Source organism: Garra rufa, chromosome 1, assembly GCF_049309525.1.
Source record: "Garra rufa chromosome 1, GarRuf1.0, whole genome shotgun sequence".
Classification (NCBI taxonomy): domain Eukaryota; kingdom Metazoa; phylum Chordata; class Actinopteri; order Cypriniformes; family Cyprinidae; genus Garra; species Garra rufa.
In genome coordinates, this window is record NC_133361.1 from 89,015,801 (window position 1) to 89,159,979 (window position 144,179).

Sequence of the window (144,179 nt, forward strand, 5' to 3'; positions counted from 1 at the left end):
AACATCATAAAAAGCTTTCAGCATATTTTCACTTTTAAAATACACATATAATTGTTCTACATATACTTCTATTTTCCTTTTAAAAACAGTCCAAACCTCTAACACCATTTTTTCTTTTTTGGCCACAATTCTTCTTTCCCAAATTGCGCTTTTCATTAACATTATACACAGATTTATAAACTTTTTGTGTTGACCCTTCTTTTCCCAACCAAACATCACTACTCTTTTCCATTCCATTACACTTTCATCCCAACCTTCGCTCACATCTTTAATTAAACATTTACATTTCCTTAGAAAATCCTCCAATTCTTTACAATATAAAAACAAATGTAAAATCCCCTCTTCTTTTTCATGACACACTTTACACATTGGATTTTGTTCCATTCCCACCTTGTTTAAAACAGACTCAGTAAAAACCGCTTTATGCCTTATAAAATATTCCAAACATCCTAACTTTGTTTCAACACACCTCCCCCTCATGTTTCTCCATATACATTCTTCTTTTAGATCCTTGAATTTTTCCACCCAGTACTTATTTACAATCGGCTCTTTAAAAACACCATCTCTAAAAACACAATAAAACATTTTTACAGTACATTCTTTAAAATCATACATTTTTCCCCCCAGTTTCACAAAAATATTTCCCTCTGTTTGCTCTCCTTCCATACTCTCTATTCTTTTAATCCACTCTTTGGGTATTGCATTTTTAATAATTTCATATTTATTTGTTATTTCTTGTTTACTATATTCTTCTTTTGCTTCCTCCATCGCATCCACAATATATTGTATCGGTAAAAAACCCTCTTTAAATTCATACAAAACATCTCTCACTCTTGTTATCCCCACATCCATCCATTTTTTAAAAAATATTGCTTTCTCTTGTTTTAAAATGTTGTTATTTAAGAACAGAGGTTGATTTAAAATGTTTTCTCTTCCATGCGGATTGTACTCGATTTTCGTTAAAAAATTCCCCCAGGCACTAAAAATTTCTCTATAAAATTCGGGTAATCCTTCCGTCATCCAAATTTTTGTTTTCATCCATAATATTCCGTCCCCCATGTTAAAATCCCCACATTTGTTTAAAAAGTATTTCATTGTTTTTTTCCACTCAGTTTTGTTATCTTGTTGCAGGTATTTCTTAACAATTTTTACTCTCAACGCATTTTTTCGCTGTTCCACATCCATTAAACCTAAGCCCCCCTTCTCTATCGCCCCTAAAATCGTATTATGTGCAATCCTTGCTGGTTTCCCCTCCCATAAAAAGTCAAGAAAACATTTCTTCAACCTCCGTTCTGTCCATAAAGGTATTTCAGAAACATATAAAACATACCAAAGTTTAGAAACCATTAAAACATTCAATATTAAAACCTTCCCCTTCAAGTTTAAAGTTCTCAATTTCCAAAAATTTAATCTTCTCTCTATATCTGTTACTAGTTGCTCCCACATTTCATCTCTTACTTTCCTCTCATTCTTTCCCATTACAACTCCTAAAATCCTCATTTCTTCCACTTCCTTAAAATTAAAACAATCCATTAAAACCATAGCTTTACCAAATCTCATATATACCGTTTTCTCCTCATTTACTTTACTTCCAGACCCACTACAATATTCTTTTACCACCTTCATAACTTCTTTAACACTCTCTTTTCCCTTTACAATTATTGTTGTGTCATCAGCATATTGAAAAACTTTCCCCTCAGCCTTATTTCCCTCAATTTCTATCCCTATTATTCTTTCATTCTGTTTTATAGCCAGTCCCAAGGGTTCAGAAACAAGTGAGTACAATAATGCTGAGAGTGGACAACCCTGTCTTATTGACCTTGTTATTTTAAAACACTCTGTTAAAAACCCATTGCATTTTATCTTTGTTAGTGCACCCTTATATAAAATCTCAATCCATTTAATAAAATTTTCCCCGAACCCAAAACTCCTTAAAACCTCAAATAAATACCCGTGCTCAACCCTATCAAAAGCTTTTTCAAAATCCAAACTAATTATATATCCTTCTTCATTTTTTTCTTTCATGTACCATATCGTGTCCCTTATACTCATTGTTATGTCGGCTATATCTCTTCCTTTGACTCCATATGCTTGGTTTGTTTTAATTATACTTGGCATTACTTCCTTTAATCTGTTTGCTAAAACCTTCGCTAAAATCTTAAGATCTGTATTCAACATCGTGATTGGTCTGTAGTTTTTTAGATCTACTTTTTCTCCTTTCCTTTTATATATCAATTTCATTAACCCCATCCTTGTTCTTTCATTAATCTCTTCCTTTTCAAAAATTTCTTTAAAAACCTCATTTAAAATCTTTGTTAAAACTTCTTTAAAACAAACATAAAATTCAGTTCCCAAACCATCTATTCCTGGACTTTTCTTTTTATTCAGTTGATTTATTGCTCTTTCAATCTCGTCTTCCCTGATTTCTTGGTCACATTCTTTTTTATGTTCCTCACTTACTTTTGCTTTTATCTGATTCAACAGTTCCTTTTTTTCCTCCTCTTCCACCCCCCTTGCACTAAACAGATCCTCATAAAAATTCTTTATTTCTTTTAAAATCTTTTCATTCCCTTCTACAATTTCCCCATTCTCCCCTCTTATTTCTTTTATCGTTTCAGCTTTCCCTCTCTTTTTTTCCAGATCAAAAAAGAACTTTGTACATTTTTCTCCCTCCACCACATATTTTGCTTTGCTTCTTAACCTCACCCCCTCATATTCCTTTTCTTCTATTTCTTTCAGTTTCCCCTCCATTTCCTTTATCTTTTGTATGTCTTGAAATTCTTTATTCAGTTCCATTTCCAAACTTTCCTTTATTCCTCTTTCTTTGGATCTTTTGCATTTCTGAATAACACTACAATACCTGATTGAGAATTTTTTGATTAAAAACTTTACACTCTCCCACCATATTCTCTTATCCTCTTCATACATTCCATTTTCCTTTTCTTTTTCTATAATTTCTTTCACTTTTAAAACATAATCTTCATTCTTTAAAATCTGTGTATTTAAAATCCATACTCCCGGACCTCTTTGCATTTGACTCCAGTCCAACTTAAAAGATAAAATCTTATGATCGCTAAAACTTGTTTCTTTGTACTTAATATTTTCTATAAAATTCTCCACATTTCTTGTACATAAAACATAGTCAATTCTAGTTTGGCATACAAACTGCCCTACTATTTGTCTTCTCGAAAATTCTTTTTTCTTTTCATTTCTTTCTCTCCACACATCTATCATATTATTTTCATCCATTAATGCTTTTAATTCTTTTCTTCCTGTATCTGTTTTAAAAACCATTCCTTCAGCCATATCCTGTTTACTAAAAACTGTGTTAAAATCCCCCATCATAATTATTTCTTTATACTTCTTTACAATGTTTCTTAAAACATTAAAAAACTCTTTCTTTTCCTTATCTTCCACTGGTGCATGTACATTTACTAAAATCAAATCTCTTCCTTCATATTTTGTCTCAACTACCAAACATTTCCCCATCTTGTCCTTATACACACTTTTACTCACTTTAAAAACATCGTCCTTCATTAAAAAAGCCACACCTCTCCCAGCCCGCCCATCTCCATTATTATATAAAATACCTCCATCCCATCTCTTTTTATAATCATTCATCACATTTTCTCTCCAGTTTGTTTCTTGTAATGCAACAATGTCTTCCCTTTTACATTTTTCTTTTACTTTTTCAAACTTCCTCATGTCCATCAGACCCCTTGCATTAAAAGCAACACAACTTAAAACCATTAAAAGTAAATAAAAAAAATACATAAAAATCATTATTCATCATTTTCTCCCTCCAGGACCCTTAGCACATCAAATCTGTTAGTCTCTGTCATAATCTTTTTTCTTGCACTTTCCAAATTTGGTTTTACCTTCAGTGCTCTCCTTCTTATTTGTCCTTTCCCTCCTCTGTCTTTGTCCATTTGGTCCATCTTTATTCCCTCTTCATTGTCCGTTTCTTTAACTTGATCCAACCTTCCTTGCCCATCTCTCTCCACATCACCCAGAAAAGTATTAAAACTGTCCGACATCTCCATCTCTGTCCACTGAGTGTCCTGCTCCACTGTTTGTTCGTTATTATTAATGTTGTCTTCTCTTCTTTCTCCTTCCTCTCTGCAGCTCGGTCCTCCTTCCGTTTCTTTTTGTTGTAGTCCTTCCTCCTCGTTGTTTCCTTCATGCACCTGTCTGCCCACCTGTTCTTCCCTTCCTCCTTCCTCTCCCTCCATCCAACATTCACATTTATTTAAAACTTCCTGACACCCCGGGCACCTGACAGCATTGCAATCTCGTGCAAAATGTCCCCTCTCCTCACATTTGTAGCACACAAAATTTGGGCATTCTATTAGCAGGTGATCCGGGCTCATGCACAGCCTACAGGTCTTCACCTGATGGCTGTGCATCACCCGGAAGTACTGCGGCCCTTCGGCTGTTTCTAGCCGTGTGCTATATGGCAACGATGCCACTTGCTTGGGGAACCTCACCTTAAGGAACCTTGTTCCATCTTCAATGTCGGTGCCCGGGTAGCGTCTTCTTTTAATTTTGGTAATGGGATCAACTCCCCATCCCTCCAATTTTCCTAAAATTTCTTTGTCATCCAGGTAGACAGGCAGGTGCATGAAGGAAACAACATAATCCCTGTTTTGTAGATTTTTTACTTCACAGTCCACTCCTTTTATTCTTAGTCCATCAATTAGTTTTTCACACGTTTCTTCTTTTTCCATTGTCAGTTCGTATTCTTTCCCTTGTCTTGGTCTTAGTGCTAAAATTTTGCCATGTCCACATTGTTCCGTTACAGCTTTAATAATGTCCTCCGCTCTCACCCCAATCACATTCTCCACATTCACAATCACTGTAGCTTCCTTTAAATATTGTCGCTCAACAAACTTTTCTCTTACTTCCTGTTTTTTTCCATTTGTAGCTCGTGGTCGTTTATCCAGTCCAATGTCGTTTGCCGTGCGTGTTCCTCCTGCCAGTCCAGTCTCGTTTGCCGTGCATGTTCCTCCAGCCAGTCCAGTGTCCATTGCCGTGCGTGTTCCTCCTGCCAGTCCAGTGTCGTTTGCCATCCGTCTCTCTCCAGCCAGTTCTGTTTCGTAATCCATTAATCCGTCCGTTTTTTTTAAAGAAAAATAAGTTAAGAAAAAAAAGGTTTAACCACCCTCCAGCCAGCAAAAATGCTGCTGTTAGGTGGTTTTATAACTGAAAAAAACACAAAAAAACTAACTTAAAGTAAAACCACTCACAAAACAAACAAAAAAAAATCAAACACAAAATGGAGGAGAGCCTTCCTCTCCCAACTGCTGCCAACCACTTCCTGTTGCTCTCTAGCGCTCTCAGGTGGCGGTATGGCCATAAGCGAGGGCAGCTCCAAAAAGTGGGCTATTTAAAGATCAGCCTCCGTAAAAGCCAGCATATTATATAAATAGTGAAGAAAAGGCAAAAGCTTACAGCACCTGGTATTCCCAGGCGGTCTCCCATCCAAGTACTAACCAGGCCCGACGCTGTTTAGCTTCCGAGATCAGACGAGATCGGGCGCTCTCAGCGCGGTATGGCCATAAGCGAGGGCTGCTCCAAAAAGTGGGCTATTTAAAGATCAGCCTCCGTAAAAGCCAGCATATTATATAAATAGTGAAGAAAAGGCAAAAGCTTACAGCACCTGGTATTCCCAGGCGGTCTCCCATAAAAGTGTAACAATCGGCCTTATCAGCCGAGTTACAAGACTAAAATGGGGTCAGATTTAACTGTGAGAGATGACTAGTGGTTAAAAAAATGAGACATAAAAGAAAATTGGTTTAAATAGATTTGGTGTATTTACAAGGTTCACATAAAAGACTTTAAAACAACACGATAAAACTAGGTAAACTCTGTTAAAAGAATACAGTTCATTTGTCCATACCCTAAAAACAGGTAAACTCTGTTAAAAGAATACAGTTCATTTGTCCATACCCTAAAAACAGTCCAAGAACCCCAGTGTGTTGATAAGTCCAATGTGAGTGTCCACCAGTGTATATACAATCCACAGAAAGTGTAATCCAAAGTTTGCAGGTGGTGAATGGAAAGGTGAGCTCTAAAATTAGCAACTCCTCAATCCAACAGTTTGGTGACTGTCCTTTGTTTGTCATGCTGCTCTCTTATACAGTTGTACTTCCTGCTTCCTGTCATGTGTCTAGTCACATGACAGGTCAACCATCCATTTATTAAAGACACATACACTTAAAATGTTAAGAGTAATAAAATGGCCTAAAAAACATGTAAAACACTTAAAACTCTATAATACATGTAAAAGATTGTAATAAATAGAGCGGTAAAACACGTCTTTCTAAAAGCCAGCATATTATATAAATAGTGAAGAAAAGGCAAAAGCTTACAGCACCTGGTATTCCCAGGCGGTCTCCCATCCAAGTACTAACCAGGCCCGACGCTGCTTAGCTTCCGAGATCAGACGAGATCGGGCGCTCTCAGCGTGGTATGGCCATAAGCGAGGGCTGCTCCAAAAAGTGGGCTATTTAAAGATCAGCCTCCGTAAAAGCCAGCATATTATATAAATAGTGAAGAAAAGGCAAAAGCTTCCAGCACGTGGTATTCCCAGGCGGTCTCCCATCCAAGTACTAACCAGGACCTACGCTGCTTAGCTTCCGAGAGCAGACGAGATCGGGCGCTCTCAGCGCGGTATGGCCATAAGCGAGGGCTGCTCCAAAAAGTGGGCTATTTAAAGATCAGCCTCCGTAAAAGCCAGCATATTATATAAATAGTGAAGAAAAGGCAAAAGCTTACAGCACCTGGTATTCCCAGGCGGTCTCCCATAAAAGTGTAACAATCGGCCTTATCAGCCGAGTTACAAGACTAAAATGGGGTCAGATTTAACTGTGAGAGATGACTAGTGGTTAAAAGTATGAGACATAAAAGAAAATTGGTTTAAATAGATTTGGTGTATTTACAAGGTTCACATAAAAGACTTTAAAACAACACGATAAAACTAGGTAAACTCTGTTAAAAGAATACAGTTCATTTGTCCATACCCTAAAAACAGGTAAACTCTGTTAAAAGAATACAGTTCATTTGTCCATACCCTAAAAACAGTCCAAGAACCCCAGTGTGTTGATAAGTCCAATGTGAGTGTCCACCAGTGTAGATACAATCCACAGAAAGTGTAATCCAAAGTTTGCAGGTGGTGAATGGAAAGGTGAGCTCTAAAATTAGCAACTCCTCAATCCAACAGTTTGGTGACTGTACTTTGTTTGTCATGCTGCTCTCTTATACAGTTGTACTTCCTGCTTCCTGTCATGTGTCTAGTCACATGACAGGCCAACCATCCATTTATTAAAGACACATACACTTAAAATGTTAAGAGTAATAAAATGGCCTAAAAAACATGTAAAACACTTAAAACTCTATAATACATGTAAATGATTGTAATAAATAGAGCGGTAAAACACGTCTTTCTAAAAGCCAGCATATTATATAAATAGTGAAGAAAAGGCAAAAGCTTGCAGCACCTGGTATTCCCAGGCGGTCTCCCATCCAAGTACTAACCAGGCCCGACGCTGCTTAGCTTCCGAGATCAGACTAGATCGGGCGCTCTCAGCGCGGTATGGCCATAAGCGAGGGCTGCTCCAAAAAGTGGGCTATTTAAAGATCAGCCTCCGTAAAAGCCAGCATATTATATAAATAGTGAAGAAAAGGCAAAAGCTTACAGCACCTGGTATTCCCAGGCGGTCTCCCATCCAAGTACTAACCAGGCCCGACGCTGCTTAGCTTCCGAGATCAGACGAGATCGGTCGCTCTCAGCGCGGTATGGCCATAAGCGAGGGCTGCTCCAAAAAGTGGGCTATTTAAAGATCAGCCTCCGTAAAAGCCAGCATATTATATAAATAGTGAAGAAAAGGCAAAAGCTTACAGCACCTGGTATTCCCAGGCGGTCTCCCATCCAAGTACTAACCAGGCCCGACGCTGCTTAGCTTCCGAGATCAGACGAGATCGGGCGCTCTCAGCGCGGTATGGCCATAAGCGAGGGCTGCTCCAAAAAGTGGGCTATTTAAAGATCAGCCTCCGTAAAAGCCAGCATATTATATAAATAGTGAAGAAAAGGCAAAAGCTTACAGCACCTGGTATTCCCAGGCGGTCTCCCATAAAAGTGTAACAATCGGCCTTATCAGCCGAGTTACAAGACTAAAATGGGGTCAGATTTAACTGTGAGAGATGACTAGTGGTTAAAAGAATGAGACATAAAAGAAAATTGGTTTAAATAGATTTGGTGTATTTACAAGGTTCACATAAAAGACTTTAAAACAACACGATAAAACTAGGTAAACTCTGTTAAAAGAATACAGTTCTTTTGTCCATACCCTAAAAACAGGTAAACTCTGTTAAAAGAATACACATCAGTTACACAAACTAAGAGAAGGTAAAGCAGGTGCTTACTCAGCAAAATATGTCTGAACAGCCGCACTGCACGTGTCGACGCCCCCGTGAGTAAACATTATTTTTTTCTTTCAACATGCAGAAAAAATTAAACAGTTTAACTAAATAATCGGTTAAAATTCGTCTTGTCGGTTAACGGTTAAACGGTCAATATGAGCATCCCTATTTCAGTGCTAAATTCTTTGCAGCATCCATTTTCACTTCCTGTTTTGCATCATTTCAGTTTCACTTCTCGTGACAAAACGTGGTTTGGGGACGGTATAGAGTCGCTGGGCGATAGAGTTGTTGTCAGGTCGTGTAGTGTGAACATCACAACGGCTTAAAGACAGACAATTAAGTCATGTAGTCTGAACAGCACAGCGATCTGCTGATGTTTTGAGTCGTGTAGTGTGAACAAGCCTTTACACACCCAAAGTGCGCACAAGCTTAGAGACATGTTTCAGACAGTGCAGCATACTAAATTGATTCCTCTTTCACGTCTTCATGCATTTAGAATACATACGCATGGGGGTTTGAGCCTGCGTCACAATATTGGAAGTATTTCTGTTTTAAACTATATAGCCAATAGATATCAAACTTTGCGCAATAGTTAGTAGTTACGCAAATGTCTTAACTTCAATTAATTCACTTACAGAAAGTAAAAGTAAAAAAAAAAACTGAAAGAATTTTCTAACGCTGCATTTACTAAACTACAGTAGCAGCAGAAGCAGAAATAATACCTTTCATCTACATATTTGTCCTGTTTTCATTCGTTTCTTAGCAAAATGAACTAACATCATACATTTTGTTTATTCTTTATGTCACGTAAGACAATTGTGGATCTAACATTATGCATTCATGTTTATGAAAAAAAGTTTGTACACATTTTTGGAAATTACCACCACAAAATTAGAAATTTGGATAGCAAAATTCATGAATTTTTTTTTTTAAATGTGTGAGAAATTATAAAAAATCTAAATCTGTTACTAACACGTACAAATCTGTTATTTTATTATTTTATTACTATATTTCATTTATTAAAAAAAATTCTTACACACTACTTTATCTCTGGGTCTGATTTAAAGTTGCAAAATGACATATTGCACTCAAAACATAATTAACAGCTTTAGTTGTCAATGCTAGCAAATGACCATGAAATAAGCAGCATAATGCTGGGCAAACTGTGCATTAAATAATTTTAATACAAAACACTGAGGTATTTAGCAGTAGCAGTATTCAAATCACCAAGGATTATGTGACGATACGTGTTGATATTTTGCAAACAGCCCTACAGTGCAATGTAGTCAGTGACATCATGCACTTGTGGCTGATTTTAAGTGGTCTGATCATAATTTGAGACATTTTTTACACCTGTATTTAGCAAATGTTAAAGTAAGAAATAGGGACTAAGGTTCTTTAAAAATGTCATGACATAAATATTTTTTTTTTCTTTGAGGACCACATACTGGTTTTCCAAACATTTTTTCCTGAAGTACTTTACTAAGATGTTGTTAACTTCTGTTTAGAGGCTTGTCAAAGGATTCACCCGAAGGTGCAAGTCAAGGTGTTGGAAGACTGCATTTCCGAAACACTGAAGTATGCTCCTCACCGTGATTCAAGGGTGAGTAACATTCAAGAATTATAGCTTGTTTTCTTAACCTCAAAAATTTTGTTTTGGTTTTTTTGTATACTGTGGGATAAAAACATTTTGGGATGGGAGTACTAAATGTGTTTTTGTATTGTTACCTAAATATATACATTTTGTACATTATAATTAAAAGTACTTGGTGTACTAGAAGTACTTTCTGCTTACACACAAATTAATGCATAAGAAAAATAATGGAAAACATGCCATAAACAGCTGTATTATCCTTTTCACCAGTGAGTTTAAAATATTCTAGCCTCGAGTCCCCAGGGTGAGTTTTTTTTAAAGTCATCATTATTTTGGAATGTATCGCTTTACTGTTTCCATGGTGATGCGGCACGTTTCACACATACTCCGTATGCAGTGCTTTATTAGGCCCCGATCACACCGAACCCGTTTTTGCAGTGAGAGGTGCCTCTTTTGAATGGTTTTCTGTTGGCAGTGAGCATTCTGCGCGCTGCTTATGCGCACTAGGCGCCTTGCGTTTTCGCCGCCTGCTGTACCTCGCGTTTTTGCAGGAGCGCTCTGAGTGCCTGAAGTTGAAAAAAAATCAACTCTGAGCAGAAAAACGCCTGACGTCATTCGCGTTCTTTTCCATTGTCCAATCAAATGAATGGAGAGGCGGGCCTTCTGTTGTAGTGATGAAAGTTTACCGTTCTTAAAAAGTCCGGAGACTGCAAGAAATGGAGGAGAAACATTTGGTGTCTGTCATGGGTAACTCAGAGCTGTATTTTTAGGGTTTCTGCTAATATGACAGTTTACTTAACAGCACAAGCCAAAGATTTTAGAGCGCTCGCGCTATAATCCTTTGATTTGACTGACAGGACAGCTGTTTGGGTCATTGCCTAGCAACATAAAAAAAAAACAGCAACACACTTCTCTTTTTTAAAAGTCACAAAAAAAAGCAGTACTGTGCGCCTCGTGTTTTTAGAACTAAAAGACGCGTTCGGTGTGATCGAGGCCTTAGAGCGTTCACGCTGCACGCGGTTGCGGTCCAGCAGTGTGTTCCAATTGCTGTGCGTCTGCAGCAGTGCACCAATTTTTTAACACAGTCTATATACATGTTGTGCTCCATACGCCGAATTAAAGTGACAATGCTTTGTTCGCAGGAAACATGAACATGGATTGACACAGAGAATTGTATAAATACAAAGTCTACTGTGTTTAACAGTCAGCACGTAGCTTTTGTGCTTAAAACAATGAAAAGTGTACTTTTAGATTAACAAGGCAATATAATAAATTCACTTGTGGAGGTAGAAAAGAAGATTTATTTTAATAAAGATTTAATGCAAAATAAAGGCAAAAGAAAGGATAGTTTTTATAAATATAGTTAAGGGCTATCTTTTAGAGAGTGGCTGCACTATTATTATTGAATGCTTATGAAATAATATATCACCATTAGTAACATAAGTCAATCTGTTTATTTTACAGGCTGAGCATGAAGAGACTGGACCTGGAGTTAGTGTGGCAGCACCACCACAACCATAAGTGATACACCACCTAAAGCTTAAATGAGACCAGTACAAGCTTCAGTGTTGAATATTTGTTGTCGTTGTTTTCGTTTCAAGTTTTTATAATATCATTTTTCTTTTAAGTGTGCTGTTTATACTGTTGATTTTTGTTGTTCACACTGTTAAGTTATTGGAATGGTTGTAGTGTTAATAAAAAAGTTAAAAGAATGGTTCAGGGACATTATTCTATTCATAAATTAATATTAAACAATGTGGGCATTTTAATGTTTTTGGAATATTCTAGATAAACATATTAATAGTGAAATTGTGGTGGAAAGAACGTTGTAGGAATACTCTGCTAACCTTAAGATAACGTTGTCCTAACATTAAAAGAACTGTACAACTAAAGTTTTTAGAACGTTACAAATAAACGTTCTTTGAACGTTGTATTAATAGTGAAATTGAGGTGGAAAGAACGTTGCAGGAACGTTATGCTAACCTTAAGATAACGTTGTGCTAACATTAAAAAAACTTGACAATTCAACATTTTTATAACGTTACAAATAAACGTTCTTTGAACATTGTATTAACAGTGAAATTGAGGTGGAAAGAACGTTGCAGGAACGTTATGCTACCCTTAAGATAACGTTGTGGTAACATTAAAAAAACTGGACAATTCAACATATTTATAACGTTACAAAATAAACGTTCTTTGAACGTTGTATTAATAGTGACATTGAGGTGGAAAGAACGTTGCAGGAACGTTACGCTAACCTTAAGTTAACGTTCCAGCAACGTTAAACAAACTGGACATTTTAACATTTTTAGAACGTTACAAATAAACGTTCTTTGAACGTTGTATTAATAGTGAAATTGAGGTGGAAAGAACGTTGCAGTAACGTTATGCTAACCTTAAGGTAACGTTCCAGCAACGTTAAACAAACTGGACGTTTCCACGTTTCTAGAACATTTTTAAATCACGTTCCCACTTTGTTCTCAGAACATAACTTTGTTAGCTGGGTACTAACAGACAGATGTATGCATTTGAGTCTGTGTATCATAAAGTAACATATGCTAATTCACACATTTTTATTTTTAATTTTAACATTGTGTTTCTAAATTAATGGCTATAAAAGTAGTGAAGAACTGCATGAAAAGCATTTGGAAGGCATAGACACAAATAAATGTACATATTTGCCAATCAATAGCCTACCTTCTGTTGACACCAATGAAATGAGCATTAAGTGGCAATTCACAGACGATCTGAAGACATCAGCATAAGAAATGAGGTGAGAACAGGAGATATTGACATGAAATAAAAAGTATTTCTTTACAGTAGCTGTTAATCCTGATGAGCCTCATTCAACAACATTTAGAGTCAAAGGATCATCTCAATTTATTCTAAGTGTTTGCTGTAAGAAAGAGACTATTTGACCTGGATATATGCTAAAAGTGTTCTACTTAAAGATAAAACAATTATTAATCTCAATATGACAAATAAAACGAAAACAAACATTATTCTTATTTATTAACTACCACAGCTAAATAACTACAGCATGATGTTCATATTGATCTAAATATAGCTTTATTTTCTAATAATTGTATTTATTGCAATAAGTTTTGTGTGCAGAAACCAACAATACATCAAACTATTCATATATATATATCCTTCATTTACATACACGTATATATAATAATGTTTCACGTGACTCATTATAAGCTCAGTTTGACCTGTTTTACCATATAATATAACTAACAAAATCGGCCCTCGATTCTTATTTTTATGGTTTCGATTCGATTCGATTCAATTCGATATTGATTAGCTATCAATATTTCATTTAAAGTGTTAGTTTTGCAGACATGGGATCCATATTTTGATATAAATGCTGGTAACTGAAACTCTCCTACTTTAGTTTATTACTGAAATACACATCTACATTAATAATAGGGTGCATACAGTTGTTTATTTTAAACAACTTTTATTTTAAATGAAAACTGTAATATATTATGTGGTGCGACTGTCTAACCATAGCCATAATTGCCTTTTCTGGAAATTTCCTTTTATTAACTACATTTTCTATAAAAAAAAGATTGCATACCCTATTACATCACATTCTTATTGTTTGAAAAATTCCAATTCCATAAGTTTCTTTGTATTTCTGGATTGATCAAAATCCTTTTACATCACTGACCATATAAGTGTAAATGCATACTTTTGAAGATAAAACATACTTTTTTATTATTCATTTTTTAGATTACGAATAACACTAGAAAACTATTATAAAGTTTAAATGTTTTATTTAGCAATATAAATTAAATATACACAAACTAGATTTTGTTGCATTGAAAAGGCACTGCACCAATTTCAGTGTTAAAATACTGGCACAATTTTTCTCTGCACTGCCATCTGCAGGTACGCAACGGTGTATCTCCTCATGCATGTGCAGAAAGCACCTTCTAGTTTGTAGTCGGCTTTCATCAGTTCGGTGTGTTCGAGCTCAGTTTAATCGCCCAGACGCTCGCAGACGCAGCCGACTAGAGACGGTCGGCTTTCATCGCCGCTAGTTGGTTGGTGTAGGGTTGTTGTGTCCCAGCCTTTAAGTTTCAACTTTGCAAACCACATCTTGTCCATCTTTCACAGGTCCCAAAATTTCACATCTAGCGGTACAATACAAATGCCATTCAGATGTCTATCTCAGGCATTAAATAAAATAAAAACAGGCTGTCAATCAACTCTGATTATCCTATGAAAACGCAAATTTACCTTGCCTGAAATTAAATCATTAACCACACATTCCAAAGAAATAGTTTTAAGCATTATGACAACAACAAATTAATACAATCTAGTGTCTAAATATACATAACAATTAGAATATCATGGTTCTAGAACTTTAGTTCTGTCTCTGGGATGTTTTCCACTACATATGAACCATTGCCTTTGCTAAAATATCTGCCTGCTATTTTAAACAAAAACATTGATGTCATTTTATATCACACGAACATTTCTTTTTTTAACAATAACCATGATTTCACAATTATTGCAACTAAGTAAAATCACAAGAGCTTTAAATAGTTACATATTATGTCCATTAAAGTTTTGGTGCTGAAGAAACAATGCTTGTAAAAGAAATAAAATAAAATGTGACCTAGGGGAATTAGCAACACTAAAATGCCAGATTAGGAGAAATGGCTAAATCAAACAAAGGAATGATAACAAAAGAATCATGAGGATTACGTCTCACACTCCTTGGATGTGTGAAAGGTTTGCTTAGGGACCTTGTAAGAAATGCAAACGGCCCGTTTTCACATTTACAGCTGAAACTCAACATTAGTCCCACCCATTAGTCTTATTTCAATGCCTGTTTCATTTCAGTTACAGAAAAATTTGCATTACTATACCAAAAAATGAGGCCAATTCTGGCCTTTCCAAAGGACCAATCATTGCCCAGATACAGTGTATATATATCTGTGGTCCTCACAGACTCTTCTCATTTCCTATTTGGAAGACCACAACTTTGGAAGACTATAAGCTTCAGCTTTATTGTTTCCTACATTGCCTACATTCAGAATTTAAAAAAATTGTTTTGTTAATCTAGTTCATTTGTTAATCTACACTGTGTTCACCTACAAGGGACTACATAGGAAAAACTGTGCTTTCTAAGCCATTTCTTATCTCATCTTTTTCTCTGCAAAGTAAAAGGTAAGTTGCACATTCTTTATATTATGATATTTAATCCTTGCCATATGCAGATCTTTTATAAAACATTCTTCCATTTTTTAGAAAATGAGACCCGGAAGCGTTTGTCCTGAAAAGGAAGCTTTGCACTTCATTGCTTCTGGGAAGGATAAAGACTTGTTTGAAAAAAGATTCATCAGTCAAGAAAAAGGTAAGTTGCGATTCTACCCTCAATACTATGTGGCTTTGCAAAACTAAATTAAAAACTCAGTTTAGTAGTTAATGAATGTTGGATGGTGAAGAGGTTTTAGCTATCTGTTAACCCCCTGCCAGTGTTAAATGTTAAGATAAGACGCTGATGTTTCTACTTAATATCTGTTGTGTAGGTGTGTTGTATGCTCTTTATGTATTGTAGTAGTTTTCAGTTGGAAAAAAGTGGACTGTATATGCAGATATTTTGAAATAGTGATTTTAATGAACAAGTTGACTTTGGTCCCCTGTTGGATGGTGAATTGCAATGTGTTTTTAGTTTGCTTTGTCATTTCTTACTTTAACTTAAGGTTACTAAGGTTTAAACTTAAACTTTTATGTTGACTTAATGTATAAAATATTGTAAGTTAGTTTCATTATATTTTGTGAATTGAATAACATTATAACATTGATACTTTAATTCAAGTAAAGATATTTAATACAACAGTCAACATAAAGCTTTGAGTTTATACCTTCAACATCTTTCATAGAGATTTTTAGATGGCTAAAGCTGATGTTTAAGTGTCATTGTGATTATTTTTTCTTTTTATAACAGGGAACTGGTGTCTCTTTGTGTAGTAAAATCATTAAACCAAAAATTGCACTTCATAGTGTTTTCAATGGTTTTAGCTATCTGTTAACCTCATGCCAGGATTTATGTTAAGATAAGATGCAGATGTCTCTACTTCAATATCTGTAGTGTAGGTGTGTTTGTGTTCTCTTTATTTTTTCACGTAGTTCTCAGTTGTAAAGAAAGTGGACAGTGCTTTTATGTTAATCTTATGAATACTCTCTTTACTAGGTTATGGGGTATTTGCCACCAAGAACATTGAGCCAGGAGAATTCCTGTTGGAGTTTGCTGGAAAACATATCACTGGATCTAAAGGAGAGGCTCTTTTCAAAGAGTACTCAGCTGAAGATGCAGTATTTTTGTATTTCTACTCCTTACAGGGACAGTCTTACTGGTAAGACATTAATGAACTAATTAATGAGATAATTAAAGATAATTACACATTTTAATAATTCAACATTGTTTCTAAAAACATTTCACCACACAGTGTTGATGGCAGCAAGGATACAGACAGACTTGGAAGATTTATAAATGATGATCACATAAAGCCAAATAGCAAAATTAAAATAGTAAGTCTATATATAAGTATTTTCTTATACTTTTCCTTGTTTTCTTTCATACAATCCCATCTCAAATGTAACATGATTTTTACATGATTACAAAATATGTAACTTGTAAGTGTTTATTTGATTTTTTTTTTTACCAATAGGTAATGGATGAAGAGGAAAGACCACATCTGTGTGCATTTGCCATAACAAAATTAAATGCAGGACAAGAAATTATGTATGACTACGGAGATCCTGACTGCCCACGGAGACATGTATGTACAACGTCTTCTAATATTATAATTATCTTATCCTCTGCAATACTGCTGTGCAAATTGTATTTATTTTTTTGAACAGAAAATAGTGAGGAACTAACACAATACAATTGTTACAGTATTTGTTCATATTTTTATGTTAATTTATAATCCATAAGTATGATAACAAATTATTATTTAGTTACTAAGACAAATACATGCTGTTGAAGTAGTTAATTGTTAGTCTGTTAACTAATTACTGTAACCATGATAAATGCATTGACACTCAAAATATCAATGCTTTTAATAGATTGTTTCCCTGAAAACCTCCTCATGCGGAGAGAAAAGTGAAAATAAGGTAAATGATGTGACGAGTCTCTCTGGGCTCATCAGCGTCGCCCTGGCAACCAACGCAGCTCACCTGCACGTCCTCATCACGGGCTGATCGGTCCCAGCTGCCGGCAGTCATCAAGTGGCTTTAAAAGCCACCACCAAACACACTTCAAGAGACAACCGTCTCATGCTGATCGCATTGGCACTAATCCTTTGTCTCTCTTCTCCCCGAAGGCAGCGAGTGACCGACAGCCCGACTGAGCACGCCTGGACACCCACCTTCACGAGCACGAGGACTTCACAGGAGCACCAGCCACGACAGCATCACGAACTCTAATTCCCCTTCACGTACTTCACTTTTTAATAAAATCCACCCTCCGGGGCTTTTGTTCACCAGCCAGCCTTGTTGTGTGTTTTCTCCCCCGTGACATCTGGTGGAGAATGCGGGCATTGCAGGAGAAATCACACACAAGTGTTGGCACTGCACCGCATTAATTTGTTTTTTTCTTTTTTTTTCACCCCCCCAGCTTCGATCGGCGCCCTCTCTCCCCTTGGAAAATGGACGAGCTGCTACAACGCCTCACAGAAGTAAGCATCCGCCAGCAGCAAATTGTGGAACATCTGGCCACTCGGCAGGGCAGAGCTGAAGAAGAACTCGCTGCCCTTCGTGCCCAAGCTGCCCAGCCAGTTCCACTACCTGACCCCCGGATGCGCGCGGCTCGGCTCCTACCCAAGATGACGGCTCACGATGATGTTGAAGCATTCTTACAAATGTTTGAAACTACAGCCCACCGAGAAGGATGGCCGCTTGAGGACTGGGCTTCGGCGCTGGCACCCCTTCTCACCGGAGACGCTCAGTGGGCTTATTTCTCTCTTCCCCCTGCGATCGCTGAGAGCTACACGGAGGTCAAGCGTGAAATCCTCGCCAGACTTGGTTTATCCCCCATCTGTGCGGCGCAACAATTCCACGAGTGGGAGTTTAAAGCCCGGGTGCCAGCCCGAGCCCAAGCCGCTGAACTCGTCCGCCTAGCGCAGCATTGGCTGCTAGATGGGGACCCCGACGCAGCTCAGGTAGTGGAACGAGTGGTCATCGATCGCCTCCTCCGCGCCCTGCCTCGGTCCCATCGTCAGGCGGTGGGGATGAGGAACCCCGCCACCGTCCTCGCCCTGGTGGAGGCGATCGAGCTGGCGGATGCTGTCCACCATCGGGAGGCTGGGGAGAGAGCGCCGCCGTTTCCCCGGAGGGTGGTCCAGGAGCGACGCACGCCGGAGGGCACCTCGCGCGCAGTTGGCAGACCGACGGTTCCCTCTCCAATGGACGAGCCCATGCCAACCGCTGACCCCACGACACCTCCGCGGGCTTGGCTGGCGGGCTGCATCGTCCATCAGCGCGTCCCACCTGTGGCTCCAGAGGCGGACGTGAAGCTGAACGGCAAGCCCATCCGGGCGCTTCTGGACTCGGGCAGCGCGGTCACCCTCGTCCAGGCCCAGCTATGTCCTCCTCACCCTGGCCAAAAGAGTTACCTACCGATCACGTGTGTGCACGGGGACACCCAACAAGTTCCAGCTCGCCGCGTGAACATCACCGCCGCCCATGGCACCTGGTCTGTGGAGGCTGGATTAGTGAAAAATCTGCCCGTCCCCCTCCTCCTCGGAAGAGATTGGCCGGGGTTTGACCGCCTGCTCGCCGCCGCCGCTCAGCCCGCCAGCCCGGAAGGGAACCGTCGCCGCCGCAGCCGGCCCAAAGGACCCCGCCGCCGGCCAGCGCTGCTAGCTTCGGACAGCGGGAGAGATGGTGAGTCCCCCTCCCAAAATACTAATCTCTTTTATGATGTGTTCCAGCAAGCCAGCCAGGGGGGCTCTTTTGCCAGAGAACAGCGGGAGGACGATCGTTTAAAACACTGCTGGAACCAAGTCAGGACCATTGACGGCAACGACGTCCTCCCACGGCCCCATCCTCTCCCGCACTTCATCGTCCGAAGCGGTCTGCTGTACTGCGTTGCCCAGCGACGGGGGGAGGAGAAGGAACTTTTAGTTGTACCGCGGACGAAGACGGAGACTATCCTGGAGTTGGCCCACTCCCATCCGATGGCAGGTCACCTGGGGGCAGCGAATACCATCCAGCGGATCCGGGACCGCTTCCATTGGCCGGGCCTGGAGGCCGATGTGAAGGGGTTCTGTAGAGCCTGCCCGACCTGCCAGCGCACGGCACCCAGGACTCCTCCCCCCAGTCCGCTGATTCCTTTGCCCATCATTGAGGTGCCCTTCGAGCGGATCGGATTGGATCTGGTGGGGCCGTTGCCTAAGTCTGCCCGAGGACATGAACACATCCTTGTCATCGTGGATTACGCCACCCGGTATCCGGAAGCAGTCCCCCTGAGGAAAGCCACAGCGAAAGCCATCGCCCAGGAACTGTTTCTGTTGGCCAGCCGGGTGGGCATTCCGACCGAGATCCTGACTGACCAGGGAACACCGTTCATGTCCCGGCTAATGGCTGACCTCTGCAGGCTGCTGCGGGTGAAACAGTTGAGGACAACCGTCTACCACCCGCAGACCGACGGACTCGTTGAGCGCTTTAATCAAACGCTGAAGCAGATGCTCCGAAGAGTAGCAGCCGAAGACCGGCGGGATTGGGACCTCATGATCCCCTACGTCCTCTTCGGCATCCGTGAGGTCCCCCAAGCCTCAACTGGTTTCACCCCCTTTGAGCTCCTGTTCGGCCGCCAGCCACGGGGGCTGCTGGATGTCGCTCGGGAAGCTTGGGAGCAGCAGCCTGCCCCCCATCGCACGGTCATCGAGCACGTCAAGCAGATGAGAGAACGGATTGACCGTGTCATGCCATTAGTCCGGGAGCATCTCAGCAAGGCACAGCAGGCCCAACAACGCCACTACGATCGGGCAGCCCAACCACGGGAATTCCAACCGGGAGACAGGGTGATGGTCTTGGTCCCCACCTCCGCGTGCAAATTCCTGGCGACCTGGCAAGGCCCGTATACGGTAGTGGAGAAGGTTGGACCAGTTACCTACCGGATACGTCAACCTGGACGAAGGCAAGCGGAACAGTTATATCATATTAACTTACTGAAAAAGTGGCAAGGGACCCGGGACCAGCTCGCCGCCCTCAGTCTCACCGATCCCGTGGTTGTCGACATGGATCCCCATCTGTCGGCTGCCCAGAAGACCGAGCTGCAGCACCTGGTCAGTCAGTTCCAGGATGTGTTCTCCTCCAGGCCCGGGCAGACCAACGTCACCTACCACGACATCAGGACGCCCCCTGGAGTGATCGTCAGGCAACGGCCCTACCGTGTCCCAGAAGCTCGTCGGCAGGCTATAGAGGATGAAATCCAGGAAATGCTGAAGTTGGGGGTAATCGAACCATCTCGCAGCCCATGGTCCAGCCCCATTGTGATGGTTCCCAAGCCGGATGGCACCCTCCGCTTCTGCAATGACTTCCGCCGCCTCAACGAAGTCTCCGAATTCGACGGCTATCCCATGCCTCGGGTCGACGAGCTGTTGGATCGCCTGGGGAGGGCCCGGTACATCTCCACCCTGGACCTAACAAAGGGCTACTGGCAGGTACCTCTAACACCCTCTGCTAAACCGAAAACTGCTTTTTCTACTCCTAGTGGCCACTGGCAGTACCGGACCCTCCCCTTCGGCCTGCATGGAGCGCCGGCCACATTTCAGCGCATGATGGACATCATTCTGAGGCCCCACCAAGCATACGCGGCGGCCTACCTAGATGACGTAGTCGTCCATTCCGAGGCATGGGACGAACACCTGGAACGTCTGCGGAGGGTGCTTTCGGAGCTCCGGCGGGCTGGACTAACCGCCAACCCCCGCAAATGCCACCTAGCGCTGTCAGAAGCGAAGTACCTGGGCTTCCAGGTCGGCCGTGGGCTCATCCGACCCCAGGACAAGAAGGTGGAGGCGATCCGGTCCGCTCCAAAGCCCCAAACGAAGTCCCAGGTACGAGCCTTTTTGGGGTTGGCGGGGTACTATCGCTGTTTTATCCCCAACTTCTCCTCTTTAGCCGCCCCCCTGACAGACCTGACCAGGAAGGGGCAGCCCGAGAAGATCTGTTGGACAACAGCCACGGAGGAGGCCTTCGCTCGGCTCAAGACGGCCCTCTCCTCGTCGCCTGTGCTCCGCGCTCCCGACTTCGGCTGCCCCTTCCTGCTGCAGACGGATGCCTCCGATACCGGACTGGGAGCTGTCCTGTCACAGATCCAGGAAGGTGAGGGGCATCCCATCATCTATATCAGCAGGAAGCTGTCCAAGGCAGAGAAGAACTACGCCGCCGTCGAGAAGGAGGCCCTGGCCATCAAGTGGGCAGTCCTGGAGCTGCGGTACTACCTTCTCGGCCGTAAGTTCACCCTGGTGACCGACCACGCCCCCCTACAGTGGATGGCCCGGGCCAAGGACACCAACGCCAGGGTGACCCGCTGGTTCCTCGCGCTCCAGGACTTCCACTTCGAAGTGCGACATCGGGCCGGGGCCGCCAACGCCAACGCTGATGGACTCTCGCGGATGTGGACAGCTTTTGCAGGTCTGTCAGGGGTCATTCCCCACCCACCCCTTATTTCACCCCTACTGTCTGCTCTCGTTCCCAGGACTAGGACGACGCTTAGGGGGGGGGGATGTGACGAGTCTCTCTGGGCTCATCAGCGTCGCCCTGGCAACCAACGCAGCTCACCTGCACGTCCTCATCACGGGCTGATCGGTCCCAGCTGCCGGCAGTCATCAAGTGGCTTTAAAAGCCACCACCAAACACACTTCAAGAGACAACCGTCTCATGCTGATCGCATTGGCACTAATCCTTTGTCTCTCTTCTCCCCGAAGGCAGCGAGTGACCGACAGCCCGACTGAGCACGCCTGGACACCCACCTTCACGAGCACGAGGACTTCACAGGAGCACCAGCCACGACAGCATCACGAACTCTAATTCCCCTTCACGTACTTCACTTTTTAATAAAATCCACCCTCCGGGGCTTTTGTTCACCAGCCAGCCTTGTTGTGTGTTTTCTCCCCCGTGACAATATATATATAGAGATGTCTGTTTCATTAATTGATTTGTCTAAGGAATACACTGTATGGTCATTTTACAGTTAAATATTATATTAAATTATTTTCCCATTATGCTTTTATGCATTTTACAGGAATCACGATGGATGGGATCATTTGAAAACCTGGACTCAAAGCCTGGCGTGATTCAAATTGATGACCTTTTCATCAACACAGACATGAAGATTGCAAATGGATGCAATGCTGCAGAGATATTCACAGGACTCTTTTGCAAAAAAAAAGTTGCAGTGAAACGAGTGGCAAAACATGTTGCCAAAACTGAAATAGAAATGGCTAATTTCCTTTGTTCAAATATTTTACAAGCAAAACATCTTTTACAACCTATTAAAGTGTTGGAAGACTCTTACTTTGCCTATTTTGTCTCCCCTCTTTGTGAATACAGTTTGATGGAACTGATTGAAAACAAGGATTTTCCTGAAAGAAAATGCTTGACAGACAGCCGAAGACTAGAGATATGCCAGCAATTGCTCAAAGGACTTCAGGAACTGCATTCATGTGGGATTTTGCACAGAGATCTGAAGCCGGAAAACATTTTATTTGGTAAGAGCAGTCTGTGTCACAGCGGTGATTATCCTATAATATAGATTTATAAGCAGATATTTGCATTTAAAATACGTGAGCATATGAGGATGTGGGTTTTTATGAAAATTTGTACCTTTCTACAGATATCTCCAATAAACTATACATCGCAGACTTTGGAGCAAGCAGGAAACTGGATCTGGCCCAAGCCACATTGCACTCTCAAATGGCTGGATCATTTTCTTGGTCAAGTTATGAAGATGTTGGAGGCATGCAATGCAAGTACAAGAAAGAATCTGATATCCAGGTAAGTCAGGTTTAAAAAAAAAGTTAAAACCTATTAACCTGGATGAGGATGATATCCCATCAAGGTGTTCTTTATTTAAACTAGTTCAAAGTTTAAACCAGTGTGCAATTGTGCAGTGAAAAGGCAAAATTAAATTTATAACAAAACAATAGACCTAATGGATAAATAGCATTTAAGAGTCTTATTTAAAGGAGCTGTGTTTAATTTTTAGGAGGATCCATTGACAGAAATGCTATATTATATACAAAACTATGTCTTCAGTGGTGTTTAAAGACGTAGGTAATTATTTGTTATATTTCCTTAGAATAAGCTGTTTATGTCTCCACACCACAGACACACACACATGGAATTCACAATGTTCCACCACCATGTTTTGTGTAGATAACTGAGAGACTGGTTGTAATTCTTAGTCACCGCTGGAAATACCAGACGGCTCCTTTAAGTAAAATAGTTTTATTAAATTAAATGTTATATTATTATTGGCAATTGGCAACCTCATGAACTATATTTGTTTGATTTGGGAAATTGGGATCCTTTGGTTTGGGTGAGAATTCAGCCTGGGACCACTGTGATTTCTCAAAAGAAAATATATAATTTAGCCAAAAAATTCACACACTATGTTCAACGTCCTTCATGTCGACATTTAAAGCAAGTGTTATATAACCACAAAAGGAATTGACTGAATTATGTTTTATTCATTCTGTACATTTTTATTAGGTGGTCATTACTGGGCAGTGTTTGAAATGAGATTTCTGTATTGTAGGTAGCAGGATGCTTGGTGCATTACATCCTGACAGATGGGCAACACCCATTTCAGACATGTTTACCCTACTCCAAGGATCCAGTTGGGCTATCCCAAAATGTCAGAATGGGTAACTTTACTCTTCAATGTGAAGAAAAATGGTCAAGACAAACACAAGTTATACGCAGAATGCTGTCTAAATCGATTCAAGAACGTCCCTCCATTGAGGAATGCCTGGAGTCTACTACATGTATGTGCAAAAACTTTCCTTTTCTCTTCACATCGTTGATAAAAGGTATTGTATGTTGTATAAGAATGTAAGTATTTAAAGTATTCGATGTCATATACAGGTTTTACACACCAGTCTGGAACCAAAGACAACGGCAGCAAAAACAATGAGATTGAAGTAAGTACTTGGATATTTATTTAGGCAGTTTAATTATAGTTTTATGGGCATTTGAAGTCTTAAAAAGACTGGTATGAGATAAACAGCAGGCTTCTAGAGTGGTGTAAAAAAATCAGATATTTGTTACATGGATTAACAGACTGTTATTGTTTTACAGGTCAGATCCCATACATCTAATCCCCAACAATCAGAGGAAATAGACATCCTGGGGAGAACTGACAAAGAGAAGCCAGAGGGTGTTTGCAGTGACAACATGGATTCATCTTCTAATTTTGAAGAGGAATTATCGCAGTGTAAAATGGTAATAAGAGGTGTAATTATATGTATGGGAGATGAGTACTGCATAAACTATTATTATATTAGAAACAGTTTAATTTATAAAGTTGTTATTTTCGCATTCTCATTTAAGTTGTGTTTCTGTAATGCAGAACAACACTGAACACCAGTTTACACTGGAAATGTCAGAAGAAAAAATGTCAGAAGAAGAAGTGTCAGAAGAAGAAATGCCAGAAGTGCCAGAAGAAGAAATTTCAGAAGAAGTGCCAGAAGAAGAAATCTCAGAAGAAGTGTCAGAGGAAGACATTTCTGAAGAAGTGTCAGAAGAAGACATTTCAGAACAAGAAGTGTCAGAAGAAGTGCCAGAAGAAGTGTCAAAAGAAGAAATTTCAGAAGAAGTGCCAGAAGAAGACACTTCAGAAGAAGTGCCAGAAGAAGAAGTGTCAAAAGAAGAAATTTCAGAAGAAGTGTCAGATGAAGACATTTCAGAAGAAGTGTCAAAACAAGAAATTTCAGAAGAAGTGTCAGAGGAAGACATTTCAGAAGAAGACATTTCAGAAGAAGAAGTGTCAGAGGAAGACATTTCAGAAGAAGAAGTGTCAAAAGAAGATTTGTATGAAGCTCAAGCTAAAGGACAAGTAGCAGAAGTTATCCAAGGAAAATCACTTTGGAGGAAAATGGTTGAAGATTCTGGCTGTAGCTCTCTCCAACAAAATATCCCAGTGAAGACATCCTCAAACACTGCACATCAACGTATCTATGACAAAAAGAATTACTGTCTTTACTGTGAGAAGGCCTATGTAAAAATTGCAAGACATCTTACACAGAGACATTCTGGAAAAGTTGAAGTTGCAAAGGCACTGGCACAAAGGAAAGGCTCAGCGATGCGAAATCTTTTGTTAAGCAAGATCAGAAACATGGGAAACTACCACCATAACATTTCAGTCCTATCCACTGGGAAAGGGGTAATTGTACCAAAAAGGCAAGCAACGTATCATTCAACATCACATGACTATCTGCCGTGCAAGTTTTGCTACGCTATGTATGTCAAAACAGACCTTTGGAGACATCACAAACGTTGCAAGTTACAAGTTAAAGACTGTATGCCAGTAAATCGAAAAGTTCAAGCAAGTTGTTCCCTGTTGTTACCCATGGACTGTACAGTTTCCAGTGGATTAAAAAAAATGATTGAAGACATGACATATGATGCTGTAACTCAAGTGGTGAAATCTGACCAGCTGATTCTCTCACTTGGTGAAAGGATGTTCCTCAGAAATGGAGAAGTTCCACGGTACCGGGCAGACATTAGAAATAAGATGAGAGAACTTGCCAGACTTCTTATGACGGCAAGAAAAATTGACAAAGGCATTGTTACTTTAAAAGACTTGATAAATCCAGGAAAGTTTAACACAGTACTGGAGGCAGTAAAACTCATGACTGGATTTGATAGGTCGACGAACCGTTTCTCTGTTCCATCAACAGCCCTAAAACTGCGACACTCCCTTGTGAAGGTGTCACATATTTTGCAGGGAGAAGCTTTACGTCAAGAGGACGATGCCTTAAAGAGCCGAGCTGAGCACTTCAGTAAGTTAATTGAACTGGAATGGACAATCCATGTTTCATCAAATGCATTGAAAACATTATATCAAAAAAAGTGGAACAGCCCACAAATGCTGCCTTTAGCAGAAGACATTAAAAAGCTCCAGGATCACCTAAAGTGTCTTGAGGAGACAAACAAAGAAGCACTCACTGACCACCCATCACAAAGATCATGGAGTGATCTCTCCCAGGTGACTTTAACACAGCTGATATTATTCAATCGTCGACGTGAAGGTGAGGTTTCCAGGATGGAAATCCAAACCTACCTGCAGAGAAACAACTACCAGATGCAGGATGAAATTTTGGAGAGCCTGTCAGCATTTGAGAAAAAACTATGTGAGAACCTAACCAGAGTAGAGGTACGGGGAAAAAGAGGACGTAAAGTGCCAATACTATTGCCAGCAAATGTGAAGGAATCTGTGGACCTTTTAATTAAAACTAGGGAACATGTTGGGATTTCCTCTAGCAATCCCTACATATTTGCCCGTCCATTTTATGGATCACAGGAAAGCATCCGTGGTTGTGACTGCCTAAAACGCTATGCAGAAAGCTGCGGGGCTAAAAATCCTGAAAACATTACATCCACAAAGTTGCGAAAACATGTAGCCACAGTTTCTCAGCTACTAAATTTACAAACCCATGACCTAGACCAACTAGCAACTTTCATGGGACATGACATTGAGGTCCACAGAGAATTTTACAGACTGCCAGAAGAAACTTTGCAAATGGCAAAAGTTGGCAGAATTCTTTTTGCACTGCAAAGTGGAATAGGCCAATTTAAAGGAAAATCCCTAGAAGACATAACACCAAACATCAACTGTAAGTCAATTATTTGTATGTACCTGTCTTTTTAAACAATTCAAAGTGTCAATGATTTGTAAAAATATACTGTCAGTTTTAAAAATGTGTTTGATTGTTTTGTTACAGTTGAAGAGGGCACCAGTGATTCCGAATCGGAGGATGCTGAATCTAAAAAAAGGAGGGCAAAGGATAATTATCTCGAAAAAGGGACTGCCACTTCAAGAAAGACTGTATCAGGGGAAGCATCTGCATACTTGAGGAAACCACCACTGCCACTAAATCGAAAGGGTATATTATTCAACTAATAATAATGAATATCATCCACATTTATCATGTAATTACTGTCCTTTTTACTTTTGAAATATGTAAATTATTTATTATTAATAATTTGTCCACTTAATCTTATTTATTTTAATAGGAAAATCCAGAAAAGCCTGGACAGAAGTGGAGAGTAAAATGATTGAACACCACTTCAAAAACTTCCTAAAGAAGATGAAAGTCCCTGGAAAAAATGACTGTGAAAGATTCCTAAATGAAAACCAATCTCTAAAGAATAACGAAAGAGACTGGATAGCAGTGAAGTACTTTGTGCACAACAGAATAATTACCATGAAGAGAAATTTGTGTCAAAAGTATACTACCTAGAAATATTGGGAGCTTGCGCTATGGGTTGTCAATGTAAAATGTTACAATACTGGGAGCTTAGGCTATGGGGTATCAGTGTTGTGACACGAAAACATGTCATTGCATTGGTAGTTCATATAAACGGAGCGTCAGTGTGTCATTGCATTGGTAGGTCATATAAATGGAGGGTCAGCATTGGTAGTTCATATAAATGGAGCGTCAGTGTGCCATTGCATTGGTAGTTCATATAAATGGAGTGTCAGTGTGCCATTGCATTGGTGGTTCATATAAATGGAGCATCAGGGTGTCATTGCATTGGTAGTTCATATAAATGGAGCGTCAGTGTGTCATTGCATTGGTAGGTCATATAAATGGAGCGTCAGTGTGTCATTGCATTGGTAGTTCATATAAATGGAGCGTCAGTGTGTCATTGCATTGGTAGTTCATATAAACGGAGCGTCAGTGTGTCATTGCATTGGTAGGTCATATAAATGGAGCGTCAGTGTGTCATTGCATTGGTAGGTCATATAAATGGAGCGTCAGTGTGTCATTGCATTGGTAGTTCATATAAATGGAGCGTCAGTGTGTCATTGCATTGGTAGTTCATATAAATGGAGCGTCAGTGTGTCATTGCATTGGTAGTTCATATAAACGGAGCGTCAGTGTGTCATTGCATTGGTAGTTCATATAAACGGAGCGTCAGTGTGTCATTGCATTGGTAGGTCATATAAATGGAGCGTCAGTGTGTCATTGCATTGGTAGGTCATATAAATGGAGCGTCAGTGTGTCATTGCATTGGTAGTTCATATAAACGGAGCGTCAGTGTGTCATTGCATTGGTAGGTCATATACAGTTTTTTTTAATTGGTTTGGTACTATTTTCATAAGTAAAGTGTGCATTTTCAAATCTCTTAGTACAAAACTTTAAACTGATCACATTTGTAACACCACTAGTTATTCTTTCAAATCTGATGTCATGATTTCATTGTATTTGGACATATTTTCGTTCCACTTAATCATTGTTTCAGAACACAAGATCATTGTGATATATATTGAGAACATTTGCTTTAATCACCCAAACAAAACAGTAAGTTCTTTTTTCAGCTTAGTACTTTTACCAATCATTTCATTCAGGAGCAAATAATACAAGGTAAGCGTTTCAAAGTGTCCTTGGTGCCGAATGAGGGTAACTGAACTGTAAAATTTACATAGCAAATATTACACTTATGTTCAGACAAAAAAATAAATAAAAAAATAAATAAATAATATATATATATAGATATATAGATATATATACACACACACACACACACACACACACACACACACACACGAAAAAGGATTAAAAAAAAAAAACACTCATCATTTACATAAGTCATTTACATAAGCCAAATACACTGCCTGGCCAAAAAAAAAAAGTCGCTACCTGGATTTAAGTGCTATGATCTGGGGTTGCTGCTGTTGGTCAAGTCTAGGTTCAGCAACAGTATGTGCTCAAAGAATGAGGTCAGCTGACTACCTGAATATACTGAGTGACCAGGTTATTCCATCAATGGATTTTTTCTTCCCTGATGGCACGGGCAGGGGCGCCGCTCGCAATTTTGGGCCCTATGACAAAATATGAGGTTGGGCCCCCCTACCACACCAAAGCAGATCTCTGGGGGCCCCTAAAGTGCGTGGGCCCTCAGAATTGTCCTAACTTTCCCCCTCTTAGCGGCGCCACTGGGCATGGGCATATTCCAAGATGACAATGCCAGAATTCATCGGCTCAAATTGTGAAAGATTGTTTCAAGGAGCATGAGACATAATTTCCACACATGGATTGGCCACCACAGATTCCAGACCTTAACCCCATTGAGAATCTTTGGGATGTGCTGGAGAAGGCTCAGACTCTACCATCATCAATGCAAGATCTTGGTGAAAAATTAATGCAACACTGGATGGAAATAAATCTTGTGACACTGCAGAGGCTTATCGAAACAATGCCACAGCGAATGTGTGCCATAATCAAAGCTAAAGGCGGTGCAACAAAATATTAGAGTGTATGGCCTTTTTTTTTGGTGGAAACTTTTTTTTGGCCAGGCAATGTATATTTACATAAGCAAAATATATTTATTCACCTACTGTATTGAACAGTGCAAAGTCTCAAACACAGCTCTACTTATATGGTAACCAATTGTGATCATCAGGGGAAGCAATTAGTAATTAGTATTTCTTGATTGAAAACTCAGCAATTTGTAACTTACAAATGACCAGACAACAATCAGTCAAGTTGAAAATGCATGGACATAATGAATGATTCATTGATTAAACATTAAGATCAGTTGAATTAAATGACAGACAAATGTATTCAACTGAATGATAAGAGATGCAAATCAAAAATTTGATAGTGATAACATTATGAAAGGCAGTTACTGTGAATGAAACATTTATTTAGATGAAACACGTATTTTGTGTAGTGAAAAGGATATTTTGTGATTATGTGTATTGTACTAACACAATTGAAAATATGCTTAAATGTTTGAAAAAAGTGCACTTTTGATGATCTGTTGTGATATAAGTACTAGGAGTTTTGAAAATGTACCAATTGCTTGTGAAAACTGCGCCAAACCAATTAAAAAAAACTGTAAATGGAGCGTCAGTGTGTCATTGCATTGGTAGGTCATATAAACGGAGCGTCAGTGTGTCATTGCATTGGTAGTTCATATAAATGTAGTGTCAGTGTGTCATTGCATTGGTAGGTCATATAAATGGAGCGTCAGTGTGTCATTGCATTGGTAGTTCATATAAACGGAGCGTCAGTGTGTCATTGCATTGGTAGTTCATATAAACGGAGCGTCAGTGTGTCATTGCATTGGTAGGTCATAAATGGAGCGTCAGTGTGTCATTGCATTGGTAGGTCATATAAACGGAGCGTCAGTGTGTCATTGCATTGGTAGTTCATATAAATGTAGTGTCAGTGTGTCATTGCATTGGTAGGTCATATAAATGGAGCGTCAGTGTGTCATTGCATTGGTAGTTCATATAAACGGAGCGTCAGTGTGTCATTGCATTGGTAGGTCATAAATGGAGCGTCAGTGTGTCATTGCATTGGTAGGTCATATAAATGGAGCGTCAGTGTGTCATTGCATTGGTAGGTCATATAAACGGAGCGTCAGTGTGTCATTGCATTGGTAGTTCATATAAATGTAGCGTCAGTGTGTCATTGCATTGGTAGGTCATATAAACGGAGCGTCAGTGTGTCATTGCATTGGTAGTTCATATAAACGGAGCGTCAGTGTGTCATTGCATTGGTAGGTCATATAAATGGAGCGTCAGTGTGTCATTGCATTGGTAGGTCATATAAACGGAGCGTCAGTGTGTCATTGCATTGGTAGTTCATATAAATGTAGTGTCAGTGTGTCATTGCATTGGTAGGTCATATAAATGGAGCGTCAGTGTGTCATTGCATTGGTAGGTCATATAAATGGAGCGTCAGTGTGTCATTGCATTGGTAGGTCATATAAATGGAGCGTCAGTGTGTCATTGCATTGGTAGGTCATATAAATGGAGGGTCAGCATTGGTAGTTCATATAAATGGAGCGTCAGTGTAAATTTCCTTTAAACAAATCTGTATTTTAGATTATCTTACATTTTTATTTCATGGTATCTTGTCATTTATATTCTGTGTTTTGTTAATTGAAAACATTTTCTTTGATTTATTCGGAGCAAACAACTTATCTGAAAAATGTAAAACAGTTTTTATTTATTACTTTATTTATATTTTGTTGTAAGCATTCATCACTGATGGTGGAAAGTCTGCACTACAACAAGGGGGCTCTTTTAGTGAGCTTATGAGTTTTTTATATTATAAACTTGATTGTTTATCATGTGGAAGACCATTTCCGTTGGCAGGAGTGCAGCAAAAGCAAGTGTGAAACCTTCAGTTTAGGAATGTTTGTGGATGTTAAATAAACTTTATTTCATTTAATATACTGTTGTTATGCCTTTTTTTCAATATTTTATTCTGATCGCAAGAATTGTTTTATTAATGCTAACATTAGTATTACACGTTAAAGAGGTCTAAATAAATTTTTTATGTTGACTTAAGGGGAGACACTACAGGTGAATAGGGTAAAATTTTTAACTAGCAGATATCATCATGAAACTTTCCCAGTTGATTACCTACATTAAGATGAGAAAAAAATGTATTACAAAGTTTCTGTAATTTTATGTTTAAATATGCAAATTATGCGCTAATTTGCCTATATTTAAAAAAAATGAAATCTCAGAATTGGATAAAGCCAGGTTCAAAATTATTTTTTCATTGTGTTCACATATTAGATGCGAAAAAATTACAGAGGGATTTATGGATATCTACTTTTGTTATATGAATATACTGTCAATAGCCTTAAAAATGTATTTTCGCCATGTTTTTTAGAATAAGATGTTATAGAAATCAGGCTAGGAATAATATATTTACCTCTGTAATTGTCTCCATAATATAACTAGGTACAAGACTGGAAAGTTTGGTGTATATAGGTGCTACTGAAGTGGAGATTTCGGACTTGGAGTATGAGAGAAAAGTCATTTTGAGAAAATGGGCTTTAAAGATTTATATTGTAAAAATTCCACACATTTTTATATGAAAACATTGCTAACAAGCAAAACAACTGGCCAAGTAATTGTTTATAACAATGTAGACCAGGAACAATGACTACTGAATAAAACAAAATTGCCAAACAAGACCTTCAACTAACCACAGGGAACCACAAATACAGACACAAACTTATCATCAGAACTGCAACTCTAGTCATCTATGTCCATCGGAACACAAAGTTCACTTAAAGGGTTGAAAGCCTAGCTCACCGTGCCTGCACCATATGTAGGCCTCTTACCCCTCTCTTGCTGATGCCTTTTCAGCTTTTTAGCTGTGCTAAGAGTCTTTCTGAAATGTTTTACACTCTCACCCTTACAAAAATGTCCAGTGGTAATCCTGTGGTACTGCAACAGTACAACATAAATTTACCACACAACAAATGAGCATAGCTAAATATGACAGGATTACCACAGCATTTTCTGTTGTACAGTATCACAAGAATTTACCATTAAATGCTATATGTGGTTTTTCTGTTGTTCTTTTTGTGGTAATACAACACAAGCTAAATATGACAGGATTACCATAGCACTTTTCTGCGGTACAGTATCACAAGAATTTACCATCAGATGGCATATGTTGTTTTTCTGTTGTTCTTTTGTGGTAATACAACACAAGCTAAATATGACAGGATTACCATAGCACTTTTCTGCAGTACAGTATCACAAGAATTTACCATCAGATGGCATATGTTGTTTTTCTGTTGTTCTTTTGTGGTAATACAACACAAGCTAAATATGACAGGATTACCATAGCACTTTTCTGCAGTACAGTATCACAAGAATTTACCATCAGATGGCATATGTTGTTTTTCTGTTGTTCTTTTGTGGTAATACAACACAAGCTAAATATGACAGGATTACCATAGCACTTTTCTGCAGTACAGTATCACAAGAATTTACCATCAGATGGCATATGTTGTTTTTCTGTTGTTCTTTTGTGGTAATACAACACAAGCTAAATATGACAGGATTACCATAGCACTTTTCTGCGGTACAGTATCACAAGAATTTACCATCAGATGGCATATGTTGTTTTTCTGTTGTTCTTTTGTGGTAATACAACACAAGCTAAATATGACAGGATTACCATAGCACTTTTCTGCGGTACAGTATCACAAGAATTTACCATCAGATGGCATATGTTGTTTTTCTTCTTCTTCTTTTTTTTTTTTTTTTGTATGGTAAAACCAAATTTTTGAAGTAGATATAATTATGATAGAATTATTACAGCACTTTCTGTTGTACAGTATCACAAGAATTTACCATTAAATGCTATATGTGTTTTTTCTGTTGTTCTTTTGTGGTAATACTTACACAAGCTAAATACAATTTATTACCATAGCACTTTTCTGCTGTACAGTATCACAAGAATTTACCATTAGATGGTATATGTGGTTTTTCTTTTCTTTTCTTTTTTTGTATTCTAAAACCAAAGTTTTGAAGCAGAGATAATTATGATAGGATTACTACAGCACTTTTTGTTGTTGTGCACTATCACAGGAGTACTTCGTCTTAAAGTCGTTTATCGATTTATAGATTAAAACACACTTAACTTAATTACAAAATTATTATTATTATTATTTTTATTAAATGCTTTAGAGATGTAAAACCTTTTCCCTGTCATTGTTATTTATTTAGTTGTATTACTATTTTAAATAATATTTATATTCTTTTTTTAGGCCAACCATGGACTTTGTTTATAATTTAAAAATGTTCCCTTCCTCTAAATTATATGACAATTTCTGACTGTGTGTTTGTTCTGCACCCCAAAAATAGAATGGTATCTGTCTGTAACAGAGCTAATAAAATGCTTTCAACAGATTTAGGGTTTAGGAATTATGTGGCAATTGCAAAAACTGATACCTCAGTATGACATGGTAAACTTTTGGCAAAATATGATTTTTAATGTTATAATCGTGATTTTATGTCCAAATATAAATCCAGAAGCAAAATTTTGTGTGTAGAATGAACATATTGATCTTCTGCTGACATCTGGTTCTGAAATAAGTGAGTTACACTTTTGTGATATTTTATTAACTGATTTGTTATATTTTTAAAAATAGTTTTACATACATTAAATATGTATGTATGTATATTTATTTATTTATTTATTGGGGGCCTTGGAAATATAACAAGGTATAATTACCTAAATGTACATCTCAGATGATAAAAATTAAATGAATAAAACTGTTATAAATATAACTTTGACTATTTTACACCTCACGTGCGAAGCCCGCGAAAGAACCAGAGGCTATTTAAGTCGCGATCAGTTGGTTCACGTCATGCGCACAGCCGGACTTGATTGAGTGGACATCGCTCGACGGAAGAGCTTTCCTCAGGTAAAGTATTTTTGTGTACGTAAGTGTAAAATCAACGGACTGTTATTTGAATGTACAATATCTAAAACTACTGTTTACATAAACAAGTCTCTTTCCGTCTTTATTTTTATGGCCCGCTCTCCAGCACCGTTGATTACCGTTAATGCCGTTATCTGTTTGACGTCATTGGCGCAGATCTGCTAGAATGGAGAAAACCTCACATTCATGTCGGTCAAGGTAACGTTAGTTAAAAAATATATTAATTTTACAATTATCAACAGTAACATTTTCACATTTAAATTGTGTTGTCTCACAGATTTGAGAGAGCGCGCGACACTGAGGCACACACTGAACGCGCACGCTCTCTCTCTCTCTCTCTCTCTCTCTCTCTCTCTCTCTCTCTCTCTCTCTCTCTCTCTCTCTCTCCATGCGTTTGAGATAGAGCGAGCAAGAGACGGAAAGACTCACAAACCAGTGTACAGAGATAATAATAATAATTCTTGGTTTTTTTTTTTACAACAAAGAATTACAATAAAAGTCAACCTTTAGACCTGCATATACAGGGAAGAAAAAAGTCATATACAAGTAAAATAATTAATTTTAATAATGAAAATATTATATATTTTTTGTTCTTTTTTATCAGATTGTCATCCGATTGTTGTAAGTGATCAATCTAGTCATTCTGCATCTTGGATTTGCCATGTTCAACACACTGATGAGTAAATAATCACCTATTAAAAATCAGTACATTTTAATTTGTACAGATATATACATTGTCTGACTCATTTCTTTGTTTTTGTGTCAGTAGCAGCTGAACCCCAAAGGCTCCAGAGCATTGAGCATCTTTGGCTTTGTAGGTATGTGGTGAAGGCGCTGGCGGGAATCGACTCTTGAGGAAGGTTGGATCTGTGCTCTTAACTTTTCAACGACAGTCATCACTGGTTTCAAAGTAAGTGTTTTATATATATTGTAAATGTGTTTTAAGAAGGCTTTTGAAAAAAATGTGGTTGTTTCTAGTCTTCTTATGGAATAATTGTAAGACTGGAGTTCCATTACTGGAGCGTTGCAGTTTTACTGTACTATACTGCATTACAATTTGTGGTAGGTTTACATAGTAATGAACTGTAATGTTTTTGATGGAGGATTAAACTTTGACATTTTCTTTTCTTTCAGGTTAGGTGCCAGCATGATTTGGCAGTGTAAGTTGTGTCACATGACCCTTCAGAAATCATTCTAATATACTTATTTTTTTTTTTTAAATGTTAATTAAGTTTCAGCTTTGCTCCACAGCAGTAAATTACGCTTTAAAATGTATTTTACAAACAGTTTAAACAGTTATTTTAACATTTGTTGACACTGTTAGTGTTTTTAGTTTTTACTGTATTTTTGAGCACATAAATGCAGCCTTGGTGAGCTGAAGAGTCTTCCTTGCAAACATTTACAAATTGTAATGTCTACAAACTAGACAAGTACTGTATGTCATTATGTGAGTAATGTTGTAAATAATGTTTAGTTTCTTACACAGACCAATTGTTTTATTTCATTTCAGAAGACCTCACTACATTGAAAAAGCACAAGTGGACCACCAAGGATGTTAGTGACCAAGGGATCATGGGTCTTTAGTGTTCTACTAAAGAAAGTAAGTTTCTAACTTTTATTTAAGGAACTAGGCTTTTTTTAGGCTTTGAGTTTGTATTATTGGTTCCTGCTTTCTGGGTGTTTAAGTTTAATGTACAATGACAAAATATTAGTTTTATAAAAATGTAGTTTTATAAAATGTTATAAAAAGTAATAGGGATCATGAAAATTGCATGTTATTTTTTATTTATTTAGTACTGACCTGAATATTTCACAAAACAGATGTTTATTTAAATTCCACAGGACTGAATTTATAAAAATGACTCCATGAATATGCAAACAAGAAAAATGTACACATTCAAAACATTCCTGTTCAAAAGTTTACACCCCATGCATTGTGTTGCCTACTATTACAAAAGGTGAAAACATTTACTGACACTTATTTATGAGTCCCTCAATTGTTCTCATTGTTAAATCAATGGATCGCAATTACACATTACAATTACGCATTACATTTGTACTACTTAAACTTTTCAACACGGCACTTGCTCTCTGCAATCTGACTTTGCTGCAACATGGAACCTTTGCATTATTGACACACTATTGCCCTATTTATTACTGTAAAGTTACTTTGACACAACCTGTTGTGTAAATACCATGATGTTAGACTTGATATTGGTTAGTTGGTTATTAATTTCTGTTTGTATCTCTCTCTTTTTTTTATTCAGGAGGAGTCAGATGAACCAGATCTTGGAGATGTTCCGGGGATAGTTTGCTAGATCTCTTTCACTAGCATGCTATTATTACAGCTTTAAGTGAGAGTGCTTTTGCTCAGACCCCTGCAGAATCAGGCCTGGGCTTGGCCAACCGCTTCAAACTGCAACACAGCTGACTTCAGGGATTCTCATCTTTTGAATGGGTGACACTTGTTTGCACAATTACTGTCTGCTCTAATTTTTTGGCATTATATATGCACCCAGCATTATCACTAACAGCTGTTATTGAATGTAAACATGTAACAAGAAATCATTTTGTAAAGTGTTTGCATTTTGTTATTTTATTGTTGCTGCTGTCTTGTCCTTTTCAGTTTGAAGCCAGATATCCTTGTACACATTGCCTTTACAGGTTTGCCTTGATAAAACACATTTACTTGACTCTTGTTAGTGATGAGGCTGGGCAATTTAGGGCAAAAACGCTTTTGTTTTAAAAGGTTAAAAGACTTGTATTTAATTTATCAAGGTGTATTAAATTACATCTACATTTGATATTTGTTAATGAAATGCTTTTGCATTTTGAGGTTGTAAAAGTTTTGTGGTATTGTGGAAAATGTTTAAACTCTACAGTGTGTAGAAACTGATTTTCCACAATTAACAATATATTGTTGTATTTTAAATATTAATTTTCACTGTGTTAAATGGCGAAGAAGCGGTTAAGAAAATTCTGTTCAATAAAAGTCATTAAGTTTGAGTTAATTGTACTCAATGTTTTCAGGGTTTACAGTGTACCCTCACTTGAAAGGTTGAAGGAATACCACAGAGTACTCCAAAAATATAACAATTAAAGGCCGCAGGTTTATTACAAGAAATTCCTATTATTACTGCAGAAATATGGCTATATAACACAAGAATATTACAGCAATATTACATACTGTACAACACAGAATCCTGTGGTAAATACTATAGAAATGTTAAAGTAATACCACACATTACCACAAGAATATTACAGGAATATTACATGCGGTACAACAAAATCATGTGGTAAGTACTACACTGTAAAAAATAAATGTATTTTTACAGAGAAAAAACAGTAGAATTTTACAGTCAAATCACAGTTTGATCAGAACTGTGAATTTCCATAAATATGCATACATTGACACCAAATGTACATTTTACCTGTTGTTTAACTGATTATGTGTGTTACTGAAAAAAAATGGCATTTTCCTTTAATTAAAAGTAATTGTTATATATTAGTAACCTTACATGTCCTTAAAAAAACGTTCATATATCATATTTTTTCAGAGTTGGGAAAAATGTATTTTTACAAATTAAAAACAGTAGAATTTTACAGTCAAATCACATTTGGATCAGAACTGTAAATTTCCATAAAAATGCATACATTGACACCAAATGTAGCCTACATGTTGTCAGCTATTTAACTGGTTTTAATATGTGTTACTGGAAAGCGTAATTTGCGGCGGCACGGGTGAGACGTCCGCACCACTTTTGCCAAAGGAGCCACTTTGTCCCCACCACTTTTTCAAACACCTCGCTGCACGGATGTACCCAGTAACGATTTTAGGTAGCTGAGAATTCATATAATTCGTTTCTTAAAGAGGTGATCAGGCGCTGGAATGTGTTGTTTCTGAAAACATACTGACTGCTCGTTGCCGCCGTTATCAGTGGCTGAAGGCAACAGTCAGTGTTCCCTTGTGGCTCGTGCGCAGTCTTCACAGTTCACGCAAACGAGCGCTTTAATCAGTCACTTAACACTATTGCAGAGACCCTGATTTTGTTGTGGTGAAATGACAACATAAATGCACACAAACATGTTTGTATTCTTGATATACAATCATGGATCAACATCTTTGGTTTTTAATGATGATTATTTAATGAAAAAAAAAACATAATCGACCTTGGACTCGAACTTTCAAGCACCTGGCAGCATCTACAGTACAAAGACTCAGCCACCAGCCCATCGGAAAGCTAGTCACACACATGATAAAAATTAGATCTGTGGCATCGGAACCATTGTACGTGGGTGGGACAAGACCCACCCACTTTTAAAGACCAATGATATTGGACCCACCCACTTTTACCGTCTCTAATTCAACAAATATGTCTGTGCACTTTTCAGAGCGCCATCAGACTCAGTCAAATCCATTGTATGAGGAATGCTTTAATAAATTAAATTTCATTTAGCCTTAAATTACATGCTGCTGTTTCCTAAAAATTATTCCACTTGGCTTATTCAGAGTCCATACAGTGGCGTAGCGCACTAGTCGCTCAAGTCTGCTGCACTCCTGAGACAGTAAACAAAGCAGCTTAACTTCTGCTCAGATACACCTAACCCTACCTAATACTTTATTTCAACTTTTCGATTATTTCATTCATTTTTATTGAAAACAAATGCCTTTCCGATGTGATATGATAAGTGAAAAGGAAGACGATTTCGAAAACGATTTCACCAAAAGGCGGACGCGAACTCGGGTCTCCCGCGTCAAAAACAATTTGTTACGCATCTTACCACTTACGCCACTGAAAATGCTTTTAAATTGTTATCTTTTGTAATATTTGTAAAGATGGCCTATTTGCATTGTGTAAAAAGACAAATTAAATAAAAGGCACCAGACTACAGAAAATGGCATATACCACAGTATATTGTTTTCTGGGGAAGGACCCACCCACATTTATTTTGCTTCTGACGCCCAAGGATCTGTCAATAAAATAAAATAAATATATAATTGAAACAATGGGCGTCGGAAGCAAAATAAATGTGGGTGGGTCCTCCCCCAGAAAAAAAAATACTGTAGTATAGTGCATTTTCTGTAGTCTGGTGCCTTTTAGTTAATGTCTTTTTACACAGTGCAAATAGGCCGTATTTACAAATACTACAAATGACGACAGTACTGAACATTCTCAGTGGCGTAAGTGATAATACGAGTAACTAAAGATTCTGACGCGAGAGACCCGAGTTCGTGTCCGTGAAGTCGTTTTCGAAATTGTCTCCCTTTTTACTTCTCATATCACATCGGAAAGGCATTTGTTTTCAGTAAAAATTAATGAAATAATCGAAAAGTTGAAATAAAGTATCGGGTAGGGTTAGGTGTATCTGAGCAGAAGGTAGGCCCTACTCTGCTTGGTTTACTTTGCTGTGTCTCGGGAGTGCAGCAGACGCGAGAGAAAACCCGGAATGAGTTTAATTTATATGGACTCCGAATGAGCCGAGTGGAATGGATTTGAGGAAACGGCAGCGTGTAATTTAAGGCTGTAGCTAAATGGAGTTTAATTTATTAGGGCATTCATCATACAATCTGACGGCACTCTGAAAAGTTACATATTTGCTGAATTAGAGATTGTAAAAGTGGGTGGGTCCTGTCCCACCCACGTAAATTCCGACGCCCATGATTGAAACCGATTTCTGTAGCTACATGTTATTTTTTTCTGCAATCGTTATTGCACAAATTTTATAAAACACCTTCTTGGCAGAGACCATTTACACTAGCTCCACCCACGTCTGGTTGGCATAGACAACACTACAAAACTAGAACGAGATTGCTAAAGTCTCGGCTGGCATAGGGTGTACGGCGTGAAGCCATTGATACAAACGACCGGTGTTCAAATCTTCTGTTTGCTAAAGTACTCTCTTTTCCTATCAAATAGAAAAGACATTAATTAAAATGAAAGAAATATATATATGAAAAAAATATATATATTTTTAAGTTTATAAAGGCAAAGTACTACAAATACATATACAGTGAGGTCAAGCTAAAAAAGATAATTGCCCATGCCTTTTCATTGAGATCATGAACACCCTAAAAATAATGAAATAACTCATTTAAAAATGCTTTGAAAGTTACATTTTATTGCACCTTCACAATATACACCAAAACAGAAAACAGCTTTTGTATTCTTAATCACATTTTATGGTCAATGGCACTTCACAGGTCAAGTATTTATCTTAACATCAAAAAGTAAATTCCATTGCATTCACAATTTGGGAGGCATAGCTAATCATTTCCAGCAAAAGTCATGCTTCAAGACACAAATGTGTAGCTACATTTAAAAAAATTAAAATAAATTAATAAAAATAAAAATTAGCCTGTCGGGCCTGGATACTAATAATATAGAATAGTACTAGTTTTGAAGGAACAAGGCGTTACAGTCCAAAAAGTTTGGCCTGTACTGTGGAGACGAATGTCACGTTTCTGAATGCCTGCATCTGTGGGGGACACAAAGAGTTATAGTTAAAACAAACCAAAAGAGTGGAAACAAATGAACATTTACAAAATTATCTAATTTGAGGCCACACACTCCTCACATTTATTTCAGTTACTCAAAACATTGGTGTACTTTGTCAGTGATGAATGATAAACACAGGCAATAAAGTCAAGTGCTGCTCTGTATACAAAACAGCATAGAGCTCCCTGCTCAAAATAAAAGACTATACCTGTTATTCTCCCCAGTCAAATGCAGCAATTTTTGATGTGAGACTCAATACTTTTGGGTTGACAGAGTACACTCGCTTTTTCTCTCCCTTTTCCACCTTGGTACCTTTATGAGGATTTATCCTGAAGATGCACCTTTAACACACACACACACACACACACACACACACACACACACACACACACACACACACACACACACACACACACACACACACACACACACACACACACACACACACACTAGTTACAATAACCTTAATTTCTGCACATTTCTTAACCTAGTGAATGCAGCCTATGACTTACCTTTGCAAGAATTCTAGCGTGGCCCCCAGTTCAACAGGGTAACTTATGTTCAATATGTAATAGAGGGAAAACATCAGATACAGGGCCTCAGTAAAATTCAAAAGATGTTCATTTACAATCATCTGGTCTACTGCTACCATGTAAACACTGGCTGTCAGTGGGTTCTCTCCTGTGAACAAACAAATACCAGCAAGCAAGATTTACAAAAGGTGAATTCTGCAGATTTCATATTAAGTCAACCACAATCAGTAATTGTGGTGTAAGCTTGTCAAATTAAGTGATCATATTAAATGATACCCACCACACACTATTATACATGGAGTAGGTGGAAGCTGCTCTGGGCATATATCGTTTGGAACACAAGTGTCTTCAACCATCACAAGAAACCGGTCTCCGTCATTTTTGAAATGGGCGAGCAACAACATCACTGCCCCACAAACATGATCTCCTCCAGTTCGAATCTTGGTGAGGATTCTTCCTGCTCTGCTTGCCCTCTCTGTGCACTGAAACTGAAACTACTCAGATATTCTTCTGAATTTACTGGTAGTGGCTTCTTCAAAGCTGTCGTTCATGTCAATGCCAGTGAGTTCTTTGAAATGTGCTTTCATTCCTGCAGTCTGGAAAACAACATGGATACTGAGCATTCGCTTCATGTCTGTGTAAGATCTGATGACCAGTGTTGGGAGTAACGCATTACAAAAGTAATATGTTACAGTAGTTTATTACTTTTTGCTGTAACGCGGTAATATAACGCATTACTAATACAATTTGGGTAATAATATTACTCGTTACAATCTCAGTAACGCAAGTTACATCAACATATTTTAACTCAACATTAATTTGTGAATTTAAAAAAGTCCACAAGTAAAATATTTTGTCTTCCTGTTGCTGGAATTCGATGGCTGAGATGACTGCAGAGACGGATTCTACATTTATGAGATGGACGCACTCCCGTTATGGAGAAACAGCACGAGTAACTCCTAGAAACATCTAGACTGGTGCCAGTAACACTAAACTAATGATGAGAGCTGCGGAGTCGGAGAAGAGAAAAAATGACGGACGAGCGCATAAGCAACAAAAATTAAGCTAAAAATGACTAAATCTGTTTTTATTAAATCATAGTCCGCATATAAAATGAATACGCGAAATATATCAGATTTTCAAAAAGAAAAGACTGAGTGACATATGCTGCTGAGTTTGGTTCACTTTTGTGTGGAGTGGCGCTCTACGAAAGTTCACGGAAAGGAAACCAAGATGACAGAAATAAAAGTAAACACACTGCAGTTATAAATTATCTGTATGACCAAAAATGACGGAGTTATTCCGCTATTCGATTGCCCCGGCGCCTCACGCACACACAGCGTTGCAAAAGTTGCAGTCTGTTAATTATAAGAATAAAATACAGTCACTGGTCAAATGAAATAGTGCGTACTGCATAGTATCCGTGCCGTCAGCCTGAGCTCGGGCCAAACACATATTTGCTCATGTGAGGAGGATGTTTTATAAGCCCGTTAAGTACAAATCCTGGTTTACATAATAGTTTAGCATTCAAATACATCACGAATATGGACACATTTAATTGGATTGATGCAGAATGAGAGAGGTAGGCTGCACGAGAACAACACCGTTTGTTTTTAGTTTCGCTTTTACCCTCATTCGTTTTGGCTTGTTTAGCAACTTGTATTCTTCATTCTTGTTTTGTTCTGAAAACCATTTAAAATAGCCTATAGGCTATTCATTGTGTTTAATGATTGTACATTATAACACTTCACTTTATTTACCGGTGTTATTTCTGAAAGTATTAATGAGTTTTGTGCTTATCTGTGTTTAACCTAAACTACAACGTAACATTAATAGACATACCGGTAGGCCTACCTAAATATGTTTTTATAATTTTATGCTAGCTATCCTAAACTTAATGTATAATGAGCAGCTATAAACTTTTTTTTTGGCATTTTATAATCTGTGGATATTTTGATGAAAGTAACTCAACAGTAACTTAAAAGTAGTGTAACGCATTACAATTTAGAGACAGTAATATTGTAATATAACTAATTACTATTAAAAGACAGTAACTAGTAATATATAATGTATTACGTTTTGGAAGTAACTTGCACAACACTGCTGATGACTAACATATCCCTTAACTGTCTTAAGAGAGCAATCACAAAATTTGCACCAATACATCAATATAGTTGAAGGTTACACACCTGATACAAAATAATTTGTCCATCCAATGAGTCTGCTTCCTTAAGTTCTAAAAAAAAATACTAATAAATACAGCAATGAACCAGAACCAGACTCTGCAGCAATAAAACAAAATAAATAAAAATAACTACACAGTTCTGTAGCCCAAATACCACTTGAAAACCTTGAAAAACAAACAGTCTACCAACTTGCATGAAACTTTCACGATCTAAACTGCAAGATGATTGGCTTACAATTTAAATCTAATGTAATTAGCCATTTCCACCTGTTTGCCATTAACGTTTAAACTAACGCTGAATGACAGGTCACTTGAATAAAAAAATACACTTACTTGGCATCAAGGTCCAGTGTTAATTTGTTGTCGTTCTGTCATTTTTGGCAGCAGAATATGTTACTTAATACGGTCATGTTCACACTTTACTTAGCCTACTTGAGAGAAACTTTTACTTACAGATTTTTTAAACGAATTGACGCCTGATTCCAAGCAAAGTAGCGAGCAACCCCGTGCAGTATGGAAAACATGCACCGTTCAACTTGTCACGTCATACAATAAAAACTATAAATGTGGCCGCAGGACTGGGGTGTTTTCAAATCATGCAACGAAAAGGATGGCCTAACCTCACTCCTAACCTTACTGTGACGTGAGCAAATCAGGTCCTACAGAGACCTTGTGTGCATTGCCTAATGTAGCCAACATGTGGTGTCAATAACGCTGTGTACATCCAGTCACGCTTTCCCATCAGAGCAGCTACCGTAATGTTTGTGCCAGCGCGGGAATAAAGGCTGCATTTTCATCTCCACTGGCAGGTAGTATCTTGATGAACTTTATAATAATTAAGTTATTGATGACGAACTTAATGATGAACTTGTCGCCTGTCGCTGCTTTTCTTACAGCATTGTTTAAATCAAAGATGGCGGTGGCCTTCATTTACATCAAAGACAGGACAATAACAATCCACAACACGTAGAGGTACGCAATTACCGGAAAATATTTTGTATTTTTGATTTTTAAATTGTCCCCAAAATCAGAACGAGGTCTGTGTCACACTGTCTAAATTTATTTGTAGCAACCCAAATATAGCTACCCTCTAATTGTGTAAACCTTTTTTTTTTTTTTAAAAAAAGAAGCACATCTCTCAAGGATACGTGGAGTAATGTAACAGAAAAGAGGAGGACACACATGGAAAATGGTATGCATGTTTAACCCCACTTTTACTTAAAATTGAAATTTTTACAATTGACATGTGTAATCTCTCTCTCTCTCTCTCTCTCTCTCTCTCTCTCTCTCTCTCTCTCTCTCTCTCTCTCTTTCTTTCTTTCTTTCTTTCTTTCTTTCTTTTTAAGGGACCAAGATGCAGAATGAATTGTATACCCATTGGTTTGTCCAAACCCTTGTGTGTGGAAGACTTGAAATACAATGATGATATTAATTGGATTTGTTGATGTTGTGTTTTATACAAAGATTTATAGCATAATGTTTTGAGATGTCTACTTTTTATTTATTTATTTTATTATTAATGGAATAAGTTTAAATTTTTAAATGATCTCATATTTTATTATGTGTTAGAACCTAGTGATAATTTTAAGCAATGTGCAAATGTTGGTATTGTTGTTTTTATATTTAAAATTGTTGTTATTTACAACAGAAAATGTATTGCATTACATGAAAATACAGGGGGACCAATTAATATAGATTGTCTGTAATAAATTCATTTTTGTTAGTGTGACATTTATGTGATGCACTTTAACAGCCTTAAAATGTCACAGATAAATGAAATTGTCATAGCTTCATGTAAAATAACAGCCAAAATCATGATACCATATGTATATTCTATTTAAAATCATTTTATGTTTATCATATTTATATTTAAAGTCATTTACATTTACTTTAAACTTGGGGTGGGAATTTTAAAATAAAGTGCTGTACATGTAATTCAAAATTATGGTCCATTTCAGTTCATTTTTTAAAATATTGGCTGACACAAGTTATTTCAATTTACAGTCAAAATCTGTTAAACAACAATTTAAACTTCATTTAAGTTTACAGTCAAAACATGCTTTCTTAAATAATGGGTTTACATGTTATGTATATCTACAGTCAAAGTTTTGTTAGTTAAGTAACTGTTTAACCATGTTTTTTTACATCTACAGTTAAAACATGTTTCATGAAATAAGGGTTTAAACATGTTATTTAAATTCACAGTCAAAGAATGGTATTTAATTTAATGGTCTGTGCGTGTTTCTTAATTACACAGATAAAACATGAAATTTCAGATTACAATTTAAGCATTTTTTGGCATTGTATAGTCAGTATACCATTTCTCGTATTGCTGTGTAAACACGTTACTTCAGTTAATGGTGTATCACCGTTATTCCCGTTAATGGCAAACGTTTGGCACCCTGTGCTGCCATGCAATACACCTTTTTTTTACGTGTTTTTTTTTTACAGTGTACAAAAAAAGTGAAAGTAATACCACACATTACCACAAGAATATTACAGGAATATTACATACTGTACAACAAAATCATGTGGTAAGTACTACAAAAAATGTGAAAGTAATACCACACATTACCACAAGAATATTACAGGAATATTACATACTGTACAACAAAATCATGTGATAAGTACTACAAAAAATGTGAAAGTAATACCACACATTACCACAAGAATATTACAGGAATATTACATACTGTACAACAAAATCATGTGGTAAGTACTACAAAAAATGTGAAAGTAATACCACACATTACCACAAGAATATTACAGGAATATTACATACTGTACAACAAAATTCTGTGGTAAAATGTCCCAAAAAACAACACAATACTACACAATTACCACACAAATCGTATGTGGTACTTTTGATGTGTTATCATATGGAATACCACAGGACATTTTTGTAAGGGCAGACTGGATGGATTCGGCTTTTATGATCCTCAGCATATCGGTTTCCCTGATTGTGGTGACGGAAACGACAGTGCTTTCCAGCCAAAGCTTATTCATAAAGGCAAGCATGGCAGAGGACCCCTCATTAAAAGTTAAAATGGCCATACTCGCAGCTGCCTTAACTCTACTCTTACCTACAAACACTGTTTTTGGACAGCGGGCCCAAATGACGGAGTTGAGGCACTCATTCGCATTTTGAGTGCCACCATGCTGCATGCGCTGCAGCAGGCTGTCACTTGACATGCGGTGGTATACAGGTATCAGCTTCTGGCCCACCTCCCAAGTTTCCTGCATGGAGCCTGTGGCTCTCTGGAGGTTCTCCAATTTCCTCCACCCTCCTATACCAACACCAGGACAGGTTGCACCAGGTGTGCAAGGGGACTTCGTCACAGGACATGCTATGGAGGAGACCAGCCCAGATCTCATTTTTCATTTTCTCTGTGGAACCCTGGTTATTTAAAATTGCCCCCCGTAATAATTTTGTAATGTTTAACATTTTTTGGCCGTTAATTTCCCCATCCTTTTCGCTGCCTCCTGCTCCATAGCCTTGCTTAAGCCCCTAAAATTTTGTGCACAGTCATGCGTTTCTCTCCAGCTGTCAATTTCCTCATCTGTAATCTTTCCCTCATGCCTGGCAGCTTCTTTAAGGGCACAAGCATGGCAATAGGAGGATAGAACCTCAAAGTCGATCACCAGTCCCGTAAAAATATCGATGCACACCCCGATCCCATAGTGTGATGTGAACCCTCTTTTCTGCCAAGTGCCATCAAAAGACACACTGATATTTATCACCACATCTGCATCCTCTCTCAGCATCTCTGCCACATCTGTATCAATATCTGCATAGGCCTGCCTGACCTGCTCCCTGGTCCTGTGAAGTGACTCAAGACCTCTCTCAAATTCTGCCGCTAATATGAAATGTGTATTGTATCAATAACTGTTCATTTTTGTTTTTATAGATACAGCACACAGAAATCTGTACTGTAAAAGTAAAACTGACCACCACAAAGCAACATAGTGAATGCGATGGCACTTTATTCTATTCTTATAAATCTTTTAAATAAATAAATATTTCATCGATACAAAACAAATATTGTTACAGAAATGTTATAATATGTTACAAGGTGGTAACAGCCACACGTATTGGGCTATTTCTGACATCAGAAATTCTACAGACTGCTTCAATTTTTGGGATAGGCTACAATCCTGTTTCCATTGCCTACCTGTCACTCTCTTGCCGTGCCTCTGATACGTTTTAAGGTGAAGGCCAGGGAGCCCCAACACCTTGCTGATTTTTCTGAGAGCTGCATTTCCCAATCCTAACTTGTGTGCCAAGAGGACCATTCGCACATTCACATCAAATGCAACGTCGTTTCTGGACTCATCCCGAAGTCGGGTAGACGTGTACACGCTCCTTGTCATCTTTACCCAGACAGCACTCTAGCAATAAACTGCTACAGAACCCTTGATTCTGTGGATCTATATAAATTTTTAGCCCTGACATACCACAATTTGGACAAGTTAAATCACCAATCAGCTCATTCAGTCGCGCAGCATGAACAAGCAGCCACTGTTGTGTAGAGTGCACTTTATTTATAGATTGGCTTATATCTAAACCACCCTGGTTTCCCATTGACAGCTTACGTTCAGATGCGCTTCCCGAGTGCATTTCACTGAGTAATCCATCACTAATTTTCCTTTCCCCCTTGCAAGTGACAAATGCGATGATTGACGCGAAGTCATTTTCATTCATTCACTCAAAAGATCCCGCGGAAAGCTAAACCAAACAAGGAAGCGTCAAAGCATACCATGTGACGATTCTGAACGAATCACGTTGTCAGAAATTATCTTCAGCCAATGAGATTGTGCATTTGCGCATATTTGGATCCGACAGCATTGTACAGAAGAGAGAGAGCTTTCCAGCAGTGTACGTGATGACTAGGTACAGGCAGAGATCGCAGAGCAGCATGTTGATTCAGCACCCTGATCCACCCTGGCCCCCCAAGCAGCACCCTGATCCACCATGGCACTTTGAGGTCCTTGATTTGACCTTCTATGTCTCCCTCAGTTAGCAGCCTCCAGGGGGCCAATAGAACGCCAACTTTTGTTGAATTTATGAGAAATCTACAGACGCAAACAGACAAAGTGCAGTAAAATAAAGACCTAAATGTGTATTTCTGACTTTTTTTCACCACAAGTCTAAAAGAAGACACGTTATTGAAGACAGATATCCAAAAATCTCAAAATTGACCAATAAAAAAAAACAATGTTTTTGCCTGTCGTGTCTCGCCATAAAGGTGAATTGAATGTCAGTTTGGTAAGTGGTTAAGGGCCAGGCTGAGTGCTGAGGCCGAGGCCATATAGGCTGCTCCGCCATGGCTTTCCAAGTTTCATGATCCACCATGTCTTCCTAAATGGTTTGCTCCACGACGGCTTCCCGAGCTTTTGTAATTCAACAATGGCTCCCCGAACTGTCTGTACAGCTCCCTGATCTGCCATGGCCCCCCAAGCAGCACTCTGATCCGCCATGGCCCCCCAAGCAGCACCCTGATCCACCATGGCCCCCCAAGCAGCACCCTGATCCACCATGGCCCCCCAAGCAGCACCCTGATCCACCATGGCCCCCCAAGCAGCACCCTGATACACCATGGCCCCCCAAGCAGCACCCTGATCCACCATGGCCCCCCAAGCAGCACCCTGATCCACCATGGCCTCCCAAGCAGCACTCTGATCCGCCATGGCCCCCCAAGCAGCACCCTGATCCACCATGGCCCCCCAAGCAGCACCCTGATCCACCATGGCCCCCCAAGCAGCACCCTGATCCACCATGGCCCCCCAAGCAGCACCCTGATCCACCATGGCCCCCCAAGCAGCACCCTGATACACCATGGCCCCCCAAGCAGCACCCTGATCCACCATGGCCCCCCAAGCAGCACCCTGATCCACCATGGCCTCCCAAGCAGCACTCTGATCCGCCATGGCCCCCCAAGCAGCACCCTGATCCACCATGGCCCCCCAAGCAGCACCCTGATCCACCCTGGCCCCCCAAGCAGCACCCTGATCCACCATGGCACTTTGAGGTCCTTGATTTGCCCTAGAGACCTTCTATGTCTCCCTCAGTTAGCAGCCTCCAGGGGGCCAATCCCCCTCCCCAGTTGATTATGATACTGCGTCAGATGTACCCTCTGGGAAAGGGGAGTTATATCAAGTTTACAGACTTATTCTTCACCTTTCTTTGTTTCTGTTTGTCTTACATGTCTTTAGATTCTATTGGATATATGTTCCCCTGATTACCTGTGTGGATTTTATTAAAGAACTTTCATTTAATTCTAACCTCTGTGTTGCATATAGTCGTGACACTATGAAGGTAATAGTGATATAAGGCTATAAGCTGTACAAAAAGAAGTGGACCACATCTTGAAATCAAGACAAGAGCTGATAGGTTCTTAAAGTACTGAGATTGTAGAGGCTGAAAGTGCAAAGAGTGAAAAGTTTTACACACTGTGTGAACAGTGTATGAGCGAACTGTGTAATGTGGCAACAGAAAAAATGCTGTGCAAATGAGAATGAAGTGTTAGAAGTATGTGCTTTAAGTGATGAGTTGTAAAATGGAGCTTGGCTGGGTAGCCAAAAGAAAATAAATATAATGGGCTGATGAGAAGCTATTTGTGCATAGATGGAGGAGGGGTATGACATTTTTTACTGCTGAATACAACTGGTTAATCAATTTTTTAAAAATACTTTATTTTATGTATAATTAACAAGAAAATTAATGAAGATCAACTGCTTAGGATCGTTTATTGTAGCAAAACAATTAGAAAGTAAACAGTACGTATATCTACTGTAAATACAGGCTACTGGAAGCACAACAAAGAATGAACTGTGCAGATTAAAAAACAGACCTGCACAAACCTAGTATAATATTTCAATGCTTCTCCTGATAAAGTCCATAAACGTAAACAGATATAACAACATTACATTGAGATCAACTTAACAATAAGCTAAAATACACTTAAAATCAATTTTGTTCAGTTTATGTCAATATATAATCTTCCAGTTACATTGCTTTTCCCAGCAAGGTAAAAAATGGTCTAATATTTTGATACAGAGAAATCCACACATGCAATTGAGTGACACACTAGTCATAGTCACACTTTGAGGGAATCTACTGTAATCACTTAATATTTGAAACTACAGTAAAGCAGATGATAAGGTATGGCCACAGTTAAAAAAAAAGCCTTATGGTAAACAAAAAGAGATGAAGGATGCATGAAAGTGATCAAATGTATCCCACATTCAGCTCCGGTGTGAACATCCTTGATTTCACACACCTTTTTTCTCATTACACTCTTGAACAAGGAACACAGACAAAGTCTGACATTTGCATGATTTTTCACATATCTGTAAATTTGATGGAAAATGTTTTTATTACTTTGACTACACTTGAATGTCTTTCAAAATGAATGAGCAGATGATTCTAGAATTGCTCCTTTTTCTAAACCTCTTCTTGCATTGAAGAAAATGGCAGTTCCTTCCCAGAATGAGTTTGCAAATGACGTTTCATGTTGCTTTGACATGTGAAACTCTTCTCACACTGAAGACACTTGTACGGTTTCTCTCCAGTGTGAACGGTCATGTGAACCTTAAGGTTTACTTTATGCGTGAAACTCTTTCCACACTGAGAGCAGATGTAAGGTTTCTCTCCAGTGTGAATGCTCAAGTGAACATCAAGACTTGTTTTATATGAGAAACTCTTTCCACACTGAGGGCAGGTAAAAGGTTTCTCTCCAGTGTGAATTTTCATGTGGTTATCAAGCGTACCTTTCAGTGTAAAACACTTTCCACACTCAGGACATATGAATGGCTTCTTATCGGTATGAATTATCATGTGAGTCTTAAGAACTCCTTTTCGTGAGAAACTCTTCCCACACTGTTTGCACATGAAAGGCTTCTCTCCAGTGTGAGTTCTCATGTGGACAGTAAGGTATTGTTTCTGTGTAAAACTATTCCCACACAGTTTACAGGTGAAAGGCTTCTCTCCAGTGTGAGTTCTCACGTGGACAGTAAGGTTATTTTTGTTTGTAAAACTCTTTCCACACTGAGGGCATATGAATGGCTTTTTTTGGGTGTGAATGTTCATGTGAGTCTCAAGAACTCCTTTTTGTGAGAAACTCTCCCCACAGAGTTTGCAGGAGTAAGGCTTCTCTCTAGTGTGAATTCTCATGTGGACAGTAAGGTTTTGTTTCTGTGTAAAACTCTTCCCACACAGTTTACAGATGAAAGGCTTCTCTCCAGTGTGAACTCTCATGTGGACAGTAAGGTTTTTTTTCTTTGTAAAACTCTTTCCACACTGAGGGCATATTACCGGCTTCTTTTCAATGTGAATTTTCATGTGACTGTTAAGATGTCCACTTAAGATGAAACTCTTCGCACACTGTTGGCAGCTGTAAGGTCTCTCTCCAGTGTGAACTCTCATGTTAGAATTAAGATTTGTACTTTGTGGTTTTTGATTTATTTCTGGTGAGGATGTTTTTTTATTCTGTGAGCAACTAATTGATTTTACTTCAGTTTTGAAATCATCTTTCTCTTCTGTTTCATTGAGTTCTTGACTCTCTTCTTTCAGTGCCATCAGGTCTGAGGTGAAATGAGAAAAATGTAAGTTAACAACAGTTTAATGGCACAAAGCAACAGACATCAAAACACTTAGACTAGTTCTGTCAATTAATTAAAAAACTATTTGACAATAAACAATTTCACATTGAATCTCCAAATTAATGTAAGAAAACATAAAGATTGTACATTTAAAATATGGGGCTTATTGGCATCTTTTTACCAAGTAGCCAATTGTTTTTGAAAACCAGTCTCATTGATACAAATACTGCTACTGATCTGTCTCTATTAAACGCATTTCCTTCCAATTTTAATCATTAATTATAGCTATAATTAAAAACAATTATTTGTAACATGTATATTGTTGTGCTTTTATCACAACTACCATATAATGATAAAAAAAAAACACTCCTTTTAAAAAACCCACACATAATCTGCCTTGTTTATCTTCACGTTAGAGAATTTAAAAGCAGAATTCAAGTAAGAAATATTTCCTAATTAAACTCACAAAGGTTACGATGAGAGATTTTCGGTTTCTATTTTATTGTTTGGCTCCAGAGTTGGAGAGTAACAAAGTACATGTAACATCATTTCATATTTAAAATACAAAATGAGTAACTATTACAGAACATGTTACCTGTTTCAGATGCAGAACAGTTATTTGATGCATTCATGACGTCTAGACTGGACTATTGTAACGCACTACTATGTGGCTGTCCTGCATCTCCAGTTAACAAGCTACAAGCTGGTGTTTCTGAAATATGACTATTTATTGCTTGTTTTAAAGAACATTCACTGCTATTTACATTTTAATATCACACTTTTGATGATAGCAGAAAAATCACTTAATAAAACAAATGTCAAGTTAAAAACTGAAGTGTCATTGTTTGCTTCAAGCAAAATAACGTTTTTTTGTCAGATACCGCTTTCATTGTTTTCTAATCAAAAGTAGATACTGTGTTTAATGTTACACAAAATATGTTTTAATTTTAATAAGGATCAAATGAATGAGTCCAGCTTTGAGAATAAAAACCAACCTGTTTGTTCGTCAGTGTCTTCATGTTTGACTCTGAATGTTTCTTCAATCTTCATGTCTTCAGTCTCCTCTTTAATAAACTCCATCTTTATAATAGTGTGTCACATGGATCTCTGTTGATTCTCCAGGAGTTTTTCTGTGTGTTTGTCCACTGTGTCCTGTTTAAGATGAGAATAATTATTAGAAAGAAAAATCTATGCAAACTAGATCTCTGTGTGTCTCAATCAGCTCCTAGTTTAGTAGTCAGTGCACTACAAAGACAGTCAGAGAGTTAATAGACTTGTATATAAAAAGTATAAAATATATACAAATAACATCAAAGGTTCATATTTAGATTATAATTTTAAGCTATTTTGATTTATATTTGGTATTCAATTATTTGTACATCATATCTAATATATTAAACTTGAATGAAATCATTCTCGGTTGTGATTCACTCGTTTGTGTTTGTTGTTGTCGTTTGTAGTCCACGTGCCGCTGAATCGAATCACTGAATCATTTCACAAATGATTCGATTCAAATGATTCGGATTCTCAGTTTCTCTCATCATCACACAATTGATTCATGATATAGAAAGCGAAATGAAACTTACCTTCTCTGTTACTAAATTTTAAGTAACACTAGATAAAGCATTAGGTTATATTTAATAATGATGCATTTATTTTACATGGCTTGTAAAACGCTTTAATTGATGCAACAATGTCCATTGGTTTAAAAACTTTAAAAGCACAAACCTTTCTTCAGGCGACTGACAACAGATGAGGAGTGCAGCGCATATTTATGACGTCACATCACAAGAGCAAAATAAAAGTCCCATTGGTTCACTGCTCTCTAGAATCACAAATAAATCATAGAAATGTTGTATATAGAATAGAATTTCGAACTCATATGATGATGCTTTTCTAAAGTTACTAACATTGTAAATCTATTAATAATATTCTTTATTTTATTAATGTTCATTTATAACACTATGCTTTCTGTTTATATACCTTGCCATTAAATTCACATTAAACTAGTCAATGCTGCTGTGTAACGTTTACAAAGGTTGTGTTATGGCAAATTTAAAAGGAATATAGTCCATTGATTATTACCTTTTCAGTTTCGTTAATTGGCAAAAACATATTCAGCTGTTACTCCATCTTCTTTTGTTAACATTGAAAAGTTTGTTTAATAAATATAAGATAATAAACAATAAACAGTTTTTTTTTTTAAACTTTAACTAGAAGTACTTTCATCAGAAAAAAAAATCAAATATGTAATGTTGTATTAGTGTTATGGTTTTAGTGAAGTTAGACGTTTTGAAAACAAAATACCTTTAATACACCTGCAGGAAAATGAAGATCAGGAGACTCTTGTTTGAGCTGGTCTTGTGTGTCTCTGTGGTCATCCAGACTGACTAAAACACTCAATCACTGGAGTTTTATTCAGATTTCAGGAGGCTGTTCTTACAGATGAAGACAAAGCTCTCAGATCACAAGCTTAAACACAGTATTCAAGGGATGTGATCAGTTTGTTTTAAATGAATATATTTAGCTTTAGGAGTGTGTGAATATGAATGTGAAATGATGGTGAGTGTCATCTTTTGTCTTTATTGGCTGTTGATGTTTCTGCCTCATTTCTTTAATTGGTGTCTTTGTTTCTGATCAATATCTGAGTTAAATATGAATGCAGAGGCTGAAGGTGAGACTTTCCCTGATCTCTGTGATAATGAGTCTATAGTTCTGCTGATTGGATTAGAGTCACTATAAAGCTGGGCAGATTCCTGTAACTGCTTACATCCTTTGCATATTTTATCTTCTAACGACGATCCTGAAATCTGGCTTAAACTCCAGTGATTGAGTGCTTTAGTCAGTCTGGATGACTGCAGCGACACACAGTAACATCTCAATCAAGAGTCTCCTGATCTTCTCTTCTGAGTTTACTACAGGTCTAACTGGATATTGCTGGTATTTTTGTTTCAAAACTTGTAACTTCACTAAAATCATAACACTAATATAACGAATGCACGTCTAGAGATTAAGTTTCTAGTAAAGCAGGTATTGTAATACAATAGATACAAGATACGTATCTTGTATTTATTAACTGAACTGTTCACTGTTTCAAAGGGAAGATGAGGAGTAACAGTTAAATATGTTGACATGGTCTTTGCCAATTAAAGATGCAGAAAAGGTCATAATCAAGTTTAATAAAGGAATGGCAGAGAGGATGGGAAAATGAAATCAAGATTAGACACATTTTTCTGTTCAATCTAAAGTTAGAAACAAATGTTTTTGTACTTGTCCATCCTGTAGGGACTCAGTTAAACTGTAGACTGAGGTTTGGGCATTGTGGGTTAAATACTTTTTTCTATATTGTAGGAAAGCAAATTATTCTCTTTTTTTCTCCTTTAATATTCACTGACAAAGACTGTTGATGCTGATCAAATACCATGATGTGAGTCTTAATTTGAAGTCATTTTCATTTATTTGCGCAGATCGGCTTTTTTAAAGAAAAAAATAGCGCACCTTGTACACTCACAAAGTAATTTCCCCGTAATATTTTCCCTCCTTTCGGCGCTTCTCACTCCAGTCCAGCAGGTGGCACTAAGACACAAACTTCTGTTTGACAAACACCATTAAACCTAAGAAGAAGAAGATTAGTTTCACTGCTCTCTCTGTTGTTTTGTTGTGATTCTGTTTTAGTTCAGCCTGTGAGAAATGTAGTTTCTGTAAACAGAAAAAAATACAGTTTTTGAATCCAGTCAGTAAATACCTTTAATACTGTCATCCTTACAGCTGTGTCTAGGTTTTGAAGCGAGCAGGAATATCTGGAGAAGTATCAGCTGAACTGAGATCTGCTGCTGTGAAGATGGAGTTTGTTAAAGTGGAGAGTGAGGAGAACACGAGTGAAATAGAAATAAAACAGGAACCAGAACCTTTGAACATAAAACAGGAGGAACCACAACCTTTGAGAATAAAACAAGAGGAACCAGAACCTTTGAGAATAAAACAAGAGGAACCAGAACCTTTGGGAATAAAACAGGAGGAACAAGGAGGTTGGTGTTTAATCTTCATTCATCTTTAATGACTGTTTGTGGTTAGATTTAGTTAATTGTAATAGAAACAATCTTTAAAGCAGAACAGTCTGTTGAAAGTATAGACGGGGGAGCAAAACCACTTCCAGATCTAGTAAGAAACATTTAAATTCTGCACAGAATTCTTGGTAACATTTTCTATGAAGCCCCTATTTATAATCTATTATAAAGTATTTCTAAGGCATTGTAATGAATGCATTATATATATATAAAAAAAAAAAATCGTATAATATGTTGTATCATCTCATGAATAATCATAACAATTACAAAATACTAAAGTACTTGAGTATTTGGGGTTCTGACTTTTAAGATTATGATTATTTATTAGACACAATGGGCGGCATTTTTTTAAACATTTTATTCTGATGGGCCCCCTGGTCTACTGACTAGAAGCAACTTTCCAACTACACTAACATTCCTTTATTAGTAGTATTATTAGTCTAGTATTAGTAGACTTAGGTTGAGGTTAGGCTAGGTAGAAGGTTCACATACTTGCAAAGTTACATATCAGTTTGTCTTTTGGAGAACTATCAAAATACGGCGTTTGAATATATTTAGCAGACTACTAATAATAATTACTGCTGGCTGTCATGCAGTTGAAGAGTTACTTATCAAAAGCTGTCTAAAGGGTACCATCAAAATAATCAAACTGATAAAACAAATGTGTCATATTACACATTCATCTGATACATGAAGTTATGGCTCTTTGACAAATATTATTAGTGTTATTATTATTACTTATAAGTGCTCTCTGTGCTTTAAGTAAAGTGACATGGTAAGATATGAGACTTGTAATACGTTATAACTATGAGGAGGTAATCATACTCTTAAAAGCTATAACCACAAATAAAGAGAAATTATAATGCATCAAAACTGTTCTTATGAATACTCATGATATAATACAACATACAAAAAGGCTTTTTATAATGCATTATGCATTCATTATAGTATTTTATAATGTATTATAAATACGGGTTTCAAAGAAAGTGTTACTGAATTCTTTTATGAACAGATCAAACAAGGCTGATGCAGAAACAGTAGTGTTAACTAAAGTCATGGTGGTGCGGCAGAAATAGTCCAATGCTATTACATCTTTAGTTTGAGTTTGTATTTTGGGAGAGAAATTCAAAAACTATTTAACGACTTTTAAGTATTCCATACAACTATTTCCAGCCCTTTAATAATCCAGTAAAAAAAAAAAAAATTGTAAAATAAAGAGTTTAAAAAATTTTTATATATATATATATATATATATATATATATATATATATATATATATATATAATGCATACAATACCACTATAACCAGTAGATGGCAAGGGGAGGCACACTGATTGACTCATTAGTCATTAGCTTCTTATATTTTTAAATTATAAAATAACTATTTTAAAACATCAAATCATCAAGCAACTTTTTTGTCTGTAAATAGTAAGAAAAATCTCAGAACGTCAAACTTTTCTTAACTTTGCGACTGAATTGAACATCAGTTATAATCTCTTAAATTGTTGGTCAGTTAATACTTTTACTAAGAATAGAATATATTAATTTTCTATTTGAAAACTGGATTTTTTTTTACGTCACTGATGGTAATAAAGGTACATTTTGCATGCTTCCCAACTCAGGGTCAGTGCTTAGCTGTCAAATGTGTATTACCAAGAAATAAACCTGTAATATTTTTAGTAACTGCGCTCATGAATTTAAAACGATTGATTAAATGGAGCATATGATGATGCTAAAAAGTGCATTATTTTGTGTGTGTTATAATGCTATGTGTTTATGCAGTTCGAGGTTCAAAAAGCATGTTATTTTCCACATATTGTACATTATTGTTGCTCCGCTATGCCCTGCCTTTCTGAAACTATATGATTTTTACAAAACCTATCATTGATGGAAACCGAGGTGTTCTCTGATTGGCCAGCTATCCGTGCATTGTGATTGGCCAGATACCTCAAGTGTGTGTTGTGATGCCATTCCTTGGCACATTGAGACAGAAACTATAAAACCTTAATAAACAGGCATTTGTTGCATATGTTATTGTTTATATTGACTCTTGATTTTGATGATTGATTATGATTACTCTCTTACTGTCTTTTAATGCATTCTTCATGCCGTGTAAACATAACACCATGTCTGCATTTGCGATCGTAGAACAACAAACAACAAGCGCTACTCTACACTGCTCAAGACTCATGTTTGAATAGTCAGTACTGAATTCTTTAAATATGAAAACGTACTTACAGGCCGTCAGTCAGAAGCACAGACTGTTCATGCAACATTGTGATTGGCCCACTTTATAGTAGGGCTGGTCCGAATACCATTTTTTGAGCTTCAAAGCTTCGGCAGTAATCAACACAGAATATTCGGAGGGAGGGGCTAAACATATTCTACTCTCTAATAAAGACAGTAATGTCTGTGTGTATGCATTTTTTATTATGTTTGCATTTTGATTATGTCGAGAACAGTTCATTAAATCGATTTTTGCTGTGGACCCAAAGGAGTGCAGTGTTGCATTCTGGTGCAATATGAACACATAACACTTTCAGAATTAATAAATTGTAATAGAACATTGCGAGTTGGAAGCGGCGTGCCTCACGCAGGCAGAGCTTGCTTCGTGAACAGACACTGCGCTAGTGATACAAAACACACAGGTCTGTTAAGAGCAATACTTTTAATAAGGTAGCCTAACATATTTTAACAAACAAATCACTCCCAAATGAGAAATTAGCAGCACAGTAATTACTGACACCGTAAAGGGTAGGCTATTTAAATAAAAGAAGAACGAAAAATGGCGCAGTGTATATATATATATATATATATATATATATATATATATATATATATATATATAAATTATTTATAAATAAATATACATTATATATATAACGTTTGTGTATATAGGCCTATATATAAAATACATATGTATATTATTTTGAAACCCAAAATAAATGAGGCTCAAACATTATTAACAAACGTGCGTGTTTATTTGAGCACTTCCGGCAGTGAACAAGCAACCTACAAAACGCTAAAATAAATCAAAGAAATAATACATTTAAATAAGAAACTAGCCTAAATAAGAATGTTAAATCGGCTATTCAACGAACATTCGTTGCAAAAATTGCTAAAACCTTGCCCAGACCTATTCCAACATCTCATGAGAATTACTGTCCCGAGTCTGACTGGAACCGGTCTTGTTTCTCTTTCTCTTCCCCACTGCACAGCTGCTGTAATAGCAATGTGATTACATTTATTTTTGTTTCTTTTGGTTATAAAGATATTTTAGAAATATATTTGTAACACTTTTTATTTGTTAAATTCAAGTTGTTGTTTTTTAAAGTATCGACCAAGCGGCCAGCGGCAAACAGATCAATTTAGCACTCTCAAGCCATCACGATTTAAATTAAAATCCATAGATATAAAAAACTTGAAGCATATCACAATATTAGTTTAATCGTTTAACCTAGATAAATGTGTGCTATTTAGGGTTGGGTATCGTTTTTTTTTTTTTCGATACCGGTGCCAAATCGATACTTTTAAAACGGTACCGGTGCCAAAACGGTTCCTGAACCGATACTTAAAAAAAAAAAACACACACACACAAAATGGTGGATGACACAAGAACATCTTTTTATTGGACAAAAAAGTTCTTTAAAATGAAAAATGTATTAACTGACTTATTGCATGTCCTGGTATGACTAGGGCAGAGGGCAGGGTTGTGGCTAGAAGGGATACAGCTCCGACCGGAAACTAACAATGAAATTAATTGTTCTATTAGATTGTGTTTTTTTTTAACATCTACACCTACCCCAACCCTAAACTTAGCCCTTACTATAATACATAAACAGTATTATTGTTGTACAGTGTGATAAAAAAATAATGTTAGATTGATGTGCGCATGCCCAGTGGTCAGATCTGTCTCCCTTCAAGTCTAAATCAGGGGGCAGAGGGGGGATGCTTTTAAATTCCTGTAGGTGGGAGGTTGACCAAATTGAAGTTCATGTGAGTTTTCTTATTCAGAAAATATTTTTTCCGATCATTCTGACACCTGTTGCAGGAAAGGGGAAATAGAAGTGGCCGCTTTAAGACTGCTATTTACGGGTGTTGTAGTCCACAGCGAAGTGTAATGTGGGTAGTGTAGTTCGACACGTGTGCTGATGTGATGTGCGCTCTCGCTGTGTGCTTTGTAGTTGAATCGGATGGAGAAAGTTTTTATTCTGCTTCACTCAAGTTATTCCACCCCGGAGCTCTTTGCACTGTGAACCTGACAACATGAAAATAAGTAAAACAACGACATGCATCGGTAACTTTTGTCCGTCTCATCCTTTGCACGAACATGAATTGAATTGACGAGCTGTTACGCTGCAGCGGGAGATCGCTGAAGCAGAGAAAGTAACACACCCCATGAATGCAGTATTTAAATTTAACTAGCGATCATGCATGTTGACAAATCAATGCTTCTTACATCCGTGTCATAGCACCAGAAGACAAATATTTCTATAGTTCGGGCACTTAAGTGGCACCGAAATGAGGCACCGAAATGAGGCACCGAAATTCGCGTTCTGTTTCGGTCCGGTACATACCGGTCATACGGGTACCGGTGCCGTATTAGCACCGGGTTTCGGTACCCAACCCTAGTGCTATTAGGCTAGGGTTACCACTTTTAATACCCAAAAATAAGGGACGCATTCGGGGGGGCTGGGGGGGGGGTCATCTCCAAAATGCTGCAGTAAAAAGGTTTCATATCAGTTTTGCATATAATATGGGACGTCCTGAATAAGAACTGATCATTGTTTTTTGCTACTTTTTAGAAATGGGGTCTATATACCCCGTTAAAATGTAATCATGTCCCATATCTCAAAAATGCTGCAGTAAAAAGGTTTCATATGAGTTTTGCATATAATATGGGCCGTCCTGAATAAGAACTGATCATTGTTTGTTTTTTCTACTTATTAGACTCTAAAGTCTAATAATGTCCCATTTCTCAGAAAAGAACCGTCAAGTACACCAATAAATAAAACGGATATTAAAGCAGAAATGCAAATAAATAAGTAAAAATTCACAAGCATTTTGTAGTATTATCAAAGAGTATAGTACTTCTATACTCTTTGGTATTATCTCTCAGTGCTGGGCGTCTAAATGAAAAACGCTCTGCAAGCGCGTTCTCTCTGTGTTGTTTCTGAAACTACTGTAATCACTGTAATATGTGCGCACACTTAAAATCAATCGCGGCTGGCTTGACCGTGTTTTTCTGAACCGCAGCTGGCTTTACCGCAGTGATTATTTGCATGAGACGCTGCTTTAAAAAAAATTATAAAAAATACGGGACAAAACCCGCCCCGTATTGATTCAAAACGGGACGCGCAATTTCATTCTCAAATACGGTACGATTCCGTATTTTAAGGGACGGGTGGCAACCCTATATTAGGCCAGGGTGGCCGCGGATCCTTAAAAAGTCTTAAAAAGTCTTAAATTCCGTTGTCCTAAAAGAAGGCCTTTAAATGTCTTAATTTGTCTTAAATCTAAATCCAAAGGTCTTAATGTTTTAATCTTCATTTTAGAGGGAATTTCTCCATCATTAAAATGTTTTTTTTACACTTTGAAAAGGAAAAGTTCATCGTTTTGAGGAGAATCTCCTGCGCAGGTTCTAAATCTGTTCTGTTGCTATACACGCGCTTGTTTGACAATGCCTCAGTGTTGCCAGATTTAGCGGCTTTTGATGATTTGGGCGGGTTTTACGTCGTGTTTGGGCTGGAACCTGTCAGTCAGATCTGGCAACCCTGATCCCAGCGCTGGATTATTTGGATTTAGTCAGCGTAGTCTCGAGACAAGGCAAGGAAATATAGGTAAATGTAAATTTAGCGACAAATGGCTTGAAAATTCCAGTTTCTATTGGTGGCAGAAAGCTGTGCCCAAAGATGACAGCGAGGCTTACTGTGCGGTTCATTAAACTCACAAACCCCTGCTATTCCTTTACAAAATGTTTAATCCACTTCATGTTTAAGCGCTGGAGTCTCATATGCAGAGCCACCGCTAACCGCTAACGGAGAAATGGCATAATGGGTGTCTGAGAGTGAGTGAGTATCAGGGCTCGCAAAATCGCTAGCCCAGTTGTGTTTTCCAGTCGGGCTACCAAAATGTTTAACCGGCTACCCGACAGGCTATCGTAAAGCAGAAAAAGTTGTAATTATAATTTAGGAGGTTTTACAGCTGAGGACGGAAAGACGAGAATCTTGATAGGGCTGGATTAAACTTCAAAAAGGCAATGATGTCCATGAAAAAATATGCACGCTGCACGTTTCAAAGTCAAAACGCGGCAGTTATGTCTTTATGAATGTATCTGAAGGAAACCGACGGTCCTCAGAAACGTGTCGTTGGCATTTTCTATTAAACAGCGTTAATTCTGCATTGTGTTCAGCTGTTACTAGGGGAACCGTAGTATTTCAGCGCTCCTAAAGCGCCCCCTTGTGACTGAGAATGAATTATGTCCACATTTTTTTTTCACATGTTTATGGTCAAATGATTGCAATTATCGACCCATGTTTTTATGCAGCAAACACATAGAGTTGTAAATGTGAAAGAAGTTAATGTGCTTTCTAAAAATCTAAACAATTAAGACAGTAATACTTATGTTTTAAATAAATATAATAAATGATGTACTCTATTTATCTCTTTTAATGGTATAAAGGCTGAAATGCCATTGTATTAGATATTTTGTTTTTGTGTGGACCCGTATCTGAATTATAAATCATGCCATTTTATGGCTTAATATTCTACCGTACATTGTCCAACCCCACTCATACTACTCATTTTACTTGTGCAGCTCTTAAAAAGGGTCATAAATTGCCTTAAATTGATATTTAAAAATTCTGCAGATACACTAAATAGTGAAATAAAATTCCTTCCTTGACATTTGTTTATATTTGTGTATTGAAAACATTTTTGATTGACATTTAGACTACTATCTGATTTTCTATATTTTAAAAATAAAATAAAGGTCTTTTTTATTATTTGGGGTAGTTAAATTAATTTTCGGGCTACTAAAATCTGAAGAGTACCTGCCCGAAGGGCTACCAGAGATTTTGAAATTTTGCGAGCCCTGAGTATTGTATTGTGTGTGAGTGAGAAAGTAAGTGTATTGTGTAGTACTGTGCAGTGAGTAAGAATATTGTATTGTATGTGTGTGTGAGAGTATTGTGAATGAGAGAGTATTGTGTGGGTGTATGTATGAGTGAGAGTATTGTCAAGTGCTTCAAGCAGCATGAGTGAGCATACATTTCAAGTTTTTTGCATTCACATTGTTACACTGTTACATTGGATTCAAAGTGTGTGGAGTGCCTTGACATTGTCATGGAATAGAAATTAATTTCTTCTTCTGGAATAGTGTTTTCTGTTGAATATTCCCAAGAACAATCAGTTAAATAACAATTTAAAATATCCTCATTGTGCTTGACTTTTGCGGGACTTTCAATTTGGTCTTAAATTTGGTTTGAAAATGGTATTAAAAAGTCTTAAAATGTCTTAAATTTAACTTGGTCAAACCTGTAGACACCCTGTAGGCGCATATCCAGTCGTTTGTGCAGATAGTAAAGCTGAAGCGCGCTTTGCAGGACACGGAGGCTGGTGCGATGTGAAACTTAATTTTTGCTTAAACAGGTAGGAGTAATATATCATCCGTAAAGAACTAATTTAAATAATTCAAATCGAAAACAAAACTCTTTCATTAGCTATAGGCCTAATCCATAAATATACATTTAGGCATTAAATGCGCGTCCAGTGAGCAGATGACGAGTCAGGATCGGCAACTTTATATTTGTGTCAAATACTAGTTTATTAATAAATAATTTGAATATCTCCTTACTTTTTCCTCTGACACATTCAAGGTGATTATTTTAGCGGTTAGCTTTAGCCTACTGCGTGCATTTGAACGCGGAGGCGCGGTTGTCATTGTGACAGCACAGCCCTAGTTTTGCTTCAACCATTCAAGTGAGCCCGACTGTACTTTAGTAGTGTCTCTCAAATATTGCTCAATCTCTCTCGCTCTCTTTTTTTTGCTGTCTCTGTGTTAGTGGCAGCAGTCTGATCTTCTTTATTCATATTTAAGCCTGAATGAGAACCATTTCGCGGGGGGTGCAAAGTGTATGAAAAAAAAATAGAATATTCGAATCTCAAAATTTTAAATCGAATGCCAACCCATGGAACGAATATTCGAATAATCGAATATTCTGGTCCAGCCCTACTTTATAGCCTAACCCTTTGTGTACATCTGGCATTGTAAGCTGCTCTCCCAGGTTCAGGAAACAGTCCTCCTTGAAATGTGCATCACCCACTCAAATATTTGCATTTTACTGTTCCAGAACAGTTGTAAATATAACTTAAACACTGATTTCAAGTTGTGTCCTCATTTGAAAGGCCAAACCAAGTAAGTTTGCTTTTCCAATGAAACGTTCTGCGACTCCTCAACATGGCGCTGCAACACTACTACAGCTGGTAAAGTTACACTTTCTTTCATGTCATATTCATATTCATATTTTTTTATGGGATGTGTTACGCTAACCTACTCACACCGTGACGTGGACAAGTGGGAGGGGGGGTTTGAACGAGCCATTTTAGGGAGTTGTGGCTAAGTCTTATCTTGTATCATAAATTTCTCTTTGGTTTTGAGACTTTAGGCTTTGCAGCTTCACAAATCTTATCTAGGCACCAACAGCTTGTAATACTCCAAAGGAAACCACATCATATGACCCCTTTAAATTATCTTTATTATTGATATCCCACACACCAGCTTTACAAAATCTGCTTCTGGCGCCACCATCTGTAGGACTTATTGGCACTGTTCACAAATGTTAGTTTGTTCATGTTTCTCAGCTTATAACAAGTTACTGACAATTAACCCTTTTTATTTTATTTCAGAGTTGATTAAAGAAAAAGAAGAGAATCAAGAATCAAGTCAAGTTAAGGAGAAAAATCATTACAAAACTGCAGAGAAATCGTATAAATGTTCACACTGTAACAAGAATTTTAGTCAGTCAGTACATTTGAAAACGCATGAGATGATCCACACTGGAGAGAAACCTTACAAGTGTTCAAACTGCAACAAGAGATTTATACGGTCAGCATGTCTGAAAATACATGAGAGGATCCATACTGGAGAGAAACCTTATAAGTGTTCACAGTGCAACAGGAGTTTTAGTCAGTCAGCATATATGAAAACACATGAGAGGATCCACACTGGAGAGAAACCTTATGAGTGTTCACACTGCAACAAGAGATTTAATCAGTCAGTACATTTGAAAAAGCATGAGATGATCCACACTGGAGAGAAACCTTATGAGTGTTCACACTGCAACAAGAGATTTCGTCAGTCAGTTCTTTTGAAAACACATGAGATGAATCACACTGGAGAGACACCTTATACAGTAAATGCTCACACTGCAACAAGAGATTTAGTCAGTCATCATATCTGAAAATACATGAGAGGATCCACCCTGGAAAATAACCATATCATTGCACTGCACATGAGAAGCATTTTATTCAATCATCTGCTATACACAGTCATGCAGAATATCTCTGGCAGATTTACACATACTGGTCTGGCATGTACTGTATATGTATATCCACCCCTACTGGTTAATTAGTAGGAGAGAAATCAATCTCATTAGTTTTCACTTTTACTTTCAGTAGTTAATGATCATTTTGCTTTGAGTCATTATTAAATGTTACTTTTTTATTAATACATTATCTTTACTTTTTATATTTTATTAACAACATTTGTGGTCAACTGATGTATTTGCATGAGAACATTTGTTTTAGCTTTAATAGTTGAAAGCCATGATGTTTTAGGCTTTATTTGAAATATCTAAATAAAACTTTTAAATGGAATTGAATTACAAGCCTTTATTGTCTTTGTGTGTTTCTGCATACAGTGAAATTAGGAGCATTACTCCTGACTGGTGTTAGAAAAAAAACATGTAATACAGACAATATATGAGACTAGAGACTACAGACTGTACAGTATCATTATAAAAGTATGTACTACAACCGACAATATTTATAATAATTCTGCACATTAAGATATACATAGGCCTATATAAAGGGCTGGAAATGGGGGAGACGCAGGGGGTGAATTTCAAGGGGGGACGGCGTTTTAGTTCCAACTTGATATAGGCATGGCATTCTGGCTAATGCAAGAGGGGCCGGACTATTTTCTTTAATGTGGGCCGGTCAGATTTTTACATATATATATATATATATATATATATATATATATATATATATATATATATATTTTACATGCCAACAGTGCATATGATGGGTTTTTAGCGCTTGCATTATGTGTTTTCCCCGTGGGCCGCTGTACAATGTGAGTTGGCCCATTGTGTTAATTATATATATATATATATACTGCTCAAAAAAATAAAGGGAACACTTAAACATCACAATGTAACTCAAAGTCAATCACACTTCTGTGAAATCAAACTGCCCACCTAGGAAGCAACACTGATTGACAATTAATTTCACATGCTGTTGTGCAAATGGAATAGACAACAGGTGGAAACTATAGGCAATTAGCAAGACAACCCCAATCAGCGAGCGGTTCTGCAGGTGGTGACCACAGACCACTTCTCAGTTCCTGTGCTTTCTGGCTGATGTTTTGGTCACTTTTGAATGCCTGCAGTGCTTTCGCTCTAGTGGTAGCATGAGACGGAGTCTACAACCCACACAAGTGGCTCAGGTAGTGGAGCTCATCCAGGATGGCACATCAATGCGAGCTGTGGCAAGAAGGTTTGCTGTGTCTGTCAGCGTAGTGTCCAGAGCATGGAAGCACTACCAGGAGACAGGCCAGTACATCAGGAGACGTGGAGGAGACCGTAGGAGGGCAACAACCCAGCAGCAGGACCGCTACCTCCGCCTTTGTGCAAGGAGGAACAGGAAGAACACTGCCAGAGCCCTGCAAAATGACCTCCAGCAGGCCACAAGGTGGGGGTTGTGCTTACAGCCCAACACCGTGCAGGACGTTTGGCATTTGCCAGAGAACACCAAGATTGGCAAATTTGCCACTGGCGCCCTGTGCTCTTCACAGATGAAAGCAGGTTTACACTGAGCAGATGTGACAGAGTCTGGAGACACCGTGGAGTAGGGCTGCTGAGGCACGTTTTGTCAATGAAGCCGGTACTTCGATTAGTAGTAAATCTCCAGCACGTGCATTCAGCTGGAACGGCAAGTAATACACAGAGACGTAAATCACTGACAAGCCATGCCAAATCGCGCTCGAAATCAAATGATCAAGCACGATTTGGCGTAGCTTGTCAGTGATTTACGTCTCTGTGTATTAATTGCTGAACGCTGAATGCACATGCTAGACGCACGTGATGAAGATTTACTACTAATCAAAGTACCCGCTTCATTGCAAAACGCGCCTCACAACATAGAGCGATTAATCGTGCAGCCCTACCGTGGAGAATGTTCTGCTGCCTGCAACATCCTCCAGCATGACCGGTTTGGCAGTGGGTCAGTAATGGTTTGGGGTGGCATTTCTTTGGAGGGCCTTTAGAAGTATCAAGATGAGATCCTCAGACCCCTTGTGAGACCATATGCCGGTGCGATTGGCCTGGGTTCCTCCTAATGCAAGACCTTATGTGCCTGGAGTGTGTCAGCAGTTCCTGCAAGACGAAGGCATTGATGCTATGGACTGGCTCGCCTGTTCCCCGGACCTGAATCCAATTGAGCACATCTGGGACATCATGTCTGTCTCCATCCACCAACGCCACGTTGCACCACAGACTGTCCAGGATGCTTTAGTCCAGGTCTGGGAGGAGATCCCTCAGGAGACCATCCGCCACCTCATCAGGAGCATGCCCAGGCGTTGTAGGGGGGTCATACAGGCACGTGGAGGCTACACACACTACTGAGCCTCATATTGACTTGTTTTAAAGACTTTACATTAAAGATGCATCAGCCTGTAGTGTGTTTTTCCACTCCCATTTTGAGTGTGACTCCAAATCCAGACCTCCATGGGTTAATACATTTGATTTTTATTGATAATTTTTGTGTGGTTCTGTTGTCAGCAAATTCAACTATGTAAAGAACAAAGTATTTAATAAGAATATTTCCTTCATTCAGATCTACCCCATTGGATCACATAGATGCGTCCACCATCTTGGAACGATCAACTTTACGTCATTTGCCATATAGTAGTTTCGTAGACAAATGGCTGTGCAGGACTGTGGCATTTCCAATTTTCAGTTATTACTATGGGTGAATGACGTCAAGTTGACTGCTGCAATATGGCGGGCGGCTTACGTATCGTGGCCCATAGAAACAGTCGCTAAGAGATATCTATGTATATACTGAAGGAATGGAAGTCGGAAGACATCATGGTATGTCCGAATTCATAGTATTCGAAATTCAGTAGGCGAGAAGTACCCAGATGACCTACTGCTTCCGGCCGAATTCTCTAGTAGGCATACCATGGACACTTTCATATCCCATGAGGCTCCGCGAGAGGAGGCGTCATATTCGAAAAGTGGAGACGCAGCTTTTATCTCAGGATAAAACATTGTTTATTGTGATTAAATACACTTGTTTAACACAATCTAAATAAACGGTTGACTTATTGAAAGTTTAAACATTGTAAATCGATGAGGTGAGTTCGTGAATCGGCTGTAAGAAGTTGTTTTGTACATCAGCTTGTTAACACATTTATTTTTACGGAGACATTCGTTGTTAAGCAGTTTAATGAAATTAGAAAATTAAACAACTAAAAATTAACACTAGTAAAAGAGGAAACAAATCGTTTTAATTTGAGATTTTGTTGGCTGCATATCAAGCTAGTAATAAGTAAAGTTATGCTTCAGCTTGTCAATGATTACTGTTTTGACATTACAGGGACTGATGAACACACTCATCTCCTTATTCAGTGGAGAGTGGCTAATGAAACCCTCTTCACTGGAAGGAGAAATGCTGCCATCAAAGGTTTTGAGTAAGTAAACAAATTATGTAAAATGTACTTTTATTCAGGTGCTGTTGACACTGAATGTAGTACACACCAACACTTCAAGCAAAGGTTTTACTGCATTATTTTTATGCTTGATTTCTGTGCATTTATTGTGATAGAGTTTTTGTGACAGAGCAGAAGCTAGATGGGAAAATTTCTGCTGCCCAAGTTAAAAGAAAGTGGGAAAACCTAGAACAAAAATATAAAGAAATGAAAAAAAAATGGTTCACACCAAAATTTGAGTTCTTTCATGATTTGATAATGCTAATGTTGTTAATGTCATAGTAATCTAATGAATATAATTGTTCTTGGTATTTTGCTTTTACATTTTTTGTAGGATCTTAAATGTCCACAGACTGGTGTGAGTACAGAGGATGGTGAGGTTACAGCAGCATCTTGGAAATGGTGTGCTGTCCTGGATGAGGCAATAGGGGGCAGACCATCCATCACACCACCCACCCTTATTGCCTCATCCGGATCAGATGTTGCTGTAACCTCACCATCCTCTGTGAGGTCAACAGCTGAAAGAGCAGGGAGGAAGAGGAAGGACATAGAGGAGGTTATGTACGAGATGGAGGAGAGGGAGGCGGAAAGGGAAATGGAAGCAGTAGAAAAGGAGGAGAGGCGATGGAGAGAGATGATGGAAAGGGAGGAAAGAAGAGAAAGAGAGAGACGAGAACAAGAGGCCAGGGAAAGAGAAGAAAGAAGAGACAGAGAAATGAGAGAGAGAGGAAAGACGAGACAGGGAGACAAAGGAGAGAGAGGAGAAATTTCTTCAGCTTTTAGAGCTATTTGCAAAAAAATTAAGAATATTAATAAAAACTATATTTTCTTTCCATTTGGTTTTTCATTGTTACATACTGGTTATCAAGTTTCAATGCAGTGTTAGTTTCCATGGATTTACAGTAGCTAGATTTTGTCAGTTGTAAAGTGGCAATTAATAAAATGTGGCATTGAGTAACAACAGTTTTAAAGCACTTATGTGCACACTAATTTTGTGGTAGTTTCCAGCTGCTTTTTAAAGCAAAATGAGTGTCATACTGTAGAGAAAACCCAGACCAGACAGTTTTAAAAAAGTATTCATTTTAATTTTGTTTTAAATATAACTTCTACATAAATGTGATCACAAAGATTAGGGCAAAACATTTTTGCATCATGTAGTATATAGAGTTTAAGTCAAGACCAAATGGAAATTTTTTCAAACATTTTTATAATGGGTGCCAGTAAAATTAACTTCAGTGTCTTCAGACAGGTAACGTTCACATACAAGTCTTTTGAGGTTAACATGTAGTAATATCATCTCCTAATCTCACTATACTTATTTATAGGTCTTCACTTTTTTTACCCCAGAAATAAAGTAATTTATAAAATTAAGCTTAAAGGGTAGGTTCGGAGTAGAATTGACTTCATTGCTATGCACTCCGAAGCCCATGTAAATACCCCATCCGAAGTGTTTTTTACCTTAGTCGAACATTTATGGAGATATTAGAGTTTTTCTAATTGCTTGTTACAGGAGTGAATGGTACATGTAGCGTATCTCGTAAATTGCACCACTAAACGTGCAAGTAATCTTACCAAACTTGTACAGTAGTGTAAATTAGGGCTGGGCGATATGGCTGAAAACTATATCACGATATCAGTGTTTCATATCGGTCGATATCGATAATTATTGATATTTTTATGACCCATTTAAAATAAGGACCAGGAGAAAAATATATTACACTCAAGCATTTTTATTTTAAACTTAACCTTCCTCTGATCATAATCCCCTCAGTTATTAAGACAGAAATGTCAACAACCATGGAAAACTCAAATAATTAAAATGTTAACATAAGTCTAAAGTCACAATATACACTTAATTATCTCTTAATGCTCAATTCAAACCCCATTCATTGTCGATGAAGTGAATGGTCAAGCTAATGTATGGCCCAGAAGTACAGCTTGACCACAGGTCAGAGGTTGTTGCAAAGTACTTGGCTGATTATATTTTTTTCTGCACAGACTGCTGGTTGCCAGTAGCCAACATTACTTCTTTCCCGGTACTTTAGCCTATACTTTGTGTAATAACAAAAATATTTATTTAAGTGAAAAAATAAGTCCAAAACTTTCAACATTTTGAACAATAGGGCCTTACAATCTTTTTTTTTTTTTTTCAGAAATTCTTGTTTTATTTTTTCTGATAATCAAATGAAAGCAAAATCACAGATTTATTTTTAAAAATAAAAATAAGCTTTACTGTTAAAATTAATACATAGAAGAAAAATTATATTCAGTTAAAAAAAGGTTTAATAATAATAGTATTTTTTCAACAATTAAGTGGTGACTCTTTATTTTATTTGTTATCATATATATTGTTTTATGTAAATTATTTAAATGTGAACATATAAACACCTACATTATACTGTACAGTAATACAAGACTAATATTGTTCTGTTACACGTTAAACCGTACTTTTATTTTGACAGATGGCTGTGAAGTTTCAGTGTGTAATACAGTATGAATGATGCTAGTTTCACTAATGAAACGGTAAAATTGACAAAAAGTGACACTCACAGCAGCTTTGGAGATGTATTTATTGGAGTTTGTCTGTTCATGTGAGATGCAAAGGCCAAAAATTAGCGGGAGCGTCACGTGTGCAGTATGCGTGTAGTGAAGAGGCAAACGGAACATGCAGGATTCATATTGAAACGGTCTTTTTGCATTTCAGTTTTCACAGACACTAGTCCATATCGCGATCTGAATTAATTAACAGACCAACTTTTGATTTATTGGTCCAAAAATCGACGAATTCCGCGGCATTCCGCCCTATAGTAAAGTAAGTTTTTATGAATGGAGTCCGCGATCCCGTCTGTGAGGAGACATCGTAAACGCGCGATCATGTAGAGACAGAAATCACATGCCGTCGTGTAAATAAGATAAATAACATAAGGCTATTTAGTTTGTTTAATACAACAACATGGACCCGTTCTGTAGGAAAGATAACCTTAACTTCTGATCTGGCGCTATGAACTGAACGTTAAAGGGGGGCTGGGCGGGCCGACGAAGAATACAAAATATCGAACACATTTTTTATTGATATCGATCTCTTGTCTTTCGCGATATATATCGTTATCGTTTTATCGCCCAGCCCTAGTGTAAATAGGTTATGTACTCACAAAACGCTGCATCGGAACATTTGTAAGTCCACCATGAGTGTTTTAAAAACACGTTTTAGCCGATCTCTCCTAGTCTCAAAAACTACAAATGGCGACACGTCGGCGTCACTTCCCTGGTTTTAAAAAAGCACGTAAAAGTCCTCCTACAAGTTGACATGCACACAGATGTAGTAGGAGGACTTTTACGTGCTTTTTTCAAACCAGGGAAGTGACGCCGACGTGTCGCCATTTGTAGTATCTCGGCCAAATATTGTCCTATCCTAACAAACCATACATCAATAGAAAGCTTATTTATTGAGCTTTCATATGATGTATATATCTCAGTTTTGTCAAATTTAACCTTATGACTGGTTTTGTGGTCCAGGGTCACATATTACTTAAAGATAAACTTAAGATGCAAAATGAAGAAATTGTCTTGTTTATGCTCAAAACAAGACTATTTGTGTCAATGGTGTATGAAAATTATTTTTCCATTTGAATTAAGTAAAAATATTTCTGAGCTCACAGGCAGATATTTGTCCTTGTTTTAATCATGAACTTCATTTTGTTCAATTTCACAGAGAACAAGGCTACTTGTATTTTTTTAACAAAAAAACTGTTTTATTTTTTCTGTTTATTTTACAATTAACAAAAAATTGCTTGCTCTATTCTTTTTCTATCTTTTTTTTTTTTTTTTTTAAATTTACTATATAATCTAAAAATTCTTGCTACGTATACTGCATTAATCTAATCTGAGGCTTGTCAGAGCTTACATAGCATTGTTCTTTTGTTGATTTTGATTGCTTCCATTGTCCTCATTTGTAAATCGCTTTGGATAAAAGCGTCCGCTAAATGATTAAATGTAAATGTATCATAATTTTGCATCCTAAGCACTGATTTGTTATATTCCCTTTATCTTTTCATAAATTTACTTTCATAGAACCGTCAGAAACCCTGAAAAAACTGCTTTTTCATCACATTGCCAGTGCCAGTGAGCAGTAATCAAGAGGGATGCGCACAGATGTTATGCACTTCCACCTCTCTCTAACTACTACTGCATTTTTTAGCATCACAACACCCTGTGGGCTTTGCCCACTCACACACACCTAACTATTTACATATTAACTAGCTAACGTAGACAAGCTTAAACAATGTCAATCTGAGAACAAGAACTGATTTGCAAAGTCTTAACCTGTTAAATTGTCTTACAGGTAGTCATGCTCATGAAGAGCAGGCACACAATTGTCTGGTGCGGACACAGCTGCAGCCAGATTGTCCCGCACATCCTCTCCTGTGCTGGCCTCTGTGTTTTGGGGTTCAGGGGGGTCATCGGCAGGATCCTCCACATCTGCATCAACAATGTCCCTGTTCTGAAGACAGAGGTTGTGGAGCACTGCACAGCAAGCAACAACTTCTGGCACAAATGCAGGGCTCACTTCCAGGGCCTTGAAAAAGATGGACCTCCAGCGTGTCTTCAGCATCCCGAAGGCTCTTTCAACTATGTTGCGTGCTCGAGCATGCTTGGCATTGAAGCGAGCCTATACAGGATTCTGTACAGGCTCTCTGTACGGAGTGATGAGGCAGATGGGCGCGCTCAAACAGGGATACCCACCATCTCCGAGGATCCATTTCCCTGCAGGTGGATATAAGCGGCCAGTGTAAACAGGGCTGTTCTTAAGTACCCTGGCATCATGCACCGACCCAGGATACCCAACAAAGATATCAATGAACTTCCCCTTGTGGTCTGTGATGGCCTGCAGCTGTACAGAGTGGAACAGCTTCCTATTACAGTTTTTCTCAATTGCTTAAACACATTTCTTGAAATTTGCCTCTTATTTGCGAAACTCTAAACACAAACCCACAACTCCTAACTCATTTCCCCAAACTTCCTATATTGAGGTCAAAATGAAGCTCTCCACTCAAAACAATTCAATCTTGCTGAAAAACCAAACTTTGCTTTCAGACATGACACACAAATCCTCAAAAACACACACACTACAACACAGTTTTACACCCTGATGAGATCAATTCTAAACAATACTACAAAAACAATCCAAATAAAAAACTTTTCACATTATGAGCACATATTCCTTGATTTAATGTACTGTAGTAGACTACAGACTAAGACTAAGAGTAACCTCCTACTCTTCCTTTTCAAAATTACACATTACTGTATGTGGGATACTGATTGAAAAAGACTGGATAGGATTCACAGTTACACTTAGTGGTCTGACAAAAAATAAATAAATAAATAAAAACGCATTACAACGTCATTGTGAAATAGAAAAGAAAAAGAAATATGGGCACAAAGGTGAAAATAAAAATGAGAAAGTCCACTCACAATTTGTAACTCTTGTGTTATCCTCTGTCTATATATGCTTTCCAACTGAAGGTTCATGAGATGTACCTTTGAGCAATTTCAGAGAACTGCTTTATCATTGGTTGATCTATATCTTCATTAGTGAAAGTCAAGATTCACTTGAATAATTCATGTTAAATTTACAAAAAGTCTAATAGAAATGTTTAGAATATATGATTGACAGTTTATGACAACTAGATCAAAAATTTAGCATTTAGGTAATGACTTATACAATGAGCTAATGACTTGATGTTTTGAGGGTAAGACTATTGCACAGAGAACTATATAATACATTTTGAGCAACATGACAATAGCAGCTGATAATGTAGGAAACCGCAGACAAATGTATAGAATCAGTTGTATGAATATACCAAAGCAATTGCAACTTGATCAGAAGAATGAGAAGCTTTTTATGATGTGCACAAAGAGACTAGATGATGTGGATGTTGAACAAGTAGTTTTGACAATTTCATTTCTGATCTGAAAAAATGCACCAAAGTGACTGAGAAAAACTGTAAGCTTACTTTGGCTCTTTTATCTCCATCGAAGGTTCTGATTGGTGTGTGCTAAATTTTGACTCCTAGTGTTTCCACTAGGATAACTGTGTGCTAATTGAGCTCAAACTTCTCTGACTTGAGTGAACAATATTGAATGCTTGTGCTTTCTAAATGACCACATGGTGTAAGCACTGAGAAATGTAGGGATTTGTGTGTAGAGTTTTGCAGTAATAGTTCACCATATATAACTCATGTGTCAAAGCAGGGAATAGTGTTTATTGTTTAGGGAAATGGGTGTGCTTTTTCAAAAATGGCGTTATAGTTTTGACATTTTAGTTCAAAAGACTGGTTATAGTGTTTTAGCAATTGAGAAAAACTGTAAAGTAGCATGGGGCGTCACCTGCTGGTGCTTTGATCCGGATGTGGCATCCGTCTATTGCACCAGCTACTGTGCAGAAAGCTGGAGACCCAGCCAGCTGGGCAAAACCTGCCCCCACTTCCTCCAGATCATCCGGGGTCGGGAAAGTGATCACCCTCTTCAAAATACAGGTGACCGCCCTGCTAATTTTGTGCACAATGTCATGCACCGTGGACTTTGGAATGTCAAAAGCCATTGACACCACCCTATAAGATGCTGCGTGGGCCAGCCAGTACAAAAACACCAGCACCTCAATGTCAGTTTCCCAGCCATGGTCAAAATCTGACCTCAAGGCAGCAATGAGGGACGTGATGGACCGTCGTGAAAGCCGCAGGCTGGGACAAAGGTCAGATTCCTCTTGAAAATATAATTGAAGAACTGGCACAGCAGCATTCAGGCGGCAGTAGGTTGTAGGGCTCACTGTCTGTAAATGTGTATATAGTTTTTTTTTTAGAACATGTATATATTTGTTTATCTATTCATAATATATTCATTTTATCTATGTATATATTGTATTTATCCATTTATTTATATACACACACACACACACAGCTCACCATCTTTGGTTTTTTTTTAGAATATGTATATATTATTTGTGTATCCATGTATAATATATTCATTTTAACTATGTATATATTGTATTTATCCATTTATTTATATACACACACACACAGCTCACCATCTTTGGGTTTTTTTAGAATATGTATATATTATTTGTGTATCCATGTGTATCAGCAGCTTGTTGCCGTAGGCTTGGCATCTCAACGCACGTTTTACGCACACAACCAATGTCCAGTCTTGCTTCCCATTCTAGTTTAAGTTCACTTTATTTAACATAATGGAAATACATACGATTAATAATGGTGAATACCTTAGCGTCCTGAAGTGCATGTGTGTGGTAAAAACTGTATGCGTTCCCTCTCTCAAGCCTGCTAACTCTACGTGAATGAAACACCGACTTAAAAACCCTATGTGCACATACTGCCCCCAAGTGGTAACAGCCCAAAATACATTCACATCAACACAGGCTCCTACACACCAGCCCCATAATTGTTGGTGTGTAACTACAATTAATCTCTTAAATTATCAAAGGAGCCAAAAATGGTGTATGTGTACTACTTCTTTGACGATCAGTCCATTGTTTCTTCTAACAACAGGCAGATTTTGGAAACCGGTCTATCCAGTAATCCTGTTTTCGTCTTCAGTTGTACAGAGCGGACAAATCCCTTCTGCCTCCGTTACACTCACCCCCCTAAACCTCACTCCCGTCCGGGTCACGGCACCAATGTAACCCCTCACACCCAGGTCCCACCGCACCCGCTCCGAGCGGGTCTCGAACCTGGGTCTCCGGCACGGGAGGCGGACACACTAACAAGGAGGCTAAAGGCTGCAACCCCTCTTTGCAGTCATTTTTCTCACTCTCTTTTGCGACACATTTTCATTAACAGCACCATTATCATTTGCAACGTTTTCCGTAACAACCTTTCCACCATCAACATCAGCAGCCATTTCACAACCGGATTCTTCCTTTCCATCCATGAACAACACATCCAGCACAAACTATCAGCACAGCATGTCTCCGTTTGATCTAAAACTTCACATTCCATTACATGAAGCCTTTAAACAACATAAACAGCACCCACCGGTCTTCCTTGTTGTCCGCCCGTGTCAGCGTTGCAAACTCAATCACAGCAAGCACGTTCCTTCAATCCTCGCTCACTTTCCACATTTGGCGTTTATACCATGTATAATATATTCATTTTAACTATGTATATATTGTATTTATCCATTTATTTATATACACACACACACAGCTCACCATCTTTGGTTTTTTTTTAGAATATGTATATATTATTTGTGTATCCATGTATAATATATTCATTTTAACTATGTATATATTGTATTCTTATAAATACACACACACACACACACACACACACACACACACACACATTGAAGCAACAAGACTCAATGAATAAATTTGAATGAATATATACACACTTATATATATAAGTGTGTATATATTCTAAATGAATTTGTTGTCCTGTGTATTCATTCATAACAATAAACTGCTTTGTCTGTCAATTACTTTGGTGTTCACAGAGGTGTTTTTTTATTCTGAGGTAAAATTTGCTAGCTAAATAAGTAATTATACTTATGTTATTTGATAAAAAATCTACAAGCTGTCTACTAAGGCGTGATCTGCGAGCAGCTGACCGACGGCTTCTCTGAGCTGTCTGTCCAATCAACATTAAAACGCCGAACATTGCCGGTGCCAGTGTTCGTGCAGTGGAGCGGTCTCTTTAAATTTTCACGCTGTTGTGAAGACGCATGACACGTGACAACATCAATATGGCGGATGTAGTATGTCCGAATTCCATTCATACTACCCACATTCATACTATATAGAACATACTGTTTTAACGGTCGGGTAGTACGTTTGAATTTAAATGTAGTACCTACTTAAGTAGTATGCGATTTCGGACGCAGTGATTCAGTTTAAAATTGAGGAAGCGGAAGTGATTGTCATCATGGGCAGCATTACTTCGGTTGAAGGGGCTGGCTGCGTTCGAAACCGCATACTCAATAAGTATACTCAATGGATGTGATCTGCACGTCTTACACCATGTTGACGTTGTCATGTGACAAATGACGTTATAACAGGCGCAACAATTTAAAACATATGAGCGACAGGTTCAATTAATCTTTCTATAAATATTTTGATGTTGATGAAATTTGTTCATTTTATGGTCATGTTGAAGAAACAGCTGTCCCTGATTGCAGTATAACGGATACATTTTGGGTTCATTTTGGGTTGCATTACCTTAGAATGCACTGATCAATAATAAAGATAAATGCTGACCTACAATTAATTATAGTTTTAGTAAAACAAGCATGTTTTTTTTCCAATCAAGTAATTAATTAATGCATATATTAATAAAACAGTAATATTCTATTTACTGACAGCAACATGGATAAATGAGTAAAAAAATATAAAAAATAACCATGAACATAAATAAAGACACATGGAACAAAGCATTATTCAGACATATTGGTATTATAGTCTTTCTCTAGACGCTCTCGCTGTCTCTTTGGTCTCTGAGGATGAAGATACTGCAGCAACATCTGGTTCAGATGAGGCAAAGGGCAGGTGGAGTGATGGAGGGACTCATCGATGGCACTAAACCATTTCCAGGATGCTGCTGTGGATTTCTCCTTTCTCACTGCACAAACCAGTCTGCAGACATTTCAGATCATACCAAGATGCACAAATATAATAAAACAGCTGTCATTTTAACAGCACAATGTCATTAGATCTCCGTATTAGAAGTAACAAAATTACCTAACTTTATATTAAGTTACAGATTTGACTTTTTTCCCCACAAATGCTGCTGTCACCTTTCCTTTCAGGTCCTGCTCCACCACACAATATTTATGAGGTAGCTGTTGTGTTAATTGGATTTTTATCCAATACAAATGCTCCTGAATTTATCAACAGTACTAATAGACAAATGAAATAGATAACTCATGTTTAGTTACTATATGTACATGTGTTTATTTACATTACATTCATCTAAAGCAGTGTTGACAGCAGTGAACTCTACATAAACTCACATAACGTCCATCACTCATTTAGATGTCTGTTTGTTGTTGTCATGTGCTTATTTAATTCTCTCAGAACATGTTCCTGTCAGTTGTTAAATAGACCTTTAGTAATCATCTTTAAGATGTCTATGGTCGCTATTTGTAATAAAACGTGTTTTACAGCGAAATCACAAATATACCTTAACGTTACTGTCTAACGTCTTGACACCTTATGCTGATCAGCAGTTTACAATACAGTTCAACAAATACGATTTTAAGACAGGGAACCATGTTTTGGTTTGTAATACATTTGTAAACACCCTCGTTGCGGTTCCCAATCACGTTCAATGATGTGCATCAGGTGAACACTTCAGAATCTGGGCTGAAGCAGTAGGACATCCGGGGATTTCTCGCCTACTCTTTTATGAACACTGAGGTTTCGAACGTACTTCTTTCTTCACGTACTCATTTTTCCTACTATATAGTAGGTAAGTAGGCATATTCGAACGCACTTTAAGTAGACGTTCGTCCGAATCTTGCGAGAATTAGTGCACTCGCCTACTAATTCTCGCCTACTCTTTTATGAATACTGAACATTCAAACATACTTTTTTGCTCACCTACTGCTTTTTGCCTACTATATAGTATGGAAGTATGCGGTTTCGAACGCAGCGACTGTCTCGTTCGGGGCTGGAATACCTGTTCACAGGTGCCAGAAGTTTCTGTGCAACTCTGACTCTGTGCAACATAGCTGTGTAGCAGTTCTGGTTATACAACTAAATATAAGTTCAGTGATTCACAAGAAAGCTAAATCTACAACATGTTTTCAGTTTATACAGTAAATGTTTGACTTTGTAAAGTAAAATGCAGACACTACTACTACTTTGAACAGCTTAATATTTATTTTTCTTCATTTTCAGTAAAGTAATAACAAATTTGATAATTTTTTCTTCATGTTTTGATTTAGAATAGAATTGGCAGTGTTTAAAATAAAAGTTATAATGATTTTGAACTTTTTTAGTTACATTGCTATTATTTTGAACAACTGTATATGGTGGTGTTGTCTGTAATAATTTATATGTAGGAATGTATAGATATTTTATAAACATGATGTATTGTGTGGCTGTAACATTTGTCATTTGTTAGAATTTAATGTAAATATTTTATATGTTGTGTAGTATGTTTTCTTAAGGACCCCCAGGCTATGACTCAGCCACCGCTTTCCAAACTCCATGATCCACAATGGCTTCCTGAACTGTCTGATCCACCATGGCTTCCTGAGCTCCATGATCTGCCATGGCTTTCTGAGCTTCCTGATCAACAATGGCTCCCTGAACTGTCTGTACAGCTATTTTTGAATAGTTTTACTCACTGTGTGAGCAGTGTATTGTTAAAAATGACCGAATTGTGTAATTTAGCAACAGAAAAAATGCTGTATTATTATTATTAGTAATATTTTGATTCAGAGAGATCAACACATGGAATTGAGTAACATACTCTACATAGTCACAATTTGAAGATTTGAAACTGCAGTAAAGCAAATGTTCTGGTATGGCCTCAGAAGTACAAAAACAAAACAAAAAAAGCCTTGTGGTGAAAAAAAAAGAGATGAAGGATGCATGAAGGTGACCAGATGTAATCCACATTCAGTTCCGGTGTGAACATTGACTAGATTTCACACACCTTTTTTCTCAGTACACTCTTGAACAATGTTTTAGTACTTTTGATACTTTACTTTTGGTACTTTAGTACTACAATTGAATGTATTTCAAAAGGCATGTGTAGATGATTGTAGAAATTGCTAATTTTCTAAACCTTTTCTTGCATTGAAGAAAACGGCAGTTTCTTTCCAGAATGAGTTTGCACATGACATATCAGGCTGCTTTGACGTGTGAAACTCTTCTCACACTGAACACACCTGTATGGTTTCTCTCCAGTGTGAACTGTCATGTGAACCTTAAGGTTTACTTTATGTGTGAAACTCTTTCCACACTGTTCACAGGTAAACGGTTTCTCTCCAGTGTGAATGCTCAAGTGAATCTTAAGACTTACTTTATACTTGAAACTCTTTCCACACTGTTCACAGGTAAAAGGCTTTTCTCCAGTGTGAATTTTCATGTGAGTCTTAAGAACTCCTTTTCGTGAGAAACTCTTCCCACACAGTTTGCAGGAGTAAGGTTTCTCTCCAGTATGAATTCTCATGTGGCAATATAGATTACATTTCAGAGTAAAACTCTTTCCACATTGATCACACTGGAATGGATTCTCTTCAGAGTGACTTCTCATGTGAGTCTTAAGTTCCCCTTCAGTCGAATCACTTCGACGTTACATGGGATCTCGCTTGAGAGACCGATCATCTCTGAGCCTTATATCAAAAGGCCAATTGCAAATTGGCGAGTGGACGTGCGCGGCGGCCACGCCCCGTACATACGGGTATATAAGATGGCCGCGCGCATCACTCAGTTAGACTTTTGCTTTCAGAGCCTTTCTGCTCGAGCCTACAGACTTCAACTGAAAAAGAAAGACAACGTTCCTGAGCTCTTCTCCGCTGACGTGCTGCCATCTAAAAGAGATTGACTAAAAGAGTGTCTTTGGCAGCCGTCAGCGGTATCCTGCGGGCGGCCGTTTTAACGGCCATTAAAAGCCTCCTGCGCTCCAGCGAGCAGCCCCAGCAGTGCACAGAGTGCCGCGGTTCCTCCCTGGGCAGACCAGGATCTATAAGAGCAATTTCTCACGGCCGTGAAGCGTCCTTTTCAGGATGGTATTCCGGCCGTGCGCTACTGGATGTGGCAGTTTCCTCACTTCTGAGGACGGACATGAACACTGCCTCACATGCCTGGGCTTAGAGCATGCTGAGGCAGCGTTCACGGATGGTTCATGCGAGCATTGTGAGTGCATGACCATGGTCACGCTGAAAAACCGCCGCTCTTTTGCGAGACGGCTCCCCTCTGCGCCCCGCGGCCCGTCGTTAAGCCGTCAGTGCTTTTCGGCCGCCGTGGCGAGGCAAAGGGGGGATTTAAAGGTTACGGTGCAGACCGCGCCGCCGGCTTCCAAAGCCCCGCGACCGTCTGCACCCCAGCGTGGCCCCGTTGAGTGGCCAGAGCAGTATGCTTCCCCGGTATCCGGGCCGAGCATCTCCTTTGGCGCTCCTCCAGAGGAAGAGATGTCTGTCGCTGCGTCAGAGGGTGAGTCTGACGGCGAGGCGGATATCTCGCCGGGCCAGCGCCCTCCCGTGGTTGCTGCTCCGGCTGACATGGACGCTGAGCTGTCGGCTATGCTCCTCCGTGCCGCCAGGGGGATCGGCCTCGAGGTGTCAGATCTACCTCCTCCCGATCCCTCTAGGCTTGGCGACTGGTTCCTGAGGGGGGCGCCTGCGGTTCCGCCGCGCCCTCCCTCCGTTCCATTCTTTCCGGAGGTGCATGAGGAGCTGGTCAAAACCTGGCGGGCGCCGTTTTCATCGCGTCTCCGCCCCAGCTCCTCCCCCCTCGCCACCCTCGATGGCGGGGCAGCCCGGGGATACGAGTCGGTTCCCCAGGTGGAGCGCGCTGTCGCGGTGCATCTGTGCCCGCGTGGCGCCACCACCTGGCGGGACCGACCGCATCTACCCTCCAAAGCGTGTGAGCGCTCGTCCGCCCTTGCGGGCCGCGTCTACCGCGCTGCTGGACAGGCTGCCTCTGCCCTCCACGCCATGGCCACCTTACAGGTCTACCAGGCGCAGGCGCTGAAACAGCTGGACGAGGGTGGTCCTGATCAAGAAGTGATGCAGGAACTCCGCGCCGCCACCGACTTCGCTCTTCGAGCGACGAAGGTCACGGCGCGGTCTCTTGGTCAGGTGATGTCCACAGCCGTGGTCCAGGAGCGACACCTATGGCTCAATCTGGCTCAGATGGCGGACGCCGACAAAGCTCGCTTTCTCGACGCCCCCGTCTCCCAGAGCGGCCTGTTCGGCGACACTGTCGAGGATTTCGCCCAGCAATTCTCGGCAGTCCAAAAGCAGACGGAGGCCATCAAGCATATCCTGCCCCGCCGCGAAGTCAACATCCCGCCGCCGGTGGCCCCGCCTCCGCCTGCCCGTCGCCGAGGGCGCCCCCCTGCGGCCAGTAGGTCAACTCCAGCTCCCGCCGAGGGTCACGAAGCCGGGATGGCTACCCGGCGCAGAGCCGGCCGCAGGAGAGCGGCGCCGCCCGCCTCTCAGGGACCGGCTAAGAAAACCCCCCGCAAGAAACCTGCGAGGCGTCCCTGATGCGGGCAACCCAGAGGTGGTGGAGATTGCTCTTCGGGGGACAGTGACATCAACTTCCCCACTCCTGGTGGAGGGCCGGGAGCTTCTGTGCACACAGAGCTTAACATCGCCGCCGGCCTACGGGTCGGCGGTACCCACTTTTTCACAAAAAGAGCAAATTTCCTCACCTCTGGGGCCTCGGCCCCGAGTTCCCCTCTCGAGCAGAACTTACACTCCTCGACGTCGGACTCGGAGCCCGGCATCGCCAGCGCGGGATCCAGGGAAGAAGGTAAGCGCTGCTTTTCGCGGCCAGACTCTCCCCCAGAACTCAGCGTTCTCTGGGGTCAGTCCCCTTCCCCCCGCCCCCTTAGGCTGCCCCACCGCGGTCACGTCGGTCAACGTTCCCTTGATACCGCTAGCGAGCCGGTTGAGCGCGTGGCTTCAGCTCCCCAACCCCTCGCGGTGGTTGATACGGACGGTACGTCTCGGCTATGCGATTCAATTCGCCAGGCGTCCGCCCAGGTACAGAGGTGTCCATTTTACTACTGTCCATTCGGACACGCACGCCACTGTCCTGCGTACGGAGGTTGCGTACGGAGTCCCTACTTCATCGTGCCCAAAAAGAGCGGTGGGTTAAGACCCATCCTGGACCTCAGAGCTCTGAATCGGTCCCTTCTCAGGCTGCCGTTCAAGATGCTCACGACGAGACGCATGCTAACCTGCATTCGTCCCCAGGATTGGTTTGCAGCCATCGACCTGAAGGACGCGTACTTTCACGTCTCGATCCTTCCTCGTCACAGACCCTTTCTTCGGTTTGCCTTCGAAGGCCGAGCGTATCAGTACAAGGTCCTCCCATTTGGCCTGTCCCTCTCTCCCCGCGTCTTCACCAAGGTTGCGGAAGCCGCTCTGACCCCTCTTTGGCAGTCGGGGCTTCGCATTCTCAACTATCTCGACGACTGGCTCTTGGTAGCTCACTCACGAGATCTGCTGTGCGAGCAGAGGGACCTGGTGCTCCGGCACCTCAGCCATCTGGGCCTTCAGGTCAACCGAGGAAAGAGCAAACTCTCCCCAGTGCAGAGGATCTCTTTTCTCGGCGTGGAGCTGGACTCGATCAATATGACAGCCCGCCTCACAAACGAGCGCGCGCAGTCGGTGCTGAGATGTCTGGACTTATTCAGACACAAACCAGCGGTCCCTCTCAAAACTTTTCAGAGGCTCCTGGGGCATATGGCAGCTGCAGCCGCGGTCACGCCGCTGGGCTTGCTTCATATGAGACCGCTTCAGCGCTGGTTACACGATCGAGTCCCAAGACGGGCATGGCACCGTGGCACACTTCGGATTGGCGTTTCCCCGCAGTGTCGCCGCCTTTTCAGCCCGTGGTCAGACCCTGTCTTCCTTCGGGCCGGAGTTCCCTTGGGACAGGTTTCCAGGCATGTCGTGGTGCACACAGATGCCTCCACCACGGGTTGGGGTGCTATATGCAACGGGCAAGCAGCCTCGGGCTCCTGGATAGGACCTCAGCTGCAGTGGCATATCAATTGCCTCGAGTTGTTGACCGTGCTTCTGGCCCTTCGTCGCTTCCGATCGACGCTGCGTCAGAAGCACGTGCTTGTTTACACCGACAGCACTGCGACTGTGGCGTATATCAATCGCCAGGGCGGCCTTCGCTCACCTCGCATGTCACAACTCGCCCGCCGTCTGCTCCTTTGGAGTCAAACGTGGCTGAAGTCGCTGCGTGCCATTCACATTCCAGGGGAACTCAACCGTGCAGCAGATCAGCTCTCACGGCAGTCCACCCACCCCGGAGAATGGCGGCTCCACCCCGAGACAGTCCAGCTGATTTGGAGTCGATTCGGCCAGGCTCAGATAGATCTGTTCGCCTCCCCCGAAACCTCCCACTGCCAGCTCTTTTTCTCTCTGACCCAGGCTCCCCTCGGCAGAGACGCCCTGGCACACAGCTGGCCGCCGGGGCTCAAGTACGCCTTTCCCCCAGTGAGCCTCCTTGCACAGACCCTGTGCAAGATCCGGGAGGACGAGGAGAAGGTCTTGCTGGTCGCGCCTTATTGGCCCACCCGGACCTGGTTTCCAGAACTCATTTCCCTCGCAGCAGCCCCTCCCTGGAAAATCCCCTTGAGGAAAGACCTTCTTTCTCAGGGGATGGGCACGATTTGGCACCCGCGTCCCGACCTGTGGAACCTTCATGTCTGGCTCCTGGACGGGACGCGCCAGACCTCGCCGGCCTTCCCCAGGCCGTGAGAAACACCATCATTCAGTCCCGAGCCCCCTCTACCAGGCAGGCTTATGCTCTGAGGTGGGGTCTGTTCGTTGACTGGTGCTCCTCTCGAGATGAGGACCCCCAGAGATGCACGATTGCAGTAGTGCTTTCCTTCCTGCAAGAGAAGTTGGAGCGCAGGCTGTCCCCTTCGACTCTCAAAGTCTACGTCGCTGCTATTGCGGCGTATCATGACGCAGTAGATGGAACATCCCTAGGTAAGCACCCACTGGTCGTGAGGTTCCTTAGAGGTGCCCGGAGACTTAATCCTCCCAGACCGCACCTCATACCCTCTTGGGATCTCTCCGTCGCCCTCCGTGGCCTACGGGACGCCCCATTCGAGCCACTTGCCTCAGTTGAGCTAAAATTTCTGTCTCTTAAGACAGCGCTCCTGACTGCACTGGCCTCCATCAAGAGGGTAGGGGACCTACAAGCTTTCTCTGTCAACGAAACGTGCCTTGAGTTCGGGCCCGGAGATTCTCACGTCACCTTGAGACCCCGGCCCGGTTATGTGCCCAAGGTTCCCACCACGCCCTTCCGCGATCAGGTGGTGAACCTGCAAGCTCTGCCCCCGGAGGAGGCAGACCCAGCTTCTGCGCTGCTCTGCCCCGTTCGTGCTCTGCGTACTTACGTAGACCGTACTCGGCACTTCAGGCGCACCGAGCAGCTCTTTGTCTGCTTCGGAGGTCAGCAGAAAGGGAATGCTGTCTCCAAACAGAGGTTGGCCCATTGGGTGGTAGAAGCCATCTCCCTATCTTACTTATATCAGGGAGAGCCATGCCCCTTAGGTGTTCATGCCCACTCCACTAGGAGTGTTGCCTCATCCTACGCGTTGGCTCATGGCGCCTCACTAGCGGACATCTGTAGAGCTGCGGGCTGGGCGACATCCAACACCTTCGCTAGGTTTTACAACCTCCGCGTAGAGGCCGTATCCTCCCGTGTCTTGACGTAAGACTTAGGCGAGCGGGAGGATGGCTGGTGTCGGCTTGCTGCGCCACTCCCACGGGGATCCGTGCGCTATTTCCCAGAATGTTCCCTCCGGCGAACCCTGGGTCCTCCGCGCCCCGCAGTCCGGCCTAGATGCGGAGTAGTTCCTGACTGTGATCCTGCCTGGGTCTCCTTCGCCCCGCAGGTTGTGGCTTAGTTTTTATTATTCCAGCGGAGGAGACCGCTGTTTCCCTCGTGTATCCCTAAAAACCTTTATGGATATATTGAATTATTCTCATTTCCACATGTAAAGATTTCATGTGCTCCGCCCCCCCAACCCATGCTTCAGTACAACTGGCATCCCTGGAAGGGCCCCCTTATTGGGCCTCAGGGCGTTGGGAAGGTTACGTTACACTTCGCCTGCCGGCACGTATACTTGTCAGCACGTGAAGTCGTTGCGTAACGCGGCGTCAGGGTCGTGGCCTTTTCCATAGGGCTAGTTCCCATGTAACGTCGAAGTGATTCGACTGAAGGGGAACGTCTAGGTTACGAAGGTAACCCACGTTCCCTGAAGGAGGGAACGGAGACGTTACATTCCCCTGCCACGCCCTGGCGTCGCGCTGACGCCGGCTCGATCGGCTCTTCAGCAAAAGCCTAACTGAGTGATGCGCGCGGCCATCTTATATACCCGTATGTACGGGGCGTGGCCGCCGCGCACGTCCACTCGCCAATTTGCAATTGGCCTTTTGATATAAGGCTCAGAGATGATCGGTCTCTCAAGCGAGATCCCATGTAACGTCTCCGTTCCCTCCTTCAGGGAACGTGGGTTACCTTCGTAACCTAGACGTTTTCTATTACATGTGAAACTCTTCTCACACAGATTGCAGATGAAAGGCTTTTCTCCAGTGTGAACTCTCATGTGGACAGTAAGGTAATGTTTCTGTGTAAAACTCTTCCCACAAAATTTGCAGATGAAAGGTTTCTCTCCAGTGTGAACTCTCATGTGGACAGTAAAGTTATTTTTCTTTGTAAAACTCTTCCCACACTGTTGGCAGCTGTAAGGTCTCTCTCCAGTCTGAATTCTCATGTTAGAATTAAGGTTTGTACTTTGTGGTTTCTTATTTATTTCTGGTGAGGAAGTCTTTTTATTCTGTGAGCAGCTAACTGATTTTTCTTCAGTTTTGAAATCATGTTCCTCATTTTGATCTTTCTCTTCTGTTTCATTGAGTTCTTGACTCTCCTCTTTCAGTGCCATCAGGTCTGAGGTCAAATAAGAAAAATGAAAATTAACAACAGTTTAATGGCAGAAAGCAACAGACATCAAAACACTTAGACTAGTGCTGCCAATTAATTAAAAAAACTAACTATTTGACAATAAACTATTTCACATTAAATGGAACGTAAAACAACATAAAGATTGTATTTAAAATCTGTGGCTTATTGGCATCTTTTTCACCAAGTAGCCAATGGTAAATGAAGACCAGACTCATTGAGACAAATACTGCTGATGATCTGACTCTATTAAACACATTTCTTTCTAATTTTAGCCATTAATTGTAGCCATAATTAAAACCAATATTTTGTAACATATATATTGTTGTGCTTTTATCACAACTACCATATAATTATAAATAAAAACACTAGCTCCTTTAAAAAAGAAAACACAAAATCTGCCATGTTTATCTTCACGTTAGAGAATTTAAAAGCAGCATTCAATTGAGAAATATTTTCTAATTACACCCAGAGAAGTTACGATGAGTGATTTTGGTTTGTATTTTATTGTTTGGCTCCAGAGTTGGAGAGTTATAAAGTACATGTAACATCATTTCGTATTTAAAATACAAGAAGAATAACTATTACGGAAAATGTAACCTGTTTCAGATGCAGTAAAGTTATTTGATGCATTCATGACGACTAGACTGGACTATTGTAACGCACTACTATGTGACTGTCCTGCATCTTCAATAACAAGCTACAAGCTGGTGTTTCTGAAATATGACTATTTACTGCTTATTATAATGAACATTCACGTTTTAATATCGCACTTTTGATGATAGCAGAAAAAAATCCCTTACAGTTAAAACAAATGTTAACTTACTAAAGTGTCATTGTTTGCTTCAAGCAAAATATCTTTTTTTTGTCAGATACCGCTTTCATTGTTTTCTAATCAAAAGTAGATACTGTGTTTAAATGTTACACACAATATATATATATATATATATATATATATATATATATATATATATATATACACATTTTTTTTTTTTGCTATAGAGCTGGACATTTTAATAAGGTTCAAATGAATGAGTTGAAACATGAAAACCAACCTGTTTGTTCCTCAGTATCTTCATGTTTGACTCTGAATGTTTCTTCAATCTTCATGTCTTCATTCTCCTCTTTAATAAACCCCATCTTTGTTTGTTCCTCAGTATCTTCTTGTTTGACTCTGAATGTTTCTTCAATCTTCACTGTCCTCTTTAATAAACACCATCTTTATAATAGTTTGTCAAGTGGATCTCAGTTCATTCAGCAGGAGTTTTTCTGTGTTTGGTAGAAAGAAAAATAAATGTAAACTAAAACTCTGGGTGTTCCTCAATTATCTCCCTAGTTTAGCAGTCATTTATCAGATTCCACTTTCATGAAAACATTTGCTGTTTGTTGTTCTCGTTGCATTTCCAGTGTTTTGAGCAGCAGATGTCGTAAGTGTGCGGCGATTCAAATCAGTGAATCATTTTGGTGAATCGATTGATTCAGTTGAATCGGAATTTCGAAAAGATCCATTTCTTTGAACACTACTTAGCATACAGTGACCGATTTCATTGTGTAACAATATTCACTATATAGGGACTACAGTGTCACTAAATAAAGCATTACAGTGTTTTGTTGGCTAACAAATAATTTCACAGTTCTATATGCAATTCTGTAAACGAGTTGTCTTGATTTAAACACTTTCAGTTGTTAAAAGCACACACACTAGTGATGTGACGTTTGACACCGAAGCTTCGAAGCTTGTATCAAAAAAACGAAACATCTCACAGTGAAGCACTGTACCGGAGCTTGATTCGTTTTGTCCATAACCACGTGACCTGTGACATCCGAAGCTTCGTTTTCGCACACAACCACGTGACTGCTTCATATTCTGATTCAAATAACGCGAACCCCTTGTGCAAGTATCAAGTGTCATTCACTTTTTGTTAAGAATAAATGATAATACGAATAAATGTGCATGTGTAGTTTTGTGCATATTCATTTTGTAGTTATCCTTGCTTCACAAGCACTTCTAATTAATACTAATATTAGTCAAAATTATTCTTAATTTACTTTGAACATATATGCCTACATGAACCATGCTTATACTTGTATCATTTTATTAAAACGTTTATTTACAGGTCAATTCGAGTAAAATTACTGTTTTTCTGACATAGCACAATTTGATGTGTTTGATGAAACTGTCCAAAATCGCTTTAAGATCTGGGACGCGAAAGCAACTTTTTCCACCTTTGTCCACAAGATGTCATTAGTGTGCAACATGTTGAAAAGCTTCGATCACTAACACACACCTTTCTCCGTTTGAATCCCAGATGCAGGAGCGCGCCGCAGCCTTATGACGTCACATCTCCAGAAAAAAATAAAAGTCTTGTTCGCTAAAATCAATATCATTTAAGATTATAAAACACGTATAATACTTTACAGCTATACGTAGGATGAATTGAAGAGACAAACTGCAGATCTATCAAAAGTCCAAAGTCATTGATACTTATGATATATTTTTATATCTAATACATAGCCTAATAACATTTGTGATATTCTCAACAAGAATAAAGTCCAGTATTTCGGTATTCAAATTACAGGACTGAAAAAAAAAATCTAAATGAATATTTCAAAAGATGTTTTTTAAATCAAAATTAAATTTGTGTTTGCAGAGAGGTATAACTAACTGAAACTGGATCCTTATGACAATGTATTCATCTTTTAAATAAAGATTTAAAGATCTGTGACTGTAAATAATTATATTATATTATATTATATTAATAAATCAAGCACGTCCCGTTTTATGAAAGTCACATTACATGATTTTTGCTGATTTGCATGTGAAACTATACTTTTATGGAGGAGCGAAAGCGCACCACTGGTTAAAGGGCAGAACGCAATAATCGTTTCATCTCGATTACTGCATTTTCATGATCGTTGAAGCAGAAATCGAAACTGAATTTGATTAATTGCACAGCCCTATGTGTAACAGGTATTAAAAGTAATGTTCATTTTGTATATAGAATTACACAAAAAATGTTAAGTATACCCGATATGCCTATCTGTGTGTGCATCTTCCCCTTTAAATTTCTTCAGCAGCGTAAATCTTAATTTCCTTTCTTTGCACCACCTCTTCCCTTTCTGCGCTGTCTCCGCATGGGAGAGGTGGGTTTCTGTCAAGCTCCAATTAATCTGATGTCATCTCTAACTTTTATATCACTTTAAAATATAGTTTTCCTCTTTAAATCATATATTTGACTCTATTCTTCATGTATATTTTGTATTTTCATTAATTCGTTTTTATTAAGATTGTGATTTAATTTTGATGTTTCGTCGATGCGTTCGATGTATATGCTAAATGAGTTGCACTTTCTCCTTTAACAGAAAGTACGAAAAGGGCGAAAACACACTGCTAAAAATCATATTCTGTGTTATCAGGTATGCTGTTTTGTCACTTGTTGAGTTTGTTGTTTAAAAGTCTGCGCGCCCTTTCTGCGCTGTCTCCGCATGGGAGAGAAAGTACGAAAAGGGCGAAAACACACTGCTAAAAATCATATTCTGTGTTATCAGATTAAAGCAGCAGTTGAACCGTCACTTGATGTCCGTCTGGTTACTCGTACAACAGAAAGAAAACACAACGCAGACTATACCGGTTACAAGTGGTGCCGTTGACCATTTCGGATCATCAGATCAGCGCTTCGCAGATCGCCGTGGTTGCGTGACGGCTCGCCGGCTTCGCCGATCTCCTTCTGCCGGGTTTCCTTCGTCGCCATCGCTCGCGGTGGCTCTGTGTTCGCGGATGAGGAGGGCGCGTGTGTGAGATGAACATCGCGGGACAGACTGTGTCATCTTAAAGGAACGGTAAAGCGTGTCATTGCCTGACTGATCGACGACTTCTCTCTGCGGCGAAATTTCGTTCATCGTTGGTGCGTGCTGATGAGAGAGACTGTGTGATAAAGACCGCTGAACGCTTCACTGATCTTTGTGCATCGTATCCTTTATCTGAACAGATTATTGTTATTGACTGTCTATACGTTTTACATGAAAATAAGTGACTAACTAATTTTGAGAAGGAAAATATTTTACTTCCACCAAGAAGAGAGATCTGAAACTTTTTCCCTTTGAACTGTATTCTTTCTAATATTTCACTGAGTTGGTTTGATTGCTATTTTCAGCATATCTTATATGAAATATACGTGAACATTTCCGAATTGGGTTTGTTTTCAAAGCATATTGAGTTTTCACATTTTATGTGTTTTCACTTTACGTTTGAAAATTGTTTGAGGATTTTTGTAAAGACGATTTCAGCCCTATGAAGCAATCTAATGTAACCTTTCCGATGGGCAGGGGTGGTGGGCCTGAATATTATCAAAATGAGAGAATGTCTGAAATTACATCACGTTGTTATGGGAGAGAAAGAGCGTTAGCCAATGTGGGTCTTGATTATATGCACACAGTTGATTCAGCAATCGGTGCTTCTGTAGGCCCAACTGCTAGCTCCACCCCAATCACACGCCCAGATGCTGAACGTGTAATTTCCCCTGAGGCATTAGGGAGCATTATTTCTGATTTAGCTCAGAAAATAGGGGAGAGTATTTCGGCCAGCCTTAATCTTGCGCACCAGCCCAGCCCAGTACAGCATAATCCTCCTTCCCAGTCTCAGCACTCCAGTGAGTGTATGGATGCATCTAAACTGAAGGTGATAGTTCAGCAAGATTCAGCACCTCCGCCATTCTTCAGGGGCGATAAGAGTGATTCGTTTACCATCCATGAATGGGAAGATATGATGTGCAGTTATTTAAACAGAATGAGATGCAAAACGCAAACAGATTTTTCAGATCTCATCATGAGCAGACTGGCTGGAAAAGCGAGAGATGTTGTTAAGGTGTCCCTACGAAGCCGTCCTGAACTGAGCACCAGTGAGCTTCCAAGTGCAGTGTTTGACATATTGAAACACAACTTCAGTGAGTTGGCTTACTCAAATATGCCTATGGCTGACTTCTATAATACTGTCCCGAGAGCAAATGAAAGTCCCATGGATTACTGGATCCGCCTTAACAAGGCCATAGATGTTGCTGATGAGTGCTTGCGCAGACGTAATAAGAGTGTTGAGGATCTGCTGAAGCAGTCATGATGTTTATTTCACATTGTCCAGACCCAAGTCTTGCTATGTCTTTTCAGTTCAAACCAGCGGAGAAGTGGAGCGCTGCTGAGGTACAGGAGCGGTTGGATAGTCATCAGAGGGATGTAAAGAGATTCTCATCGAGGACACAGCACACAATGTCTCTGTCAGCTTGCAACCACTGCTCTGTTACAGCATGCCCTGATTCAGTGTCCAGTTCTTCTCAACAGCCTGCTTCCACGCCAGCCCAGTCTCTGCCTTCTGTAAGTCACCTTAATCCTAATGCTCCTCCATTTGCTCCGGACACCAGTCTTCAACATATGGTTGGCATGATGGATAGAGTCCTGTCATTGTGCACTGCCTCTTTAACTTCGTCCAGTCAGGTTCATGCCGGCAAAACTTCAGACTTCAAGACAAACTTCAGCTCTGCATGTAGGGTCTGTAGATCCAAGGAACACACCACATACTCACACTGCAGACGTCACAGGCTATGTCGCCACTGTCTCAGTCCTGGCCACTTTAAGAATGACTGTCCTAAAGCAGCGTGCCCTGCGACTCCCTCAGATGATGCTCAGTTAAACTGAATAGCCCATGTGATGAGAGGGGTAACATGGGCAATTTTAATGAAAACTCCCTCACAGAAGAAGCAGATGTGCAACATGTTTTTGTGAACAGCTGCAAGTCATTGCCAGAAGACAGAACTGTTTTATATGTAGGGTCTCAGAGAGTAGATGGAGCGAGTGAGTTGTTAAGCGAGGTACGAAGAACGGACCCCTGGTGTCAGATTGAGTCAGGTGATGCCAGTATTGAATAGCTCTTTTTCTAATTTCAATGTGTAAGGGGTATAAGCCCAGTTCAGCTCTGCAGGCATTGTTAGAAGTGCTTCTGTTTACCATTAGTATGCTTTTTGCAAATTCCAATTGTGTTTTTTCTATTAAACTTTTATCCCAATTTTCAAACTTTAATACTGGTCCCCAAATTTCACTCCCGTACAGTAGAATTGGTTTAATGATTGCTTGATATAATTTAATCCATGTTCTAACTGGTAGTTTTAATTGTCCAAATCGTGATTTTATGGCATAAAATGCCCTCCTGGCCTTCTCATGCAAGGCCTTCACAGCCAGACTGAAGCCCCACAGCAAAATCCCCGGTGTTAATTTAACACTCCCAGTGTTAATTGTGGACTCATATATACACTGGCTTCGGTGTTAAAGTTAACACTAAAGCAGTGTTGAAGTTAACACTGAAGCAGTGTTAAAGTTAATGAGATAATTAGGTGATTAACGAAGTGACGATTGATCGTTATTGAAGACACCTGCTGTTAATAAGCAGAATCACCAAAGGAGAAAACCAACATTTTTAAGCAACCATTATAGTGGTCAATGTTTGCATTAGTTAGGCTCTTGACCCGTAAGTCTTCAATATTAGGTCTTGTTTGGCAGCAATTACTGAGTTGTAACAGCCAAGAGCAAAAGTCATCAGGTGGCATTGACTGTGTTTGACATAATCATCATCTAGTGACTTGAGTATTTGACATAGGGTTTCCTTACAGACTACAAAAAAACTGTGAACAAAAGAGCAATCTGTTTTGGCATAATCAGAAAGATGAACAAAAAGTAGTTTATTTTAATTTAGACACACAGACTTGAAGAATCAGCGTGAGCATCACAACAACGGTGACCATCAAAAAGCATGTTGTAGCCAATCAGAACTCATCCATGACTCCCATCATGCATTGCGGCATGAATAAATTCTGAGAGTTCAGAGTTGATCTGTTTATCTGAATATGCCATTTGTCACCATTGTTGAGATTCATGGGCTGGTTCTTGATGTCTATGTGTGCCAATATAAAACACTTTTCTAAAACAGATTGTAAAATAATCTTTACAAAAAGGATAGGAAGTGCTTGAACCTCTGTGGACTGTCAAGGCTATTACAATAAGCAAAAAAAAAAAAAAAACTAATATATTAGATACTTCGTGATTCATGTCAAACAATGAATATGTTAAAACATAATCATCACCTGACGACATGAGCTTATGTCTGGCTGTTTTAAATCAAACACAGCAACAAACTTTTTTTTTTTTTTTTGCTTATTGTAATAGCCTTGACAGTCCACAGAGGTTCAAGCACTTCCTATCCTTTTTGTAAAGATTATTTTACAATCTGTTTTAGAAAAGTTACGGGTCAAGAGCCCAACTAATGCAAACATTGACCACTATAATGGTTGCTTAAAAATGTTGGTTTTCTCCTTTGGTGATTCTGCTTATTAACATCAGGTGTCTTCAATAACGATCAATCGTCACTTCGTTAATCACCTAATTATCTCATTACCTTTAACACTGCTTCAGTGTTAACTTCAACACTGCTTTAGTGTTAACTTTAACACTGAAGCCAGTGTATATATGAGTCCACAATTAACACTGGGAGTGTTAAATTAACACCAGGGATTTTGCTGTGCCCCTGATGCTGAGATCTCAATACGCAGGTAAGTGTAGCTGGTGCTGTGCTCTAGGACTTCCCCTCCGTAACAGAACTGGTATCTGTTTCCCTGAGACCTGGCCTTCTTCTGAAACACCATGACTCTGGTTTTGTCCAAGTTTACTGTCAATGCCCATTCCTCACAGTACTGTTCCAGCAGGGCCAGGCTGCGCTGGAGACCCTCAGCTGTCTCTCTCTCTCTCTCTCTCTCTCTCTCTCTCTCTCTCTCTCTCTCTGTGCGCATGTGCTGAGTGAGTGGGCGGAGTCGGCGTGTGTGAGTGAGAGTGCTGCCAAACGAGTGAGTTTGCTCTTTCTTTTTCTTTTATACTGTCTCTGCCTTAGAGTTTTGGTTTGTGAATTGTGTAAAAAGGGTGCCGGCCAGCTTTTTGCTGGTTGGAAATGGCGAGTACAAGCCAAACAAAGTTTGAGCAGCTTTCACGCAGGCATGGGATAAAACTGGCACCTGTAGTGAACTGCTCTGTGGAAGACTGCAGCTTGGCTGTAGGTAGAGTTGTTGGTTTCGACAGTTTGGTGTCTGCTTCCCGAATGTTGTTATCTTCCTTGATTCTATTGAGAAAGTTAACAGTGTAGTTCAGAACGGAGTAGTAATTCAGGACACGTTTACTCCGATAATACCGCTGGTTCAGCCGGCAAAAAAGATAACATTGTCCAATGTACCGCCTTTTATTAAAGATGAGCTCTTGATTAACGAACTGTCTAGGCATGGCAAAATTGTGTCTCAGATGAAAAAACTTCCACTGGGATGTAAATCACCCTTGCTTAAGCACGTAGTGTGTTTCAGGCGGCAATTACATATGATCTTAAAGAGCGATGTGGATGATCTTAACTTATCAATTAAATTTAGAATTGATGGTTTTGATTATGTTGTTTTTGCAACGTCTGATACCATGAAATGCTTTGGATGCGGACAATCAGGACACGTTAAACGTGCGTGTCCGGAGAGAGCAAGTGACTCAGAGCCCGGGCCGAGTGGAGAAACACCGCGTGATAAAACAGGCGCAAGAGTCACTGAAGTTTCTGCTGTTGGAGATGACGGCAACAGTGCCGTGGGGCAGAATACAGACGGAGGGGAGATAGAACTTCATGCAGTGTCTAATAATGTTGTGAGAGAGAGTATGGAAAGTGAGGGAAAAAAAGATGATGCAGTACCTACTGATGTGGCTGAATCTATTGTGGAGGAAGATGAGATGGTGACGGATTTTGCTAGTGATGAAACACTTTTTAAAATACCAAATACTAAGAGGAAAAGGGTGAGAAAGAGTTCGGAAATGGCTAAAATGAGCAGACTAACAACAACAGAACTTGAAAAGTTTGATGATACTGAAGGCAGCGCGATTGATGATTCTGACAGTGAGGTAATGAGCAGTAAAACAGGACGAAGTCGACGCAGTGATTACAATTTTGACAAAATAAAGTCTTTTCTGCAAAGAACTAAGAATGTGAAAAATGTCCAGTTTGATGAATTTTTTGCTGACAGGAAAATGTTTATTAACTCAGTGACTGTGCTTATGAGAGGTGAAGGAGGGGAACAGTTTACAGTGCAGGAAATATACAGATTGAAGAAACTTGTTTCCAAACTGAAGTTAGAATTACAAAATGAAGATGGTTTTGAAACCACGTAATTTTTTCTTTGTTTTGTTTGGTTTGTGTCCTCTCATACTATCTATTTTAATGAGTGTGATGAGGCTGGGCTCTCTTAACTTGAATGGCTCTCGGGACATGCATAAAAGAGCATTGTTGTTTGAGCTCATTAAACAAAAGAATATTGATGCAATGTATGTTCAAGAAACACATAGTGATTGTTTTAACGAAATCGACTGGAGAAAAGAATGGGAAGCTGAAGTGTTGTTTGCCCACATGAGCTCCACTAGAGGAGGGGTGGCTATCCTCTTTGCTAAGAATTTTTCGCCTACTTCCTGCGAGGTTAAGCATGTGATACCTGGTAGACTTTTATCTGTAAGGGCTCAGTTTGAAAAATTCAACGTTGTTTTTATTAATGTTTATGCTCCTACAAATGGTAGTGAAAGAGTACTTTTTCTAAAAAATGTAAATGCAATACTGCAGAATATTAATTCTGAGGACTTTCTGTTTTTGGGTGGAGATTTTAATTGTACAGAGAATCATAGACTGGATAGGAATCATATGGAACCTCATGCTGCTTCAAGTCTTGTTCTAAGGGAGTTGATTGAAACATATAGTTTGTGTGATGTGTGGCGGGATCATAATAATAATTTAAGACAATACACATGGGTACACAATCGAGAAAATTTTATTTCTTTAGCTAGGTTGGACAGGTTTTATTGTTTTCGGCATCACCGTAATGTTGTGAAAAGTTGTTTTATGACACCAACTAATTTCTCTGACCATGGTCTTGTTACATGTAATGTGTTTATTGCAAATATAAAGACAAAGAGTGCTTATTGGCATTTTAACACTTCCTTGTTTAATGATGTGAATTTTAGAGATGTTTTTGTTGCTTTTTGGAATAAATTTAAATTGAGAAAACAATGTTTCAAAAATTTACGCCAGTGGTGGGACTGTGGAAAGGTTGAAGTGAAAGTACTTTGTCAACAGTATACTTTCAGTGTTTCTCGGGACATCACTAGACTAATGAAAAAACTTGAATCTGAAATAATGGAGGCACAAGGGTTAGCAGAGGCTACTGGGGAGGGAAGACATATTGAGACATTTAAAACTAAGACATCCTTTCTTGCGGATTTGCTCGGCATTAAAGCAAAAGGGGCTCTGGTCCGATCTCGTTTTCAAAATCTAACACAGATGGATGCCCCATCCAAGTTTTTTTTAGTCTGGAAAAAAAGAACAGTCAGAGTCGTTATATTCACTCTTTACGCTCGGAAAATGGGCAAGAATTAACAAATATATCTGATATTAGAAAACGAGCTGTACGGTTTTATGATGAATTATATAGGAGTGAATATAGAAAGGATGAGATGTTATCTGCTGGCTTCTATGAAGGTCTGCCAAAGGTCTTGGAGGACTCAAAGGCAGAGCTGGAGAGGCCTCTTTCTGAAGAGGAACTTCTGAATGCTCTGAAGGGCATGGAGAGTGGAAAAACTCCCGGGATGGATGGACTCCCTGTTGAGTTTTATAAAGAATTTTGGGCTGTACTGGGAGAGGATTTGCTGGCAGTCCTAAATGAAAGTGTGACTTATGGCTCTCTGCCTCTGAGCTGCAGGAGAGCTGTAGTCACACTATTACCTAAAAAGGGTGACTTGCAGGAGATCAAGAATTGGCGACCTGTGAGTCTGCTGTGTTCTGATCTTAAAATCTTTTCTAAGACTCTGGCTAACAGGCTGAGAAAGGTGATGGGGCAGGTGATACATCTTGACCAGACATATTGTGTGCCGGGCAGGTCAATTACAGATAATGTCTGCCTCATACGGGATGTTTTAAGTGTCTCAAGTCTTTTAGGGGTAAACTTGGGGTTTATATCAATTGATCAAGAAAAAGCATTCGATAGAGTCGAACATCGGTACTTATGGGACACCCTAGAGGCCTTTAATTTTAGCTCTGGTTTTATAGGTATGATAAAAGTGCTGTACCAGGACACTGAGAGTTTACTGAAGATCAATGGTGGTTTGAGTGCCCCTTTTAAAGTTAGCAGAGGGATCAGACAAGGCTGTGCACTTTCTAGTATGCTTTATTCTTTAGCTATTGAACCAATGTTGAATAAGTTAAGAGTTCAAATAAAAGGGTTATTGTATCATGATTTACAACACCAAATTTCAGCTTATGCTGATGATGTAGTGGTTATGATAAATGGGCAACAAGATATTAACCAGCTGGTCTCTATTGTCAGCGATTTTGGAAGAATTTCAGCTGCAAAAGTTAATTGGGAGAAGAGTGAAGCACTGGCTGTTGGGGAATGGGTGGAAGGGCTCCCAAGACTACCTGGTGGGATGATATGGAAGAGGGAAGGTTTTAAATATCTAGGAGTATATCTTGGGGACTCAAATACCCAACAAAAGAACTGGGAAGGGCTAATTGAGCAAATAGAAGGAAAATTAAAGAAATGGAAATGGATTCATTCACAAATGTCGTTTAGAGGGAGAGTTTTAATAATCAATAATTTGATTGCTTCAACATTGTGGCATAGGTTATTTTGTGTGGATCCACCTGCTGGAATGCTGTCCCGATTGAAAAGTACCACAAATCCCTCTCTTGGCCTCTGAAAGAGGCCACATCTCATAACACAAACATAAAAATCTTCTACAATGCATGTTAATAAACTGTTTTTTTTTTTTTTCCAAAGTCTAATATGTCCAGACGAGCCTAGGTCGAAAACCTCAGTGAGGAAAGACACCTAGGCGACCCCCTAGTTAGCGTATGGGCAGCCACCACATGTTCGTCTGACACATCATATCAGACTGTCAAGATACATTAACATTTTACCCTAGTCTACATTGCATACTGTTGGAATTTACCGGTATTCTAAGAATACCTACTTCCCCCCAGTCCGTTTATCCGCCCTTTAAATAAAACAGTTCGAGTCCGCGTCAAAGTTTAAAGCCAATTTAATAGTAAAATCAAAGAGTGCTGAGCTCAGGATTCCAGAACAGCCAATATCAAATCTGACATTCTGGGCAGTCCAGGAATGTCTCACAAAACTAAAATATGCATTTATATTCTTGATTCTGCAGGCCTCTCCTCCTGATATCGTTTAACCATCCTCCTCCAATCAGGGCCTGTTATCGCCAACCCGTTCCTGCACAGAGAAGAAAAACAGCCCCATCCCATTCTTCTTCTTAGAGTGACCAAAAGTCTAGTCTAAAGTGACCTTCAAATTGCTACTACTTTTGCAGGGCTTCTTCTCTCCTACGTGCCTGTAAACAAAGGTTTCTCAGAAATGACATAAATGTAGAGAGTTCGCAACTACACACACACATTTTACTAAACAGATTCTGTTACATAGTGTACACTTTGTCTTTTCATATGCACAGAACATTCTGTCTTCTCATAAGCACAGAACAACCAAAACACAAATTTAAAAGCATTAACAAAAAGTATTTTCTACAATTCCCTCTCTTGATCTCTGAAAGAGATCACACTTCTTCTTCCTCATCATCATATGCACCCTCATCTGTCAGCAAATGCATCTTGTACGGGGGAGGTTCTCTTTTCTCCTAACCAGATTGCTCTCAACCTGCTTCCACCTGTTTCCATTCAAAGTTAAAGGGAAAGCCATCCTCACCATAGCGCACAATCCTTCTGTCATTTCTGTGGGCCTAGCTATCATCACACCTGTACCACATGCACAATACAGACCTGCTCTAGCCCATGACCCCACCATTTCCTGCCCCCTCTGGTGGATTACCTTGCACCATGACACTCTGACGTTTCCTACTATCAGCTTATTGTTTTTAGAGGAAGTGAAATTGAAACAGGTATAATTTCCCTCCCTTACCCTATGTGCAGCCCCTACAGAAGTAGTATTAGTGGTAACAGGATAAATTTTGCTTAGTTCAAAACCGTTCTTTGGTTCTGCCATTTTTTTTCATGCTCAATGTATACTCATAACCCCATTTGTCTTCAGGATGCAGAGGAGCTGGTTCTGTGTTAAGTTTAGGTCTAGCCGCATCACAAGCCATTCAGCCACTCAGTTTCAATTCAGCTGCACTCCCATGTAACCAATCAATTCATAAATTTGTCTCTTTATACCCTGTTTCCATTGTAACAATATCATGTGGGGTGAGAGTGCTACAATCAGTACTTCTAATAACTTTACCTGGCTTTGTGAGATCCTTGACCACCGGGGCTGCAGTTGTGGCGTTTTTGCTCTCTACCAGTATTCGTATAAGTCCTAATGGGTCCTTTCCTGACACATCTACCCCCAAATGTTATAAATGTTTCCACCCTGTCTGGCCCATCAAATCTCGCACAAGGGGGTTGTTTTCTTTCAATTGGGTCCAAAAGGGCGCTCAGATACAACATAACCCTGCACTGTTGGTGTTGTTTTTTTTGGAACAGTACCCCACTCACACTAGCCCCTTGCTCACTGACATCCAAATGGAATGTTACAGAATAATCTGGGGTCTGCCGTTCTGCAGCTTTGGCCAAATCAGTTTTTAGTGTTATAGATTCCTGTTCTGCCTCAAAAATCCATTTTAAGACACTCCTAGCATTTTTCATCCCTGCCTCTTTCTGAAATTCTTCCATATATACCTCATCTCCCTCCCTGTCATACTATAGAGTGCAATGCAACGTATCAACCGGGGCTGACAGTGAAAATTTTGAGGGCATCCATGATGTCCATTTCTGTACAATTTTGGTAACGTCTGGCATGTCTGGTGCAGTTAGCAATAGTCAATAAATATCTGCCCCTTTTTCCACCACCTTTTCTAGAACCCATTGTCCTGTGTCCCCTTGTACCAGCCCCCCTCCAGTGGAGCAATTATGAATTGTGCCATCTAGAAATCTTATGTATATGCCATCTGGACAGCAAAAATTGCTCACCCCCAATTTCACTAAATGTCTCTCCCCAACAAGGGTGATGGTGCACCTGTGGAGTACAAGAATAAGCTTAGTTTAGTGGCCACCTTTCTGACTCCCCAGAGAACCCTCGCACTCTCACTGTGTCAGATGAAAGTGCTCCTTCTTCCACCGTGCCCCCTGTAACAGTGGAGAAAGTAGCCCCAGTGTCCACTAGGGCTGTTATAGGCTTATTATTGACCAGCACCTGTTGGTAGGGTTCAGCCTTTGCCCCCCTGCTGGTTCTCTGTTGACCTCGTCAGTAAAACTCTGCATCACCTGCCTGGTCCCAGACTGGGCATTGACCGGGCACCTGTTGGTTGGCAGGCCATGAGAGTGCATTTGGGACAGCTCCCCCTCTCCTTAGAGCCCCTCCTCCGAAGGGAGCCCGTCCCCCTGCAGGAGGTTGTCCCTTCCGTGGGCATTCGCCCTTCCAGTGACTCAAGTCTCCACAAATGAAACAACCCCCCGATGGTGGAGCAGACAGACCCCTTCCCTTATCATTTTTCATATTCATACCCCTTTTTAATCCCCTGCCCCTGTTGGTGGGAGGCCAATCTGTGTATGGATCATAGGGATCCTTTTGTTGACTGACACCAGTCTGCCAATAGGGCTGTGGTGCTGCAGGCTGTAGAAACTGTGGTGGGGGAGCACTCTGGCTGGTTTGCTCCTGCACTGACATTTGCTGCACTTCCTTTCTTCTTAGATTTGTCTTTTTCTGCTTCTTTGTTTCCTGCCTTCTCTACAGCTCTATCAACATGATGTACAAAATGTCTCAACCATGCGTCGCTGTCTCCCCCTGCCATTTCAGGACTGTTTTCTATGCTAGAAACAGCAGCTTGTGGGACCCCTTTTACTACAGCCTGTCTGTAAAATCCTTGACATAGTTTATTAGAATCAGGGTTTTCTCCAGTTTTCTCCTCCCACTCCCCCTCACATCTATGCAAATAGGCAGCTGCTGATTCACCAGCTTTTAGTTTGAATTTTATACTTTGGTAGGTTATTGCTGGAGTGGGGAACATCTGACCTAGGGCTTTACTTAATCTATTTAAATATCTGTTCAGTGGCTCCCCATTTTCTGCATCATCCATTAAGGCTTCTTTCTCTATCTGATCCATCTTAGTCCTAGTCATTATTGCCTAGTAACACCCTCATGTCGCCCACTGCTAAAGTTACCCCATGAGTTAACGATGTGTCCTTGTTTAGCCGTTTCTGTCCTCCCCTAGGTAGTTCTGGAAACTTCAGCAAAACTGCGTTCATATCTGAGTGCCCCCAAGGTTTATATTCTTGTTGTTGTCCCATCTGCATTAAAGGGTACATCCCTGGTCCACCCCCTCCCACTATTAGTGGTCTCCTAAAACCCATCTCTGCTCAGTGCAATTATTTGTATGTCCCCGTCTGCGAATACACTTTCAATTATTTCCTTGACTTTTGTGTAGTCCAACCAGTCTAACCCGTAGCCTAGTTTTGGTATAGCCATTACCTGTACTTTGTTTTTTAGTAACTAAATGAAATATCTTTTTTTTTTTTTTTTTTTTCATGTGTTGTTAGAATGCACTGACCTGGGGTGCTAATATGTTTCTGCAACTGCTCTACCCCGTATTTGTCTCTTATTTGCTTTGCTACACCTGCCCCTAGTGCATAGTCAGCACTAATGCAATGTGCAATTGGAATGTCTTCGCTAATTTTTAGCAAATCTCCCACCCTCTCTAGAACAGTAATTTTGTGTCCCTGTGTTGGCTTCTGAGGGTTGAGCTGATTCTTCTGCTGTGTCCTTTTCTGCTTCCTGTTCTCCCTCTCTTTGACCTGCTCGCAGGTCAACTCTGGTATCCTGCAGCGACCTGGAAGGAGGATCACAGCTCACACAAGATGTGTTATACCAAGTTTTTCCCTTACCCGCCAGTCGAACACAATGTGAGGTCCTTGCAGTGACCTTCATGGGCTCAGACCATGTAGCAGGCAGCCATTTTTGTTTCATCAGTTTCAGTCTTACCCACTGATCCTGGGGGCTTCAGTCACCTGCTGCCAGTCCTGTGAAAAGGTGGGGTTCTGGGGAGAGAATATGTTAATAACCGCCCTTACTTTGTCATAGTAGTCCCCATGTGGCAACAGGCCAGCTTCCTTACTGAAAGGGGCCCAAGGCCCAGGAAATTGTCGCCCTTTTAACAGCACAAAAGGTGTTAAACCAGTTGTGCTATTAATAGTGCAACGTACAGACATCAAACCAATTGAAATAACATTAAGCCAATTCGTCCCTGTATCAGAACATATTTCAGCCAATTTTTGTTTCAAAGTCAAATTCATACGCTTTGTCATGTCTTTCTCTCCCCTGTGGCACATGCTGTCAGCTTCTGACAGTACCGAGACCGCCGTTGAAGCTGGCAGCACCAGTTTGCCATTTTGACCCCTCCAAATTCCCTTCCCATCCCTCACTGCTCCCAAGTTTAACCAGGATATGCGTTCTTCAGGAGACGCAGTCAATTGTTGTAATTTTACATATCGGACAGTAATTTCGGGAGCTAAAGAAGTCAATTTGTCACTGGTTGTTGGAAGCATTTGACTGTCAGTATAACCAGCAGCCCCTCAAGCTGCTGCATTAGCTGCAGCATTACCCAACGCTACAAAGTCCCACCCCCTGTGTGTGCTTCACACACTTTTTGATAGCCAATGAAAATGTATGGCCTGCAATAGCTCAGTGGCTTCTTGGGCATGTTTAATCGGCTTCCCTGTTGACGTTACTAAACCACATCTTGCCCACCCTGGCAGCTCAGTAAGTGCTGCTGATACTGCATATGTTGAGTCATAAGAAATGTTGACCCTCTGGCCTATTGCCATTTTTAGAGCACATATCAACACCCGCAATTCAGCTCTTTGTGCTGAGGGGTGGTCACTCATGCCTTCACTTATGCTAGCCATGCATGACCAACACCCTAATAAATCTTTTTGCCTTCCCTTAATCTCTTTTGGCTCTGTTTGGGCCATCCCTTGTGACTGTTTTTTTTTTTTTTTTTAATCAAGGGTTACAACATTTCCCATGTTATTATATTTTAATTAAAACTAATGCTTATTAAAATAATTTACAAGGCTTAATTAAAAATATTAAACTGTTGCCCTTGCAACAAAATGAAATAAATTGCTCAATATGTATTTTATTTAGTTATCTATTTATTTACTTATTTATTTATTGTTTGTTATATTTATTTTAACTTACTTTAACATTCATTCATTGAAACCTGATACTGGTAAAGTATTTACTAATATTTATTTATGTTTCTTTCTAATTACCATTTCCACAATTTTCGCCAACTTTCCTTATATGTCGCCATTCTAACTTTTATACTTTTATCCTTTCTTTATCAACAGTTGAGTTTCACAATTGGATCACACCGTCTGCAGTCTGGACGATGTCCAAACAATTGACACAACCAATTTCTTGGAATATTTTTTTTGTTCTTTGAATTCTTATCGTACCCCTCAATTCAACTATTATAGTTTTCTATATGTACTCTCTCTTCATATATTAGTTTTATTTAACATCAACTGACATAAACGATACACATACACACTTCTTTCACTTCACAAAACGCATATGCCACATGCACTTGATCTCAAATTTAGGAGGTTCTTAAGAAAATCAACCTTATTAGGCTTCGACCCCGCCGGGTTTTACGATGTTTCTTTCACCTTTCTACCAATATGTCAGGGAATCCTTAGGAAAACTTAACCTCGACGGGCATACCTTTACAAGTTTTCTGTCACACCCTAATTTATTTTATTGGACACCTTCAAAGTCAAAAGAAAATTCAACCTCGCCGGGAAACGTTTTTACGAATTTTCTGTTATGTCCTTTCTAATTTGTTGGAAATCCTTGGGAAAACTCAACCTCGTCAGGAAAACCTTATGTTTTAGGAGTTCTCTTTCATTTACTAATTTAATTCCTTTATTTGAGATCACTGGATATCCTTTACCTTATTTTACTTTCTTACTCTTTGACTTTACCCAATTTTGTACAAAACGCAAAACTGATATTCACTTCCTATTCAACTCTTCAATTTAGTAGTAGCCAAACTGCAGTTTTTTATGAAAAAGGTAACTGCTTACCTGTTATTTATTTCTCTGCGCAGAGGAGTTGAAATGGAGATGTCCTTCAGTTTCTGATTCCTCGTCTCGGGCGAATCCGGGTGCCCCCTCCATTTGTTGGAATTTACCGGTATTCTAAGAATACCTACTTCCCCCCAGTCCGTTTATCCGCCCTTTAAATAAAACAGTTCGAGTCCGCGTCAAAGTTTAAAGCCAATTTAATAGTAAAATCAAAGAGTGCTGAGCTCAGGATTCCAGAACAGCCAATATCAAATCTGACATTCTGGGCAGTCCAGGAATGTCTCACAAAACTAAAATATGCATTTATATTCTTGATTCTGCAGGCCTCTCCTCCTGATATCGTTTAACCATCCTCCTCCAATCAGGGCCTGTTATCGCCAACCCGTTCCTGCACAGAGAAGAAAAACAGCCCCATCCCATTCTTCTTCTTAGAGTGACCAAAAGTCTAGTCTAAAGTGACCTTCAAATTGCTACTACTTTTGCAGGGCTTCTTCTCTCCTACGTGCCTGTAAACAAAGGTTTCTCAGAAATGACATAAATGTAGAGAGTTCGCAACTACACACACACATTTTACTAAACAGATTCTGTTACATAGTGTACACTTTGTCTTTTCATATGCACAGAACATTCTGTCTTCTCATAAGCACAGAACAACCAAAACACAAATTTAAAAGCATTAACAAAAAGTATTTTCTACAATACATATGAAGTTACAAAATAAATGTCCCTATAAATGCCCTATAAAACCAGTGTGCTCAGACGGGACCGGGCCGAAAACCCCCACGGGGAAAGATGCCCAGTCGGTCCCCTAATTTGCAATTGGGCGACCACAACATGTCAGCTGAGACAATCACACTGAAAGTATCTAAGCTAAACATTTCTACACATTCCTTCTAGGCTCAAAACATCTACTTAACATCTCTATATAACACACAATATATGATGAATCAGCATCTGCAAGAAAGCACAGTTAATAGAGAGAGAGAGAGACAACATTCACAAGTTACATTCCTCCTCCTCTTCTTCTTCTTCTGCAGGGGATCCTATGGCCCCCAGAAGTTTCCAATTCTCCCACAATTTCACTCTCATGATTCTTTTCTCCCTGTACCTGGACTGAAGCTAATTTCACGCTGAACAATTTTACGTCCTCTTCCCAGGGAATTGCAAAAGTAGGTACTTTATTCCAATCTATTTTCTCTATCCTGGACATATGTTGTCTCTCACAATAAGTATAAACAAAAAATGATAATAGATACAAAAACACACTGTTACACTGGTCAATATAGTAAATAAACGAAAATAATAATAGACACAAAAACACACTTGTTATACTAATCAATATGGTAAATAGAAATCACTATGTTTGAACCTCTAAAAGTTTTCTCAATAATGTGAAGGACTTTACAGAACTCCAACTTGTCCAAACCACACCCCAGCCGGGGTATAGATAATTTGGTGATGCCTAGCCTGTCACACCACACTCTCATGCAGTTTAAACTGTTCTCAAAATCCTCATAGGTAGGCAGGTCCCTGGCAAATGTTTTTGTGATTAGGTGGAAGACTATCCTGTCTACTTCATGTGTTACAGCACAGTCACCTTTTGTTTTCCCTTGGGCCCACACCTTTTCCACCCCGTATCTTTCCCTAAATTTCCTCGCTATGCCTGCTCCAAATGCACAGTCTGCACTGATGCAATGAGCTACAGGCTCACCTTTAGGGGCTGTGAATAAATCCCCAGTCTTATGGACCACTTGCAGGGCTTGTAAATTACTTTGTGATGGTTGGAAATTCTCTTTTGGGTCTTCTCCTGTATGTATATGTGTATGTGTTTGTGTGTCACCTGTATCCTCCCTCTCTTGGACCTGTGAAGCAAGGTCCACTCTGGTGTCCTCCAATGATCTGGACGGCTGATCCGCCGGACAACACTGGCTCAGGTGGTACCACGTGTCTCCTTTTCCTGCAAGACTAACACAGTGAGAAGTGCGTGCAGTTACCTTCAGTGGAGCAGTCCAACGATGTTCTCTCCATTTGCTCTTGATTGTTTGTAGCAATATGTCAATTTGATCTGTGCACAGATTTTAGCCAATTCACGAATTTGTGTTCTGGGGCAGCAATGTCAAAACTCAGGGAGAAGGGACGTCACATCTGGCTCTGTTTATGGCCATATCTGCATCCTCATTCAATGGTAGGTCAATTCTTTGGGAATGACCAGTGCACTTAATAATAGCCACTTTGCTAGGTAGCGTTATGGCTTCTGAGAGCTCTCTTGCTTCTTTCTCATGAGTAATTGGCCGGCCGGATGAGGTTGTTAATCCACATCTGACCCACACAGGCAGCTCCACATGGGCTGCGGAAACTGCGTATGCAGAATCAGAGTAGATATTTGCTGTTTTACCCTCAGGGTGTCTCAATGCATTGATCAATGCTAACAGTTCTGCTTTCTGTGCTGACTGTTTCCCAACCAGGGGTTCTGCTTTTACTGTCACAAATTTGTCACCCTGCAATTCAACCACAGCAAATCCTGCCTTCAATGTTCCATCATCTGCTCAGTGACATCTACCATCAGTAAAAAAACGTGATAGGGTTGTCTGTTTCAGGAAGCGAGGTATGGATTTGCCTCTCGTTGCTGGTGGCAGTCCCTGGCCATATGGCCAGTTCCCCCACATCTGTAACACCTTCCTTGGTTCTCTGGGCAGTCTGGTGACCAATGTCCCACTCCCCCACATTTGAAACAGTTATCCCCCCTGTTTACCCCACCTCTCCTGCCTCTTCCCCCGCGGCCCCTACCTACATTCCACTGCTGTTGTTTGGGGTATTGTGGAACATAATCATGGTATTTTACAGAAGTTTTATGTACAGGCTCAGCCTGTGGTTGTGACTGCGTGGGTGTGAGGGTAGGCTGTTGCTGAGCCATCTGTTTCGGCTCTCTATTTTTAGCTGACTTCCTCTCCTCGACCTGCAGTCTCAGAAGCTCCTTCCGCAGCTTCAACAGCTCACTTCTTTCTTTCTCTACTCTCTCTACTGCTTCGTCAATAAAATGTACTCCGTACCTTTTCCACTTTGCATCATCACTGCCTGGTACCTCAGGGGACTGCTCCATTGCTTGACTCACCCCAGCTGGTGCTCCATGTAGCATTGCTGCCCTGAAAATTCTATTAGTGACAGGGTTAGACATAGGATTTTCATCTAACTCTTTTTCTCTTTTTTATGTGTTTGCCTTTGCAATAGCCCCACTTCCTCTTTTCTGTGTCTCTGAAGAGCTTCTTGCGCTCTCTTTTCTTTTACCCCTACTTTCTGAAACAGAGACCCCTTCTTTTCCATACAATCATCACCAAAATGCTCAATCATTTCATGTTTACAAATTTCCAATTCTAGCATGCGTGTTTTCATATCTTTTGGATCAGTTTGGGTTCTTACAATTTCAATCATTTTATCCCACTGTTGTCCAAGAGTAGGACAATCATACTCCGTACATTCCCTATCGAATTCACCCTCCATGACGTCTTTTATGACTTTTGTGACTTACAGTGGAGAATTTTACATGGGGCCGTGGCTGTTAATGCCTTTGTTTCAGTCATTAATTCGAACATTGACGATAAATGTGTATTTTGTGGTTCCAGAGAAACTATTTTTCATTGTTTCTTAGAGTGTGTAAGGCTACAAATGCTTTTTAGTTTGTTGTATTTGTTATGTGATAAATGTGGGGAAAAGTTTACACCCAATGTTTTTATTTTGGGGGTGGGGTACAATCGAAAGCAAAAGATTAAATGGCAGTTGCTTAACTTCCTGTTTGGACAAGCAAAGCTTGCAATTTATAAAACTAGGAAAAATAGAATGGAAAACAGGCATGGTCAAGAGATTATATCTCTGTTTAAAGCATTTGTTAAGTCAAGAATTGTTGTGGAGTTTAAGTATTATAAAGCAATGAAAGATTTAGAAACTTTTAAACTACAGTGGTGTTATAACTCTATTTTTTGTACGGTGGTGGAGGAGGAATTATTTTTTGATCTTGTGTGGAGTTGAAGTATTTTTGTTACCATGATTGAATAAAGTTTATTTATTAAAAAATCAAAAAAATCTCTCTCTCTCTCTCTCTCTCTCTCTCTCTCTCTCAGTTCAGTTCATTTCAGTTCAAGTAGCTTTATTGGCATGACATTTGTTACAGTATTGCCAAAGCATTTTATATACAGAGTATAATAATATCAAGGTAATAAAACAGACAATAAATCAGAGAAAATACAATAAATATATTAAATTAAATACAATAAATAAACATAAAAACAGCAGACAGTATTTCTAATATTGATTATAATAATGACAAATATATAGTGAACAATATGTGAAATAAAAAATAATTAATTAACCATTTCGTATGGTGTCTTATAGAATACACATATTTTGCAGCTAGTTTGACTGCCACATCATCCTCTCCGAGTATATAATGTAATTTCTCTGAGTCATTTAGAGACAAAAATGAACAATTCAATGCTTCAAATTGTGGAAAGAAGATTTGCCTTGTAGTGGAGTATTTGGGGCAGACAAGAAGAAAGTGTTTCTCGTCCTCTATTTGACTCTAGGGATCCATGTTTTTTTGTGTCTTCCTTTTTCTATTTCTAATTCATGGTCACTGAGTCGATATTTTGTTAGAATTTGTCTTTCTTTGATGTGTGTAACGGTGGCGTATACCTAAACACAAATAACTTTTTTTTTGTTTTTTTAGTTCGGGCGCCAGACGGGAATATAGCCGTCAAAAATTTAATTTGAAATAAACCCAGATAAGCTCAAATTTAGAACCACCGGTTACACATACACATAATTTAACTTTTAAATCAAAAGATATAAATTCACAAAGGAAAAAAACAAAAATGCAATACAAGGTTATAGTTGTTGTTCCAGTTATATTTTCACAATTACAAAGAAACAAATGTTCATCACATTTTCATTTCGTAACACAAAAACAAAACCAACAAAAAAACAGACGCCAACTGGCGATAGGGGTGAATGAGAGCGTGTGGCGAAAGTGTTGCGGTGTGTTTGCAATGTGTGTTTGTGGGTCCCGCTGCGCAGCTACTCAGGCTAACAACTACGGAAGAGAGTCTAGGGTGGCGTATCGGAGTTGGATACTACCGGGAAAACAGGGACAACAAGGTATCCGGTCAAGCATGACACTCCTTTCTGCACAAGTGGTCCTCAGGGCAGAGCTCAGTTTCCCCCCCGGGAACGCTCCAGCACCCCACCAACATACAACATAGAGTGCGCAAGCAGCTGATTAAGGCTGCGCGTTAGACCATCCTAATACTCGCATTCCAACGTCTTCCCGCTTCACCATCTTGCCTGCTCCTTCCTCTCCATGGCATTTTGAAAAGGTATTTAACCAAATTACCTCACTTCCTGCGCAATTGTTTCCATCCATTCATTGGTTGGGCTGGCGGCAGCATAGGAACGCACGTTAGTTTTGTTTTTCCGCCACACTCTCCCCCTCTGGAAGAAGACAGCCAATGGATGTGAAAAGGTAAGCATGAATTTAAAAACCTAAAAATTCTTCATCCTCAGATGTTTCTTCAAATATATTTTTAAGTTTTTCCTTTTCTTGAAGCTCCAATTCCTCCGCTGTTGGATAGCAGGGTTTTAGGTTGCATATGTGTGCTGTGCGGACGTCCTCTCCAGTTTCCTCCAGCACTATCCGATAATTTAACGGGCCTAACCTCTTTACAACCCGGTAAGGACCTTTCCATTTTGGGGCTAATTTTGCGCTGAAATTGTGTTGGGCACTGGACTGAGGGAAATTTCTTAACCACACACGGCTTTTTTCTTCAAAGGAAGCGTCTCGTCTGGTTTTATTGTAACTTCTGAGCTGTCGTTTTTGAGCTTTCTTACCGCACTCTTCTGCTTTTAATTTCAGTTGCACTAGATGGTGGACTACATCAAAAGATGGTGCGGATGGTGAAAGGCTTTTCCCTTGGAGTATTTTATCCATTGGGCTTTGCAGTTTCCGTCCTATTTGGAGCTCGGCAGGGGACATCCCAATAGTTTCCTGTACCGCTGAATTTATTGCAAACCGGAGTTCCGGCAAATACTGATCCCATTTCTTGTGGTTATCCTCCACGTATGAGGCGATCATGTATTTTAGGGTTCTGTTAACCCTCTCGGTCATATTCGTTTGAGGGTGATATGCGGTGGTCAATTTTTGCTTAAGGTTCCATTTTGCACACAGTTCTTTGAATATGGAGGAAACAAATTGGGTGCCACGATCTGACAGGATGAAGTCCGGCACACCCCAGCGTGTAAGAATTTCCGTCCTGAGAATCTTCGCTATGGTTTGGGCATTTGCTTGCCGCATGGGGAAAAACTCAACCCATCGGGTGAAGTAATCTACAAAAACCAGGAGGTACACATGACGTTGTGTGCTGCTAGGAAATGGCCCCACTATGTCAACCCCCACCATTTTGTTGGGTTGTAAGATGGTAATGGGTTGTAGCTTACCAGCCGGTTTCCTGTTTTCACTTTTTAGTGTTTGACATTTCTGACAGTGCTTAACATAATTCTTGATGTCAGTCCACATCCCAGGCCAGAAAACAACATCTTGTAGTCTCTTATAGGTTTTGAAGATACCTCCATGCCCGCTTAAAGGATGTGAATGGTAGTGCTGAAGGACTGTTGGAATGAGATTCCCAGGCAGGTAGACTCTGTAGTGGATTTGGCCATTTGACAGGTGGGTTTTGTGATACAGTTTGTCCTCCACAATCTCATATTTGCCATTGAGTTCACTGTTGTTGTTGTCTGCCAATGCTTTAAACACCTTTATGATCTCAGGATCTTTATGTTGTTCCTCCCAAATGGCCACAGCCGAGACAGGAAACTCAGCATCTTCCTTCTGACTGGAGTACAAGCTGCAACCAGGTAAGTTGGAAATCCTAGACAAAGCATCCGGTGCTACATTGAGTTGCCCTTTCGGTATTCGATGACAAAATCAAACCTTTGCAACCGTAGGGCCCATCTAATAAGACGGCTGGAGGTTTTCGAGGAACTTAAGACCCACTGTAGTGCAGAATGGTCAGTGACTACGGTGAACAACTTGTGCTCCAGGTAATGTTGCCACTTCTCGAGTGCCCATATGACTGCTAGGCACTCTTTCTCTGTAGCAGAGTAATTTGTCTCAGCTTTGTTTAGGGTGCGGCTTGCATATGCAATGACTTCCTCCAGTCCCTGAGCTTTACGTTGTGTCAGTACAGCACCAAGTCCGGTGTCACTGGCATCGGTATACACAATGAAAGGAAGTTGGAGATTTGGGTGCCCAAGGATAGGAGGTGAGGTGAGATGTGCTTTCAATTTCTCAAAAGCTTCTTGGCATTGAGGTGACCAGTGAAAAGAATGACCCTTTTTTTTCAGGGCATTGATAGGTTCAGCGATCTTGGAGAAATTTGGGACAAAACGGTGATACCATCCAGCTAATCCAAGAAAACGCTGGACTTCTTTAATATTCCGCGGTACAGGGTAAGATCTGATGGCCTCAACTTTAGAGGAGTCTGCTGCAATGCCATTGACACTAACAACATGTCCCAGGAATGTAATTTCTTTAAGGCAGAACTTGCTTTTTTTAAGGTTTATGGTCAAACCAGCTTTTTGTAGTTGATGAAGGACAGTTTGAAGGTCTTTGAAGTGCTGAGATACAGATGGAGAGTATATAATAATATCATCAATGTAGACCAAGCAAATGTTTCCTCGTAGTTCTCCCAATACAGTCTCCATTAATCTCTGAAATGTTGCCGGCGCGTTTTTTAATCCAAAAGGCATAACATTAAAGTGAAAGAGCCCTGATGGAGTGATGAACGCTGTCTTTGGTTTACTCTGGGGGTCCATAGCCACCTGCCAGTAACCACTGTTAAGGTCAATCGTTGAAAAGATGGCTGATCCTGAGAGTGATTCAAGAATCTCGGTAATGTTAGGAAGTGGGTAAGCGTCATTTTCGGTGATGGTATTGAGCTTACGGTAGTCTACACAAAATCTAAGGCTACCATCTTTCTTGGGAACAAGGACGACAGGGGAGGCCCAGCCAGAATGTGATGGTTCCACAATTCCTGCCTTCAACATTTCCATCAGTTGCTCTTGTACTTCTACTTGTTTGGCAGGGGACATGCGATATGGCCGCTGCTTGATGGGCACTTGATGTTGAGTATAAATAGTGTGTTGGAGGACATCAGTCCTACCTGGCTGAAGGGAACATACCTGAAGGATGGACTCCAGGATTGCTTTCAGGCTGATTTTCTCGTCAGGTAACAAATGTGCTTCACTCATTGCACTGTCAATCAGAGACTGTATATCTGTACTGTCAAGTGGTGATGTTCGGTGTGCAGGTTGTGGTGGAGGGATTGCACTAAGCAGTGACAGACTTGGGTAAAAAACCTTTTCCTGTGGTCCTGTCTTTTGGCGCGGAGTCCTGGCATCAGGTACACTTGCATTGCCAGGTTGAAATGGGTGACCTTCTTGTGGGTTGGACTTAAATGAATATTTACTGTCACTTACGTTGATTTGTAGGCCACTGAAGAAGATGAAATCCAGTCCCAATACTACAGCATAGGTGAGTGCTTTAGGGGACAGGACAGCAACAGGTAAAGTCAAAGTTTTAGTGTGAATATGAATTGGTAACTGCATCCATCCTAAAGGCACCTCTGCTTCACCATTAGCCAAATACAGGGGGCCGAGAGACCAAGGTTGGAGGTTTGCTTGGGGGAAAAGATTTTTCCACAAGCTCTCGTGGATCATGGTGTAGCTAGCACCTGTGTCCACAATGGCCTTTCCAGACCACCCATCAATGCGGATGGGCACAACCAGCTGTTGTGGGATGACAACAGGAAAAACAGGCGTTGGTGCACAGTGTGGTTTCTTAGAAATGAACAGTCTTTTATTTGTTGCGGTCACAGAATTATTTGTGGCTTGTCCTCCAGACTTACGAAAGTGAGATGATCGTTGACTGGTGAAAGGTTGCTTTACAGGTTGGTTTGAGGATAAGTTGGCATAAAGCGGACAACATCCAGGTGAGTGATGTCCCTTACATCTCCAGCATTGCACTTGGAGTTGGTCAGCGAGTTTGAGGTTTTTTTGAGGTAAATCCGGAGGTAATTTTCGGCTCATACTCTTGTCATATTGCAGTTGCTGCTCATGGTCCTTCTCAAGCTGATGTCCCAGCTTTACCAGTTCCTCGACGGTACTCACACGACTACGTAACTGGCTGGCGAGGTAAGGTTTTATATTTTTGAGAATCATTTTGACAATTTCATTCTCAGTTAAACACGACTTCCATTTTTTGCTCATGGCACGGTACGTAAAGGCAAAATCTCTGATGGATTCTCTCTCTCCTTGATGCCTTGTACGAACTCTTTCAGCCAGCTCATCCTCGTAGTCTTCGGAGAGGAAAGCTGAGAGGAAGGCAGTCTCAAACTCAGTCCATGTCGTTATGGAAGATCGAGCGACCTCCCACCAGTCACGTGCAGTGCCATAAAATACACTGCGGAAAGTTGCCAGCAGGTCCGTCTCCGCAAGTGGGTGCAATGCTAAGAAGTCCTGGCAACGTGTTAAGTATAGAAGGGGGTCGGCATCATCCGACGGTCTTCCAAATGTGGGAAAGGACAATTTTAAGTGGTCACTTTTTCCAGCAGGAAGAGGAGAACACTCTGGGGCACTCTCATCCAACAATGCTGGAGATGCGGTGAGTATGGCACTGGGTGGTGATTGTACCCCTTTATCTTGATGATCAGCCGTTTCTTTTCGTTGCTGCCTGACTTCCTGTACACTTGTTTGAAGTTCATTCACTTTTGTTGTTAACACATTAATCTGAGTGATGAAGTGATTACAGTCAGTGGTGAGCTGCTCATGATCCTTTTGAAGATTCTTTAGTGTAGCTCTGATGTCCCTCTGAAATTCGACCTGAAGTTGATCCACCATAAAACGGACTTCAGAGATCAAGGTAGACTCCACTTTTTGCAGCTCTTGTGAGACCATCACTTTCATAGCCTTGACCAATTGATCTGAATCTGTTGACTCTGCTTTGGTTGCAGTTATCACAGTGAGAAGCTGTTGTTGGTTGGCCTCCATTTTGGCGGTAAGGTCTCCAACCTGTTTTTCATGACGGGAAGTAATTGTTTTTTGCTCCCGGGTGAGTTCATTCACAGCTTTCTCCTGATGTTTCATAAAGTCAAACAAGTTGTGCCAGTTCCCTTGTACTTGCGCAGTCAAATGATGAATTTCTTTTCCAGGAGTGGGAAGATAACTAGGCAAGCGATGGGGTAATACAGATGATACAGAGGTGGAAGCAGATGTGGATGTGCACAATTGCATGGGTTCTGCCTGGCATGAAGCAGTGCCCCCAGGTGGGGTAGAAGCAAAGTGCACCTGAGCCCTGGGATGAGGGCTGCTGAACTGTATTGGGGTGAAGGGAAAGGTGGGAAACTGAGGTGGGAGAATGGGTCTTGCTTGCACAGATGGCAAGAGTGGAGTTGCAATGTCTGGGGCTTCAGGAGGCTCAATTTCAACAGATGTTGAGGGTGAAGGGGGGGAAGTGGCCATACTAAAGGTGTCTGCAACTCTGTGTGCCATTTGTAATGTTGGGTGACAAACAAAAAACGAAACACAGAAATACAATTTCAACAGTTTAAAATTTCACAGCTTTCAAATTTTACAATTTCACAGTTTTTTTTTTTTTTTACACGGAGCACCTTCACATTACAACACCAAGCATTCAGTAATGAAGTTTCTGTGAATTTACCCAATTATATTGGTACCTTTTACCAACAACTTCCAATCATTCAATCATTTAATTATCAGGTTCACACAAAAAACTGCTTTAACCCCTTTTTTTTTTTTTTCAGGTGATACAATTCAAACAAAAACTCCCAATTTACAACAATTTGCTTTTAGGGTTCACAAAAAAAAATTAGAAGTTAACTATATGGTTTCAATACATTTCCCCACATAAACAATAAACAGTTCACAAAATGTAAACGATCAAGGTTTTTTTTTCTTTTTCTTTTTCAGTTCAAGTCCCTGTTCGGGCGCCACTCTGTAACGGTGGCGTATACCTAAACACAAATAACTTTTTTTTTGTTTTTTTAGTTCGGGCGCCAGACGGGAATATAGCCGTCAAAAATTTAATTTGAAATAAACCCAGATAAGCTCAAATTTAGAACCACCGGTTACACATACACATAATTTAACTTTTAAATCAAAAGATATAAATTCACAAAGGAAAAAAACAAAAATGCAATACAAGGTTATAGTTGTTGTTCCAGTTATATTTTCACAATTACAAAGAAACAAATGTTCATCACATTTTCATTTCGTAACACAAAAACAAAACCAACAAAAAAACAGACGCCAACTGGCGATAGGGGTGAATGAGAGCGTGTGGCGAAAGTGTTGCGGTGTGTTTGCAATGTGTGTTTGTGGGTCCCGCTGCGCCGCTACTCAGGCTAACAACTACGGAAGAGAGTCTAGGGTGGATACTACCGGGAAAACAGGGACAACAAGGTATCCGGTCAAGCATGACACTCCTTTCTGCACAAGTGGTCCTCAGGGCAGAGCTCAGTTTCCCCCCCGGGAACGCTCCAGCACCCCACCAACATACAACATAGAGTGCGCAAGCAGCTGATTAAGGCTGCGCGTTAGACCATCCTAATACTCGCATTCCAACGTCTTCCCGCTTCACCATCTTGCCTGCTCCTTCCTCTCCATGGCATTTTGAAAAGGTATTTAACCAAATTACCTCACTTCCTGCGCAATTGTTTCCATCCATTCATTGGTTGGGCTGGCGGCAGCATAGGAACGCACGTTAGTTTTGTTTTTCCACCACATGTGTTTATTTGATAAGTAATCTGCCAATTTGGTGGTTCTGTTTAGGGCCGAATAACACTGGAGTTTGGTTTGGAGATTAAATTAATTTTTCTAATTTTTCATCATAATTATACTTCAGATTTTTGTCAATTTCTTTATGGATGTTAGGGTTGTGGTTGGAGTCAGACTTGAGTTTGAGTTTTATTTATTAGTTGGAGGACGAGTGTATTTAGAGGATGAGACACTGTGGGGGATTCATTGGCAAGAAGGGCTTTATATTGAAGAGATTTCTCTCTCTCTGGCAAAATAAAACCACCAATCTGTAAATTCAAGAATTGTCTGAGTGGCCATATAAGATACAAACACATACATATTTTTTGGTAGAATAATACATAACAGCAAGTTTGAGAAAAGACAAAACAAAAAGGTAAAAAGCAATTCAATAGCTAGAGAATCATAGCAGAACCACTCAGCATCACATTATTTCTGATTCTTGTGAAACTGGCTAATTATATTTTGACTCACATGTCAGTGGTCCACAATCTTGTTATGATGGATTTCAGCATCCGTCTTTTTATAAACAGGATGTTTCAGTCAGTCTGAGAAACTGGAGTAGCAACAAGCCTTTAGGGAACCCATATAGAAAACATAAATGTCACATTCTGATGTCATACATCACAGCTAAAAATAAGCCAAACAATAGCAATATTTTAATTTAATTTATGACATTTCATGGTTATGTACCTAAATAATCATAAATATGCCCATCTAATATGTAGAAAGAAAACAAGTTGTGTTGTAAAAGAAAGATTAAGGCATATCTTGTTGTTATCATATAATTATAGGTCCTGACTGAGAGCGGGAAAAAAACATTTGAATGCGTCTCATGAGTGGCACTTATAACTGTCACAATGTTATTAACGTCTGTTGGTTGAAGACGTGGTGGAAATAGACCGGTTCCTATTGACTTGCCTTTATTTATTACTAATTTCGTGTATTTTTGAGGGTATTTGTTACATAAAGTTAGTTATTTTGTTAAGTTTTCGTTATAGGTTAAGGTGTAGTTACTAAATATAGTATTTATTGTAGTTGTAGTGTACAGTTTGATAAGTTTACTATAGGTTAGGGTTCGTATTTTAGTGTACAGTAAAGGTTGTGTGAGTGTAACGTTATATATAGAGAGATATTTGCGGTTCATAAGTGTTTGTATATAAAATTAGTCATTTTATACTAGGTTTTTCTATTTATTAAGTGTTAGGGTCTTGTAGTTAACATCGTAGGCTAAGTTATTTCTATTATTTTAGTCAGTTTTAGCATTTAACACGTCGCAGGTCCATTACACCGCTGTCAACGAAAACTGGGCACACAGTTACATTTGTGGTAAGTAAATGTATGTATTAATAAAAGTTATTAACAGTTCATTCATAGCTAAAAGCTACGCGTCAAGTGCACGAGACCAGTTACAGCGCGGCCGCGCGACTTGAGCGATCATTGCATTCCGTAGCTTTTTGGGCAATTTGTCAAAAGGACTGATTCTTGAATAACAGAGAAGCAAACATGTACTGCAGTCATTATAAACACGTCAACGTCTAAATTATGTTACCTTACATAAGGGTTTCTCTCCCACCGCCTTCCAACGATGCGCCTGCAAGCCATGCTGTTCGCATATTCAAAGAAGAATATCGCCCAACTTCCTGTTCTCCTGTTTACTGTACTATGTATACTGCTACCTATTGCACTGGAGTTTAATCAAAACAAGTTATAGTGTTGCTTTTTATGGCAAACACACTGAAAAGTCCTTTTAAAAGTGGACCACAAAAACAATAGGTGCACCAGTGATAGTAGTTTATACGAGCCAAATCCCAATAATAATTCACCTCTTGTGTTTGAACAAAGATGAGGTTCATGAACTTCTTCCTATGGCAGTTGGTGACTGCATGCCATTGATTGAGCTTGAAATTTACTATACTTTTTAAAATGATCTTTAACCTTTATACATTACTCTGGTAAAACTTAATTAAATGTGAATTTATATTTAAATGAAACATTAAAACAAAAAAACTTACTTTAAATAAAAAAAAAAATGACATACAAGCAGGAGGCAGTACAACAAAATCTGGGCTAGAGTGTCAAGGGCACAAAAGAAGGCAGCCAACAAAGAAACTATCAGTTCAGTTGAGATGGCCAGTATTGCTGAAAGTGACATCCTTAATCACAACCAGATCTAGCCCTGTCAACTTCTGAGAGCGAACAAGATATTACACCCACGCTCAGGGAAGAACTTTCTGAATGGGCATGTATGTTTCAAGTTAAACATAATGCTGTGGATGCTCTATTAAACATCCTTAAAAGACATGGGCATGAAGACCTTCCCCATACTGCAAGGATGCTCTTTGGACGCACAAAACATTATGAACTTGCTACCAAAAATGGTGTAGAGAGTGTACAGTTTAATGTGGCCAATCAGCTCTCAAAGCATCTGAACAGGTATCCTGCAGCTGTGACAGACCATCTGCAGTCACTTGATCTCTCCCTGAACATTGATGGGCTGCCAATGTTCAAGAGCTCAAACGTATCCCTCTGGCCAGTTCTATGTTCAATAAACTTGTCACCCGAATGTGTTTTCCCCCTGTGCATATCCACTGCTGCTTCGAAACCCAAAACACCAAACTTTGTCTCTGACACGGTTCAGCAATTGGCAGAACTAATGCAGGATGGTCTGACTTGGGGAGGCAGACTCTTAAACATCCAAATATGTTGTGTTACCTGCGATGCACCAGCTAAAGCTATGGTAAAGTGTATTAAGCAGTTTTCAGGATACCATGGATGCGATAAGTGTGACCAGAGGGGATCTTGGGATGGTCGGATTACATATCCTGAAACAAATAACCTGACCATGAGAACAGATCAGTCGTTCAGAGAAAGCTGGCAACCTGAACACCATCAGGGAGACGAGATCTCACCCTTTTCTGTCCTCCCGATCGACATGATCAAATCATTCCCCATCGATTATATGCACCAGAGCTGTCTTGGGGTGATGAAAAAAATTGCTGCTCTTGTGGACAAAAGGGAGAACAGATTTCCGGATGTCATCAACAGATATGACCCTTGTAAGTGAGAGGCTGCTGACATTAAAGAAGACCATTCCAGATTGCTTTGCCAGGAAGCCAAGGGGCTTGCAGTAAATAGACCGCTGGAAAGCAACAGAATTCAGGCAGTTTGCGTTGTACACAGGGAAGATTGTCCTAAAGGGAATTCTCCAAGACCAGCTCTATGAACACTTCTTGAGCTTCAGCACGGCTCTTTGCATTTTGGTGAACCCAGATCTCACAAAGTCACAAGGACCTTATGCAAACCAGCTGCTGAAATATTTTGTAGAGAAAGGTCGGGAGCTGTATGGAGGCACTTTCTTGGTTTACAATGTCCATTCCTTGCTGCACCTTACAGAAGATGCCCAAAACTTTGGGAGCCTTGACAGCTGCAGTGCTTTCAAGTTTGAGAGCTATCTTCATCAAGTGAAAAAAATGGTCCGATCCGGGAAGAATGTTCTGTCACAAGTTGCCAATCGTCTTGAGGAAAAATCCAAGTCCGGTATAGAAATCAAGGAAAACTTGATGTCATTCAAGTGCCCAAACAATGCCTTCATGTTAAGCCTCGAACAATGTTGCGAGGTGGTGTCAGAACAAGCGGACAACACAGTGTTGTGCAGGGTGTACACACATCTACAGCCGTATCTGACTACACCTTGTGATTCAGGTCTCTATGGAACCTACATGGCTAACATTAGGCATTATCAAATGCTTTGCTTAGAAAGAAAGTCCCTTCAGAGGAGGGCTTTCTTCGTGGAGGAAAACTATGGGATCAAAATTGTGGTTTCTATTCTACATACTTTCTAGGGTGTGACAAAAAAAATCAACAAAAATAAAAATAATCAGATGACAAGATCATGACAATAAGTAAAAATACATACTTGAAGTATTCATTTGGTCCCTGAGTCTCTACATCCTTCAACTTCAGCCCTGAGTCTCCGCATCCTGAAGCAGTTGAAACTTCCCATGTTGAAGACTCGGATGAAAATAGTTCACGAAAAATTGTACCACCAAGAAGATTTAGAGGTATAAGATTTGTGCTGACACTGTAAATAAGATAATGATTTCACACTAAAAGACAATTGCAGTTGTAACCTTTGCTTCTTGCAGAAGAAGAACTTCAGCCCTCCAAACCCATAAAGACACCACAGACAAAACGCTGTAAGTATTCATATAAAACAAATGAAGTTGGAATGATCCAGAAAAGCCAAAATGCATGTTGTCTATACATATCTTCTTTAAATGCTAATTTTGTTTTACCGTTCAAGAGGACAGTGAATCATCCCAAGGTAAAATTATATGTTGTCACTGTATTCATTGTTTAATGCAAGATTAAACAGTGGGAATAAATTATTTAAAATAGGACCATTTACTGTAGCATCTCTTTCTAACTGGTATACATTACTTCTTTATTGCCCTGTTGCTTTTGCCCAGAAGATCAGATTTCCAGTTTGAGAGCAAAGAAAATAAACAAACGGCCAAGATCAACAGCAATTGCACCTAACTGTAAGTTAAAAAAAAGTTATCAACTGTTAATGCTAACCTAAAAATGGAATCCTCTTTCTAAGTTATGCAAAAATGAAGGCCATTACGTTTAAGGGACAGTTCACCCAAAAGTGAAAATTATGTCATCATAATCACCCTTAAGTTGTTCCAACCTTGTATAAATATATCTGTTGTGTTGAATTTTTATTTTTTTTTTCAGTTGGGGAGCCTGATGAAGGTAAAATCACCATGACTGCATTTGTTTTCTATAGTCTGAAATTGTACTAATATATATATATATATATATATATATATATAATTATTATTATATATTTTTTTTCTGAGTTAGATGAGGAGCAACCAGTAAGAAAAAAATCAAAAGGATACAGTGTGATTATTCCTGAGGCACCTTGCTGTGAGTGTGAGAATATTCAGTGTAAAATAAGTAAATGTGACATATTTGTGTTATAATGTTGATTACTACTAAATGTACAGTTTCGTATTAAAAATATACAAAACTCAACTAATGATACATAAAAACATTATTGTTTTTAAAGGTATTGTGTCATGATTTAAACAACATGCTAATAATATTGTTTTATGGCTGTACACACGAGTGAGACTGCTGGATTATAAAATAGTTTATTAATAACATTTTTTTTCTTCTAATGTGATCACAGTTCCATCTCTATCAACACCCCAAAATCAGCCACATCAATCAGTTTCTGCCAACTGGCAGAAACAAGGTGTCATGATCTGGGCTGTGGGGTTTCCCTCAGCCACCTGAGGTCGCTGTTTCACTTGCACTGCACTTCCCTGATTGTTCACTCCTGTCTCGTCATTAGCACTGATTACACTCACACCTGCTCACTATTATCTGGTCTATAAGAACTCTCATGTCTCACTGCTCTTTCTGGCTGCATTGTCTTCAAGTCTGTCTGTCTGTGTGTTCCCGGATCCTGTTCTTTACCGTATTTCAGTTCTGTTTATTTTTATATTATATTCAAGTTGTGTTGTGCCGTGTTGGCCTTTTGTTTGTTTAGTTTGTTATTATCATTAAAAACCCTCTTACCTGCATTTGGACCCAGACCTCCCCTACGTTCCCGTGACACAAGGTACACTAAAGTAGTTATAAACAGTGTTAATTATTTTAGCAAAATAATAGGGAGCATACAAAATGCATGTTTTTTTATTTAGTTTATTTACTGACCTGAATAAGATTAAGATATCTCACATAAAAGACATTTATGTGTTACCTGAATGATCATAGCTGTTTTGTTCTTTGATTTTTTTGTTTGTTTAGTTATAGTTGTTCATGAGTCCCTTGTTTGTCCAACAGTTAAACTGCCCGCTGTTCTTCAGAAAAATCCTTCAGATCCCACAACTATTTTTTTTTCTCTTGTCAACCATCACTGCAGCCTCCACCAGTCGGTGATTTATGGCCGTCTGGCCCGACGGAAGCCTCTCCTCAGTGCAAGACACATGAAAACCCACATATAGTTTGCTAAAAAAAACACCTGAAGGACTCCAAGTTTGTGAGAAATAAGATTCTCTGTCTGATGAGACCAATATAGAACTTTTTGGCCTTAATTCTAAATGGTATGTGTGGAGAAAACCAGGCACTGCTCATCACCTGTCCAATGTAGTCCCAACAGTGAAGCATGGTGATGGCAGCATCATGCTGTGGGGGTGTTTTTCCGCTGCAGGGACAGGACGACTAGTTGCAATAGAGGGAAAGATGAATGTGGCCAAGTACAGGGATATCTTGGACGAAAACCTTCTCCAGAGTACTCAGGACCTAAGACTGGGCCGAAGTTTTACCTTCCAACAAGACAATGACCCTAAGCACACAGCTAAAAGAACTGACTGTTCTTGAATGACCCAGCCTGACTTAAACCCAATTGAACATCACAAGAGAGACCTAAAAATGGTCTCCCAAAAAGACTCATGGCTGGATTAGATCAAAAGGGTGCTTCTACTAAATACTGAGAAAAGGGTCTGAATACTTAGGACCATGTGATATTTCAGTTTTTCTTTTTTTAATAAATCTGCAAAAATGCCAACAATTCTGTGTTTTTCTGTCAATATGGGGTGCTGTGTGTACATCAATGAGGAAAAAAATGAACTTCAATGATTTCAGCAAATGGCTGCAATGTAACAAAGAGTGAAACATTTAAGGGGGTCTGAATACTTTCCGTACCCACTATAGGTCTGCTATAAGTGTGTGTGTAGCTCAGACACACATACCTGCATGACAGAGACAGATCACAGAGGACAGAGATGGAGACACCAATGTAACCTGGTTGCTACGTCACTATAGAGTCAGATCGCTGCTTTTATTTTGTGAGAAACCACAGGAAGTCCTGTTTCCCATTTGCGCTAGCTTCCCAGCTGAGTGTTTAGGCCCATTCAAAACAATGCAGCCTCTATGCCTGAAAAACCCTGCAAAAGATTATCGACATACAGTTGCATCACTTTTCATTAATTCAAGTACTGACATTTTTATTGATTGGATTATTTACAATTTAGCTTTAGCACACATCCAGTGTCTTGCTTTGCTCGTCATCTGGCTGAAATGCAAACTGCGACTACATAAGTCTGCTGGTGGTCTTGTGCTAGAGCTTCTAGCATATTTGATTTGACAGTGAGTGTGACTCATTAAAAAGTTCAGCCTCAAAAAAGTGCTCCCACTTTAGCAGCAGATTTCAAAAGTTTGAATAACTTAAAACTACCAAGGAGATAGAAGTGAGGTATTTTAAAGCACATACGACCCCTGCCATCATCCCGAAGCAATTTTTGTCCTTGTTTTCCACAATACCAGCTCTTTAAAATGACTCTAGTTTGCAGCTAGGCTACAGCCAGATCGGAATTTCTAGTCTTTGCTTATTGGAAATGTACAGGACAACACCAACAATTGTTCAATTGATAGATAATTAATTCAATAAATAAGGTTAAATATATGCAATCACAGCTTCAACCATCAATTTATAGATGGCATTCACATTCTCGAAGCATGTCTTAGCGGATGTGCTAAGTTGGGCATGTATTGGCAGCATCATTTTAGTTTGGTATGTGTGCGTCCCTGTCACCATCTTAGGAGGATGTGCAATCAGCAGCAGGGGCTTCATGCCAAGGGCATACAACTTCTCAAGCTGGAACAGAGAGGTAGAGAGATCAATTGGATATATACACAAAACGGTAGTTTACAGCTGAATTTTTCCCTCAAGCTTGATCTGAAGTTACATCAAACCTAGAAAAAATCTACAAACAATCAAACTTTTTTTTTTTTTACATAATTTTTGGATAGATCAATTTGAGGAGTTTTATGAGTTTCAACTCCCTACACATAATAGTTTGGAAAAACCAGTAAACATGAATTATATTCTTATTAATAGTGTGGATCTATGAGGCAATATATTATACCAGTTGTTATACCAAGACATTTATTTGCTTATGTAAAAATAATAAAACACATTTGGTGAATGAGTTGATCGTAAAACTAAATACCAGAAAGGCAGCATCATCAAGAATGTGGGACTTTATTTTTATTTTTTCTATGGATGCCAAGCACTGCTTCCGCTGACTTTTACATTTTTCCAGCTTTTTTTGAAGTCTAACATGTTAGGGTTGTGGATGTTTGCAAAACAAACAATTTTTAAGTCTGCAATATATTTTTCCCCGCAGTTTGGGCAGGTCTTTTTTTTGTGATCCTCCAGCCATTACTGAACAGAAATAGCTGGGAGTGAGATACAGAGATTAAAAGATTTTTACCTATTCTATGGAAGGTGGAAGGGATGGAAGGCCACAGATTTGTTTGAAAAGACGATAGGGGAAAAAGTGCGGAGAAACGCCTCTTTGAATTAAGCAAACTGCAAGCATTTGTCCTGCAAGCCTATACATCCCATTGTGTAGAGCTGTAGAGGAAAAACACTATCTAGAGCCAAAGCTAGTGACTCAGAAGGCCCCTCGAAAATATGGTGCTGCTGAAGCTGGCCATTGAGGAGGCAACAAAACTCTTTGCCTCACCTTCATCAACAGCCCCTTCGCCCACTCCGCTCTCGTCCACGAAAACCATGTCTAGCCTGGACTCTGGATCAAAGGTGGACCGACTGAAAGCTCTCACCGCACAATCAATTCTTCCCCATGGAGGACATTAATTTGATTGCCAGAGTGAGCCCTCTGCATCACCCTTGACTGCATGGAATGCAATGTCACTAATATCCAAATACCTGTATTGCACACAAAAAAATACATTGATATACACTCCATGTAAAAAAAGAGGGATTATTATATAACAACAACAACAAACAAACAAACAAACAAAAGATTTAAATGTTTTTTTATTAATTGTAACCATACCATAATATTTCTTTCCAAGTTCTGGCACTTTTAATTATCAAGTGCTGGACATTTTGGCTACCTGAAAGGCATCAGGTAATCTTTTATATTGTCAATGCACATAAATATTGTGGACTAAAAATACTGGCAGTTGGAACATTTCATAGCCTATTGCACTTTGGACCTGCATTATTTCCATTTCTCAACATGCATTTCTTCAGCTTTTGATGTCTGCGGTAAGCAAGAGGGCAACTTTTTGTCCTCCCTTTTCTTTCAGCTCAACTCTTGTGAGTATTTGCACAAACACTTCTCAATACTGAAAGTCACAAATCTTCACAAGTGTATGAGTCATCTATTTGAAGAATTTTTTTGGAGACCTCTCCAACATGATATCTTTTGAAAATATGATCCTGTTGTGTTTCCAATACCATTCAAATTGAAATTGCTAATTGAATTGAATTGAATTTATTTTTTGCATATATTACAAAAAAGTGAAATCTCTGAATATGGATTTTTTTATATTTATTGTAAATGTAGTTTATTATATGTGTGGATGATATACATTTCTAATTAAAATGATTTTGTTGAAGAATAGGGAATTTTAGATTTTAGTTGATTTAATTAATTTTACGTTTATGATATCTTAGTAATTATACACTCAGATGTATAGCCTACTGTTACTCAAATATTCTCTCTTGAATAGGTATTAATCAGAGTTATTAATCAAGTTAATAATATTAAATAAATCAATTAGTATATTAGTAGTTGTAGGCACAATGCCTTCACCCTAAGGTATTTCTGCTTTGCAGTCAGAGTGGAATGTTCAACAGTGTTCTTTTCAATGCTGAGTTCTATCTTTTCTCAGGATCACATGTCACAAGAGGTCATCAGGACCTCCCATCTTCATGACCAAGGACGGATAAGAACATTTATGCATGTTAGAAAATAAGTTGAAAATGAAGTTTTACTCTCCATTAGCCATTTTACCCTCTATGAAGCTGCTCTTATTGTGGGTTCAAACCATATTTGATAAGATCCAGGGCAGAGCCAGGCAATCTTAAAGTACAGGTAAGTGTTCTCTGTGTACGTGTGTCTGTGAATGTCTGTCTTTGGATGCAGAGAGCCCTAGAAGAAAACTGTCATCCTGCGTCACCCTGATGTCCCTGGAGAGACTTAATATCTGACCTCTGATTGCTTGTCACCTAAATAATCACTGAAGATATGTTTAATAATATATATTTTTTATTTGAAAGATAATGACATTTAATTAAAAAAAAAATGCCATTACAAAGGTAAAAAAGAAACTGCCACTGTAAATCAGCTGTGGAATGGTGATTGGCAAAGATTTTAAAATCGTGAAGTTTTAGTCTATTTTATTCTGCAAAAATAATTTACATTGGTGAACTCTTGTTGCGTTGTTAATTGCCACAATTCACAATTGCCACACGATTCTCCCCGTTTTGTTTTGCGTATTTTTTACCAGTCTTTTTGTTTCCGTTGTGTCTCATCCATGGATTCCTTCTTCCGTCCAGAATTCATCCTCCTCCGGCTGAAGCAGGGGGAATTACCACTCGAGGGCTACACATCAATGTTCCAGCTAGTAGCTAACACCACCAGCTACTCGGACGACGCGCTCTGCGCGTTCTATGATGCGAGTCTAAACGTGTCATGCAGAGCGCCGTCGTCCGAGGACGGCCCTCGAGCCGATTTTGCCTCGTTTGTGGAGTGGACACTGGGGAGAAACCGATCCTCGTTTCCCGCCTGTTCCAAGGAGAATCTCGCCAGTGTCACTCCAGACCCAGAGCCCAGCCAGCCACCCTGACCCGCGGATTATGAGCCCATCGTAGATGGAAAGCCCCAGCCCGGAGCGACAGCAGTGTGGAGCGCCGATGGGGTCATATCATCCGACCAGGTGCGAGAGCCGGCCACTACATTTGCGATGGTGGAGTGCTGCGTCGAGCAAGAAGGGGCGGTAGAGAGCCCCGCCTACTGCACCATCACTGAGGGTGAGCTGGAACAAGATTTTGGGGATGTAATTGACTGTGTCATGGAAATACCTATCTGCCTGGACTTCCCACCCACCCTCCCTCTTCTGCCTAGTCCTGAATCTCCGCTGGTTCCGCCCAGCCTTCCTGAATCCCCGTTGTCGACTGTCTGTCCCCTTGCTCACCCTCAGTCCACCATCTGTGCGGTGGGTTCGCCGCGGGTCTGCCAGTCTCCATCGGTGTCATGGCTGGAGGATCCCTCACCATCGCCTCCAGCCTCAGAGTCCTGGACTCCGCCTCGGCCCTCCGACCCTGCGGCTCCACCCCGGCTCTCTGCTCCCTCGTCTCCGCCGTCGCCCGTCGATCCACCGGCTCCACCGGGCACCATCGTCCCTCCGGCTCCGCCCTGGTCAGTCGTCGCCCCACCTTCGCCTCTGGACTCTACTCCTCCGGCTGTGCCTCGTCGCGCCGTCTCACTGGCTCTGTGGACCTCCTCCCTCCCGCGGGCACAGCCTCGGTCCTCTGTCGCTCCGGCTCCGCCGCGGATCTCCGGATCTCCATCTCCGCCTTGGTCGCCAGAGCCTTGGGTTCCACCTTGGCCCTCCGGATCCGCGGTGTCACCCAAGATCATCGGCTTTCCGTCTCCGCCTCGGGGTCTCCCACCACCTGCTCCGCCTCCGTCGGTCGGCCCCTTGGAGTCGTCAGCCCTTCCTCCACCATGGCTCCTCCCTCCATCGGCTCCACCGTGGGAATACATCTTGGCTGCGTTCTGGGTCCCACCTGGCTCCTCCTGCTCCAGCCCATTCCTGTCACATCCTTGGCTCCTCCCTCCGTCACCACCCTGGACTCCATCTTGTGCCCTCCTCCCGGGAGTCCGTCCTCCGCCGAAACCCCCTCCTAAGACTGTTTGTTGTTTCCTGTTTGTCGGCGTGAGGACACGCCTTCCGGGAGGGGGAGGTGATGTCACATCCCCGGACTTTCATGTTGGTTTCTCCCATTCTCCCCCGCAGTTCAGTGTGTGTTTGGTTCCTCCTTCATTGTCTCCACCTGGATGTGTAATCAGTCTGTGTATTTAAAGTGTGTGTTTCCCCTGTACTCTTGTCGGTCTTTGATGTTATATGGATGTCTTACCCTGCTGTTCCTGTGTCTGCTTGTATTCCGTTGGATTTATTAAATATTCGTCTTTTACTACGTCGTTGTTCGTGTGTTCCTGCCTACATCGTGACAGTGTGACAGTTATGAGACTACATACAAAAATTCTGTTGTAATTTTTTAATGCTTAAATCCACTTGTAGCATTTAAAATGATTGATTTTGTCAGCAATTCATGTCATAATGGGCATAACACAAATAAATTTCAGCTTGCATATTCACGAATATGATCTGTGAAGTGCACATAATGCCTTTTTATGGACTTTTCCATTTTTGGGTTAAAAGGGTATTTTCTTTTAAGCCACACTAAATCAGCAGTTTTTCCTTCAAATGTGTTAAAAGAGTTTCTACAGAATGTTAGGTGAGCAGGCGTAACTTCACTTTACTTGGGGCATTCAGAACACATCAGATTTAGTTTCAAATACAAATGTGTTCAGAAATGAATGGATCACAATATGACTAATTTAACTATTCTACCATGTAAAACTAAATATTGTCCTCTTAATTAGGAAGCATTACACCATATTCATTATCATTAAAACGTGTTGTAATAATATATCATATTAACAGAGATTACCTTTGAATGTGTTCTTTTGTTTACATGCCAAGGAAGGTCAGTTCCTCCATAGTCGTAGGTTATCTCTTGGCCTTCAGAAATACTTCTAATTGCAAACAAACAGAGGTGTGGATTGCCATTCACCTCTATTTTCAACATTTTTGCATTAGGTTTCTTGTCATCATTTATTGGTCTACCTAGTGAACCATCATCATGAGATGCATCGATGCTGTAAAAAAAAGTTATATAACATTTACACACATCATAGACATCAAGTAATTACAATGACTGTACTGCAGTGATATATTTTGGCATGTGCAATTCTTCAACCTTAACTAATGCAGTGTGTAACTATTTATTTCTTAAAAGATCAAGCAAAAGGTAAGTAATATAATTAAAAACACTACAGGTAATAGACTAAGTGGTAATAAAACAAGTATTTTGCACTTAAACTGCAGACCCAATGCATAATGCACATATCTACTCAAACCATCAGATTTTAAATGGGTTTGAATGGGTTAAACACACAAAGAGAATAAAATTACATATAAAAACCATCCAAAAGCACTTCCTTTATAATCAAATCTGGATTATTAAATGGGTCCTGACAAACTTAATTGCTTCTGATTAACTACTGTATTTAGGTGATCAGCAAACACGGCTACAATGCTCAATGCTGCAAAAACATTTTATAAACAGAAACCTTTAACCGTCTTGACAGAGAGTAAACAATTACACACAGGACCATTTAAAAGCTTAGTATCCAATAGATACCAAAGTAGCAGTATTTTTGACCACAATAACTCACATGGTTCATTAATTAAATTGATGAAATGTAATTTTGGTTTTCATATCTAGATGCACTTCATGTATATTGTACTCACCAATAATTTTTTCTATTGTGTTTAAAATGGTATCTGTATGGATTTGAGGTGTTTTTCAACTTGTTTTCCTCAAGCAGAGCTCTGCGAAACTCAACTATGAAGGATCCCTTGACAATTAAATGTTTTGCGAAAACACCACGTCCTGTTTTGAAAAATAAATATAAAAAGTTGATAAAACACTAAAGTTAGAAACTAATTAACCATAAAAAAAAACAGCTTTACAAGGCTTTATACACCCAAAAATGAAAATTAGCCCATTATTTACTCATCCTCAAGACATCTTAGGTGTACATGACTTCCTTATTTCAAACAAATCCAATCAGAGTTATATTAAAAATTGTTCTGGCTCTTTTAAGCTTTATAATGCAATGGGCAGGCATTTCTACTCATCAGTCCAAAACAAGTCCAATAAAGTGCATCCATTCATAATAAAAAGTGCCTCACACGGCTCCAGGAGTGAATAAAGCCCTCCTGTAGCCAATCGATGTGTTTTGTAAAAAAAAAAAAAAAAAAATCTATATTTAAAACATAATAATCACTTTTCTCTAGCTTGCATTGACAGTTGTACACAGAAGCAGCTTCGGGCAGATTACATAGAACATCCAAGTCGCGCATGCATAAAACCCCGGAGCCGTGCGAAGCACTTTTTATTATGGATGGATGCAACTTGTTTTGGACTGATGAATAGAAACACCCACCCATTGAATAATAAAGCTTGAAGGAGCCAGATAAAACTCTGATTGCATTCATCTGAAAGTAAGGAATCATACACACCTAGGATGCCTTGAGGGTGAGTAAAAAAAGGGCTACTTTTGATTTTGGGGTGAACTAACCCTTTAATGCTTTTTAAAAATATGTAACATCAATATTACAAAAAATAATTTAAAGATTCTAAAATTGTGACACTGGGAATGTGATGGTGAGGTGGTACATTTAGAAAATAATGGTTTGAGACCTTCTGTCATCATCTATTTTTTTATATTTTTATATGATATGTCTTATCATGTTTTTAAATATGATGGTTTCATTATCTCAAAGTTGGACAATCACCATAAAAATATGATATATACCATATGAGTCAACAAATGTAAAAGTCAGTCATCTATTACTTATCTTGTAAATTATTGTGCCTTTAGCCCCAACAGCTGGGGTGATTAGTACCCCAAATATCATACTTTTACATATTCTTTTCCTTATTGAAAAACTGTTGCTTTATCTTAAACCATACTGGTAATCATTAAGACCTTTAAGATCTTTGTCTAAAAATATATTCAATATTTTAGCGTTTCTCATTTTCTACTTACAGTAAATCTACAACATACAACCATATCACAATTCAATGCACATGACAGACAGTTGTCGGAGAACACCTGAAATGCGGGACCGAATGAACGACACTCGTCTATATTTTCAATACACAAGCTGCGGTTCAGCTGCGCTCGACAAACGCTGCCAGTGTGAAAGCCCAATGGATGCGCGCTGTAGGGCTGGGCGATTAATCGAAAAGTAATCGAAATCGGCATTCAGAACCTATAATCGATCAAATTTTTCCAGGTCAATTATTTCAATTACTTTCCCTTTAAAAACACTACCGCTTGTGGAGTCACGTGACCCCGCTCCGTTATGTTGCGTTATTCCGCCGACATGTCGATGGAGAGCTTAAACAGTATTTATACAGTAAAAAGTATTTACAGGATATACAAGAGTAATTTTATTTAGAAGAGATACTGCTTATTTTCTACTTTTAATATGAAAAACATTAAAAATAATGTATTTTGTTTCCAAAAGTGCAAGTTATTTATTTTCACTAATTTAAGACAATTGTGACTTTTCGTTAATCAATGTGTGCTTTAATTTCAGTTGTTCAACACTGATGTTCAATAAATAATCATAGATTGTAGATAGTGTGTTTTATTTTAAAATCAAGTAATGCACCCTTCATTCAAAAATCTCTCACTTGTAATATGTGAGCATATTTACTGTACAAAACTTGTCAGTGAACTATGAGGGCAAAAGAAATCAATATTATAAAAATATTATATAAATATAATTAAATATAATTTTATTAATAAATAAAATAATCGTCCATTAATCGTAATCGAGGTAAAATGTTCAATTAATCGAGATTTTGATTTTAGGCCAAATCGCCCAGCCCTAGTGCGCTGCTTCTGCTCTGCTTAAGCGCTGTGCACGCGCTGCTTATGTCCTGCTTACGCGTGCAGTGTGAAACCGGTGTGAGTTTGAATCTGAGGTAACGATAACGCGGCACCTTAATTATTCGCTTTATCAAACGTAGTAGCTTAAATGTATTCAAAATAAAAGACGATATTTACAGAGAGATAAAATTTTAGGTTTTACAAATAATGTTACAGAAAGTATTAAAACAGCACAGATTAGCTTACTTCGTTCCTCGATGACGCAGTCTGAAGATCTTCGCGGGGAAAAAAAAGGATTGACATCCCAGGAAAACCTCCCTCTGCATTGTCATTGGTCGGTAGTGTTGTCAATCACAATGAGAAAAAAACACGCAGGCTGCAATCACTTTTAATTCATAGGTTTATTCTTTTTTTAAATTTGACCTTTTAATTTTAAAAGATCTTGTGTAGGAGAAAATTGTCCAGCCCCGCGAACGGCGTTTTCAAAACGGACCAATCAGACAAAACTTCATGTAGGCTATGGCAGACACACTGCCATAAGCGAAAACTTTGTTATCTGTTAATATTAAGTTTGTATTTTTAATATTTATCCATCAAATCGTCATTTTATCCATTTCCCGCAAATTGTTGTATAATTTCCTGAGGGATTGTACTGTTGTAAAATGCACATCGTGGTTAAAGGGGACATCCTTAAAAACCATACACTTACACATTGTGGTATATAAGGCCTTTTTTTAAAAAAAAACATGATAGGGGGCATTATTTGGAGTCAAAAAACAACATAATTATATCGAAGTTTCCTCATAAACCAAGGTGTCCTTATAATGCTGGTGAGAACCCCAAAATGTTGTCCTCATTCAAGAACACACACACACATTCACATAACACTCTCTTTCAATATGTCTGTCTCACACATAACATCCTCTCACATGCATGTCTTTATAGCAAACATCCTCCACAAGCATGCCCTACGCAAATTATAATTACTCTGCTTTTATTATTTCTATTTATTATTTGGAGAATGTTTTATTACTAATGTTTTTTTTTAATTTAACAGATGCCTGTTTAAGATGAACCCTGAGAAGGGATCAAAAGTGGAGAAGACCACATCAAGAAAGCTAACAGCAGTCAGTCCAAATGAATGGATGGACTAAAAACGTTGAGAGCCAGATCATCCTTCATTGCCTGGCAGGCTTAATATAGTTGGCGATCATTTGCTTTCGTGGTTTAATAATTTGTTTTTTTGTCCATGCCTCATGTGTTGTCAAGATGAATTCATCTGTTCCCAGGTCGTTCGGATTTGTTTATCAAATTGTTATATTTTTACAGATTTGAAAAATTCCTTTTATTGTATATTGCTGCAGTTATGATTTTTTTTTTAAATAATGGTGTACTGTTGCAGTTATAAATTGTGTTGTTGCAGAAATTTTAACTTTTGGAGTAATTTGTATATTTGAATATTGTTGCAGTTATTATATTGTTGTAGTTTTAAACAAAGAAAATAAGTAAATTGCAGTAATGCTATATTGATATTCTTGCATTTTGAGATGTTATACTCATGCAGATGAATAAATTATTAAAACAATGTTTTATGGCTGATTATTTGAGTTAAAGCAGTGTTCAAAATGGATAATTTCATGTTTTTTTTTACGTAACTTTCCACAATATTTAAGTAAAGTTCCATATTGAATATTAAAAGCTCAAGAAAATAGTTACACTGATTATTTGAGTTAAAGCAGTGTTCAAAATGGATAATTTCATGTTTTTTACGTAACTTTCCACAATATTTAAGTAAAGTTCCTTATTGAATATTAAAAGCTCAAGTAAATATTGTGTAAAATTGCAGAAAAAAAACTGTTTTTGAATTATGGAAAAATACTGTAATTTAATGTGCCTGTTATTTTACTTTTTTTTTTTCCAGTGTCACACGGAGGAGTCAGAGACGTGCGGATCCAATTGCAAGGCTTTATTAGAATGGTAAACAGGCAGGAGTAAACGCCAGAAAACAGGAACAACGTAGGTAATCCGGGAAACAGTTCAATACTCAAGCCTTGGTCACAATGGCAGGCAGCAGGAATCAATAACGGGGTACACAGTCCAGAGTCATACACAAATAATCCAACAATGGCAGGCAGCAGGAATCAACAACGGGGTACACAGTCCAGAGTCATACACAGGCAATCCAATCCAGAGAAACACGCTTAGAATAATGACCATGGGAACAATTAGACTTCGCAAGGTGGCTGTGTGTGAGAGTGGCTTAAATGCAGTCAGTAAATGTGAAACAGGTGTTTGCAGCAATCAGATCAGTGGGAAATGAGGAACAGATGTGTGCAGTGATTGGTGCAGTGGCTTATGGGGATTGTAGTCCATGAAGTGTGGTGCAAGAGTTGACAGGGAAGACCAGATACGTTACATAGCCCCTCCGCAAGGAGCGGCTTCCAGACGCTCTAACCACCTTAACAATCTTGAGGGTGGTGGAGCGGAGGCGGAACAGGGGGAGGGATGGAGGGCCAGGTCCATGTAGTGGTACTGGAACCACGAAATGAGGCGGAGCCGACGGAGGGAGAAGCCATGGAGGAGGAAGGGTTGGCTCCTGCATGGGGCCGACCGACGGAGGTAGAGCCGGTGGAGCCCGAGGCGGAACCGGAGAGTCGATGGTCCTGGGCGACACAGAGGATCCGGAGGGCCAAGGCGGAACCCAAGGCTCTGGCGACCCCGGCGGAGATGGAGGTCCGGAGGTACGCAGCGGAGCCGGAGTGACAGAGGATCGAGGCTGTGCCCACAGGAGGGAGGAGGTCCACAGAGCCGGCAGGACGGAGTGACGAGGCGCAGCCGGAGGAGTAGAGTCCAGAGGCGAAGGTGGGGTGACGACTGACCGGGGCGGAGCCGGAGAGACGATGGAGCCCGGAGGAGCTGTTGGGCCGACGGCCGACAACGGAGACGAGGGAGCACAGAGCCGGGGTGGAGCCGCAGGGTCGGAGGACCGAGGTGGAGTCCAAGACTCTGAGACTGGAGGTGATGGTGAGGGGTCCTTCAGTCTGGACACCGATGGCGACTGGCAGTCCCACGGCAAGTCCTCTGCCACGAAGGTGGGATGGGGGTGAGTAGAGGGACTGTCAGGAGACAGAGGTGGCAGGACTGGAGCAGCAGGGAGGGTGGGTGGGAACAGTCCATGCTTGAGCTCCGTGACCAGAACCGGGCAGACAGGAATCTCAGGACGACTGGATGTAACCAGCGGAGTCTCTGGAAGGCTGGGCGGAACCAGCGGAGGCTCTGGAAGGCAGGGCTGAACCAGCGGAGTCTCTGGAAGGCTGGGCGGAACCAGCGGAGTCTCTGGAAGGCCTGGCAGAACCAGCGGAGTCTCTGGAAGACTGGGCGGAACCAGCGGAGTCTCTGGAAGGCAGGGCGGAACCAGCGGAGTCTCTGGAAGGCTGGGCGGAACCAGCGGAGTCTCTGGAAGGCAGGGCTGAACCAGCGGAGTCTCTGGAAGGCTGGGCGGAACCAGCGGAGTCTCTGGAAGGCTTGGCAGAACCAGCGGAGTCTCTGGAAGGCAGGGCTGAACCAGTGGAGTGGAGCGGAGCTCTTGTGAAGCGGGCTCTGGACGACGCTCTTGTGAAGCGGGCTCTGGACGACGCTCTTGAGGAGCGGGCTCTGGAGAACTGGACGACCCCAGCGGAGATTCAGGAGGGCTGGGCGTCTCCAGCGGAGACTCTGGAAGAGCAGGCTCTGAGCGAGCGGTCACTGGAGGGCGCTCTGGCGGCGCAGTCACTGGAGGGCGCTCTGGCGGCGCAGTCACTGGAGGGCGCTCTGGCGGCGCAGTCACTGGAGGGCGCTCTGGCGGCGCAGTCACTGGAGGGCGCTCTGGCGGCGCAGTCACTGGAGGGCGCTCTGGCGGCGCAGTCACTGGAGGGCGCTCTGGCGGCGCAGTCACTGGAGGGCGCTCTGGCGGCGCAGTCACTGGAGGGCTGGTTGGGAGACCAGCTGCTCGAGCCGACAGCAGCGGTGGGTCCTCCACGCTAGAAATTAGCCTTTGCCACCCCGTGGTAAAGTGTGGCTGCTGTGGTTCTGGGCTAGCAGACCTCTTGTGCTGTGGCTCTTCTAGAACTCTCACAGTAAGCGGAGAGCCGCATAACACCAACGCATAATTCATAAAGTCCTCCACCGAACACTTAAATTCCCCTCCAGGCAACAGCGATTTAATGGGTTCATTGAGTCCAAAACGGAATAAGTCCCTCAGCCATACTTCATCGTAAAAAGGTACTTGAAGTGATAACCTACGAAACTGTAGTACATAATCCTCAATGGGAAGATCTTCCTGTCGGAGGAGCAGAAGTTGGTCGACTGGGTCCATGATGATGCTGGGGGTGAAACAAAGCCGCTGGATCCTGGTTTGGCGAAGTCTTCTGTCACACGGAGGAGTCAGAGACGTGCGGATCCAATTGCAAGGCTTTATTAGAATGGTAAACAGGCAGGAGTAAACGCCAGAAAACAGGAACAACGTAGGTAATCCGGGAAACAGTTCAATACTCAAGCCTTGGTCACAATGGCAGGCAGCAGGAATCAATAACGGGGTACACAGTCCAGAGTCATACACAAATAATCCAACAATGGCAGGCAGCAGGAATCAACAACGGGGTACACAGTCCAGAGTCATACACAGGCAATCCAATCCAGAGAAACACGCTTAGAATAATGACCATGGGAACAATTAGACTTCGCAAGGTGGCTGTGTGTGAGAGTGGCTTAAATGCAGTCAGTAAATGTGAAACAGGTGTTTGCAGCAATCAGATCAGTGGGAAATGAGGAACAGATGTGTGCAGTGATTGGTGCAGTGGCTTATGGGGATTGTAGTCCATGAAGTGTGGTGCAAGAGTTCATGATGACAGGGAAGACCAGATACGTTACATCCAGCACCCCAGCTGCTATAGATCTAGATCTATCTATCTATCTGTTACATGTTTCTCGATTAGAAATTATGTGCAGGCAATCAAGAAAAACTGAATGGGGAAACACCAGAATCTATGGGGCCATCAGATCCTATTAATACCAATGCAAAAATGAAAGTAAATTTTAATATATATATAAGGAATAATTGACGACGGGACGTAGAATTCCTAGAAAATAATGCACACCCGAGGTGGTGATGCGGTCACGACGCGAAGCAGAGTGGCCGTTACACCTCGGGTGTGCATTATTTTCTAGGAATTCAACGGACCGAAGTCAATTATTCCGCTTATACTACAGTTACCACACCTCAAGACAACGATCAAATGATATATTTCAAGACATTCGTCCGGTTTGTATCCTTAAAATGCTTTTGTGAGTAGGATTATTTTCTTACGCAGCTCATCCAACAACTTCGTTGCTAGTTCCAAAACGTCATTTTAGACCTAGTAACGAAGGCTTGAGCTGTTGAGAGCAGACTATGCAGTTAATAACTGCGTCTCAGTGGCAAAAAGTTCAACTGTAAGTTCATCTGCTTTAAGATGCAGCTGTTATTACTCTGCTAGTGAGAAATGGACATGTATAGCGCTGACAATACGTTTCTGTGCTAGAATGTGACCTATAGTGTGCATGCGAGCGCGTGATTGCAAGACAGAAAAAAGTTTGTGCGTGTATATTTACTAATTTATTTATTTATTGGTTCGTTGCATATTTCTATTAGTTGCAGCAATAAATGAAACACAAAGTTCTTAGCCATATCAATATTATTTATTTGTTGTACCTTCGATAAAAATGTGCAGCAGGCCAGCCATTATTGTTTCATTTTCGATTTATATGGCTACAACTTAATTTATCTAGACCTTTGTTTTATTTATTAAAATTAAACTGCACGTTTCCATTAATTGTAAAATTCGACATTGAAAACGGCAGATCAAGCGCGGGGGGCTGTGTGTTCGCAGAGATTGCCTTTTCCTGTTGATCGTGGGTTTCTGATTTCTGATTTTCTGTGACATTTGAACTGTTGTTTCCTGAGAGGATCAGGCTCCATTGTTTTCTTTCTTTAGCCGAAGGTGTCCAATAGCTTTTTAGGCTTGTTTCGCACCTGTGCCCTGTGACAGACATTTGCCTGCTCTCCAGCCCTGCTTCTGTCAGAATTTGAACTGCGGTGCTTCTCAGTGAGTGGTTGGTGTATCTTTTGGATAACCCGACTGCCTCGCTGATGCGTGGAAGCATATTTCCGAGGTAGGTCACACCCATCGGTTCGCGGGTATACCAGAACTCTCGCCCGTCGAGCTCCTCCTGTGGGGCTTTCAGTGGATGAAGATAGAAGGATGTGGCATCAGGTGGGCATTTAGCGATGTATTTTTTGAAACTTTTGACTGGGCAAAAGGGGTCACTTGAATTAGCAAACATGAATCCTCGGTAGCAGTCTTTGTTAGGATCAGTGGGCTTTTTGTGGTTTTTTGTTTCAGCATTGTAAGACAAGCAAACATATTCATCTCCATTTTCGTCTTTTTTAATAACGAACGAATGCTTTCTCAATTCTCGATTTCCTTCACGGCCCCTTCTTGCCAGGTTCAGCTGAACATCAAACCAGACCTTGCGAACCAGTCCGGCTGCTGTGTCTGGTGACAGATACGGAGAGTTGCGAATGCGCTGTATTTCAGCGATGGAGATGGGAGGATGAAGAAAACTGGTGTCTTTTCCAGCCTTGCGAAACTTTTTGAGGACGGCCCTGAATACGTCGTTTGATGACTTGAATTCGGATTGACCAGTGATGTTATATCTGGACATAAAGCGGTTCAGTCCTGCTCTTAGGGAAATAAAACTTGACATGGAGTACTCTGCGCCGGATGCGTTTCGGACAGTGGCATAGAAAGCTCGCAGCTGGGTATTTAAAGCGTCTGCTCCCTCTCTCTCTACCTCATCCACAGACATATTTTTGGCCTTAAGCCAATCATTAAACACATTAACTGCCCAAGCTGTTGTTTTTTTGGTGTTTTCTTCATGTTTTTCTCCTTCGAGTATGTCTAGCTGTTCTTCGCTGATCGTTTTATGTCTTTTGTTCTTGCCGGCTGCTTTTGATGTCCGCTTCCGTTTATGTTGTTTTTCATCTGGACTGTCCAATACTGCTGCCGCCCAGTTGTTAAAATTTTCATATTTACCATAAATATTAAAATGTACGTGCGGAAAATGGTCTGCCATGTTGTTGTTGTTGTTGTTTGTGTATGCAAATGTCCGTTATTACAGTTATAACTATGCGAAGTGATATGGAACTGTAATTCGGTCAAAAGCTGTCTGGAACTTGTGGTACTTTTCAGTTTAAATCTGGTCTCTCCTATTGCTGAGCTTGAATAAAACTTTTGAACTTTGACAGATTGACTCCAGACCATTTTTGAACACGCATGGGACTCTTTGAAAGTCCAACAAACTACGTTCGCCGTGCGTTTCCCTGAATATAATGCACACCTCTAGAACGTTCGTCAGCCAATCAGATTCAAGGATTCAACGGCCCTGTAGTATAAGCCTACATAAACCATACTTATACTTTTAGAATTTTATAAAAAAGTTTATTTACAGATTAATTCAAGTAAAATTACATTTTTATTATTTTTTTTATTTCTGACGGTTTTCGTAGCACAACTTGATGTATTTGATGAAACTGTCCAAAATCGCTTTGAGATCTGGGACGCAAAGGCAACTTTTTCCACCTTTGACCACAAGATGTCATTAGTGTGCAACGTGTTGAAAAGCTTCGAGTAATGAACCTTTTTACGATTCAGTTGAGGGGAAAGCTTTAGTGCTTCGAAAAGCTTCATTTTCCCATCACTATTATATTTATGATGCATTTATTTTACATAGCTTGTAAAAACGCTTGGTTAAAACTTTAAAACCACAAACCTTTCTTCAGGTGAACCACAAACAGATGAGGAGCGCAGCGCATCTTAATGACGTCATGTCACCAGAGCAAAATAAAAGTTAATTGGTGCACTGCTCTCTAGAATCACAAACACATCAAAGAAATGTTGATTATTGAATAGAATTTCGTACCCATATGATGATGCATTTCTAAAGTTATTAACATCGCAAATCTATCGTATTTTTCTCTATTTTTTAAGTGATGTTTCATTAACAAATTTCAGGAGGAGCTCGCGCAGATAATTAACACGGCCAATTCATCATCAGCAATCACTCCCTATCCAATCACTCTCCCTATCCAATTACTACAGTCCCTTTAAATAACCAAGCAGTCCTAGCTTCACTTATCTCTGATTTCAGCATCCCTCCCACCCCCCCTTTTTATTTTCTCTTCACCTCCAGCTAGGGAGAGCGCTATTGGGTTCGGGCCAAATGCCGAGCTCGGACCCCTCTTTCTGGGCAGGGGGAGTGCCCCGGGCTCGGGAATGACTACCGAGCTCGGGGCCCTCTCCCGGACAGCATGCCAAACACGCTTAACTTTTACACTGTTTATTATATGCAAGAGCGAACTCGTGAAATAGCCTATCCTGTAGAATTCACAATCTGTAGTTATTTAGGTAGGTCATTCTTTCTTTCTTTTTTTTTTTTTTTAATACTGCAGGAAATAATAACTCATGCAAGAAACTACTTTCCTTTTTTGGATTATTTCTGCAGTCCTGCAGGAATTATAAAATCCTGCATGATTTTTCACTTGTGTGTGCTGGGTTTTCTGTTGTACTGAAGGGTCCATTCTAAAACCTGTAGGAATTTGCTGCATATTGCCAATGTGCCCTGCAGGATTTCATTATTCCTGCAGGTATCCTGCAGCAAAAAAAAATGGGAATCCTGCAGGATTCCTTAAAGCATGCTGGATCATCCTGCATGTTTCTAAAAACCTGTAGGAATTGCCTGCACATATTGTCAATTTGTCCTGCAGAATTTTATAATTCCTACAGGATACCAGTAGGTATCCTGCAGAAAAAATGAAAATCCTGCAGGATTCCTGTAGGGTTTTTTTGTAAGGGAACCGGAACTGCCGTCTCCCCACTCGGAGACGTTCTTCGATATTCAATTGTTGCGTGACATAGGCCTATAGAAGACAAACCAACACAATTCCCATTAACCCATTACAAAATTTTATGAGGGTTTTTATTATTTTATTTATTTATAGATTTATTTTTTCACCAGGGAATTTGCTGTTCACCACAGTATTTGTGTAATGTGTACAAATTATTTCTTCTTTACAGTTATCACAGTGCAACAAAATAGATTTTATATATATGTATATAAAGGTCCAGAACTAATTTTGTAGACTCAAATTAATATAAATAAAAAGTTTTACTTTTGAGTTATATAAAGTGTTGTGGTGTTTATTGATTTAAAAAAAGAACAATAATTATTTTATATATCTAAGTCACTGAGTGAATTAATAGTTAACAAAAGCAATCATTTTTTTAAAATTAAATAAGGCTGAATGAAAAAAAAAATCTTCCAACTAAAGACAGCTGAGTCGCATTCAAACGCAGAAGCAGAGGGAGTTTCCATGGAAACGGGTGTCAACACTTTAACTGACAGCCAGGCTGCGTCCGAAATCGCCTACTTCTCTACTATTTAGTAGGGAAAAGCAGTAGGCGAGCAAATAAGTATGTCCGAGTCCTAAGTATTTATAAAAGAGTAGGCGAGAATTAGTAGGCGAATGCACTAATTCTCGCGAGATTCGGGTGTACGTCTACTTAAAGTGCGTCCGAATATGCCTACTTAACTACTATATAGTAGGAAAAAAAGAGTACGTGAAGAAAGAAGTACGTCCGAAACCTCAGTATTCACAAAAGAGTAGGCGAGAAATCCCCGGATGTCCTACTGCTTCAGCCCAGATCCTGAAGTCTTCATCGATGGATACTTTTCAATCCCAGGAGTCCACAGGAGGCCAAAACGTCATCATCGAACGTGATTGAGAACCACGGCGAGGGTGTTTACAAATGTGAGTATTACAACCAAAACACGGTTCCCTGTCTTAAAAATCATATTTGTTGAGCTACTTTATCGTAAACTGTTGATTTGCATAAGGTGCCAAGATGTTATACAGTATGCTATAGTTGTGATTTCGCTGTTAAAACATGTTTTATGACGTATAGCGAACATTAAGCTTCAGGTAGCACACGCACGTCTTTAAAAGCGGATTTACATAAAACATATACATTTTAAAGACGTTTAATAAATGTGACAATGTCTATTTAACAAATGACAGGAAAATGTTCTAGACTAGAGCAACACACAACACAAAACATCTGAGTGAGTGATGGACGTTATGTGAGAATTCACTGTCACTGCTTTACATTAATGTAAGTAATGTAAATAAACACATATACATATAGTAGGCCTAACTGAACTTCAAACTCATTTCAAACAGAGCTATAACAGAACTTTTCTGATTCTTGATTTATGTGACTTTGTTGCAGATGTTTTGTGGTGGAGCAGGACCTGAAAGGAAAGGTGACTGCAGCATTTTTGGGGAAAAGTAAAATCCGAAACTTAATATAAAGATTGATCATTTTGTAACTTCCAATAAAGA

General features: G+C 39.9%; 3 protein-coding genes, 1 long non-coding RNA gene, 5 other non-coding genes and 2 pseudogenes across 9 annotated transcripts in view; 3 read left to right on the top strand and 8 right to left on the bottom strand.

The window, feature by feature from the left end:
• Positions 1–5,444: 5,444 nt before the first annotated feature.
• On the bottom strand, positions 5,445–5,563 carry LOC141296550 (5S ribosomal RNA). Its single transcript, XR_012341280.1, has one exon. It is a non-coding gene; the product is annotated as a 5S ribosomal RNA (ribosomal RNA).
• Positions 5,564–6,364: 801 nt separating this feature from the next.
• Positions 6,365–6,483, bottom strand: LOC141298140 (5S ribosomal RNA). The gene has a single exon (XR_012341530.1). It is a non-coding gene; the product is annotated as a 5S ribosomal RNA (ribosomal RNA).
• An 84-nt stretch (positions 6,484–6,567) lies between these two features.
• Positions 6,568–6,686, bottom strand: LOC141346250 (5S ribosomal RNA; annotated as a pseudogene).
• Positions 6,687–7,487: 801 nt separating this feature from the next.
• Positions 7,488–7,606, bottom strand: LOC141318915 (5S ribosomal RNA). The gene has a single exon (XR_012353201.1). It is a non-coding gene; the product is annotated as a 5S ribosomal RNA (ribosomal RNA).
• Positions 7,607–7,690: 84 nt separating this feature from the next.
• Positions 7,691–7,809, bottom strand: LOC141316688 (5S ribosomal RNA). The gene has a single exon (XR_012351533.1). It is a non-coding gene; the product is annotated as a 5S ribosomal RNA (ribosomal RNA).
• Positions 7,810–7,893: 84 nt separating this feature from the next.
• LOC141345188 (5S ribosomal RNA) lies at positions 7,894–8,012 on the bottom strand. The gene has a single exon (XR_012356971.1). It is a non-coding gene; the product is annotated as a 5S ribosomal RNA (ribosomal RNA).
• Positions 8,013–25,079: 17,067 nt separating this feature from the next.
• Positions 25,080–27,737, top strand: LOC141340144 (uncharacterized). Its single transcript, XM_073845075.1, has 3 exons — positions 25,080–26,880; positions 26,989–27,150; positions 27,281–27,737. The coding sequence occupies exons 1-3, from the start codon at positions 25,140–25,142 to the stop codon at positions 27,505–27,507; spliced, it is 2,130 nt and encodes a 709-aa protein (XP_073701176.1). The 5' UTR covers positions 25,080–25,139; the 3' UTR covers positions 27,508–27,737.
• Positions 27,738–50,367: 22,630 nt separating this feature from the next.
• On the bottom strand, positions 50,368–91,791 carry LOC141321651 (uncharacterized). Its single transcript, XM_073833386.1, has 5 exons — positions 91,692–91,791; positions 87,669–88,027; positions 83,573–83,726; positions 81,265–81,649; positions 50,368–52,088 (listed from the first exon to the last, which is right to left on the bottom strand). The coding sequence occupies exons 1-5, from the start codon at positions 91,789–91,791 to the stop codon at positions 51,140–51,142; spliced, it is 1,947 nt and encodes a 648-aa protein (XP_073689487.1). The 3' UTR covers positions 50,368–51,139.
• Positions 55,926–66,250, top strand: LOC141340261 (uncharacterized). The gene is made up of 2 exons (XM_073845185.1): positions 55,926–56,324; positions 65,271–66,250. Exons 1-2 carry the CDS (start codon positions 56,138–56,140, stop codon positions 65,822–65,824), a joined length of 741 nt encoding a protein of 246 aa, XP_073701286.1. The 5' UTR covers positions 55,926–56,137; the 3' UTR covers positions 65,825–66,250.
• Positions 91,792–103,485: 11,694 nt separating the features above from the next.
• Positions 103,486–109,332, bottom strand: LOC141321693 (uncharacterized; annotated as a pseudogene).
• Positions 109,333–143,290: 33,958 nt separating this feature from the next.
• Positions 143,291–144,179, top strand: part of LOC141340340 (uncharacterized) — a 1,225-nt gene continuing 336 nt past the window's right edge. The window contains exons 1-2 of the long non-coding RNA XR_012356565.1: positions 143,291–143,588; positions 144,067–144,100. This is a non-coding gene — a long non-coding RNA (uncharacterized lncRNA). The remainder of the gene's footprint in view (positions 143,589–144,066; positions 144,101–144,179) is intronic.

Coding starts and splice junctions, on each gene's coding strand:
- LOC141340261 (XM_073845185.1), top strand. CDS start 56,138: ATGGAGTTTGTTAAAGTGGAGAGTGAGGAGAACACGAGTGAAATAGAA. Junction 56,325..65,270: donor AAAACAGGAGGAACAAGGAG/GTTGGTGTTTAA, acceptor ATTTTATTTCAG/AGTTGATTAAAGAAAAAGAA.
- LOC141321651 (XM_073833386.1), bottom strand. CDS start 91,791: ATGGCGACGAAGGAAACCCGGCAGAAGGAGATCGGCGAAGCCGGCGAG. Junction 88,028..91,691: donor TGATCTGATGATCCGAAATG/GTCAACGGCACC, acceptor ATTTGACCTCAG/ACCTGATGGCACTGAAAGAG. Junction 81,650..83,572: donor GCATCAGGGACGCCTCGCAG/GTTTCTTGCGGG, acceptor ATTCGACTGAAG/GGGAACTTAAGACTCACATG.
- LOC141340144 (XM_073845075.1), top strand. CDS start 25,140: ATGGTTGAAGATTCTGGCTGTAGCTCTCTCCAACAAAATATCCCAGTG. Junction 26,881..26,988: donor CATAACACCAAACATCAACT/GTAAGTCAATTA, acceptor GTTTTGTTACAG/TTGAAGAGGGCACCAGTGAT. Junction 27,151..27,280: donor ACTGCCACTAAATCGAAAGG/GTATATTATTCA, acceptor TTATTTTAATAG/GAAAATCCAGAAAAGCCTGG.